Source organism: Somniosus microcephalus, chromosome 8 (genome assembly GCF_052327205.1).
Source record: "Somniosus microcephalus isolate GS21.2 chromosome 8, FLI_Smic_1.0, whole genome shotgun sequence".
NCBI classification, from domain to species: Eukaryota; Metazoa; Chordata; class Chondrichthyes; order Squaliformes; family Somniosidae; genus Somniosus; species Somniosus microcephalus.
Genome location: NC_140994.1, coordinates 14,393,419 through 14,537,597, shown reverse-complemented (window position 1 = coordinate 14,537,597; position 144,179 = coordinate 14,393,419). Strand labels below are relative to the sequence as shown.

The following is a 144,179-nucleotide window of genomic DNA, read 5'->3' as shown; positions in this document are numbered from 1 at the left end:
AATACCCTAACTCGCACCAAGTCCCATTCACCCATCACCCCTGTGCTTGCTGACCTACATCAGCTGGCAATGCCTTGATTTTAAAATTTTCGTCCTGGTTTTCAAATCCCTCCATGGCCTCTCCCCTCCCTATCTCTGTAACCTCCTCCAGCCCTACAACCCTTTGAGATCTCTGCGCGCCTCCAATCCTGGCCTCTTGTGCATCCCCTATTTTCATCGCCCCACCATTGGCAGCCGTGCCTTCAGCTGCCTGGGCCCTAAGCTCTGGAATTCCCTTTCCGCCTCTCTCTCTTTTTTTAAATTTTACTTTAAGACGCTCCTTAAAACCTACCTCTTTGACCAAGCTTTCGGTCACGTGTCCCTAATATCTCCTTATGTGACTCGGTGTCAAATTACTACAGTACATTGAAGGCGCTATATAAATGCAACTGTTGTTGTCAATAGTTAATTAGAATCTGTGCCTAGTAGCGCCTAAGGCAACCCCTTTCTTCCACTTCTGTCTATCCAGAGCGAGATATTTGACTCCGATCGTCTTGCTTCACATCCAGCAGATTGTGGTGCTCCAGTTATTAATATTTGCAAGTCTGCAACAGACGTGCCTTGCCTCTGGGTTGTTTCTGTAACAAAAGGCACTGTCCTGTAGTCTCCCTGAATGAGATTGTGAATTAGTGCCGGCCTGTGTTATTCACTGCGTCCTTGCCTGCTCGGAATTCGAGTGAGACTATTCAAGCGTAATTCGTGTAGGACCCTTACATCCAATATCCAGATGAGGGCTTTATTCCGTCAACCAAGCTCCAAGAGGAAGAAGACCCAGGGTCGAAACCCATCGCACCACCCAGTCCCCTCAAACATCAATACTCACTATCACTGCATTACAACAGCCCTGCCACTGCAGAAATCTCGGCTCATTACCAGGCGAGACACAGTTGGCTGAAAGATAAAGGTCTCCAGCACCGAAGGGGTTAACCCGGTTCAGCTGTGCCTGCCCCATCACTAGCTCCAGACGTGTGCTACGCGTTGTCCAATGCACGCAAGCTCTGTCGGTCGGCATGCTTCCCCTTGCTGGTACCTCGCGTGCTCTGTCAGCCAGTGGCTCAGTGGGTAGCACCCTCGCCTCTGAGTCAGAAGGTTGTGGGGTCGTCTAGGCTGAGACTCCAGTGGAGTACCAAGGGAGTGCTACACTGTCGGAGGTGCCGTCTATCGGATGAGATGTTAAACCGAGGCCCAGCCTGCTCTCTCAAGTGGATGTAAAAGATCCCATGGCACTATTTTGAAGAGCCGGGGAGTTCTCCCTGGTGTCCTGGGGCCAATATTTATCCCTCAATCAACATAACAAAAACAGATTATCTGGTCATTATCACATTGCTGTTTGTGGGAGCTTGCTGTGCACAAATTGACTGCTGCGTTTCCCACATTACAACAGTGACTACACTTCAAAAAGTACTTCATTGACTGTAAAGTGCTTTGGGACATTCTGAGATCGTGAAAGGCGCTGTAGAAATGCAAGTCTTTCTTTTTTTTTAATTGCATCTGTTAGCAAACAACAACAAACAGAAAGGAATTGTCCTCGTTCCCACCCCTCAAGGCACTGCGCAGCCCAGTGAGAGAGACTGGGTGGTGCCAGGGCAGAGAAAGGAAAAGGCTTCTGAGAGGAAACAGGAATCAGGTCGGGGGTCAGTGCGTCGCTGGTGGTGAGAACAGAGAAGCGACCCGTGTGCCGATGGAAGCGAACTTGCCTCTGTATCCAGTCGGGTTGTTAAATGTAAGAAGTCACACGAAACCAGGTTATAGTCCAACAGTTTTATTTGAAATCACAAGCTTTCGGAGCGCTGCTCCTTCGTCAGGTGAAGTGGAGAGATGCATAAAGACACAGCTTATATAGTCAGAGAATAATGCCAGATGATTACAGGTAATCTTTCTAACTGCCATTTATCACACCTCGGCAGAGAGATAGTCACAGCAATCAAAGGTTTGAATGGTGTCCAAACAGGATTGGCCTGGAGTCTCCAGGAATTGAAGATTAATCTCCAGGACACTGCTGGGAGAAAAACCCAGGAGCAAAATCATAGGGGCGTTAAAATAAATTGTGTTTGTATTTCATTTTCTGGTTAGTATCTCATTGCTGTTTGTGGGAGCTTGCTGTGCGCAATTTGGCTGCCGCATTTCCTACATTACAACAGTGACTACGTTTCAAAAAGTACTTCATTGGCTGTAAAGTGTTTGGGATGTCCTGAGGCTGTGAAAGGTGCTATATAAATGCAAGTTCTTTCTTTTTTAAAGCCGGACCGCTCTTAAAGCAGAACCAGCAGGCAGCAATGTGAAGACATGGCCCTGTATATTTTCCCAGCCTCCTTGGTGTAACTGGCTGGCAAAATGCACACCTCTGTCATATTAAAATATAAGCAATATTAAAACGAGCTGACCACTGATAGTCCTTGAACTTTCCAGACAGCCAAATAACTTGGAGCAACATCTGAAGTGAGACGACTACTTGAAGTCAGATAGTCATCGAGTGTCCTCACTCGTCCACACTTGTCTTCGGCCCCGGTGAAACAGAAAGACTTGCATTTTTATAGCGCCTTTCACGACCTCAGGACGTCCCGAAGTGCTTGACACCCAATGGAGCACTTTTTGGAGTGTAGTCACTGTTGTAATGTTGGAAACGCAGCAGCCAATTTGCACACAGCAAGCTCCCACAAACAGCAATGTGATAATGACCAGAAAATCTGTTTTAGTGATGTTGATTGAGGGATAAATATTGGCCAGACCTCCCCGCCTCTTCTTCAAAATAGTGCCATGGGATCTTTTACATCCACCTGAGAGGGCAGATGGGGCCTCAGTTTAACGTCTCATCTGATAGACGGCACCTCAGACCGTGCAGCACTCATAGAAACATAGAAGATAGGAGCAGGAGTAGGCCATTCGGCCCCTCTAGCCTGCTCCGCCATTCAATGCGATCATGGCTGATCATCCAAGTTCAGTACCCGGTCCCTGCTTTCTCCCCATACCCCTTGATCCCTTTAGCCTTAAGAAATATATCCAACTCCTTCTTGAATATATTTAATGAATTGGCCTCTACTGCCTTCTGTGGTAGAGAATTCCACAGGTTCACCACTCTCTGGGTGAAGAAATTCCTCCTCATTTCTGTCCTAAAAGGCCTACCCCTTATCCTTAGACTGTGACCCCTGGTTCTGGATTCCCTGACCATCGGGAACATCCTTCCTGCATCTAGTCTGTCCAGTCCTGCCAGAATTTTTTAAGTTTCAATGAGATCCCCTCTCATTCTTCTAAACTCCAGCGAGTACAAGCCCAATCGTCCCAATCTCTCCTCATACGTCATTCCTGCCAGCCCAGGTATCAGCCTGGTGAATCTTCGCTGAACTCCTTCCATGGCAAGAATATCCTTCCTCAGATAAGGCGACCAAAACTGCACGGAATACTCAAGATGTTGTCTCACCAAGGCCCTGTACAACTGCAGCAAGACATCCTTGTTCTTGTACTCAAACCCTCTCGCTATGAAGGCCAACATACCATTTGCCTTCTTAACCGCCTGCTGCACCTGCATGCTCCCTTAGTACTGCACTGGGCGTGTTAGCCTGGATCATGTGCTCAACAGAAATTCTCCCAAGAGCTCAGCCAGAGCAATACTTGTGAACATTCTCCACTTCAAAACTCAAATGGTCACAAAGGAATATTAAAAAATGTGTCTTTCACAAGTGAATACAGCTGTTACTCACAGCTGGGTTCAAAAGCGTTAGGCTGGTTTCCAGCCAGCCGCCCACCTTTCAGGATAAGGCCAAGCTGTGGGAGTCTTACTTGATCCTGATGGGATAAACAATCACATATAATTCGATGTGTCTCCTACTCACTGCCTGGTAAGGCATCTACTTAGACAGAGGTGATTCACTGTCCCTTTGACATGACATTACTGCACGTGACAAAGTCTACCCCAGGTAATCATTTGCAACCAAACACTCTCTCTGTTATACCCCTAACTTCATTGTAAGGCTTTCAGTTATAATGCTCTCTCTGTATTTCCCTAACCACGGTGTCCTGGGGCCAATATTTATCCCTCAATCAACATAACCAAAACAGATTATCCAGTCATTATCACATTGCTGTTTGTGGGAGCTTGCTGTGCGTAAACTGGCTGCCACGTTTTCTACATTACAACAGTGACTACACTTCAAAAGTATTTCATTGGGTGTAAACTAATTAAATAAATAAAATAAGGCAAGACTAAGATATGGCAGGGCAGGTTATGGGCTGGATTTTGATTGAGGAGGCGTGTAGGAGGCGGGACTCCCACTTTCGGGGTTGTAGTCCTGCCTCCATCGAGTTGTGGCCAACCCACGCGATTTTCACTTGATTAACCTTGTTGAGCCTGCTAACGGGGCGCAAAGCAACTCGCACCCGGGCGCGGTGCCGCCAACGCCTCCCGCGAAATTCAGCGGGAGGTTAGCAGCAGCGCTAACCGTTAGCGCCCTGTGGCGCAGTGCCCCGCTAGCGCCCCGGCCATGATCTTTGGTAGCGCCCCCTGACTTACCGCCAGACACTTTGTCCGACGGGGTCAGGGGGGCCTACTTGTGGCCAGGGCGGTGCTATTTCAAGGCGAGGTGCTGGGCGGCCATTTTTGTTGCTGGCGCCTGCCAGCACCTGCCTCCGCTGCTGTCCCTGGCCTCCTTACCCGCCTCCCCCCCCCCGTGCCCCCCCCCCCCCGCGGAGTGCCGGCTGCGCTCCATGAGCCCGGCACTTCTTCTGAGTGCCAGGCTCTTTTGCCGGCACTCCCGATCCCTGGGGGCCCAGCTGGGCCCCAGGTCGCGCTGCGCAAGGCCCCTCCCCTTTAAGAAGGGGAGGAAGGCCTATAATACCGCTGCGCCACGTGCCGCAGCACATGGCGCTGCAGCACGTAGCACCGCGATATTCCCTCGCAACGCCCCAAGAGGGAGGCGGGGCACTCAGTAGTGCCCCACTTCCCTCTTGGGGTGCTACCTCTCAATTTCGGTCATGGGGGCGCTAATTTTTCCGGGGCGCTAAAAGTAGCGCGCTGGTGAAGTTAGCGCCCCAAAGGGGGCGCAACTCAATTTTTCGCCACAGGAGTCTAAAAAGATGGTTAAAAATAAAGTGAGAGGAAATCCTATTAAAAATTAGTTAAACTGTCTGTACAGCAATGCACAGTGTCTGTATTAAAATAGGGGAGCTGGAGGCAATCATGCATTGCGAGGAACCAGACATATAAAGGGATTACTGAGACAAATTAGGGAAATTAGTAAAAAACATAGAATAATAATCATGGGGGATTTCAACTACCCCGATGTTAATTGGACAGAAGACGTAGGTAAACGGGACAAGGGAATGGAGTTCCCACAATGTGTACAGAACTCCTTTCTAACCCAATATGTAAAAACCCCAACAAGGGAGGATTTGCTATTGGATCTAGTAATGGGGAATGAACCAGAGCAGATAAGAGAAGTAAAAGTAGGGGAACATCTAGGCAATAATGACCATAATATAATACACTTTAAGATGATAATTGAGAAGGACATAAGTATGACGAAAACCAGGGTAATAGATTGTTTGAGGAGCTGAGAATAGAACTTGGGAAAATAAAATGGGCAATGATATTGGCAAACAACGATGTAGAACAGCAATGGGAAACATTTAAAATGGTGTTCAACAGAGTGTAGGAAAAATATATTCCGCTAAAACGAAAGAACAAACTCAACACTAATGAGACTCCATGGATGAATAAAGCCAAAAGGGAACAATTGAGGGTAAGGAAAGAGGCATATATTAAGTACATAGACATCAGGGGAGTGCATGATAAGGGAGAATACAAAGAGATTAGGAGAGAAATCAAAAAAACAATTAGGAAGGCAAAGAGGAACTATGAAATTAAATTATCAAGGAACATAAAACAAAATAGTAAAATATTTTACAGGCACATCAATAAAAAAAGGAAGGTTGGGATGGGAATAGGGCCATTAAGGGATAGTCACGATAATACCACAGGTAACGATAGGGAGATGACAGAAATATTGAATAATTATTTTGCTTCAGTATTTACCAGGGTGATAGAACAGGTGGACATGACATTGGATGATGAGATTAGTAATGAGATAAGTGCAGTTAAAATAAAAATAGGGGATATATTAAATAAACTAATAAAACTCAAAGAGGATAAAACCCCTTTCAGCCACACATTTTAATATAATCTAGGTAGGGAAGAGATAGCAGAGGCATTACTACACATATTTAATAATTTGTTAGAAAAAGGTGTAGTGCCAGAGGACTACTAAAGGAGAATCCCTACTAAAGGAGAAAATAGAATAATAATAATAATCAACTTTATTGTCATTGTTAGTGCACAAGTGCAGTACAACGAAATGTAGGCTTGCGGCTCCCGAGAGTGTACATTTAGATTAAGACATTTAAACATTCAACATTCATTTGGCTTGTAACACATTAACATAAACATAACCCTAATAAAGTGCATTGGCAGATGTGCAGGCTTTAGGGTTTATTTGTGGAGTTCAGTAGGATGACAGCCCTGGGAAAGAAGCTGTTCCTAAATCTGGTCGTATGGGTGCGAATGCATCTGTAGTGTCTCCCAGATGGCAGGAGGGCGAACAGACTGTGGCTGGGGTGGGTAGGGTCTTTGATGATGGACCGTGACCTCCGTAAACAGCGTTTCTGGTATATGTGCTCTATGGTCGGTAGAAACATCTAGAAAGCAAAAACATAGTAATGAATAGTCAGCATGGATTTCAAAAGGGAAAGTCTTGCTTGACCAACATCATTGAATTTTTTGAAGAGGTAACAGAGAGAGTAGACAAGGGTAGTGCAGTAGATGTAATTTATCTAGATTTTCAAAAGGCCTTCGATAAGGTGCCCCATAATAGACAGATGAACAGGGTCAGAGAATGTGGAATCAGGGAACAAGTAACAGAATGGATAGCTGGCTGGCTTCAGGACAGAAAGCAGAGAGTAGGGGTAAAGGGTAGCTATTCACAGTGGCAGAAGGTGGGTAGTGGTGTTCCACAAGGATCAGTGCTGGGACCACGGTTGTTCACAATTTACATTAACGATTTAGACTTTGGAATCAAAAACACAATTTCTAAATTTGCGGATGACACCAAATTGGGGGGGATAGTCAATACTGAGGAGGACTGCAACAAATTACAGGAGGACATTAATAAACTTGCAGAATGGGTATATAATTGGCAAATGAAGTTCAACACAGATAAATGTGAGGTATTACATTTTGGTAGGAAGAATAGGGAGGTCACATCCACTTGGAGGGTGCGAGTCTAGGTGGGGTAGAGGAACAAAGGGATCTCGGAGTACAAATACACAAATCACTAAAGGTTGCGACACAGGTTAGCAAGGCCATAAAAAAGGCAAACCAAGCACTAGGGTTTATTTCTAGAGGGATAGAATTGAGAAGTAGGGAAGTTATGCTAAACCTGTATCGAACCTTGGTTAGACCACACTTGGAGTACTGTGTACAGTCTGGTCGCCATATTATAAAAAGGATATAGAGGCACTGGAGAGGGTGCAGAGAAGATTTACAAGGATGATGCCAGAAATGCGAGGGTATACATATCAGGAAAGGATGAACAGGCTGGGTCTCTTTTCTTTTGAAAAAAGAAGGCTGAGGGGTGACCTAATAGAGGTCTTTAAAATTATGAAAGGTTTTGATTGAGTGGATACAGAGAGGATGTTTCCACTTGTGGGGAAGAGCATAACTAGAGGCCATCAATATAAGATAGTCAGCAAGAAATCCAATAGGGAATTCAGAAGAAACTTCTTTACCCAGAGAGTGGTGAGAATGTGGAACTCGCTACCACAGGGAGTGGTTGAAGCGAATAGTATAGAAGCATTTAAGGGGAGGCTGGACAAGCATATGAGGGAGAAGGGAATAGAGGGTTATGCTGATAGATTTAGATGAGGAAAGACTGGAGGAGGCTCGAGTGGAGCATAAACGCCGGAATGGACTGGTTGGGCCGAATGACCTGTTTCTGTGCCATATATCCTATGTAATCTTATGTAATCCTATACCCCAAACCTAATTATAAGGATCCCAGTTATAACACTCTCTGTTATACCCCTAACATAATTATAAGGGCCTAGAAACGGGGCGCCAGTCTCGCCAGGGCGCAGGAAGTACCGCCCCGGAAGGCGTCGCGAACGCCCGCCGGAAATTCAGTTTCAGTGCCCCAAACGGAAGCGCGGCGCTACTCGAGGTGACCCGCATCCCTCTTGGGGCGCTGCAACTGAAAATCGCAGCGTAACGTGCCGCAGCGCCACACTCTGCGGCACGGCGTGCTGCGGTACTGCAGGCCTTCCTCGCCTTCTTAAAGGGGAGGGGCCTGCTGCAGCGCGATCGGAGATCGTGAGTGCCGGCAAAAGAGCCCGGCACTGAGGAGAAGTGCCGGGCTCTTGGGACACAGCCGGCACAACACGGGGGGAGGGCTCAGGCGGCCGGGGACGGCGGCGCGAAGAGGTGCTGGAAGGCGGCCAGCAAAAAAAATGGCCGCCCCGCACCTCAGCGCCTCTACCGCTGCAGGTAGGCCCCCCTGAACTGGTCGCAAATTGCGACTGGCGTTACAGCAGGGGGCGCTACCAAATTTGGTGATCGGGGCGGTAGTGGGGCGCTGCGCACACCAATGACGTCATCGGTGGCGGCGCAGCGCTAACGGCTAGCGCCGCCATTAGCACCCCGCTAAATTTAGCGGGAGGCATGGCCAGTGGCGCAAAACCCACTAAGTGCCCTCTTTGGGCGCTAACGGGTGATGCAGCCCACTGAATTTCTAGGCCAAGGATCCCAGTTATAACACTCTCTCTATTATACCCCTAACCTCATTATAAGGATCCCAGTTATAACACTCTCTGTTATACCCCTAACCTCATTATAAGGATCCCAGTTATAACACTCTCTATTATACCCCTAACCTCAATATAAGGATCCCAGTTATAACACTCTCTGTTATACCCCTAACCTCCTTATAAGGATCCCAGTTATAACACTCTCTGTTATACCCCTAACCTCATTATAAGGATCCCATTTATAACAACAACAGCTTGTATTTATATAGCACCTTTAACGTAGTAAAGTGTCCCAAGGCGCTACACAGGAGTATTTTAAGACAACAAATTTGACACCGATCCACATAAGGATAAATTAGGGCAGGTGACTAAAAGCTTGGTCAAAGAGGTAGGTTTTAAGGAGCGTCTTAAAGAAGGAAAGAGAGGTAGAGAGGCGGAGAGGTTTAGGGAGGGAATTCCAGAGCTTAGGGCCTAGGCAACAGAAGGCACGACCACCAAAGGTTGAGCGAATATAATTAGGGATGCTCAAGAGGGCAGAATTAGAGGAGCGCAGATATCTCGGGGGGGTTGTGGGGCTGAAGGAGGTTACAAAGATAGGAAGGGGCGAGGTCATGGAGGGATTTGAAAACAAGGATGAGAATTTTGAAATCGAGGTGCTGCTTAACCGGGAGCCAATGTAGGTCAGCGAGCACAGGGGGTGATGGGCGAACGGGACTTGGTGCGAGTTAGGACATAGGCAGTTGAGTTTTGGATGACCTCCCAGTTATAACACTCTCTCTGTATACCTCTAACCTCATTATAAAGATCCCAGTTATAACACTCTCTATTATACCCCTAACCTCATTATAAAGATAAAATAACAACAGAAAATGCTGGAAATACTCGGCAGGCCAGGCAGCATCCGTGGAGAGAGAAACAGAGTTAACGTTTCAGGTCTGGGACCCTTCATCAGAACTGGAAAAAGCTGGAGATGTAACAGATATTAAACAGGTGCAGAGACAGGGGGGATATGGGGGGGGGGGGTGGTTAGGAGGGGAGGAAGGAATTGAAAGAACACCCCGTACTTTTGTAAGAGGCAGGAAAGATAAAATGTTGCAAATGGGAGTGGCAAAAATCGTACTGCATGAAAAATGGGGGCAGGGATAATTATCTGAAATTGATAGACTTTTGTCCGGCAGGCTGTAAAGTGCCCAATCGAAAGATGAGGTGCTGTTCCTCGAGCTTACGTTGAGCTTCATTGGAACAATGTAATAGGCCGAGGACAGAGAGATCAGAGTGGGAGTGAAGCGGTGAATTAAAGTGACAGGCGACCGGAAGCTCAGGAGATGCAACACATGCCCTTTTACCTCCTCCCTTCCCACTATCCAGGGCCCCAAACACCCCTTCCAGGTGAAACAGCGATTTACTTGTACTTCTTGCAATCTAGTATACTGTATTCGCTGCTCACGATGTGGTCTCCTCTACATTGGGGAGACCAAACGCAGATTGGGCGACCGCTTTGCGGAACACCTCCGTTCAGTCCGTAAGGGTGACCCTGAGCTTCCGGTCGCCTGTCACTTTAATTCATCAGAACTGGAAAAAGCTGGAGATGTAACAGATATTAAGCAGGTTCAGAGACAGGGGGGGGTTTAGGAGGGGAGGAAGGAATAGAAAGAACATCCTGTACTTTTGTACGCCTGTCAGTTTAATTCACCGCTTCACTCCCACTCTGATCTCTCTGTCCTCGGGCTATTGCATTGTTCCAATGAAGCTCAACGTAAGCTCGAGGAACAGCACCTCATCTTTCGATTGGGCACTTTACAGTCTGCCGGACTCAACATTGAGTTCAACAATTTCACATAATTATCCCTGTCCCCATTTTTCATGCAGTATGATTTTTGCCACTCCCATTTGCAACATTTTATCTTTCCTGCCTCTTACAAAAGTACAGGATGTTCTTTCTATTCCTTCCTCCCCTCCTAACCTCCCACCCCCCCCCCGCCCCGCTGTCTCTGCACCTGCTTAATATCTGTTACATCTCCAGCTTTTTCCAGTTCTGATGAAGCGTCCAGACCTGAAACGTTAACTCTGTTTCTCTCTCCACGGATGCTGCCTGGCCTGCTGAGTATTTCCAGCATTTTCTGTTGTTATTTCAGATTTCCAGCATCCGCAGTATTTTGCTATTATCTCATTATAAAGATCCCAGTTATAACACTCTCTGTTATACCCCTAACCTCATTATAAAGATCCCAGTTATAACACTCTCTGTTATACCCCTAACCTCATTATAAAGATCCGAGTTATATCACTCTATTATACCCCTAACCTCAGTATAAGGATCCCAGTTATAACACTCTCTGTTATACCCCTAACCTCAGTATAAGGATCCCAGTTATAACACTCTCTTTGTATACCCCTAACCTCAGTATAAAGATCCCAGTTATATCACTCTATTATACCCCTAACCTCAGTATAAGGATCCCAGTTATAACACTCTCTGCTATACCCCTAACCTCAGTATAAGGATCCCAGTTATATCACTCTATTATACCCCTAACCTCAGTATAAGGATCCCAGTTATAACACTCTCTCTGTTACACCCTACTCTTGTTACGAGATTTTCAGTTCCGAAACTATTGGGCTCCTTCTCCTGAAATGTTATATTTATTTTAAGCTGTATTATGAACCTTGCACTACACTTGCACTGTTTATACACGGAGAAATTACTGATATAATGAGGGCGGGTTGTAAAAAGTGCTTGCACCTTTACATCCATATTACGTTAAAATATAAGCATTAAACTCTTCAGCCCTATAGCCATCATAAATCTCAAGACGGAGGTGTAGGAATTGCTGGATTCTAAGATTTCAGATTGTGCTACTTCACAGGACGCAGCCTGACTATAAAACAAGCGGCCCATTCAGCTATCTGCTTCTTGGAGAGGGGTCAGTGTGCATCGAGAGGGTGGAGGGAATTCACTGATAAGCAGTACAATACCATCCTCTGGTGGCCACCAGCGGTATGAACTGTCACACACATTGAAACTGAAGGGATCGGATTGGCCGTCCCATTTTCCACCCCTGCACGATTTTAGTTAATAGAAAGTCAGATTCCCACCAGGCCGGGTTAGGTTAACATTACCCCCATCCTTTTTCACTGCCAGTCAGAGGCAGAGAGATAATATTTTTTATATCATCCAGCAGCTTTTCACCTCTTCCTAGCATTTAAAAAAAAATCTGTTTTGCAGACTATTAAGCCCATTGTGTCTCTTTGTGACTGAAGTCAGCATACACCTGTCTTTTAATTTTTACCTGTTGGCCCCCAACCCAGTTTGTTTTATTCACTCACCTCCTCCGGCCTTACAGCCCTCCGAGATCTCTGCGCTCCTCCAATTCTGACCTCCTGCGCATCCCTAATTTTAATCGCTCCACCATTGGCGGCCGTGCCTTCAGCTGCCTGGGCCCTAATCTCTGGAATTCCCTCCCTAAACCTCTCCGCCTCTCACTTTCCTCCTTTAAGATGCTCCTTAATACCTACCTCCGCCTGTCCTAACTGCTCCTTATGCGGCTCGGTGTCAAGTTTTTATCTGATGACGCTCCTGTGAAGCGCCTTGGGACATTTTACTACGTTAAAGGTGCTATATAAATTACATTTGTTGTTGATATAAAGGAGCTTGGTTATCCCCAGTTTTGACACAGGCTTTACTCCTGGAACATTAACCCTCTGTTGTCTGTTTAAAAATCCTGATTGATCTGCAGTGTATTTCCAGTATGTTCCATTTGACTTACTCATTTTGGGTGAGTTTCACCTCCAACTGCTATCCCACCCAGTGAAGAGGGCTGTGTGACTCTCAAAGCTTGCAACAGCATACAAATTGTCAATGTGCTATTATTATCATTGCCGTATCCCTACCGATCATCCTGCTGCTTCATCCTCCATTGTCCACGGTAACACCTCCTGGGAAATGAGGTCTACCTTAAAGTGGTTCTAATGGTGCTATTTTACCTTTAAGACTTGCATTTCTATAGCGCCTTTCATGACCACAGGATGTCCCAAAGTGCTTTGCGGCCAATTAAGTACTTTTGAAGTGTAGTCACCGTCGTAATGTGGGAAACGCAGCAGCCAATTTGTGCACAGCAAGCTCCCACAAACAGCAATGTGATAATGAGCAGATAATCTGTTTCAGTGATGTTGGTTGAGGGATAAATATTGGCCTCAGGACACCGGGAAGGACTCCCCCTGCTCTTCTTTGAAATAGTGTCATGGGATCTTTTACCCTTGCCTGAGAGGGCAGATGGGGCCTCGGTGCTGCACTCCGAAATGGGATCCTGATGTGTGATTCACTCTTTAAATGAGGCGCTGCTGGTGCGGTCCCCCCCCCCCCCCCCCCCGCTCTTTAAGTGGGATCCTGTTGACGGGACTCCCTCTTTAAAGTGGCTCCCGATGGTGAGACACCAAGATAGAGGCCGCCTTCTTTTTCATTACAAATCCCCTCTTTGGAGGAGTCCCAAACCTCTCAGCCCCGCACATTCCAGCTGAGTTCAGGTTTGATGGTCTGTTACAGCTGGGAGAGTCGATGAGCTGACAGATGAGGCTGTTTGGCCTACCCCGATCTCTTCCCCAACAACTGGGTGATTTGAAACAGAAACTCCTCCGATCCCCGGGGACGCTTGACATTTTCCAGACCGGTGTTTAGTCGCGTCTGTTTGCACTAAGCTATGTTGTATTTTATTGCTATCTGGCCCTGGATCTGAAGAGTAAGATGAGGTATTTCTTACTGGTACCTTGAAGAATGCAGATACCAGGCTTGCATGTGGAAATACGTGTCAAGTAACTGCTGGTTATGATCTCAAGTGTTACTTTTTATTAAATCTATTTTTGGCCTCCGAGTGACTTTGGGATTAGCTAATCCCCCCCCAAAAAATTACTAGAAGGTTTGGAGCTCATACTCCGATAAAGAGAGCAATTTATTACCTTCCCTCAAAATGGAGGAACCCCCCAAGGCTGCTTCCTGTGCAGTAATGCAGGGCTAAAAATATTTGCACAATCTGAAATGGCCTCAAACTAGGGGCATAGGAGCGGGAGGAGGCCATTCAGCCCCTCGAGCCTGTTCCACCATTCAATTAGATCATGGCTGATCTGTATCTTAACTCCGTCTCCCTGCCTTGGTTCTATAACCCTGCCTAACAAAAGTCTATCAATTTGCATTTTGACATTTTCAATTGACCCCCAGCCTCAGCAGCTTTTTGGGGGAGAGAGTTCCAGATTTCCACGATCCTTTGTGTGGAGAAGTGCTTCCTGACATCACCCCTGAACGGCCTGGCTCTAATTTTAAGGTTATGCCCCCTTGTTCTGGACTCCCCCCACCAGAGGAAATAGTTTCTCTCTATCTACCCAATCGAATCCTTTAATCATCTTAAACAACTCAATTAGATCACCCCTTAATCTTTTATACTTGAGAGAATACAAGCCTAGTCTATGCAACCTGTTCTCATAATTTAACTCTTTTAGCCCCGGTATCATTCTGGTGAATCTACGCTGCTCCCCCTTCAAGGCCAATATATCCGTCCTGAGGTGCGGGGCCCAGAACTGAACACAGTTAATCCATATAGGGTCTAACCAGAGCTTTATACAACTGTAAGATAGCTTCCATCCCTTTGTATTCAATCGGCCTCAGCCTCCCTGGGCTAGGAATGGGGGTGGGAGTGGGGGTGGGGGGAAGGCGGGGGTGGGTGCGGAAGCTGTCAGAGGTCCCATTCCTCAGCGCCATCCAGTGACTCTTGCTTGAAAGGATGCATTGGGTGAGAACAGGATATTCCTACAAGGGTTGTGGGTTCAAGTCCCACTCCAGGGACCTGAGCACTACAATTCTAGGCTGACACTCCCAGTGCAGTGCCGAGGGAGTGCTGCACTGTCGGAGGTGCCGTCTTTTGAATGAGACGTTAAACCGAGGCCCCATCTGCTCTCTCAGGTGGACGTAAAAGATCCCATCGCCTATTTTGAAGAAGAGCAGGGGGAGTTCACCCCGGTGTCCTGGCCAATATTTATCCCTCAATCAACATCACTAAAAAAACAGATTACCTGGTCATTATCGCATTGCTGTTTGTGGGAGCTTGCTGTGTGCAAGTTGGCTGCCGCGTTTCCTACATTACAACACTTCAAAAAGAACTTCATTGGCTGGAAAACGCTTTGGGACGTCCGGAGGTCGTGAAAGGCGCTATAGCAATGCAAGTTCTTTCATTTGTTTACAGTTAAATAGTCTGTCTAGGTTCAAACATGAAGAATATCCGCATGGGGTGAGGTACTGAAAGGCTGCTGGAACTGTACCCCAGTGCGAGTGTCTTCAGGAGAGATGGCAAGATAAGAGGGGTGATAACAGGCAACAGGTGAACAACGCTGCATGAATCTGCTGCCTCATGGGAATGAAACAGCAGCGAAAGAGGAGCGGATACCTGCAAGTGTCAGAAATCTGAAATCAAATCGGAAAAATGTAAGACAGGTAGGTCGGCATCTGAGAGAGGACAGATAGCTGACTGGGTTAGGGTGTGGACCCTAAATCAGGACTGTGACAGCCAGGCTAGGGAAACCCTCTTTAATAGAACTGGTCATAAGAAAGAGGGGGAGGGCGCACAGGCAGAGGCCAAAGGTGCAATGGTACCAACTATCGGGTGTGGTTTATGCAAACTAGCGCTCCCGGCACAGTTTTCCTGTCAGGATGGGCAATGAATGCCGGACTTGCCAGAGATGCCAATATCCCGAAAACGAATAACGGAAAACAAAAGGTTTGGTGCAACAAAAAAATATTCACGTCACGTCCACAAATGGCGCTCCTCAAGAATCTTACAGAGGCAGTAATAGACATGGAACAGACAGAAAATACCCAAGGAGATTTAAAGGATAATGTTGCATGCAATCTCTCTACCGGATGGAATGGCTGTGTGAAATAAGGGGGTTTAATCAAAAACAGATTAAGGCGCAAGGATAAAAAGAGATCCAAATAAAGAGCATAAGAACATCAGAAAATGTGGAATGAGTAGAGTTCGCAGAGGAGATTGACTAGAATAGTACCGGGAATGAGGGACTACAGCTATGTAGAGAGACTAGAGAAGCTGGGGTTGTTCTCCTTAGAGCAGAGAAGGTTAAGGGGAGATTTAACAGAGGTGTTCAAAATTATGAAGGGGTTTTGATAGAGTAGCTAGGGAGACATTGGTTCCACTGGCAGGAAGGTCAGTAACCGGAGGACACAGATGTAAGATAATTGGTAAAAAAGTTCAGCGGGGAAAGAAGATTTTTTTTCTACTGAGCGAGTTGTTGTGATCTGGAACGCGCTGCCTGAAAGGGCGGTGGAAGCAGATTCAATAGTAACTTTCAAAAGGGATTGGATAAATACTTGAAAAGGAGAAATTTGCAGGGCTATGGGGGAAGAGCAGGGGGAGTGGGACTAATTGGCTAGCTCTTTCAGAGAGCCAACACAGGCACGATGGGCCAAAAGGCCTCCTTCTGTGCAGTATGATTGTACAAAAATGCCCACTTCACCCATCAATTCTGCATCTTCCTTCTTTTAATATTAGGCTATATCTTTCACACCCTGTTGGTTACAAATACACATTCATTAGCTAACTATTCTATACTTCCGTGGGGTGTCTTTGAACTGCATTGGCACATGTAATTTTCCATATGTGCTTTACGATTCCTGAAAAACAGGACACATGGGGAAGGCACTCAACAAAACCTAAACTGCCATCGAGGTGCAAAAACACGATTTGGTGCCAGAAAACTTCATCTGAAGTGTTATATTTCCACTGTCAGCCGTGTTATTTATAAACATAAGTCGAATCTTGCTTCTTTTATACTTTTCTTTAGCTGTTACATGTCGAATCAGACACTCCAGCGATAAGTTAGGTCTTTGAAGTCGACAGACAGATCACGATGAAAGTTTTTTTTTTCTATTCCTGGACATCAAAAAAAAAACCCACACACAAACCAAGTTTTACACACGGAAGAAATTTGTAAAGCATTTTCAATTTAAATAAAGTAGTCTTGTCAGTAAAGGTGCTGTCCAGGGGTCATGCAGTGGGCAAAGATGCGCATCGTCCTCACAGCGCAGAGGAATGATTTGATAAGCCCGTCACTCGACGTGTTATCAAGTACCTGCATCTAGGATTTGAAGAGTGCCCCTATTAAATGTTGGAGTCTTCTCATTCACTGAAACCAGGAGCCAGATCACACACACACACACACACACACACACACATTAGGTTTTAATTTCACGGTTTAATTATTTGATGTGCTTTATTTTTCCCAGGAGGGAGGGTGGAAATTTTGAAATGAAAGTAGTAAATCTTGTAAATGCACAGCAGTCCTGCCAGAATCAAAAAAGGGAAAGGTTACGTTGTAGGAGTCTACGTACTCCTAGCAAAAAGTACTGAACTCGGAGAGGTTCAACAGAAAAGGTTTAATTGTTAAGACTGCAAGTTGAACACAAAAATGGCGTCAGAGACTACACCACGTCCGACTGCCTTTCATCAGTCCACAGCTTCGACTGCCCCTCCCCCGCTCTGGGCTTAACTATGTTGCAGATCGAGTTTCTTAAAGGTGTGATCCTTCTTAAAGGCATGACGCCTGATTTATAGTCTACGGACCGAAAAGCGGATTGTGTCCTTTCTGTGATCGGTACGCCACAACATTAACATTATCAGGCAGCCTATTCATCACCATTCAATGGGATGCACTGGAACATAGGAACAGGAGGAGGCCATTCATCCCCTCGAACCTGTTCCACCATTCAGTTAGGTCATAGCTGATCTGTATCTTAGCTCCATTTACCCGACTTGGTTCCGTAACCCTTAATACCATTGTCTAACAAAAATCTATCAGTCTCAGTTTTGAATTTTTTTAATTGACCCCTAGCTTCAGCAGCTTTTTGGGGGAAGGAGTTTCAGATTTCCACTAGCCTTTGTGTGAAGAAGTGCTTCCTGACCTCACCCCTGAACGACCTGGCTCTAATTTTAAGGTTCTGCCCCCTTGTTCTGGACTCCCCCCACCAGAGGAAATAGTTTCTCTCTATCTGCAACTCCTTTAATCATTTGCGCTTAAAACTGGTGAAGAGGATCGACCGCCCCTTATAGAAACCGCCCGTTGAAATAAATCGGTTTCTATAACGGCTGGCCGGTCCTCTTGGCCAGTTTTGCGCCAGGGCAGCAAGTTAAAAATCTACCCCATTTTGATTTTACCTTTCCAGAAATTAGAAAGAAAAGTAATTGCAGGATCTGTCTTGCCTCTGGAAGACCTCGCGTTTTTAATATTATTGGAAGTTCTGCCGTTGCTTTTACTGTAAGGCTGTGTAAAGGCCCACGTATGCCGCTATTCAGGAATCTTAAAGAGGAAGAGACAGACATGGAGCAGACAGAAAATATCCAAAGGAGGCAGAAAGGTCAGTTCCATAGGCAACCATAGGAGGGAGGGAGGGAGGGCGGGAGAGAGAAAGAGAGAGAGAGAAAGAAAAAGCAATACTTGCATTTATATAGCGCCTTTCACAACCACCAGATGTCCCAAAGCACTGTGCAGCCAATGAAGTACTTTTGAAGTCACTGTTGTAATGTAGGAAACACGGCAGCCAATTTGCGCATAGCAAGCTCCCACAAACAGCAATGTGATAATGACCAGATCATCTGTTTTAGTGATGTTGGTTGAGGGATAAATACTGGTCAGGACACTGGGGATAACTCCCCTGCTCTTCTTCAAAATAGTGCCGTGGGATCTTATGTCCACCTGAGAGAGCAGACGGGGCCTCGGTTTAATGTCTCATCCGAAAGACGGCACTTCCGACAGTGCAGCACTCCCTCAGCACTGCACTGGATTGTCAGCCTAGATTTTTGTACGCAAGTCTCTGGAGTGGGACTTGAACCCAGCAAAGGAGACGGGAAAAAATTCTGCAATTGCTTTCTCTGTTGTTGGTGCCTGATGAGGCTTTTATATTATTGGACTCCAGCCAACAGGAGCATGTCATTCTCTCTCCATCAGCCTCATCCCTGGATATGAACAGGCCAACCTATCTGGAATTGTCAGCATTGTACACCCACGAGCATTTGAGTCTACAAATCTGCCACTGGGTTGAAGCCACCTGTTGCTGTAATTGCGAGGAGTTGAGGCTCTACGTTTGCGCACTGCTTAAGCAAAGGGGTCTTTGCATCCCATCAGGGTTGGTCAGTCAGTTGGTTCTTTGACATTACATCCAGGCTGACTGTTGATGCAGTGAGACTTCGGCATCACAGTCTCCTCTCTGCTGCCTGGCTGCCTATTGTTCCCCTTCATGGCTTCCCATGCACAGTCCCACCATCCCAGCATTGGCATTCCACTTTTTCCCAGCCGGATCCCATTCTCGTAAGCTAGAGTGCTGGTGTCAGTGGAATCTTAGCCACCAAACACTCACCCACCATCCCCCAGCCCCGACACACCACAGGTACAAGCAAACAATGCCTTTCTGTTCTGTATAGGTCTGTATTGAATTGTCGGAGATGCCGTCTTTCGGATGAAACGTTAAACTGAGGCCTCATCTGCCCTCTCCGGTGGATATAAAGGGCTAGAAATTGGACTCGGGCTGTGGCGTAAAACGGGCAGTATCGGACTGGCCGCCCATTATACGCAGCACCTGATACTCAGTTGCATTTACTGCAATGGAGCTGAATATCAGGCACTGCGTAAAACTGGCAGCCAGTCCGATGCTGCCCATTTTGCATCTCCGCCTGAAACGGATTTCTAGGTCAAAAGATCCCAGGGCACTACAGTATTTTGAAGAAGAGCGGGGGAGTTCTCCCCAATGTCCTGGCTAATGTTTATCCCTCAATCAACACTGCTAAAACAGATTATCTGGTATTGCGTCCAGTTCTGGTCACCACACTTTAAGAAGGATGTGAAAGCCCTTGAGAGGGTGCAGAGGAGATTTACCAGAATGGTTCCGGGGATGGGGGAGCTTAGCTACAAGTTGGAGAAGCCGGATTTGTTTTCATTAGAGCAAAGGAAGTTGAGGGGTGATTTGATAGAGGTGTAAAAGATTATGACGGGTTTGGATAGACTAGACGGGGAAAGGTTGTTCCCACTAGTTGATGGTGCAAGGACTGGGGGACATAGATTTAAGGTTTTGGGTAAGAGATACAGGGGGGACGTGAGGAAAAACTTTTTTACGCAGCGAGTGGTGATGACCTAGAACTCGCTGCCGATGGAAGTGGTGGAAGCGGAGACACTCAGGGGGAAAAATTTAGTTGATTAGCGCTAACGGGGCGCAAAGCAACTAGCGCCCGTGCGCGGCGATGTTTGCGAAATTGACCAGACATTTTGCGGCGGCACTAAACACTACCGCCACGATCTCCTGCGCCCGCAGATCGTGACGTCAGTCGAGTGCGCGACGCCCCAGTAGCGCCCCGGACCGGATATTGAGTGGCGCCCCCTGCCTTTCCGCCTGCTGCTAGCAAAGACAGGTAGAGGGGAATGTTTTGCAGTCGGGAAGGGACTGGGGGAGCGCTATTTAAAGGCGGCCACTTCCTGCCCTTTTTTTGTCGGCGATATATTTGCACCACGCATTCTGAGAGAAAGAGAGAGAGAGAGAGACTTCTGGAGAGATTCAACGCTGTGTGAAGGAGTTTTGGGTACTGAGCAGCACTTTGCAGGTTCCTTTTGATTTGACCTTCCTTGTATCGATTTAGAACAGACTATGGGGGCTGCACTGATTCGGGGCGTCATCCTGTACCTGCATAATCGGAGGCATCAGAGACGCAGAGAGAGTGTGACAAACATGGCCAGAGGGAGGAGGGCCAACAGGGCTCTGCACAGGAGACCTCACCCTCCCTGGATATTCTGGGAGCAATTCTCCTACATTCATTTGTCTGAGGAGCAGTGTTTGCGCAGGCTGCGCTTCAACAAGGAGGTGGTCACTGAGCTCTGCCACCTCCTGCAACCAGATCTGCAGCCTCAACTGAGGACCAGGACGTCTCTGTCAGTGGCTGTGAAGGTCACAGTGGCTCTGAATTTTTATGCCAGTGGCTCCTTTCAAGCATCTACTGGGGACATCGTCAATATCTCCCAGTTCGCTGTCCATTGCTGTATCCGGGAGGTGACAAATGCCCGGTATAAAAGGAGACGCCAGTACATCTCTTTCCCCATGACCTGGGCCAAACAGCATGAACGCGCATGTAGCTTTGCTAGGATAGCGGGCTTCCCCATGGTGCAGGGCGCCATTGACTGCATGCATGTGGCATTGCGGGCACCGCATGAAAATGCAGAGGTTTTTTGAAACCGCAGGGGCTACCACTCCTTAAATGTGCAGTTGATCTGTAACCACACACAGCTCATACTCACCGTCAATGCCCGCTATCCTGGCAGCAGCCACGATGCCTTCATCCTGCGCCAGACTGGTGTGCCAGACCTTTTCCAGGCACCGCATGCCCCAAGTGGATGGCTCCTTGGGGACAAGGGTTATCACTCTGCACCTGGCTGACGACACCGCTCCGTAACCCCAACACCCCTGCCGAGCTGCGGTATAATGAGAGCCATATCGCCACCAGGAACGTAATTGAGCAGACAATCGGCGTGCTCAAGCAACGGTTCCGCTGTCTGGACCACTCAGGAGGAGCCCTGCAGTACTCTCCTGAGCGAGTCTCCCTCTTCATAGTTGTGCGCTGCATGCTGCATAACCTGGAAATCCTGAGGACCCAGCTGATGCCACCAGGGATTGGTACACCACCTGAGGAGGAGGAGGAGGAAGAGGAAGAGGAGGAGGAGGAGGATGATCAGCAGCAGCACCAACGTGGGAGGGAGGCGCACAATGTTGGCACTGCAAGGGCCGTCCGTCAACGGCTGATAAGAAGCCGCTTCTAGTCCCCTACTCAGAAGATGGCTTCTGGCACGGAGAACAACATCATGGAAAGCAACCCGCAACCCCTATAGCCGGCCAAAGCTGGAATGATTCCAAAGGCCAAAAATGTAAATTTTGAATACAACAACTTCTTTCTTTAACAAACTCGGTGTGTGTCATTTATTCAGGACAAACAATTAGAAACAAACACAACAAATCATGAATTAACAGAACTGGTTCTCACAAGCTGGAGAAAAATGCCAAAACAGTAAACAAATGTAATCATATGAACCTCGACCTTTACTACAAACATTCCCACCATTTATTTAGACCTCCTACTGTTTGCCCTTCGAGGGTGATCTCCATCTCCTGCGCACTTCCCCCCTTCCCACCCTACTGCTCCTCTGTAATGGGGCCCCAGTGGCTGCAGCAAGGCTGGTGGAAGGCTGCTGAATGTCAGCTGCAGAGACTACAGATGTCCTTGAAGGACACCCTTGGAGGCCCCGGCTGCAGACTGCACCAACTCTGCATGGGCGGCAGCAGTCTGGGCTGGCTGTGTTGCAGGCGGTGGCAAGTGCAATGGGGAAGTGCCAGTGGTGGGAACAGGAATGCTGTCAATCTGAGAGGGGACAGCACCTTCCTGCTCGACCGACACACTGGCACTCCCACGGGGCAGTACCTCAGCGTCCGGAGCAATCTGCTCGAGCACAGATTGCTGGCCTGCTGCGGCACCGTGAGAGCCCTGGGGCAATGTAGCCGACCCAGCGAGGATGGCAGCAGTCAGTACTTGCGTTACAGCAATCTGAGACTGCATGAGAGCAGTCTGAGATTGGATGGCAGCAGCCAGTGACTGAATTGCAGCACTAAGCCGCTGCGTTGTGTCGGCCTGTGCTGCAGCGGAGTGCTCCACACTCCTTGCCAGTCCATCAATGCTTTCGGACACCCTTGCCATTGCACCCATGAGCTCAGTGTGCATCCTCAAGGCCTGGCTATTCATTTCCGCGATGAAGCGCTCCTCCTCTGCATCCAGTGCAGCAGGACTCGCTTGCCTACTCGCCCTCCGGGGAGATGGCCCCCGAGCTTCCCTACCCCCATAGCGTTGCTGCAGCCCGCTGGGTCCCGGAGCTTTGTCCTTATCAGACCCTTCCCCCCTGCTCCCCTCCAGGGAAGGCGTGGTCCCAGTGTGGGCATGGGCTCCCTCGGGAGATGCAAGCGGTGAGGCTCCGGCTTCCTCTTCCTCCTCGCCTGGGACATCGCTGCCACTGGTTGGTTGAGGGACAGGCTGGTCAGCTGGTGGTTCACTATCTGAAAGCAGGGACGTACAAGAGTGGCTTTAGTGTGAGGACAGGGGGGCACTAAGGGAGCAAGGACTGGAGACATTTAGTAAGTTGGATTGAAAGTGTAAAAGGCTGGTGTTGTGAGGGGCAAGTGGAGCGAGAGAGGAGAGAAAGCTGATGAACATACCATTGCTGTCCCCAAGGGGGTCGACCTCTCCAGCGGCCACGGCACCTATCACCTGGCTGGCAACGATCCTGTGCACGCGCGCCTCCAAATCACTGAGGGTCTGCAGCTCAGCCGGCCCTCCACCCGTCCGTTGCTGCTGGCGCCTGTTGTGAGATAGCTTGGCCTGCAAGAAAAAGGACAGTGTCTGAGTGAATGTGCAGCCATGTGCTTGGCTGATGTGCCTCCCATAGTTGAATAGCCCTTAATGTAGGCAAGGTGTGGATGTTTTATGAGATGGCCATAGGTCTTGGATGAGTATTGGGCATTTGGGGTTTTTAAACCCTCTGGGCACAGTGTGAAGTTGAGATGGAGGGATGTAGAGGTATTGAAAAGCAGCCACGCATCCTGACCACCCGAGTGAGGTCGTTGAACTTCTTCCGACATTGGGTGTGGGTCCTGGGCACCAGGCTCCTGGAGGAGACGTGCTGAACCACCTCCCTCCACACTCTTCTGTATTCGCGTGGCAATGGCCTCCTGCCACTCTGTGGGTAGAGTACTAATCTTCGCCGCTCCACTGCGCCAACCAGAGCCACCAAGGCCTGGTCGCTGAAGCGCTGAGCTCTTTCCCTGGGCCTCTCCATTGTTCTTCCCAGCAGAATTGATGTACAGGCCTGTCCAGGCTGAGATTCAAGGCTGCAATGAGCAGGGTGTGGCTGGAGAGCAAGATCGACCCTCCCCTTTAAGAACTGGCTGGCGCCAGTGTGTCTGTGTTCCATTGCTGACTGACATCACATGAGCTTCACCCGCGCTCTGAGGTAGCGCCTCGCTCCTTGGCGTTAGCGCCTTAAGAGAGGTGTGTAGCGCCTGATTTAGTGCTCAAATCACCTCCAGGGGCGATAGAGGCCAAGTTTGCCGTCGGAGGCGATAATTAATGCCAGGCGCTAAACTTTGTGCCCGGCCATAATTGCACCCCAAACGGGACGATACCGAATTTCTCCCCCTCAATGTTTTCAAGGGGATAGGCACTTGAGGGAAATAAACCTGCAGGGCTACGGGGATAGAGGGGGGGAATGGGACTGACTGAATTGCTCTAGAGAGAGCCGACATGGACTCGATGGGCTGAATGGCCTCCTTCTGTGCCGTTAAGACTCTATGAGGGAAAAATTGAGTCACGCCCCCTTTGGGGCGCTAAAAATTAGCACCCTCGCGGCCGAAATTCATTGGTAGCGCCTCAAGAGGGAAGCGGGGCGCTACTGGAAGAATCATAGAATCATAGAAAGTTACAGCACGGAAGGAGGCCATTTCGGCCCATCGTGTCCACGCTGGCCAACAAAGAGCTATCCAGCCTAATCCCACTTCCCAGCTCTTGGTCCGTAGCCCTGCAGGTTAGAGCATCCCAAGTGCACATCCAAGTGCTTTTTAAATGTGGTTCGGGTTCCTGCCTCTACCACCCTTTCAGGCAGTGAGTTCCAGACCCCCACAACCCTCTGGGTGAAGAAATTTCCCCTCAAATCCCCTCTAAACCTTCCACCAATTACTTTAAATCTGTGCCCCCTGGTTTTTGACTCCTCCACTAAGGGAAATAGGTCCTTTCTATCCACCTTATCTAGGCCCCTCATAATTTTATGCACCTCAATAAGGTCTCCCCTCAGCCTCCTCTGTTCCAAGGAAAACAGACCCAGCCTATCCAGTCTTTCCTCATAGCTAAGATTCTCTACTCCCAGCAACATCCTTGTAAATCTCCTCTGTACCCTCTCTAGTGCAATCATATCTTTCCTGTAATGTGGTGACCAGAACTGCACGCAGTACTCTAGCTGAGGCATAACCCCCCTGCTCTTGTATTCTATGCCACGGCTAATAAAGGCAAGCATTCCATATGCTTTCTTAATCACCTTATCTACCTGGCCTGCTACCTTCAGGGATCTGTGGACATGCACTCCAAGGTTCCTTTGTTCCTCCACACTACTCAGTGTCCTACCATTTAATGTGTATTCCCTTTCCTTGTTAGCCCTCACCAAATGCCCAGCCCGCCTCCCTCTTGGGGCGCTGCGAGGGAATATGGCGCTGCGGCACGTCGCGCCGCGATATTGCAGGCCTTTCTCCCCTTCTTAAAGGGGAGGGGCCTTGTGCAGCGCGACCCGAGGCAAAAGCGCCGGCAAAAGAGCCCAGCACTCCAGAGAAGTACCGGGCTCATGGAGCGCAGCGGGCACTCCGCGGGGTGGGGTGCTCAGGAGGCTGGGGACGGCAATGGAGGCAGGTGCTAGCAGGCGGCCAGCAACAAAAATGGCCACCCAGCACCTCGCCTTTAATTAGCGCCGCCCCGGCCGCAGGTAGGCTCCCCTGACCCCGTCAGACATAGCGTCCGGTGTTAAGGAGACTGATGTAGGGGTTTCTTTTGTCCGCTTTGGCTTTGTCCATGAGTGTTTTTGCAAGGCCATTAGTTTGAGGGTTTGATGTGACATGTGTGAAATCCCACGACTCGAACTCTTTTGCACGGTGATGACGTCATCGCTGGTAGCGCAGCACCGCGGGGCGCTAACGGTTACTGCCGCCACTAACCCCCCTGCTGAATTTCGCGGGAGGCGTTGGCGGCGCCGCGCCCGGGCGCTCATTGCTTTGCGCCCCGTTAGCGCCCTCTTAGGTTGTTAACGGGAGGTGCAAAGCAACCGAATTTCTCCCCCATTCTATTATCACATTGCTATTTGTGCTGAAATTGGCTGCCGCGTTTCCTACATTACAACAGTGACTACACTTCAAAAGTACTTCATTGGCTGTAAAGTGCTTTGGGATGTAAAAGGCGCTGTATAAATGCAAGTTCTTTCTTTCTTTAATACATCGGATGTTACCTTTATCTTCTAAAGCATCCAGGGATTGCAGCCTCTTATTAAAAAACGACATTCAGTTATTCGCCAGATCGGATTCCACACACCCCCTCCCCACTTTTAATGCAGATGTGCACGACTTAACTCATTGCAGCGTCCAAACCCACGCAAACATAAGAAAAGCTTCATCATGTTAAAAGCAGGGATCCTGGGTGGATTCTCTGTCCCAGGCCCTAATGGACCTCTTGGCATGGGAGCTCTGTCTGCAGTATATCTGTGAAGTTGGTGCTCTGACAGTTCCTGCCAGATTAGCTGACAGTCTCATCGAGGGAAGAGCTGGAATGACCAGCCTGGTCTGACAGATTGAACCATTCATCTAAAAACGGAGGAGGCCTTTCAACATTTCCGGAATATTTATGTCAACCACGGGGAGCAGCTACTGCCTAAATATATCTGTTCATCATATTAAACTCTGCTGCCTGTGTCCTATTCTGCACCAAGTCCCACTCGCCCGTCACCCCCCATGTCCTCACTGACCTACCTTGGCTCCTGGTCCCCACCCCCACAAAGCCTGCAATTTAAAGTTCTCGTCCTCGTGCTTAAAACTCTCCATGGCCTCGCCCTTCCCTACCTCTGTAACTTCTTCCATCCCTACATCCTCTCCCCCAACTCGCTGTTCCTGTGAAACTGGCCTCATGCATCCTCTTCTGTTGGGTTCTGACGAAAGGTCATCGACCTGAAACCATGGCCTAGAAATACGTCTCGGGCGGTTACGCAAAACGGGTGTAATCGGATCGGCCGCCCGTTATACACAATGAACGGTAGGACCCGAGGAAGGACAGAGGATCAGAGGGACCTTGGTGTGCATGTACATAGATCCCTGAAGGCAGCAGGACAGGTAGATAAGGTGGTTAATGTTGGATCCGTGGTTCAGTGGATATGCTGTTATTAAATAATCACACGGATGCTGTACATTAACAATAAACAGGTCTTTACTGGAGGAGGGTAGTCTCAAGACAGGGGGTACAGAGGCATGCGCAAAGCTTATATACCGGGGTGGTCACTGCCGGTACTACAGTATACAGGAGCTGTAAAAGTAGTTCTGACTTAAAGGCACATACACTACAATTCCTCCACTTTTAGATTAGTAGTACCCCTAATATTCAAATAACAATTAACATTTCAACATGTACATTAAACAACAAAAGTCCATTTATAGATTCAGTCTTTGGGGCGGCTTCCTGACCCTTTCGGGATAGCGCCTTTCCGGAGGTTCTTGTTCTTGGTGTAGAGACGATTCTGACCCCTTTTCATCGGGTAGTTCATCGGGTTCCACTGCTACTGGGTCTGCAGTAGATGCTACCGGTATGTTGGGTTCATCCCCAGGTACTCGAGACATGGGGTTGACACGTTCCTGTGACGCTAAGATCTGATCAACGTGGTGTCTCACAATGTTCTCCCCGACATCCACTGTGTACATTAATGGCCCCTGCCTTGTACATATCGTTCCGGGTTGCCATTTCTCTGTTCGATAGTCACGGGCCAAGACGGGTTGCCCTACATTGAAGCTCCTTGTCGGCTTCTCATTGATGTGCTGGAATTGTTTGTCCTCGACATTTCTTCGCACATTTGGTCTGAGCAAGTCCAGACGAGATCTCAACCTTCGGTTAAAGAACATCATGGCCGGGGTCTGGTTGGTAACTGCATGTGTCGCGTTTCGGTAGGCTAATAAGAAATTGTCCATCTTATGCTGTAGTGGAATTTCATCGTTGCACATGGCCTTTATCACCTTCTTAAAGGTTTGTACGAACCTCTCAGCCAATCCATTTATGGCTGGATGATACGGGGCGGATATGTAATGCCTTACCCCATTCCTTCTCATAAATTTTTGGAACTCGTCGGACACAAACTGTGGTCCATTATCAGAGCAAATCTGCTCTGGCAAACCGTTTCTGGCAAATATGGTCCGTAGGACTGCAATCATTTTCTCTGTAGTGGTTGAAGACATTTTTATCACCTCAGGCCACTTTGAATGAGCATCCACTGCTATTAAGAACATTGAGTCCATGAATGGACCAGCGAAATCAATATGCACCCGTTGCCATGGAGAGGAGGGCCACTCCCATGGGTGTAGAGGGACATGTGGTGGTGCATTTTGGACCTTCTGGCATCCTAAGCAGCTCTTAGTTAGGTCTTCGATTTGTTGATCGATTCCCGGCCACCACACATAAGCCCTAGCAAGGCTTTTCATTTTCACTCCCCCCAGATGACCTTCATGTAGCTCATTTAGCACTCTCTCCCTTAACTTGGGTGGAATCACCACTCTGGATCCACACATCACTGTCCCCTGGCATACTGACAGCTGTTCTCTTCTGGATGAGAATGCTGGCAACAGTGAGTCGCCATGTGTTGGCCATCCCCTCACCGTCAATTCATATACCTGCGACAGCGTCGGATCATTGCGGGTCTCCTTCTCTATATCCGCGTTTGTTACGGGCAATCGTTCAATTATTGACAAATAAAATATCTCGATAGGGTCCACTGCTGGTGCTTCCTCCACAGTAGGCAGTGGCAGGCGCGATAGCCCATCAGCGTTCCCATGCTATTTTGTGCCTTTATATTCTATTTCATATTGATTCGCCCCTAGAAACAGGGACCATCTTTGTAACCGCTATGCAGTCATCACTGGAACGCCCTTCTTAGGATTAAAGATGGAGACAAGTGGTTGGTGGTCAGTCAGCAAGGTGAACTTCTGCCCATGCAGATATTGGTTGAATTTTTTTACTCCCCATACTAGGCTGAGGGCCTCCCTGTCAATCTGGGCGTAGTTGCGCTCGGCTGAGGTTAGTGACCGAGACGCAAAGGCTACTGGCCTCTCCAACCCGTCTGGGAATTTGTGCGACAGCACCGCTCCAATACCATAGGGTGATGCATCACATGCCAAACGAATTGGTAGTGCTGGGTTGAAATGGGCCAACACCTCTTTTGATGTGATCAATTCTTTACACTTCTGGAAAGCTCGTCTACGTTCGTCATCCCACTTCCATGGTACCCCTGTTTGCAGTAGGGTGTTCAGTGGGTGTAATACCGTAGACAAATTTGGTAAGAACTTGTGGTAGTAGTTTACCAGCCCGAGGAACGACCTCAGTTGTGACACATTTTCCGGTGCTGGAGCCTTGACTACTGCCTCAATCTTGTCAGGGGACTTATGTAACCCCTTTTCATCGATGACGTTGCCACAATACGAGATCTGTTTCTGGAAAAACTCGCACTTGTGGCGATTAGCTCGTAGCCCATACTCCTTTAATCTGGTGAGCACCTTCTCCAAGTTGGCGAGGTGATCACCGTCATTTTCGCCCGTGACCAAGATGTCGTCCAAATAACACTGGGTCCCTAGAATCCCTTGCAGGACCTGATCCATCGCCCTTTGCCAGATAGCTGGAGCCGAGGCTACTCCAAACACCAGCCGGTTGTATTGATAGAGACCTTTATGAGTGTTGATTGTAAGGTATTGTTTCGAAGCTTCTTCTACCTCCATTTGCAAGTACGTCTGGGCTAGATCAATTTTGGTGAAGCGTTTACCTCCAGACAGCGAGGCGAAAATATCCTCAATTCGTGGATGCGGATATTGTACCGTGTGAAGGACTGGGTTCACTGTCACCTTAAAATCCCCACAGATGCGGACCTTCTTTGGTTCCCCAGGCGTATTACTCAACTACCTCTTCATTACAGGAACGATGGGTGTAGCCCACTCACTCCAGTCCACTTTGGACAGTACCCTTGAACGTTCCAACCCTTCCAGCTCTGCTTCAACAGCTGGTCTGATCGCATAAGGCACTGGTCTGGCCTTCAGAAACTTTGGGCTTGCATTTTCCTCTATTTTAATCATTGTTGTTATTCCTTTTAGTGTTCCTAGTCCTTCCTGGAACACTTCTTTTGCGTCAGTTAGCATTTTTGACAGTCGTCCAGGTGTGACGTCGTCATCCTTTTTGGCCTCAACCTTCAGTGCCTGTATGGAATGCCAATCTAATTGTATCTTCCGGATCCATTCACGTCCTAGCAGTGGTGGTCCTCCATCTGGCAATACATATATATCCATTTTAGGTATTTCCTGGCCTTTATATGTCACTTTCACCCTTATTTTTCCTTTGGGGTAGACTTTTTGCCCCGTATACGTCTTCAAGACAATCTCTGTAGCTTTCAAGGGTATGTGTGAAAATAGCCGCTTGTAGTCTCTTTGATTTATGACTGTTAGAGCTGACCCTGTGTCCAATTCCATTTTCACTTGGACTCTGTCTATCTTGAGTGTAACCCAGATAGTCTGGTGATCCTCCATTTCTGTTACCTTATGTAGTTTCAGACAACCCAGCTCCTTGCTTCCGGAGTCTGTGTCACTTTTCTGTTCGTCTGAACCACTGTCCATCACCTGGTGTACCTTTTTGTACTTCTCCTGTGGAGATTTCTTACTGTTGGTTTTCTTCCCAGACCTGCAGACTCTTGCGATGTGTCCTGCTTTCCCACACTGTCTGCACACTTGGTCCTTGAACCAACAATCTTTCTGGTCATGTGTTGTTCTGCCGCAGCGATAGCACTTCCCTGTTCCATAGGACATTTCATTGGTGCCATATTCTTGCGGTCTCCATTGTATCTCTGCAGCGCCCCTTGCGGCTGCTTCGTGTGATACTGCCATACTGAAAGCTTTGTCCAGCGTAAGGTCCTTTTCTGATAGAAGCCGTTTCTGGGTTCCTTCACTTTGTAGCCCACACACAAACTTGTCCCTTAACGTATCTGCAAGTCCCGCTCCAAACTGGCAGTGTTTCGATAGCTTGCGCAGTTCCGTTAGGTACTCAGCATTGCTTTCGTCTTTGTGTTGGTTCCTTTTATGGAACTTAAATCGTTCTGCTATCAGCAGCGGTGTGGGGTTTAAGTGGTCCTGTAGGATTTCTACTATGCTTTCAAAATTCTTGTTTACCGGCTTCTCTGGGGTTATTAGATTTCGCAGTAACCCATAAGTTTTTGCATCCATGGAATTTAACAGAACCAGTGCTTTATTAGCATCTGGCACTTCATTCGCCCTGCAGTACACCTCAATACGTTCCACATATGTCACCCAATCTTCGACTTCATTGTCGAACGTAGAGGTACTGCCACTCTTCGGCATCCTTGGGTGTGAGTTAACTGTCAAAAATGGTGCCTCCCGCGCTTCCCCTTCTTCTCCGCTGGCACAAAATGGCGTCTCCCGCACTTTCCTTCCTTCCCGCGCTCGCCCTTCTTCTCCGCTGCGGCTTTTAAAAATGGTGCCTCCTGCGCTCTTCCTTCTCCGCGGCTCAATGGCGTCTCCCGCGCTCCCCTTTCTTCGCCCCGTGGACCCTGTTCAGCCCATGAGCCCTGGCTGTACTCTGCGCGTCCTTTTTATATTTTTCGACGCCGCTCAGTCTAGAACCCGGCTGTTCTTTACCCTCTCTCTCTCCGGTTTGTTTTCTTTTTCTCGACGCCGCTCGGTGTTCAACCCCCGGCTGCGCCCTGCGCTCTTCACCCTCTGTCTTACCCCGTCGACGCTGCTTGGCTTTCTCTCCACCGTCAGTCGGCTCCAGCCGCCGCTGCTCGGGAAGGGTCTGCGCTGGACCTGTCGTCGGTCTCTTGCTGCTCGTCATGGCTGGAGAACCAAGCCCGGCTCTCCACAGCCTCCCCTGCGAAGTTCAATCTCTGCCTGACTGCTGGGCGGTTGCTCGTGGTCGACGCCCGTGTTCCTGGCTTCGACTTTTTTTTAATGTTGCAGGTAGATTCGAATCGACACTCGTCGCCACTGTTGGATCCGTGTTTCAGTGGATATGCTGTTATTAAATAATCACACGGATGCTGTACATTAACAATAAACAGGTCTTTACTGGAGGAGGGTAGTCTCAAGACAGGGGGTACAGAGGCATGCGCAAAGCTTATATACCGGTATAACAACAGAAAATGCTGGAAAAACTCAGCAGGTCTGAAGAAGGGTTCGACCCGAAACGTCAACTCAAATTTCTGTCCACGGATGTTGCCTGACCTGCTGAGTTTTTCCAGCATTTTCTGTTGTTATTTCGGATTTCCAACGTCCGCAGTATTTTGCTATCGTGCTTATATACCGGTGTGGTCACTGCCGGTACTACAGTATACAGGAGCTGTAAAAGTAGTTCTGACTTAAAGGCACATACACTACAGTTAAGAAGGCATATGGGATACTTGCCTTCATTAGCCAAGGCATAGGATATAAGAGCAGGGAGGTTATGATGGAGCTGTACAAAATGCTAGTTAGGCCACAGCTGGAATACTGTGTGCAGTTCTGGTCGCCACACTATAGGAAGGATGTGATTGCATTGGAGAGGGTGCAGAGGAGATTCACCAGGATGTTACCTGGGCTGGAGTGTTTCAGCTATGAAGAGAGACTGGACAGGCTGGGGTTGTTTTCCTTAGAGCAGAGAAGGCTGAGGGGGGACCTGATTGAGGTGTACAAAATTATGAGGGGCATAGATAGGGTAGATAGAAAGGACCTTTTCCCCTTAGTAGAGGGGGCAATAACCAGGGGGCATAGTTTCAAGGTAAGGGGCAGGAGGTTGAGAGGGGATTTGAGGAAAAACCTTTTCACCCAGAGGGTGGTTGGAATCTGGAACTCACTGCCTGAAAGGGTGGTAGAGGCAGGAACCCTCACAACATTCAAGAAGCATTTAGATGAGCACTTGAAACGCCATAGCATACAAGGCTACGGACCAAGTGCTGGAAAATGGGATTAGAATAGGCAGGGCTTGGTGGCCGGTGCGGACACGATGGGCCGAAGGGCCTCTTTCTGTGCTGTATAACTCTATGGCTCTATATGCAGCACCTGATATTCAGTTACATTGCAGTCAATTTACACAGGGGCTGCTATTCTCTATCATATGCAGATGACACAAAACTTGGAAGTATAGTGAACAGTGAGGAAAGGGATAGACTTCAAGAAGACATAGACAGGCTGTGGAATGGGCGGACACGTGGCAGATGAAATTTAACGCAGAAAAGTGCGAAGTGGTACATTTTGGTAGGAAGAATGAGGAGAGGCAATATAAACTAAAGGGTACAATTCTAAAGGGGGTGCGTGAACAGAGAGACCTGGGGGTATATGTAAACAAATCATTGAAGGTGGCAGGACAGGTTGAGAAAGCAGTTAAAAAAAGCATACAGGATCCTGGGCTTCATAAATAGAGGCATACAGTAGAAAAGCAAGGAAGTTATGATGAACCTTTATTAAAAACTGGCTCGGCCACAACTGGAATGGTTCCAGGGATGAGAGACTTCAGTTACGTGGATAGACTGGAGAAGCTGGGGTTGTTCTCCTTAGAGCAGAGAAGGTTGAGAGATTTGATAGAGGTGTTCAAAATCATGAGGGGTCTGGACAGAGTAGATAGGGAGTAAGTGTTCCCATTGGCGGAAGGGTCGAGAACCAGAGGAGCTAATGTTGAGCGTGTACAAGACTTTAGGGTGCAGTTGAAATTTTGTGGGCAGGTTTGCGCTATTGGAGGAATATGAAAGCAATGGAAACTTTAAAAAAAAATGCATTCTTGAGATGTGGACGTCGCTGGCTCGACCGGCATTTATTGCCCATCCCCAGTTTGGTACAACCGAGGGGCTCACTAGGCCACTTCAGAGGGCAGTGAAGAGCCAACCAGGCTGGAGTCACGTATAGGCCAGACTGGGTAAGCACGGCAGGTTTCCTTCCCTAAAGGACATTAGAACGTTGCAGCATAGAATCATTCGGATATTGCCAGAGATGAGGGGTTACAGTGATGGAGAGAGACTTGAGAATTTAGGACCTTTTTGTTATGTCTGTGAGTTGTTCAAGTAATTAATACTCAGACTTAATCAGTAACAATAAAACAGGTCTTTACTGGTTGGAGGTAGGGACTACACTGAATACAAGATTACTGCACAGTGCTTATATACCGGTGTGTTCACCCCCGGTATTACGTCTACAGCAGCCTGAGAAAGTAGTACATCTCTTAAGGTGGAACAGGCTTAAGCTCTCTTAAGGTGGAACAGGTTACATACACAACACTCCTCCCTTCTTAGCTTTATAGTCATCCCCCCATTTAACATAACATAATAACAATATATACATATATAACTTCATGTTTAACGTAACATATCACAGATTCAGTCTCTGCGGAAAACAGTTCACAGATTCAATCTCTGTGGTGTAGTCAGTTCACGTTACTCATTCAATAGTCCTTTCATGGATTTAACAGCTTGAACTTCCGAACTGATTTGGCTCCGTTCGGAGGGACCACGTGTGTGATCTGGTAGAGGTGATAATGGTTCAGATGGGTCATCTTCTGTTTTTACTTTTCCTTTTCTGCTTCTTGGAGACTCTCTGGGCTCCATTGTCAGCTGCCACAGCTGCCAGCTGCATGCGCAGTTCCTCCTTCTCTTCCTCCTGTTTCCGTCGTAGAGCCAGCTTCTCCCGATGTTCCGTAGACTTTTGGTGCTCCTCCATGATTTCTGCACTTTGGGAGTCGAAGTTACAAGCTGGGCAGGACAGGACATCGTAATATTCGGTGTCGTCCACCAGGTCATAGTAATATTTGGTGTCGTCCTGAGCTAGACCAGTGAGAGGGTCGTCTATTTCCTCCATACCCAGCTGGACGTTAGCCAGCTCTTGTTCCAAATCCAGACATCTTTCCTGAAGAGACTTCTTCATGTGTACCTCTGCATCCAGCTTTTTCTGGGCTTTCAGCAAGTCGTTTACTAGTGACCTCATTTGTGATTTTAATACTTCAACTTCCTTTGGAGATTGATTGATCGGACTATGCAATCCCTCTACCGGAGCAGCTGTTTCAGCAGTCTGTTGTTCTACATTGACGTGAGTCAGCGTACTTTTGGCATCCAATGGCTGCTCTGTTGCAGTCGTTTCAGTCTGTGTCGTCACATCAGCCATCTCAATGACTTTTGAGAGCTCCGAACCCTTTTCCTTTGAAGATCGCAGCTCGTGTTCAAGTTTTTCCCATTTCAGAGTCTTGTCCCTCAGCATATGAAGGAGTTGGCTGACCGTTAACTCTTCTGACACCAGATTATGGCACGCACCTTCAGAACCTGAATCAGCTTTGATTCGTTCGGCCTCCTCGCGCAGATGGTTGGTGTGCTCCTGCTCCATTTTCTCCATCAGTTGCTTCTGTTGCCTTTCCAGATTCTCCCACTCTGTAACAAAGAACTTTTTTATTTCATTCATCTCTTGCTCAAAACGGCGAATCATTTGTTCTAATTGCTGTCGTTTGAAATGGAGTTGAGTTCGAGCCCAGTGTCCCTCAAAAATGTGCATATCAGTAGACTTGACAGACTCAGAATTCTCTGTTAAACTATGTTGTTGTTGCTCAGTGGAATTCTGTGCTGAAACTTTGTCTTTTGCACATGGGTTGGTCTTACCATCATCAGTTCTAGAGTCTGGGCTGATTATCTGCACCGAGTTCTCACTCTTTATGGCTTTTAGCGAATGCCAGTCCATATTTATGTTTCTAAACCACTCCCGGCCTAGTAGTGGTGGACCTCCCTCCGGTAGCACATATAAGTCCATTATTTGACTTCCTTCGCCCTTGTTGGCCACTGCAACCTTTATTGTCCCGATGGGGTACACTCTCTGCCCTGTGTAGGTTGTCAATATAATCTCCGTATCCTGTAGGGGAATATGTTGGAATAACCTTCTGTAATCTTTCTTATTCATGACCGACAATGCCGATCCAGTGTCCAATTCCATTTTTACTTGGACTCCTTCTATCTGAAGAGTAACCCAAATTGTCTGGAGGTCTGCACCCTTACCAACGTTGAGTACCCTTAAGCTAGCCAGTTCAATACTGCTTAAGCCAGCCAGTTCATTACTGCTAGCGTCTGAATCGGACTCCTGTTCGGCCACCTTGTGTACTTTTGCGTATTTTCCTTGCGGTGACTTCTTGTTGCTGGTCTTCTTCCCTGACCTGCATACTCTAGCTATATGTCCAAGCCTACCACAAGTTCTACATTCTTGGTTTTTAAACCAACACTGGTTCTGATCATGCGTTGTCTTTCCACAACGATAACATCTGCCAGAACTCACACCCAATTTGTGTGCACTGAGCTCCGGTGACCGTAGCTGCATTACTGCCGTGCCTCTCGCTGCGGCTTCGTGTGCTGCTGCCATAGTGACCGCCTTCTCAAGCGTCAGCTCATTCTCCTCGAGCAGTCGCTTTTGTGTATCCTGTTTAAATAAGCCACACACAAATTTGTCTCGTAGTGCATCTGTCAGTCCCGTTCCAAACTGGCAATATTTCGCTAATTTACGCAATTCCAGCAAATATTCAGCATTGCTTTCATGCTGTAGCTGCCTTCTGTCGTAAAATTTAAATCGTTCCGCTAGCATCAGCGGCGTGGGGTTTAGATGATCTTTCAGGACAGTAACAATCTCATCGAACGTCTTATCCGCCGGTTCATCTGGTGATAACAGGTGTTTCAATTGCCCGTATGTCTTCGCACCCATTAAATTTAATAATGTTAGTGCTTTATCAGCCTCACGAATTTTATTGGCCTTACAATAATTTTTAACTCGTTCAACATATATGGCCCAATCTTCGATGTCACTATCAAAGTTGCTAATATTCCCGTGTTTAGGCATTGTAGTACTTTATCAGATTTGCAATTTCTCAGATTTTTTTTTTTTTACTGCTATCCAAGATGGCGGCTTCCCGCTCTTGCCGTCGTCCTCCGCCCACAAAATGGCGGTTTTCCCACGCTTGGCGGTCTTCACCTGTCCCCCGACGCCGTCTCCCTTCAGCCCCGAGTGCGGCCCTTATCTTCGCCGCGATCGCCCGAGTGCGGCCCTTATCTGGAGATGCGATCGCTCTCGCGGCTCTCGGCCCTTATCAGGAGATGCGATCGCTCTGTTGAAACGCCTCCCGCTCGAAGCGGCTCTCGCGCCCTATTCTTCCGGCTCCCCCAGCCCCGTTCGTGCGGCCAACGCGGTGGACTGCCTGTCGCGTCGCTGCCCGGCTCAGACAACGGCTTACCCACCACCAAGCTGGAGAAGAAGCTGACGGTCGCCGATGGAGGCTCCGAGGTCAGGATGTCTTCCAGTGGGGTGGAGAGGGTGGAAACCTCTCTGCAACGTCCTGGCTGTGAACGAAGCTGCCGTGGAGTGACTGCCGCAGGGTAAGAACCTGACTCGTCGCCAGTGTTATGTCTGTGAGTTGTTCAAGTAATTAATACTCAGACTTAATCAGTAACAATAAAACAGGTCTTTACTGGTTGGAGGTAGGGACTACACTGAATACAAGATTACTGCACAGTGCTTATACACCGGTGTGTTCACCCCCGGTATTACGTCTACAGCAGCCTGAGAAAGTAGTACATCTCTTAAGGTGGAACAGGCTTAAGCTCTCTTAAGGTGGAACAGGTTACATACACAACACTTTTCACTAAAGCTAAGGAGATAAAGAGACAAACTGACAAGAGGTCTTCAAGATTATAATCTAGACTGACACTCCCAGTGCAGTGCCGAGAGAGTGCTGCACTGTCGGAGGTGCCGTCTTTTGGATCAGACGTTAAACCGAGGCCCCGTCTGCCCTCTCAGATGGACATAAAAGATCCCACGGCCACTATTGCGAAGAAGAGCAGGGAAGTTCTCCCCGGTGTCCTGGTAAATGTTTATCCCTCAACCATCATAACAAAAACAGGTTATTCGGTCATTATCACATTGCTGTTTGTGGGAGCTTGCTGTGTGCAAATTGGCTGCCGTTATTCCTACATTATAACAGTGACTGCACTTCAAAGGTATTTCATTGGCTGTAAAGCACTTTAGGATGTCCACAGGTCTTGAAAGGCGCTATATAAATGCAAGTCTTTCTTTTTATAAAAGGCTATAAGATAAATAGTGATAGCTTGCTTCCACTTGTTGGTGATGGCACCATTTTAAGAAAATCACAAAAAGATTTGAAGGATAGGTTAGAATGGTGGTTATAATGTGGAATCCTCTGCCACAAACTTGTTAAATCAGTGTCCATAAATTCTTTTAAAATGTATTAATAGTTGCTTGAAAAAGTGGAGCAGTCAAGTGTATGGTTGCGAGCAGGAGAATGAGATTAGACTAGGTGCAACATTTGACAAAAAACAACAGACTGGATGGGGCCAAATGGCCTACTTCTGTGCTGTAACATTCTATAATTCTTCATCCGGGGCCATTGTTTACTATTATATATGCAAGGATCTGCTTATAACTTTAATTTATACAGGGGCTGCTATTTGTAATATACTTGCTACAATTTTGCAAGGGCTGCTATTCCCTCTAATATACACAAGGGGCTGCTATTCACTATAATACATAAAGGGGGAGAAATTCAGGTCATTTGCACCTCCCATTAGCGCCCCCGGGGGGTGCTAACGACTTTGCGACCGGGCGCAGCGCCACTAACAGCTCCCAACATATTCGGCGGGAGTTTAGTGGCGGCGCTACTGCGTTGCGCCCCGATCTCCTGCGCCCGGAGATTGTGATGTCATCTCCGGGCGCATCGCCCTGTTAGCGCCCCGGACCCTAAATCGGGTATCACCCCCCTGAAGCTGCGCCGGGCGAAGACAGCGACAGCTTCAGGGGACGTGTACCGGGCAGCCAGCCGCTACCGGGGCGAAAATTAAAGGGGAGGTGGCCGGCTGCTGTGAAAAAAAAGGGCCGTTTTCGTCGTCGCTCCGGTCGCGGTTTGTTGGCAGGTCCGGTGCCGTGATCGCTCAGGCCAGTACTCTGCTGGTCCAGGTAGGTGGCTTCTTGTTTAGCAGAGTATGCAGCTTGGGCCCTTCCCTTTACTTGAGGGAAGAGCCGCTCCACTTCCTTCCGGGGGCGGTAACCCGAATTTAGCGAGTGGGGCGGAATTTCCGCGCCTGGCGCAAAATGTCTCGCCTCCCGGATGTTACCGCCCCCCCAAATGGGGCGATACGCAATTTCTCCCCCAAAAAGTTTGCTAGTCACTATAATATAGGAGAACAATCCCAGCTTTTTTAAGTCGCTCCACATAACTGAAGCCCGGTTATCATTACAGTAAATCTTCTCTCCAAGGCCTTCTCTGTTGAAATGTAAGCCCCAATTTCTCCAGCCGTGTATCATTAACTAAAGCCCTTCAACGCACCATCTCCTACTCACTGTTTCTCAGTAAACCTAAACTGTGGACTTTGGAGACACAAATGATGCTGTTGAGGACAGGTCCTCTCCACATCCCTACTGTGGTCGAAAACCCAAAATAAGTGGGTCAACACTATTCCAATGCACTCCTGGCCAGCCTCCCACTTACCACCCTCTGTAAACTTGAGCTCATCCAAAACTCTGCTGCCCATATTGTAACTCGAACCAAGTCCTGTTCCTCCATCACCCTCTGTGCTCGCTGACCTACATTAGCTCCCGGTCCGGCAGCGCCTCAATTTTAAAATTCTCATCCTTGTGTTCAAATCCCTCCATGGCCTCGCCCCTCCCTATCCCTGTAACCTCCTCCATCTCCTCCTGTTCCCTCTAATTTTTTTTCTTCCTGCGCGGGCCCTTTAAATTTGCTGTGCGGCCGCGCATGCGCGGTATCTCTTCCAGCAGCAGCGCTGGTGAGCGGCATGCGCGGGACCTTGCGATCGCGGGGCCGCGCACCTTAGGGGGAACACTACCTACAACCCTCCGAGATATCGGCGTTCCTCCAATTCTGGTCTCTTGCGCATCCCTGATTTTAATCGCTCCACCATTGGTGGCCGTGCCTTAAGCTGCCGAAGTCCGAAGCTCTGGAATTCCCTCCCTAAACCTCTCCGCCTCTCTACCTCCTTTAAGACGCTCCTTAAAACCTGCCTCTTTCCTGTCCTAATATCTCCTTACCTGGCTCGGTGTCAAATTTTCTTTGATAACGCTCCTATGAAGCTCCTTGGGACGTTTTACTACGTTAACGGAGCTATATAAATACAAGTTGTTGAAAACGAAATAAGTGGGTCAACGGTTCCAATCTGATGGGGTTTGCAATCCCCCCCAAGTGCACCAGATTGTAAATTCATCACAAACATAAACCAAATTTCAAAATCAAGATCACCAAAGATGCAATGAAAGCAGTGAGGTTAGATTTGATTGACATGGTGGCCCTCCCCCTCTTCTGAACGACAGCGGCCATAGCAACCCTGCTGCCGGAAAGCGGATTTCCAAAGTTGCGCGACGTGTTTTGCGACTGGAGGGCGAGCTGTCACCCTGGTTACGTGGCTGCCGTGTGGCGGCGGCTGGAGCGGAGAGCGGGCTGGTTACCCTGGCAACGGGTGGGGGGGCAGGCCGGGGGCTGCTGGTCATCGATGGTCGGAGCGCGGCCCTGACAGGTCAGTGGGGCGGGACGGGAGGGGAAGGGAAAGGAAGGTGGTGTGGGAGAGGGAATTGGTCGGGGAAGTAGGGGAGGGGGTGTTGATGGGGGGTGTAGGGGTGTTGTTGATGGGGGGGGTAGGGGAGGGGGTGTTGATGGGGGGGGTAGGGGAGGGGGTGTTGATGGGGGGGGTAGGGGAGGGGGTGTTGATGGGGGGGGTAGGGGAGGGGGTGTTGATGGGGGGGGTAGGGGAGGGGGTGTTGATGGGGGGGGTAGGGGAGGGGGTGTTGATGGGGGGGGTAGGGGAGGGGGTGTTGATGGGGGGGGTAGGGGAGGGGTTGTTGATGGGGGGGTAGGGGAGGGGGTGTTGATGGGGGGGGTAGGGGAGGGGGTGTTGATGGGGGGGGTAGGGGAGGGGGTGTTGATGGGGGGGGGTAGGGGAGGGGGTGTTGATGGGGGGGGGTAGGGGAGGGGGTGTTGATGGGGGGGGTAGGGGAGGGGGTGTTGATGGGGGGGGTAGGGGAGGGGGTGTTGATGGGGGGGTAGGGGAGGGGGTGTTGATGGGGGGGGGTAGGGGAGCGGGGTGTTGATGGGGGGGGTAGGGGAGCGGGTGTTGATGGGGGGGGGTAGGGGAGGGGGTGTTGATGGGGGGGGGTAGGGGAGGGGGTGTTGATGGGGGGGGTAGGGGAGGGGGTGTTGATGGGGGGGGGTAGGGGAGGGGGTGTTGATGGGGGGGTAGGGGAGGGGGTGTTGATGGGGGGGTAGGGGAGGGGGGTGTTGGGGGGTAGGGGAGGGGGTGTTGATGGGGGTAGGGGAGGGGGGTGTTGATGGGGGGGGGTAGGGGAGGGGGTGTTGATGGGGGGGGGTAGGGGAGGGGGTGTTGATGGGGGGGGGTAGGGGAGGGGGTGTTGATGGGGGGGGTAGGGGAGGGGGTGTTTGGGGGGGTAGGGGAGGGGGTGTTGATGGGGGTAGGGGAGGGGGTGTTGATGGGGGGGGGTAGGGGAGGGGGTGTTGATGGGGGGGGTAGGGGAGGGGGTGTTGATGGGGGGGGTAGGGGAGGGGGTGTTGATGGGGGGGTAGGGGAGGGGGTGTTGATGGGGGGGGTAGGGGAGGGGGTGTTGATGGGGGGGGTAGGGGAGCGGGTGTTGATGGGGGGGGTAGGGGAGGGGGTGTTGATGGGGGGGGGTAGGGGAGGGGGTGTTGATTGGGGGGGGGTAGGGGAGGGGGTGTTGATGGGGGGGGGTAGGGGAGGGGGTGTTGATGGGGGGGTAGGGGAGGGGGTGTTGGGGGGGTAGGGGAGGGGGGTGTTGATGGGGGTAGGGGAGGGGGTGTTGATGGGGGGGGGTAGGGGAGGGGGTGTTGATGGGGGGGGGTAGGGGAGGGGGTGTTGATGGGGGGGGTAGGGGAGGGGGTGTTGATGGGGGGGGTAGGGGAGGGGGGTGTTGATGGGGGGGGTAGGGGAGGGGGTGTTGATGGGGGGGTTAGTGGAGCGGGTGTTGATGGGGGGGGGTAGGGGAGGGGGTGTTGATGGGGGGGTAGGGGAGGGGGTGTTGATGGGGGGGGTAGGGGAGGGGGTGTTGATGGGGGGGTAGGGGAGGGGGTGTTGATGGGGGGGGTAGGGGAGGGGGTGTTGATGGGGGGGGGTAGGGGAGGGGGTGTTGATGGGGGGGGGGTAGGGGAGGGGGTGTTGATGGGGGGGGGTAGGGGAGGGGGTGTTGATGGGGGGGGGGTAGGGGAGGGGGTGTTGATGGGGGGGGTAGGGGAGGGGGGTGTTGATGGGGGGGGGTAGGGGAGGGGGTGTTGATGGGGGGGGTAGGGGAGGGGGTGTTGATGGGGAGAGGGGGGTAGGGGAGAGGGTTGTTGATGAGGGGAGGGGGAGTAGGGGAGGGGGTGTTGATGAGGGGAGGGGGAGTAGTGGAGGGGGAGTAGGGGAGGGGGTGTTGATGAGGGGGGTAGGGGAGGGGGGTGTTGATGAGGGGGTAGGGGAGGGGGTGTTGATGAGGAGAGGGGGGTAGGGGAGGGGTTGTTGGTGAGGGGAGGGGGAGTAGGGGAGGGGAGGGGGTGTTGATGAGGGGGGTAGGGGAGGGGGTGTTGATGGGGGTAAGGGAGGGGTTGTTGATGAGGAGAGGGGGGTAGGGGAGGGGGAGTAGGGGAGGGGGTGTTGATGAGGGGGGTAGGGGAGGGCGGTGTTGATGAGGGTGTAGGGGAGGGGGTGTTGATGAGGGATAGGGGAGGGGGTGTTGATGAGGGGAGGGAGGGGAGGGGAGGGGGTGTTGATGAGGGGGGTAGGGGAGGGGGTGTTGATGAGGGTGGGGGGGGAGGGGGTGTTGATGAGGGGAGGGTGGGTAGGGGAGGGGGTGTTGATGAGGGGAGGGGGAGTAGGGGAGGGGGGTGTTGATGAGGGGAGGGGGAGTAGGGGAGGGGGGTGTTGATGAGGGGAGGGGGAGTAGGGGAGGGGGTGTTGAGGGGAGGGGGAGTAGGGGAGGGCGGTGTTGATGAGGGGAGGGCGGGTGTTGATGAGGGGCAGGGGTGTTGAGGGGAGGGGGAGTACGGGGAGGGGGTGTAGAGGAGGGGGTGTTGATGAGGGGAGGGGGAGTAGGGGAGGGGAAGGTGGTGAGGGGAGGGGGATGTGGTGGAGGGGAGAGGTGTGGAGGTGGTCAGGGGTGGGGGGAGGAGGGGAGTGGAGGTTGTCGGGAGTGGGGAGGTGGGGAGGAGGGCGGTGAGGGGATGGGAGGAGGGGGGTGAGGGGATGGGAGGAGAGGGTCGGGGGGAGGGGAGGTGGTCAGGGGAGGGGAGATGGGGTAAGATTGGAGGGGACAGATAGAGGGAAGGAAAATCGGAGGGCGAGTATTGGAGGGTAGAATAGAGTGATGGAAGAATGGAGGGAGGTGGAAAGGAAGAAGGGAGGGAAGGGGAGAATGCAGAGATGAGGAATGAATAGTGGGGAAGGGAAGAAGCAGGCCAGGTTACAGCGGAGAGGAGATTGGGGCAGCTCAGCATCATTTTATTTCACCTCGTGTCTGAACAACACACCAATGCTTCCATGATATATTAAATGAAAATAATATTCTATTGAGTGGCTGTCAAACCTTGTTTTGCTTTGTTTGCCAAATACCCTTGAAGACTGTCCCCCTAATGTGTGTGTGTTGAGCACTGTGGTTACAGAATGATCTTGGTGCTGTGCCATTTCTGTGGAACTTTAACCCCAGTCTCCCAGTTCAGAATGTACTGTGGTCATGTTCAAATGCTGATGTGTCAAGTTGTGGTCCATGGTTGAGATTAGAAAGAGGCAGTGTAAGAGAGATTACAAATGGTCCAGTTATTATTTTCTGTTGCAGTACAGTGTATTGATTGTGTAATGTGTTGCACTGGCTCTTATTTCCTGGTTAGAATTGCTGACTGTGGTTCAATAAGCCTGCGGTGATCACGTCACAGTACTTTGCACGTCAGTTGCAAGGGGCCTGCAATGATCTTTGGCATCCACCGTTGCATCTGTTGTCCAGTGGAAGAAATCCACTGAGGACTCGAGTGGGGCAGTGGTTCCACTCACCTCAAGAGACCAGGTTTGAATCTAGCCTGGTGTACTGGGGGGAGTATATACTCAATAGCCCGGATCTTGCAGTGGGTAATGACGGCGAACTGTCAGCGTTGGCCATCATTACCCCTCTGAAACTGACCGTAACCTCAAGATTTAGCGCATGCACAGATAAACGTGGAAATCCTGAAGTTGTTGTCAGTCATTCACTGCTCCACCACAGGCTGCGCTATGGAACTCCCCATAGCCGGAAATCAGTGGAACTGATAAAAACTTGGACTTTTCTGCGCTAATATTGCTGTTAAATACCCCATTAAAAGTTAAGCCTTGTTGGAATAGGTGTAACTGGTATTGACTGCTAAACAACTGTTCTGGCCCTGAAAAACTAATTTTTTATATTAATGGAATGTCCAATTTCTCCATTATGATAAAAATTACAATTTCAATATTTTTTGAAAGTTTGTTCATGATATTTCAGCTTCTACCTTAACCCCATGTGTATGTCCCAATCTTTATTTTGCTCTCTAACATTTTTTAAAAGTGCAGATACTTGGTACTTTTCATTTCCTGGTTTGCTGGCTGTGAGAATCCTTCAACGGGATTGGCTGCTTAGAAAGCTTGGTGATGTCACTGCTGCATCGCGCTAGGAATCCCCCCTCCTATTGACAGCATTAAGAGAAAACTACAGAGGTCGCAAATTATGGGCCATAAAGTTATTCTATGTCTTTGTTTGATAAAGTGAAGAGCATCCAGCTGTTGGCATGTTTTCCTGGGGTCAGTGAGGGTCAGATTGCATCGCTGGTCAGGGCCCCACTGCCAATGATGGAACCACTCTAGAATCCTCCGCCGTCAAGTTTTGGTAATGTGAAGGGTTTAAATTTTTTTTTACAGGAATATTTTATGACTTTTTTCAATTGATATCGGCAGACTTGCAACCACTCCTTGAACTCTGATTCATCTTTACAGATCACTGATGAAATGAAGTTTAAAGGGTTCATTTAGTCCAGACCCACAATTTGTCAGAATGATTCTCAATTCCTGCAAATTGTAAGCTGTTGGCAGTAATATACTCAATTCTAAAATCAGTAATAGATTCGTGAATTGTAGTCTCATTATCATGTTTCTTGATATTTTATGTATTTGTGTGAACAGTGTCCTTTTATTAATTTAATCAGCGTATCTCGGGAGTAAGTAGAACTTGCGCTTCCGTATGCCGCCTGTGCAGGTGCACAACATTAATCTGCCTGGAACTCGGCATAAATCGGCTCTCGCCAAAAATGCCGTAAGGGTGGCTGGAGTAGGGAAGTGAAAGATGTCACACTGGTGCAGCGGGGAAGGCTCTTGTGCATTTGGGCCTGAGGTACGCTAAAGAGCCACAGCAAAGGCAATTTTACCTTGAGGCTGATGCTGAGTGTCCCAGTCCACAGCACCAACATCCTTTTATATTGAGCATAAAATTCACGCACCTCGTTTAAGAATGGGAATCAAGAACACTTTTACAAAACATCCACCCCAATCTCTCCAGTCCATTTTACTAAAAGAGTTGACTTTAGTGAGGCATCGCAATGGGGCATGAAGCAACATAGCTCAGCCATTCAAGGTCCTCTATGTTTCCTGTTGCAATGAATGGGAAGTGGAACCTTGTAAATGTCAGCAACTTAATGACGGATCACTCCACCAGCGCTGCATAGGGCTCGCAGAATTGGTGGAAGGAAAAATAAATGGAGAAACCACGTGACTGTTTTCAGTCTTTCAATCTTTATTGTCACAGATCCAGTACTGTGTGTTCTAACTCACTCTCTCTTTCTCAATGTGTTTTTCTCCCCCATTTATCAGTTAACCTTTGAGCTGTGTGTAGCAAAAGGAAGCAGGTCTGAGCCACACTGTCGGCAGTGTGTACCTATCAACTCGACGATGAGGTGACATTCAGCAGCAAGGAACTTAGAATAGAAGCCGTGTGGTCAAGGTCCTTCCCTCCTACTCGCTGTGCCTTTACCATATGGCTAGGTAAGCAGTGCAATTCCTTCAAAAGTCTTACTGCGTGTTAAATCTTTTCGTACTGCATTTTTCTCAATGATCATTTGACAAATTGAATTTGACAACTAAAAGTCGAATGGATTATTCTGCTTTTTTTTTTCCTTAGTCCAAAGTCACTTATTTTATATCTCGGCCTCGTGCGGGTCTGAGAATGATTAAACTATTTAGAGAGTTTGAAAGAGCAATGTTCTTTAATTGACAGTGCCAGCAGAGATTGGGCCTATACTCGCTGGAGTTTGGAAGCATGAGAGGTGATCTCATTGAAACATATAAGATTCTGAAGGGGATTGACAGGGTAGATGCTGAGAGGTTGTTTCCCCTGGCTGGAGTGTCTAGAACTAGGGGGCATAGTCTCAGGATAGGGGGTTGGCCATTTAAGACTGAGATGAGGAGGAATTTCTTTACTTGGAACGTCGTGAATCTTTGGAATTCTCTACCCCAAAGGGCTGTGGCTGCTGAGTTGTTGAGTACATTCAAGGCTGAGAGAGATTTTTGGACTCTAGGGGAATTGCTGGATATGGAGATTGGGCGGGAAAGTGGAATTGAGGTCAAAGATCAGCCATGATCTTATTGGATGGCGGAGCTTGTGCGAGGGGCCGTATGGCCTACTGCTGCTCCTAATTCTTATGTTTTTTTTATGTAGAATCAGTCATCTAGTGGAACCTCGATAATCTGACATAGTGAAGAGGGGGCGAGGGGGACATCTTGAAGGATAATGAAAATGGGTAGATTGTTTAGATTCCCACAAGTGCAATGGATGAAGCATGGCTACAACGGCTTACCAATACAGTGCAACCCATTCCAATGGCCAGCTGTATACGAATGTTTTCAGCCTCCAGCTACTGCACTGACAAAAGTATCTTGCTTCGATTTGAAAAAGAAATGTAAAGACTTGCATTTACATAGTGTCTCATCATGTCTCGGCAACAACTCTACAAGTGCGTCGTGTACAAGGAATTCTTTTTTGATTACAATGACGGTTATTTTTTAAATTCAGGATATGGGCGCACTGACAAAGCCGGTATTTATCGCCCATCCCAATTGATTGCCTTGAGCGGTTTCAAGGCCTCTTCAGAGGCAGTTCAGAGTCAACCACTTATATAGGCAAATGTGGTATCCATATTTTTGACGATAAGGTCCCACAGACAGTGATGAGAATTGACCTTTTCATTGGCATCGTTGTGTTTGGATGGCAATTCTGAGACAGAAGATGTCACGAAATGCCACTGGGTCATTTTGAGTAAACGGCAAAGTTTACCACTGCTCTCTTGACCTGCCCCAGTGGAAATTGGGAGCACGGGTAGCTGAGATCGTGCTCTGCTGCAACTCTACCCCAAACTGCCAATTGGAAAATACGAGTGAAAATTTAAAGCACCCAGAGTGATACTGCTGAGCTGCTCTTTTTCATGATATGGAATTTTTCTTCCTCTCACCCCCGCACCACCCCCCCCCCCCCCATCGCTTTTCCTCCTTGTTCAACCGTGGCTCAGTGGGTAGCACTCTCGTCTCCGAGTCAGAAGTTTGTGGGTTCAAATCCCACTCCAGAGACTTGAGCACAAAAATCTAGGCTGACACTCCCAGTGCAGTGCTGAGGGAGTGCTACACTGTCGGAGGTGCCGTCTTTCGGATGAGACGTTAAATTGAGGCCCCGTCTGCCCCCTCGGGTGGACGTAAAATATCCCAGGACACTATTTATTTTTGAAGAGGAGCAGGGGAGTTCTCCCCGGTGTCCTGGACAATATTTATCCCTCAATCAACATCACTAAAAACAGATTATCTGGTCATTATCACATTATTGTTTGTGGGAGCTTGCTGTGTGTAAATTGGCTGCCACGTTTCCATTAGAACAGTGACTACATTTCAAAAGTACCTCATTGGCTGAAAAGCGTTTTGGGACATCCTGACATCGTGAAAGGTGCTGTATAAATGCAAGTCTTTCTTTCTGGTCTTTCCGTGCCATGCACCCCCAGCAGCCTGGCTGAGGAAACTATCTTCTGGTCTCGGCTACTGCTTCTTGTGCACCTGTGTTTTGCAGAGATGCAACTGTGACTCGAGGATTGCATGTACAGGAAACTTTGGTTTATCCGGAGGTTAACTGTCCGGAATGCTCGATCAACCGGCAAAAATCAGGAGTCGTTTCGTTAGGTTTTTTTTCTTTTCGTTGCTTTTTTTTCACCAGTCAGGCTCTGCAAGGTCTCACTGAAGCTGTTGCTAAGCTACAGAGACGCTTGCAAGGTACGGCCGACTGTTTAGAAGCAACAGGGTTTGTTGCCAGATACGGGGCTCAAAAGCTCCGTATGTTTCAACATTAGCACTGGTTTGTCCGGCAGTTTTGATGGGACGACGACAGCTCGGTCCCGTTGGTGCCGGATATCACAAAGTTTCCTGTACCTATATAGGCACTTAAACTGTGGATCAGGGTGAAGCTATTTTGGAAGTGTAGCCTTCTGTGTGGGTTTTCCCAGTTGGAACCCATTCCTGTCCATTACCAATTATAATCTTCTCACCTTAGTGTGCTGTTTATTCAGGTCACTGCATTTTACCTCAGTTTTGGGCATTAGATCCTCCCAATATTCTTCTACAGCGAGCTCCAGGAGCATCATGTCTTTGCTTTTGTTGGGGTCCAGTTCTCAGAAGTGTTGACTGGACATGATCTCATACTTTCTCCTTTTCATGTCCTCTTGATAGGTCTCTGTTAAGGACACTTGCAGCAAGACCAATGTGTATTAGATATGAATGTAGGAGGTATGATCAGTAAGTTCGCAGATGACACGAAAATTGGTGGAGTGATAAATAGCGAGGAGGAAGCCTCAGGCTACAGGACGATATAGATGAGTTGGTCAGATGGGCAGAACAGTGGCAAATGGAATTTAACCCTGTAAAGTGTGAGGTGATGCATTTTGGGAGGACTAACAAGGCAAGGGAATACACAATGAATGGTAGGGCCCTAGGAAGGACAGAGGATCAGAGGGACCTTGGTGTGCATGTAAATAGATCCCTGAAGGCAGCAGGACAGGTAGATAAGGTGGTTAAAAAGGCATATGGGATACTTGCCTTCATTAGTCGAGGCATAGAATATAAGAGCAGGGAGGTTATGATGGAGCTGTACAAAATGTTAGTTAGGCCAGAGCTGGAATACTGTGTGCAGTTCTGGTCGCCACACTATAGGAGGAATGTGATTGCATTGGAGAGGGTGCAGAGGAGATTCACCAGGATGTTACCTGGCTGGAGCGCTTCAGCTATGAAGAGAGACTGGACAGGCTGGGGTTGTTTTCCTTAGAGCAGAGAAGGCTGAGGGGGGACCTGATTGAGGTGTACAAAATTATGAGGGGCATAGATAGGGTAGATAGAAAGGAACTTTTCCCCTTAGTAGAGGGGTCAATAACCAGGGGGCATAGTTTCAAGGTAAGGGGCAGGAGGTTTAGAGGGGATTTGAGGAAAAACTTTTTCACCCAGAGAGTGGTTGGAATCTGGAACTCACTGCCTGAAAGGGTGGTAGAGACAGGAACCCTCACAACATTCAAGAAGCATTTAGATGAGCACTTGAAATGCCATAGCATACAAGACTACGGACCAAGTGCTGGAAAATGGGATTAGAATAGACGGGGCTTGATGGCCGGCGCGGACACGATGGGCCGAAGGGCCTCTTTCTGTGCTCTATGACTCTATGTATCGTTGCCTTTCTTTCATTGCATTCCCCAATCACTGGGTATTCAACATCCCAGATATATGAACCTCTCCACCACTTCCAGCTCACCATCTATATCTGCTGTCTTTTGTCATCTTTCAGTGTTATTCGTATGAGCATAATCTTGATTTTTGGAAAGCTGATGTTGTGCCCTCATTTAATCCCTTCAGCATTTAGCTCTTCCCTTAGTTTTGTGGTATGGCGACTTGCTCCAAGAAATTATAGTGTCACATTACTTCTAGTTCAACCATGGTCAAAAGGTTAATGGGGCTAAGGGTGAGCCCCATTGGTAGAGGAATGTCACTGCCTTTGGGTATTCAGGCCTAAAGCTATGTAATCAAATCACGCGTAATTGCCCATACCACTTTTGAACATTGCCTCAGTTGCCAAGAGTTGCACAGTCCCATTAGACATTGCACTAAATCGGAAAAGAATGATAGCGGCTCTCAGCTGGGGCATGGGGCTTAGAATTGGAATGGCAGCTAAGGGTGATAGGAGTCCGAATATTGGGCAACAAGGAGCGAGTGAGTGTCGGACAAACTCCCGAGGAAGGTGACTAATCACAGGTAAACTGCAAAAAAAAGGTCAAGCACAGTGGAATTTCCAAGGTAATCTAGCAAAACGTCAGGCTATCAATCTAACAATACTGCCAACTTTATTCAACCCTGACCAGCTGGCTTCCATAGATGAATTTCACACATTCCCAACAGCACAGATGCTATAGTGTTCCACAGACTGTTGACTGTTTAAGAAGCGGAGTCTTGAAACTCTGTTGCATGCTCCAAACTGTGAGGTATGCATTGAGCTGACACGCTTTCAAACAGCCACGAGTGCCTTCAGTAAATAAAAGTTATAAAATTATGTAGGATTCGATATTAAGAATTTACCCAAGAAAAAATGGTGGCAAATCACAGCCATGGGTTCACTAGAGCTGTGGCTCAGTGGGCAGCACTCTCTCACCTCTGGGTCAGAAGGCCGTGGGTTCAAGTCCCACTCCAGAGACTTGAGCACATAATCGAGGCTGGCACTTGCAGTGCAGTACTAAGGGAACGCTGCACTGTTGGAGATGCAGTCTTTCAGATGAGACATTAAACCGAGGCCCCGTCTGCCCCCTCAGGTGGACGTTAAAGATCCCACGGCACTATTCAAAGAAGAGCAGGGGAGTTCTCCCGGTGCCCTGGCCAACATTTATCCCTCAGCCAATACCTAAAACAGATTATCTGGTCATTTATTTCATTGCTGTTTGTGGGAGCTTGCTGTGCGCAAATTGGCTGCCGCGTTTCCTACATAGAAACATAGAAGATAGGAGCAGGAGTAGGCCATTCGGCCCCTCGAGCCTGCTCCGCCATTCAATGAGATCATGGCTGATCATCCAAACTCAGTACCCTCAGTACATTACAACAGTGGCTACACTTCAAAAGTATTTCATTGGTTGCAAAGTCCTGAGGTCGTGCAAGGTGCTACACGAAGGCAAGTCTTGCTTTCCTTTTTCGCTGTGCCACACCATTTTATTTCTTGCTGTGTTTTTTTTTTAAAAGGATTTAAACATTGCCATTTAATTTTCTTTCAGAGTTTGTTTTTCCTGTTTGTTTCCTGCATCGTGGCACTTCAGTCTGTCCCCCATAAACACCACAGCCCGGCAGAAATTGGCGTTTGCAGGTGTCCTCTTCACGTTCTGTCTACTGTTCGTTCTTATTTTTATGGAATATCAGCGTTGGAGACCACAACTCCGGGACAAAGAGCTGGAAAAGTAAGTAGAACTGAAGAATAGCTCCAATGTCATGAGGTGACTCTATAAGGCTAGATATTACTGCTGACAACAGCAGGCCAATACTTAACACATTTGTTTGATGTTCCTCTGTCCATTTTTTTTTTAGTGGAGGTGGTAACCCATTTATGAATGCTTCTGTTAAAATAATAGACCACAAAATCTTGTATATGTGTGCTAAACATTTGCCCGCTGTTATCGCCAACAGTAATTGCTAGCCTATAGAATTTTCGGACTTCATTTGCCTGCCCCGGGAGTAAACATTGATAAAGGTTGGGAGAGCTGCACACGAGGCTGCACTGTCTAGGGATGGTACAAGCATCAATGGGCCTGATGGTCTTTTTCACCCTTTTTGTATGTTTGTATCTGCAAAACTTGATGGTAACAGTGCCAAAGCAGTACTGTTACTCTGTTTTTAGTAAAACAATTCGGCCTTACTGACATGGATTGTTTGTTGAGAAATTTGAGTTCTCTAATACCAGAGCGCTGTACTGATGGTTACAGATCTGTTGCAAGTAGTGGGAGCGATCTAAACTGATGAATCACACAATGATAAAATGTATTTGCTTAAACGCAGTTTTTCCCTCATGGCGTGTGTGTTTTTTATCAGTAGGTTGAGTGACGCTGGTGACAACATGGCACTGGGTGTATAGTGTACACTTTAATAAGTCACAGTCAAATCAAAAACAAATAGTGATAGAAAAGGTGTGACTGCTAAGATATGAAATAATACAAAGAATTTGCTGGAATTACACAGCCGGTCAGGCAGCCCTCGGAAGGGAAAGGTAGTTTAACGCTTCAGAAGGTATCCCTTCATCGGCACAGTCAGGTAGCAGAGTCCTTCTTATAAGACTGACCAAAGCAGAGAGGGGAGATGGTGGAGGCCAGGAGTACAGATATAGGCTAACTGCTTTCACAGAGAGGTGTAAATAATGGGTTAAATAGAATTTAAATTAATACAAATATAAAGAATACTAGTTGATATCTCGTGGTGCTGTGCACAAGGAGTCAAGACTATGTGTAGTCCCCATCAACATCCTGGGGGTCACCATTGACCAGAAACTTAACTGGACCAGCCACATAAATACTGTGGCAACAAGAGCAGGTCAGAGGCTGGGTGTTCTGCGGCGAGTGTCTCACCTTCTGACTCCCCAAAGCCTTTCCACCACCTACAAGGCACAAGTCAGGAGTGTGATGGAATACTCTCCACTTGCCTGGATGAGTGCAGCTCCAACAACACTCAAGAAGCTTGACACCATCCAGGAAAAAGCAACCCGCTTGATTGGCACCCCATCCACCACGTTAAACATTCGCTCCCTCCGCCACTGGCGCACTGTGGCTGCAGTGTGCACCATCTACAAGTTGGACTGCAGCAACTCGCCAAGGCTGCTTCGGCAGCACCTCCCAAACCCCCGACCTCTACCACCTAGAAGGACAAGGGCAGCAGGCGCATGGGAACACCACCACCTCCAAGTTCCCCTGCAAGTCACACACCATCCTGACTTGGAAATATATCGCCGTTCCTTCATCGTCGTTGAGTCAAAATCCTGGAACTCCCTCCCTAACAGCACTGTGGGAGCACCTTCACCACACAGACTGCAGCGGAACAAGAAAGCAGCTCACCACCACCTTCTCACGGGCAATTAGGGATGGGCAATAAATGCTGGCCTTGCCAGCGACGCACATATCCCGTGAATGAATAAACAAAAGTCATCAGGTGAGACTGGGTTAGAGGGCACATAGATGTAATTCAGTCATGCATTCTGTCCTTATTTTTCTATAATAAAGTGTTGTGTCCACATTTGACATGGAAACTGCCTACGTAAAGTTGTCATGCTGTAATTCCACCCTCCTGCCAGTAGTACGATAGTCTTGACAAAGGGTTTCGACCTGAAACGTTAACTCTATTTCTCTCTCCACGGATGTTGCCTGGCCTGCTGAGTTTTTCCAACATCTTCTGTTGTTACTCCTGCCAGTAGTGATGGGGCAGCACCACCACTGGTGGGAAGGTGTAATTGCAGCATAGAAACATAGAAGATAGGAGCAGGAGTAGGCCATTCGGCCCCTCGAGCCTGTTCCGCCATTCAGTGAGATCATGGCTGATCATCCAAATTCAGTACCCTGTCCCTGCTTTCTCCCCATATCCCTTGATCCCTTTAGCCTTAAGAAATATATCCAACTCTTTCTTGAATATATTTAATGAACTGGCCTCTACTGCCTTCTGTGGTAGAGAATTCCACAGGTTCACCACTCTCTGGGTGAAGAAATTCCTCCTCATTTCAGTCCTAAATGGCTTACCCCTTATCCTTAGACTGTGACCCCTGGTTCTGGACTCCCTGGCCATCAGAAACATCCTTCCTGCATCTAGTCTGTCCAGGCCTGACAGAATTTTATAGGTTTCGATGAGATCCCCTCTCAATCTTCTAAACTCCAGTGAGTATAAGCCCAATCGACACAATCTCTCCTCATACGTCATTCCTGCCATCCCAGGTATCAGCCTGGTGAATCTTCGCTGTACTCCTTCCATGGCAAGAACGTCCTTCCTCAGGTAAGGCGACCAAAACTGCACACAATACTCAAGATGTGGTCTCACCAAGGCCCTGTACAACTGTAGCAAGACATCCTTCTTCCTGTACTCAAACCCTCTTGCTACGAAGGCCAACATACCATTTGCCTTCTTAACCGTCAAGCTGATGTGGCAGTTTCCATTATAAATGTGGACATAGAAATTTATAATCGAAAAAGTAGTCCGGAAGTGTGTACAGGCATAACATTTTTAATTTCACTCGTTCTCCCGTGACATTGCATACTGTAAGTCGGAGAATATAGTCTCTCTCTTCCCAGTCTCTGCTGTCCTTGTATTACCATTTCTCTCTTTGTCCCTGGTTCTGTGTCTCTTTTTTCCCACTTAATTGTTTATTTTGCTACTCTGCCTGTCTGTTCTTTCCATTTGGTTGGGAGATGGTATGGGCATGGTGTGGTGGGAAAAGGAGCCACCAACAGCTTCCGGCTGCATTTGGGGTAGGTTTTGTGGGTGGGGGAGGGGAATGTGGCCCCCCCCCCCCCCCCAGCAGTTCCTTCCCATCTCCTCCCCCAAATCACTTGTGCTTTCTCCCATTGATCGCCACACCCTCACTCCTATCACTGTCCAATCCCTTCCCCTTTGAATTGCCCGCTAAACCCATTCACCCCCCTCGTTCTCCCCTTGCTGTCGCACACATCAGCCTTAATGCTCCATCCACTTCCTCCACTCCAACTTGTTGCCCCAAATGGCAGATGGTAAGAGACCAGAGGCCTCCTCGCCCTCGAGCTCTTTCCTTCCACCCCCTTTCCTAGCTTCTTTTTCCCTCCGACGCTTTATTTGCTTTCAGAATTCAATTAAAAAAAAATTAGAATTGGGAAAGAAACTGCCTGTTTGACTTTCTTTCTTTGTTTTTCCCTGTGTGTGTGTTTCTTCCTGTGTGTGTGAATGTGTGAGTGTCTCTCTATAACCTCTGTGTCTCAGGTTGAACCCTTTAGAGTGATCTTTTCTGTCACCTAAAAGCAGGTGAGACATTAACTGCCTTCAGAATTCAACTTTCTTTTTGAAAATTGAAGTAACATATTATATGAAGAAAGACTACCTCATGCATTTTCTCTCTAACCTGTGTGCGTGCGCACTTTAAAAAAAAAACTAAATTTTACCTCAGCTAAGCTTTTGATATTTGTCATCTAACTGCTTGAAATCATTTTGAAAAACCTTTGAACAGAAGGTGCTATAGAATCGTGCCACTAGCAAGTTGGTTGGATTCGAATCTAGGTATTGCAGTTGAATAGGGAGGAAGGTATTTTTTTTAATTGCATGGTATAGTGGGAGTTAAATATCACAGCTATAACTCAGGATCTCTGCCCATAACCTGTCACAGAAGATTTGTAACTATCCTGCTCTATCTACAGCCGAGACACAGGCTCCTGCCAAGCTGTGCAGTCATTGTTAGCCATTCTGTTCCCATCATAATCTCGCACTCTGCAGGAACTCAATCAGGCTTATTTATTATTCACCACAAGGACCAGCCATCCGATCAAAGAAGATTCAGTCAGCGATCTCTATCAAAACTCACCGGTACTATTCCTTTTTCCTGTAAGACTTTCCATAATCGGCCGAGCCAAAAGCAATATTTCAACTTTTTGTGTCGAGATTTTTCAAATGTTTTACAAACTTAATTTCCTTTTGGCTTGATTAGCAGTAATTGCGGTATGTATTACTTCTTCATTTGTGAAACAAGATTGAGTGTGATGCCACTGCTGTATAAAAGGTCCTGGTCCAGCTATGACTCCATCTCCAGACCTGTTCATAACTCGGGTCATTACACCATTTGAATATTGTGTATACCGTTCTGGTACCATGGGCAGTATGATTATCATATTTTTTTAAATGCTCGCGCTAACGAATATTTTATTTAAAGTTTCCTTCATCCCCAATCCCATATGCCTTCTTTCCCAATTTTCTCCCCAAGGTGTTGATTCTTTCTGTGGCGCAGTTCTCGGAACGCTGGGCGACTTCCATTACCTCGCCTCAAGTGGCCATAAGCATGTGTGGAGTTTGGCAGTGAGGGTTGGGAGGCCTTTCGAATGGAGGTCGCATCACAGCCAAGCCTGATTTTGTCCTCGCTTGGCATCCACACACAGGCGCGTGAACACACAAACAATCACACACACATGCATGGGTCGCTGGATGGAGATTCAAAATTCTAACCCTTTGGTATTCAGGCCAATTGTAGTCCCTCTACCTCCATCCCGATTGTGATCAGCTAACACCACAGACCTGAAATCGAACCTGTGATTCCCCCTGGTCTGTACAGTTCAGCTTACAGAGAGCTCTAAAAGTGTAAATATTTAATGTTTTTCCGTTGCCTCACTGAGATATTTGTATATCGTTCACTTCATTTTCAAAAACCTACTTTCAGGTCATTAAACCCATTAACTCTCTCCGTGTCACAGGGCTGCTATTATCCTCTCCCCTCCCTTTTATTTTGTTTAGTTCTTATAAGGGGCTTTCAGTTATGATGAAGGCTCTGTACCTTTTAAATGTGAACCTCTCTCTCCTCTCTCGAAATGCTGACTGTCCTGCTGTGTATTTGCAGCATTTTCTGTTTGTAATGTCACATTTCTTGCAGCGTGAAGCCCAAGTGACACGTTATCATCATCTGTCAGATGGTCTTGTGCCCACAATCGAAGCCAATTTGCCTGAAGTTCAGTTGCATATATTTAGTTTCAGTGCAGTCCTAAACCACTTTGGAAAATGAGCAGAAAACTAGCCCACTTAAAAAGCAGTGTGCCTTATTTTAATTTTTTAAAAATGTAATTCATTGCACACTTACGCCATTGGTTTTCCACCAGTTCAGTTGCTTCACCCCGATTGTTGAGTAGCTGACGTGAGAGACGCCTGTACCACACAGCGCCTCAAACGACCTATGCTGTGAGATTCAAAGAGTGGTAGAAACCCGCTGTTATGGGCCTCTCGATCCAGCCTCCGTTCGAAATGGTGGTCCCGACAGGGCAGTGTGTTACTCTGCATGACGTGATTTAAAGAAAAATAATTAAATATATGTGCATGATGCAGTGGAACTCGCCGGCAATGTCCCATTGTTGGGTAAATCCGTTTTGTAAAAGCACGTGACAGGACAAGGTGTTTAAAACGGGAAAGTGTGATTTGGACAATAATTGAACTTAACCTGCCCAAATCAGAAATGGTAAGCTGCCATTCGCTCATTGAACAGCTTGCTCAGGTGTGACTGAATACGTACTTTCCACAGTATTTTCAGGTGAAGGACAGGCTAAGGTACTTGGGTTAGGGGCTTGCCCTGTATGCATACCAGAGTGCTTTTTTTTATTTAGAAAGAAAAAGCTTACATATGTGTGGATCCTTTTATATCCTCAGGAAGTCCCAAATTAACTGCAGAGCCAGCCGTGCAGACGTAGCAGCATATTTGAGCACAGCAAGGCCCCACCAATGGCAATCAGATAAAAGACCAGTCGGTCTATTTTGGTGGGTGGTTGTTGAGGGTTTAATGTTGGCCAGAACTCTGGGAGCATTCTGCTGCCTTGGATTTTTTACATCCACCCAAACAGGCATATGGGGCCTCAGTTTAACAAAGGAGGGAGAGAGAAAACAGGGAACTACAGGCCAGTTAGCCTGACATCAGTCGTCGGGAAAATGCTAGAGCCCATTATCAAGGAAGTGGTAACAGGGCACTTAGAAAAGATTTTTTTCAATGAGAGATGGAGAAGTCTTTTTTTCCCCCTTTTTTCCCCACTTTTTTTATTTTAAAGTTATTCTGATAATTGCTGCAGTAACAAAGTTTGCAGCCTGATTGTAAACGCCAGTGTATACAGTCACACTACACCAGGTTATAGTCCAACAGTTCATTTGAAATCACAAGCTTTCGGAGCGCTGCTCCTTCGTCAGGTGAAGTGGAGAGATGCATAAAGACACAGCTTATATAGTCAGAGAATAATGCCAGATGATTACAGGTAATCTTTCTAACTGCCATTTGTCACACCTCGGCAGAGAGATAATCACAGCAATCAAGGTGTGAATGGTGTCCAAACAGGTTAGTCAGGAAAACATTACATCAAAGAACAATGAGGTGGGGTCACAAGGGGTCAAATGTTGCAGATGCTGGGGTCTGTATGAAAAACAAAAAACAGACAAAAACATTTTTTTTTTGCTGGAAATCACAGCAGGTCCGGCCGCATCTGTGTAGAGAGAACAAGCCAACGACGACTCGAGTCTGGGTGACCCTACGTCAGGTGGGGTTACATGCAGCATGACGTGAACCCAAGATCCCGGTTGAGGCCGTCCTCATGAGTGCGGCTTGTTCTCTCTACACAGATGCGGCCGGACCTGCTGTGATTTCCAGCAAAAAAAAATGTTTTTTTTGTCTGTTTTTTGTTTTTCATACAGACCCCAGCATCTGCAACATTTGACCCCTTGTGACCCCACCTCATTGTTCTTTGATGTAATGTTTTCCTGACTAACCTGTTTGGACACCATTCACACCTTGATTGCTGTGATTATCTCTCTGCCGAGGTGTGATAAATGGCAGTTAGAAAGATTACCTGTAATCATCTGGCATTATTCTCTGACTATATAAGCTGTGTCTTTATGTATCTCTCCACTTCACCTGACGAAGGAGCAGCGCTCCGAAAGCTTGTGATTTCAAATAAACTGTTGGACTATAACCTGGTGTTGTGTGACTTCTTACATTTGTCCACCCCAGTCCAACACCGGCATCTCCACACCGTGTATACAGTGACATAGTTGAATGATGAGACTGTCGCATCACCTTGAGCCATAAACCTGACCCCATCCAAAACTCTGATACATATAGAAGATAGGAGCAGGAGTAGGCCATTCGCCCCCTCAAGCCTGCTCCGCCATTCAATGCGATCATGGCTGATCATCCAAATTCAGTACCCGGTCCCTGCTTTCTCCCCATACCCCTTGATCCCTTTAGCCTTAAGAAATATATCCAACTCCTTCATGAATATATTTAATGAATTGGCCTCTACTGCCTTCTGTGGTAGAGAATTCCACAGGTTCACCACTCTCTGGGTGAAGAAATTCCTCCTCATCTCTGTCCTAAATGGCCTACCCCTTATCCTTAGACTGTGTCCCCTGGTTCTGGACTCCCCGGCCATCGGGAACATCCTTCCTGCATCTAGTCTGTCCAGTCCTGTCAGAATTTTATAAGTTCCAGTGAGATCCCCTCTCATTCTTCTAAACTCCAGCGAGTACAAGCCCAATCGACCCAATCTCTCCTCATACGTCATTCCTGTAATCCCAGGTATCAGCCTGGTGAATCTTCGCTGAACTCCTTCCATGGTAAGAACATCCTTCCTCAGATAAGACGACCAAAACTGCACACAATACTCCAGATGTGGTCTCACCAAGGCCCTGTACAACTGCAGCAAGACATCCTTGTTCCTGTACTCAAACCCTCTCGCTACAAAGGCCAACATACCATTTGCCTTCTTAACCGCCTGCTGCACCTGCATGCTTATTTTCAGCGACTGGTGCACAAGGACGCCCAGGTCTCGTTGCACTTCCCCTTCTCCCAATCTATTGCCATTCAGATAATAATCTGCCTTCCTGTTTTTGCCTCCAAAGTGGATAACCTCACATTTATCCACGTTATATTGCATCTGCCATGCTTCTGCCCAATCACCCAACCTGTCCAAATTATCTGATGCCCATATCCTAACTTGCACCAAGCCCATCACCCTGTGCTCGCTGACCTACATTGGCTCCCGGTTCAGCAACGCCTCAGTTTTAAAATTCTCATCCTTGTTTTCAAATCCCCCCATGGCCTTGCCCCTCCCTATCTCTGTAATCTCCTCTAGCCCTACAACCCTCCGATATCGCAACGCTCCTTTAATTCTGGCAGAGACATTCCATAATGTACAACACCCCGGGGAAGAGCTTGATACACCAACAAACACCTGCTTTCAAAGGCCCACTGACTGCACAGACAAGTGGTTCAAGAAAACGTTTTTGCTGTTCATGGCAACAGGAGTGGTAGGCCATTCAGTCCATTGCGTCTCTTCTACCATTTTGTTAGCCAACTTCAATTGTGCACTCGTTCTCCATATCCCTTAATACCCTAACTCGCACCAAGTCCCGTTCACCCATCACCCCTGTGCTCCCGGACCGGCAACGCCTCGATTTTAACATTTTCGTCCTGGTTTTCAAATCCCTCCATGGCTTCTCCCCATCCTATCTCTGTAACCTCCTCCAGCCCTACAACCCTTTGAGATCTCTGCGCTCCTCCAATTCTGGCCTCTTGCGCATCCCCAATTTCAATCGCTCCACCAATGGCGGCCGTGCCTTCAGCTGCCTAGGCCCTAACCTCTGGAATTCCCTCCCTAAGCTCTGGAATTCCCTCCCTAAGTGTCTCCACTTTTCCACCTCTCTCTCCCCCTTTTAAGACTTTCCTTAAAACCTACCTCTTTGATCAAGATTTGGGTTATCTGTCCTAATATCTCCTTATGTGGCTCGGTGTCAAATTTTGTTTGATAATCACTCCTGTGAAGCGCCTTGGGACGTTTTACCACGTTAAAGGCGCTATATAAATGCAAGTTGTTGTTGAGAGCACTACAGGTAGACTATCCTTTATCCGCACTTCCGAAAACCTCTAAAAACCGAAAGTTTTTTCATGGAGCGTAAGTTGTGCGCACGACATGACCCGAGTGGCGCCAAACATGACAGGAGTGGTCCGGGAGCTCTGCCTTTCCCTGTGAGCAGGGCAGAGGATCACAGAGTTCCCTCCTGGGTAGGAGATTGCAGGCCGAGCCGGGCAGTGTGAAGGAGGTACTGGGAGAGTGAACCCAACAATACAGCAGCCCGTCCGATAGCTGCAACGGCCCATCCGATAGTCTTCTCCCCCCCCCCCCCCCCACACCGACCTGATTTGCAGGCCAGCTTAGTGTAGGAGTCAGCCGATATCCGGCTTTCCCACAACTGGCGGCGGTAGTCGAGCCCCAGACCCTCGCTAAGTCAAGGAATTCAGATACGGAGCAGGGGGAGCCGGAAACCTCGATCTAATGGCAGAAATCAGCAGCCGTTTTGTTAGGTTTTTTTTCTTCCCCTAGCATTTTTTTAAACAGTCAGGCTGTGGAAAGAGTCTCTGTAGCTTAGCAACAGCTTCAGAGACGCTTCCAAGGCAGGGCCCAAGTGTTTACAAGCTGTTGCTAAGCAACAGTGTTTGTTGTCAAAACCTTCTGAAATCCGAAAAATTCCAAAAACCGAAACACAGCTGGTCCCAAGGTTTTCGGATAAAGGATAGTCTACCTGTATATGAATAGTAGAGACCAAAATTTAGTGGCATTTTGGGGGTACAGGAAACTGGTTTATCCGGAGGTTAACTGTCCGGAATGCTCGAGCCACCGGCAAAAATCAGGAGCCGTTTCGTTAGTTTTTTTTTCTTTTCGTTGCTTTTTTTTCACCAGTCAGGCTCTGCAAGGTCTCGCTGAAGTTGTTGCTAAGCTACAGAGACGCTTGCAAGGTACGGCCGACTGTTTAGAAGCTGTTGCTAAGCAACAGGGCTTGTTGCCAGATAGGGAGCTCAAAATCTCCATATGTTTCAACATTAGCGCTGGTTTGTCCGGCAGTTTTGATGGGACGGCAACAGCTCGGTCCCGTCGGTGCCGGATAGCACAAAGTTTCCTGTAAAACAATAATGGTGGAATTCAGTTTGAGGCGGGCAGATTTAGCGTGGGGCCATTGTGACAGCATTGCAGCATAGACTGCTCTAGTAACTGAGTGCATTCTTTCTCTTCCTTTCCCCAAAAAATCATGACACAAAATCTTTATTCTACTTGTTATCTGGTTCAAATTCTATAAAGTATAGCTGTAATGAAAATATTAGACCCAACTAGTTCTAAATGCAATCTGTTTTCATTGCATGCATTTAAGGGGAAACTAGATAAACACATGAGGGAGAAAGGAATAGAAGGATATGCTGATGAGGTTAGATGAAGAGGGGTGGGAGGAGGCTCATGTGGAGCATAAACCAGTTGGGCCGAATGGCCTGTTTCGGTGCTGTACTTTCTATGTCATTCTATTTCTCATGAAAAGCAGTAAAAGGATGGAACGGTATGCTGTATTGTGACGGCAATGCACATTTTTTGGGGGCACCAATTGTGGGGGCAGGGAGAGGAGGTTGGAGTTCGAGGCCATCACAATCGCTTCTGCAATCAACAGGTCAGCTTTGCATTGCCTGGAAAATCTGACTGAGTTTAACCTTTGGGGGTAAAAACAGAAATAAAACCTCTCTGAAGGCTAACTTTCTTTAAAAAATAGAGCACACGAGGAAGGCCAGCCAGTCCATCTGCCTAATTAATTAGGATGTTTCTCAAATGTGGTGTGTTCCCACATGCTGTACACACAAGGAAGAATTTGGGAGGCGTTCTGTGGTGACATTTTTGTTTCAAATGAATCCAGAAGAAATTTTTATTGATTAGAAATCTCACATACAAATGTTTTCCTGAGGGCGAAGACTTGTGTTGCGTAAGACTCCATAGGACCAGAAACACACTGGTATCTCGCCCAACTGTTCTTCATGTGTGAACCTAGACAGCAAGTGTTGACAGGCTTGGTGAACCACCTGAGCCTGATCTTGTTCTTATCCAGAAGTTGAACACATATCTAGGTTGACTTTCCAGTGCAGTACTGAGGAGGTGCTGTATTGTCAGAGGTGCCGTCCACGGCATCAGACATTAAACCAAAGTCCTGTCTGCTTGTTCTGGTGTTTCATTTTGGATGTTAAAGATCCCATGGCACTATTTGAAGATCATCAGGAAATCCTCCTGGTTGTCCTGGCCAACATTTATCCCTCAACCAACACCACCAAAAACACACACACTGGGCATTCATGTCGTTGCTGTTTGTGGGATCTTGATGTGTGTAAAATGGCAGCCATGCAAGCACTACCCTTCAAGCTAATGCAACAGAAGTTCCAGAATGTTTGATCACTGTTTATACTCTACCTCCCCTCTTCTTCTGAAGCCATTGACTCTGTTGCTGCAGTACAGTTTCTCAGACAGTAGTCGCCCCCTGGACCTGACTGAAGTGCACAGCTCAAGAGACAAATGCTTTACTTCTGAGCTCCCAGGGAACCCCTGGTCTCTGCTTCTGTTCTGTGAGCAGCGGGCGATGATGGATAATACAGCGAGAGGATCAGTGTTATAACTTTACAGCTTCATTCAAGAACATAGGGTAGATTGTGTATTCTTTTTTCTATTCATTCTCGTGATATGGGCGTCGCTAGCAAGGCCAGTATTTATTGCCAATCTCTAGTTGCCCTTGAGAAGGTGGTGGTGGACCTTTTTCTTGAACCGCTGCCGTCCCTGTGGCAAAGGTGCCCCCAGAGTACTGTTAGGTAGAGAGTTCCAAGATTTTGACCCAGCGACGACGATGAAGGAATCTAGAGTCAATCCTGTACCTTTTGCGTTGTCACTTACGTCATTCTGTTTTGAGAGAAGATTTAAACAGCTGGGCCTTTGTTAGCTATTTACTTGTTGGTAACATTCTCTGAAGTAGACTTTGACGTAAGAAAACTACTAGGCACTTGGTCTGAGTATTAAACAAGGCTTTAATCAACTGTTTTACAACATGGAGATCTAGTTGTGTCCTTCACTAGTTCCTGTTAAAGAATGTCCTGAGCAAGCTGGGCCCATGCCCGAGTATTTATACTCTCCCTGGACAGCGCCACCAGCAGGCCGCCCAGTATTACTTCATAAGTCATTTCCACATGAATGACAAGATTCATGTCAGACTTTAATTGATTTTAATTTTTGTGCACATTTTAGGAAAGCTTTGCACTAATCCACTTTGTGTGAGGTGAATACACAATTTGCGTGGTGCTTGTGGGATAAACCATTCCTTCACCTAATTCCCCATGGGGGGTGGGGGGGGCGGGGGGAGGGAGAAATCAGTTGTGTTAAATATCTCTCTAAACTCAATCCTGCTTCTCATTAACCCAGCAGATCAACTTGTATTCCCAGGGATTGCCGCCTTCCAAGTGAATTCCTCTGATTTACTCATATCGATGCAGTGGACACACTATTTGATGGCGTGATACCAAGTTGAAAATTATAAGTTGGCTTTACAAACATTTCTCCCCATTCCCACCCTAAAATATAAGCAGAAGCCTGAAGGAAGTCCTCTCTGACCTCTTCAGAGAATAGCATAGTGTTCTTTTCGATTTTCCTGGTGGTTGAGAGGTAAGCACAGGGCAGCTTTGCAAGATTAAGGATTAACTATTATTAGTTCCTCCGCTCTTGCAAAAACGATGGCCTATTTTTGGACCTCTTAAATTTGTGTCCCAGAAAACGTTTCCTCGCGCAATCTAGAACCATCTGCGCACATTGTGCTTTGCAGTTCATTTTCTTTCCCAGTTGTGACAGTTTATGTAAAATCTCAATTTATAGCTCCATCTGACAGTGACCTTCTCGCAGTGCCTTGATGGGAATGGCTTCCTCCTATTGAAGGCAGCTCCATGCCCAGTGTATCAGTGTAGGAAAGTACCAATTTGGTCTCGAGTGCAGGACATGCTGCTCTTTACATTTCCAGTAATGATTAATGTGTAGCTGTTTCGATAACAATCTCCTGTTCTTTCCTTTATCCTTCATTTTTCTATTTTAAGCTCTTTCACCCTCCCTCCCCCAAATGCCACACATTATTTAGCATATCCTCCCCACCCCCCAGGAGTGTATCAATCCCACTTCAAAACCATTCTCTAGGAAGCATTCCAATGTGGACTGCGATGTTTCGTCTACTCAATTATTATTTGTCCCCATTTGGTGATTTTTCACCCCGAGTCCCTGGAGTGCTGAGGAAAACTGGAGCTTCCCTATCCCCATCCTGGTTGAGATCGACTCACTCATGCATGGACTGGGGAAACAAACCTGGGACCTTCATGGCCTCCTTAGATGTTAGCTGTGGCTTAGTGGGTAGCACCCTTGCCTCTGAGTCAGAAGGTTGTGGGTCCAAGTCTCACTCCAGAAGCTTGAGCAGAAAAATCTAGGCTGACACTCCAATGCAGTACTGAGGGAGTGCTGCACTGTCGGAGGTGCCGTCTTTCGGATGAGACGTTAAACCGAGTCTCCATCTGTCCTTTCAGGTGGAAGTATCATAGACTCATAGAATAGTTACAGCACGGAAGAAGGCCCTTCGGCCCGTTCAGCTTGTCCCAATCCCCTGCCCTTTTCCCGTAGCCCTGCAATTTTTTTTCCTTCAGATACTTATCCAACTCCCTTTTGAAAGATAAGATTGAGTCTGCCTCTACCACCCTTTCAGGCAGTGCATTCCAGATCTTAACTACTCGCTGTGTAAAAAAGTTTTTCCTTACGTCGCCTTTGGTTCTTTTGCCAATCACCTTAAATCTGTGTCCTCTGGTTCTTGACCCTTCTGACCAATGGGGACAGTTTTTCTCTATCTACTCTGTCCAGATACCTCATGATTTTGAACACCTCTATCAAATCTCCTCTCAATCTTCTTTGCTCCAAGGAGAACAACCCCAGCTTCTCCAGCCTATCAACATAACTGAAGTCCCTCATTCCTGGAATCATTCTCGTAAATCTTTTCTGCACCTTCTCTAAGGCCTTCACATCCTTCCTAAAGTGTGGTGCTCAGAATTGGACACAGTACTTCAGTTGGGGTCGAACCAGTGTTTTATAAAGGTTCATTATAATTTCCACACTTTTGTACTCTATGCCTCTATTTATGAAGCCCAGGATCCCATAAGCTTTTTTAACTGTTTTCTCAATAACTGCTTTCTCAACCTGCCCTGCCACCTTCAATGATTTGTGCACACATACCCCCAGGTCTCTTTGTTCGTGCATCCCCTTTAGGATTGTACACAAACAGAGAGACCTAGGGGTATGTGTGCACAAATAAAAGACGTAAACGATCCCATGGCACTGTTTCGACGAAGAGCAGGGGAGTTATCCCCAGTGTCCTGGGGCCAATATTTATCCCTCAATCAACATCACTAAAACAGATGATCTGGTCATTATCACATTGCTGTTTGTGGGAGCTTGCTGTGCGCAAATTGGCTGCTGCGTTTCCTACATTACAACAGTGACTACTGACGTAAGAAAACTACTAGGCACTTGGTCTGAGTGTTAAACAAAGCTTTAATCAACTGTTTTACAACATGGAGTTCTAGTTGTGTCCTTCACAAGTTCCTGTTAAGAATGTCCTGCACAAGCTGGGCCCGTGCCCGAGTATTTATACTCTCCCTGGACAGTGCCACCCGCAGGCCGCTCAGTATTATTACATAAGCCTTTCTTTCATGAATGATTGATTCATGTCAACTACATTTCAAAAGTACTTCATTGGCTGTAAAGCGCTTTGGGACGTCCAGTGTTCGTGAAAGACGCTATATAAATGCAAGTCTTTTCTTTTTCCACCGTTATTCCACACTAAGCAGCAAACTTACCAACTGGGGGCCCTCCATCTTGGGAGTCCTTTAAAGGTGTCATTCACGGTTACATTTTCCAACTGAAAGTGCAACAGGTTTTTGATCAAGGTATTTCTGCCCTAATGACCAGTTCTGTGGGATTCAAAAATGATGGAAAATAGGAGCAAAATGAGTCACAAAAGTATTCCATTGTCTGTGCAAAGCATTGCTTTCTGGTGGTTTACCTCACTTTCCAAACCAGTGGAGCGGGTCACTGGCTGTTTGAAATGTGACTTGCAACACACAGCGCCTTTGTCCGCGCATGTTGGTGATGTTTTCTTTCGCTTCTGGGCCTGTGGCTAAAAGTGTCCGAGGCCTGAAATGGAAGGGGCGCCGTGGCCAAGTTGGGGGAAGGTTTCTGCTAATTTCTAGGGGCCGTCTGCTCAAGACGGTGCCAAGTTCGCTGTCGGACTGAGTTTCTAGCTCCAGCACAAGCTGCATCAGGTCTCTGGCAGTGGGAACTTCTGCTAAAATGTGTTCGTCCAATGTTTTTGAAATTGAAATTGTGACCTAAGCAAATGCTTCTACACAGGGGATGATACGGTGACTTTATTGTTTTGCGTTCAGCTCTGCGGTAGTGCAGCAATCTTAAAATCGGCCCTTACTGACTCTTCAGCTGCCTCTGTTGTACATCTCCAGTGCTGGCATGAACTATTATCATTATTGAGCCACTAGTTGCAAGCACGACAATTAACTTTCAAATCTTTTTATTTGTTTGAATTTTTTAATAAAACACCATGTCTCGCCATCATCTCGACGCTTAACATACATTTCTTGGAAGTGTGACCGGCTGAGTGTCCAATTCGTCTCCCTCCCTCACACTTGTAAATTGGTAACTGCATGCTTCTGTATGGGATCTTCCGTTAAGTGCTTTTCATTGGTGCTTGGTTGCTCATGTACACTGATGCTTCTGTGAGGTCTTGGGAGTTCTACTGGTTGCGTTGTCACTGGAAATAGAACCAGTCATGGTCAAATGTTCAAAGTATCCCATGTTAGCCAGGTTGCAATCAGGGTAAGAATTCCAACTAACCGCATTGGATAGATGTAATTACCTAACTTTTAAGACCAGCCGCTCCATGATTTTTGTTTTAAATTGACCAGCATTGGTGAAGGTTCGTAATGGAGAACAGCCACCAAGGTTGAAAAGAGTGAGAGAGAGAGAAAATGAAACGGAAGTTAGATGGCCCCAAGCTTGGGTTGAAAAAGCCTGCAGGTTTTAGGAGCAACAACAACAACTTGTATTTATATAGCACCTTTAACATAGTAAAACGTCCCAAGGTGCTGCACAGGAGTATTATAAGACAAAAAATTTGACACCGATCCACATAAGGATAAATTAAGGCAAGGACCGAAAGCTTGGTCAAAGAGGTAGGTTTTAAGGTGCGTCTTAAAGGAGGAAAGAGAGGTAGCGAGGTGGACAGGTTTAGGCAGGGAATTCCAGAGCTTAGGACCTAGGCAACAGGACGCACGGCCACCAAAGGTTGAGCGATTATAATCAGGGATCCTCGAGGGCAGAATTAGAGGAACGCAGATATCTCGGGGGGTTGTGGGGCTGGAGGAGATTACAGAGATAGGAAGGGGCGAGGCCATGGAGGGATTTGAAAACAAGGATGAGAATTTTGAAATCGAGGCGCTGCTTAATCAGGAGCTAATGTAGGTCAGCGAGCACAGGGGGTGATGGATGAACGGGACTTGGTGCGAGTTAGGACATGGGCAGCCGAGTTTTGGATGACCTCAAGTTTACGTAGGGTGGAATGTGGGAGGCCAGCCAGGAGTGCGCTGGAATAGTCAAGTCTAGAGGTAACAAAGGTATGGATGAGGGTTTCAGCAGCAGATGAGCTGAGGCAAGGGCGGGGCCCGAGTCAGGAGTTGAGGTCTTAGGGAGGTTTGACTTAAGAATAAGAGAGAACTCAAGAAGAGTCTTGATTGTAACACAGAGTAAGAGAGTGCAGTGCGGTGTATTTTGAACTTCGAGAAAGGAAAACATGTTAAAACACAATAATTGCAGTCTTGGGTGGGGGCGGGGGGGAGGTGGGGAACAAACTATATTTACAATTTAATATTTTGATGGAATTACGAACACACAAAGTGCCTTACCAGTCTCTATTTTTGAAGAGTTTTTTTTTGCTATGCTGCCAGAATTGTCTTATTTCATCCCGTCTTAGTCCGTCAACAATTTGAATCCGGAAGCCAAATGGCCAATTGAATTGATTATTGTTGGTTGGTTGCTAATGCAGACCATACTTAACAATACTTTGCTCCTTAAGTATTCTGTGATGGGCTAAGCACTTTGTACTGAAGCTGTCCTTCAGTTCTCATGTGCGATAATTTGGCCAAATTGAAGGAAAATGTGCAGATAAGGTCAATCTCCGTGCACTTAATGTGATTTACTTCAACACTGCACAACATCTCGCGACCAAGGAGTATAGAATTTCTCCTGCATCAACAGGAAAGTGAAATTTTTTTGCTTACAGAAACAAATTACATTGGGCATAAACAGTGTTACCAGCGAACACACACTCGATTTCTAATGATCTTCAGGGAGTAATCGGAAGCAATTGCCACTCATTCCGCAGTCTATCGGGCAGCAGATGCTAATTGAAGTGGCGTTGAACCAACAACTTGGAAGGGCAAGATTATCTTTGGTTGAAATTTAATACAGGTAATGCAGCAATTTAGTTCTTGGGCAGGGGGCTGGGACGACTAGTCACCTTTTGACACCACTTACTAATGTGAAAGCTGGCAATCTTTGGAGATTTAAACCTATTACGCCATAAGCAATATTCAATCTCAATTTTCTTCTAGTTAATACAAGCCCTTCAGATGCTGTTATCGTGATGGGAGCTTCAATAGGGGCTCCTATTACTTACTGCTTTATCAAAATCTATGCCAAAATGCTCCTCAGAGGAGCTGTACTTGCAATGTCCCATTTTGCAAGCGCTTCAAATCCTTAGCACAGTGTTCTCTAACCTGTCGATTTGCGATCTCTGCAGGCATCTGTTCTGCTGTAACCCCACCCCAAATGTTCCAATTTCACCTCCCCTCTCCTCAAGGTGGCACCTACAAGTGCCTGCCAGTCCTCTGGCACCTCACCCAACTGGGCACTCTTCATATGCAAGCCTATGTAGTGCATGACACTTAACTCTCACATCTCCAAATTGCTGGTCGCACATCAGTGCTGGCGGAAGCCCGAGCAGCAGCTTTTCCGGCTGCTCTATTGGCTAAAGAATGGAACGAGACCTAACGGACAAGGAGCAAGTAACCCAAAAGGGGAGGACAGAGGGAAACCTTAGAAAAGGTCCTAACAATGCAGAAAGGGGATGCAGGACTCTGAATCCAGTGTCCTAATGTAAACATCAGCAAGGAAACGCAAATTCGGGATTCTGATTTGACCATCTTCACTTGTGGAATACTGCAGTTTGGCATTAGCTGGCTGCTGGCACTGTCAGCTACCAGTCACAGCATGGCTACCAATAGCCAAGCTTTATTGAGTATAACGACAGAAAATGCTGAAAAACTCAGCAGGCCAGGCAACATCCGTGGAGAGAGAAATAGAGTCAACGTTTCGGGTCAAAATCCTTCGTCAGGACTGAAAAAGCACAGGAAATGAAACAGATTTTTCCAGTTCTGATGAAGGGTCCCAGACCTGAAACGTTAACTCTGTTTCTCTCTCCACGGATGCTGCCTGGCCTGCTGAGTATTTCCAGCATTTTCTGTTGTTATTTCAGATTAAAAGGCCAGTTTGGGGGCAGGGAGAGAACAAGAGAGAAGTGAAGAGACATTAAGAGGTATTCAAAACCAGACGAGATGGTGATCGGACTAGTGGAGACAAAAGACGGCTCTAGATTAGGTGTGAAATGCGCTGGCAGAATGAGAGACCTTTATTGAGTATGTTTGGTCAGCTTGTCGTACTGAATCATAGAGTCACGGAAGGAGGCCGTTTGGCCCATCGTGCCTGTGCCGGCTCTTTGAAAGAGCTCTCCAATTAGTCCCACTCCACCCTGCTCTTTTCCCCCATTGCCCCTGCAAATTTTTCCTTTTCAAGTATGTAATCCAATTCCCTTTTCAGAAGTGGATTTCACACCATAAATGGAGGTAATTCCAGGCCTGACAGCATTGGCAGTGTTTCCCAGCGCCACCCTTTATCTTGTGATCGCCTTCAGCATCTCTTTCATTTGTTAATTATGTTAATTCTGAAGCCTGTTAACCAGATCGTTCCCATGAACTGCCAGCCCTCACTTTCAAGGCTGCTGGAAATTGGCAGCTGATCAAGCATCCCTTTCATACTTAGTCTGATGGGGAGCATTTAGAGTCTTGATGGTTCTATTTATATCACTTTTAATCAAGTTACTAGAACGTACAGATTAAACCCATGTTGTTTTTTCCATTTTGAACTTTAGATACCAAGAAGCCGGGGGAGGGGTTGGGGTGGGGGCGATGGTGGAGTGGAAGGTGGGGGGGGGGCGCGGAGAAGGTTACCAGCCTGACTCCTACTGGTCTCTCAACCTGAAACTAAATCTCCGAGCTTCATTGGATGGCAAATCCTGACTGGGACTGTCAATCCATACAACTGACTTTGACTGTTCCAATAGGATTAGTAATCACTCAGTTGCATTTTAACCAGTTTATGCAAAAGTTAAACCCTGACACTGGTGAAACTTCTCGCAAATAGTTGCGAGTGGAGATAATCGAGGTCGCAAGGTTTCTACAATCCCTCTGTTCATAGCATCATAGAAATTTACGGCACAGGAGGAGGCCATTCAGCCCATCGTGTCTGTGCCGGCCGAAAAAGAGCTCTCCAGCCTAATCCCACTTTCCAGCTCTTGGTCCGTAGCCCTGTAGGTTACGGCAATTCAGGTGCATATCCAAGTACAGGAAACTCTCGTTTAAACGGCACCTAAATATCTGGAATTCTCTATTAACCGGCAAAATTCTCACTCCGAAAACAACGCCTCAATAACCGGCAATGTTGCCGAGTCCGAGTCTCCCGCGGTGGCCGAGTTAGTCAGTGGGGGTAGTTCTCCAAACTGCCACTACTCGGCTTCTTGGCGCTGTCGGAAGTCGGAACACCTCAATAACAGGAGTCTGACTCTCCCGTGCTCTCTACAGTCGTTTACTGTGTAAGTTTTGTTTTACTGTTAAGTAATTAAAGAGTTATGGATTACCCTCAACTGGCAGTACTGTACTTAATCAAGCATCTTCCACAATCCATTTAACACAACATTCTGTAGGTGAGTACCCAATTACTGTATACTGCACATTTCTTGATTAAAAAATTTTTTTTGTTTGTTAAAAATAGCCTCGGTAGATAACCCTCTCCGTCATCCGGAATTTTTAATCAACCGGCACCATCCCGGTCCCGTCGGTGCCGGATACCAAAGAGTTTCCTGTACTTTTTAAATGTGATGAGGGTTTCTGCCTCTACCACCCTTTCAGGCAGTGAGTTCCAGACCCCCACCACCCTCTGGGTGAAATAAGTTCTCCTCAACTCCCCTCTAATCCTTCTACTAATTACTTGAAATCTATGCCCCCTAGTTATTGACCTCTCTGCTAAGGGAAATAGTTCCTTCCTATCCATTCTATCTAGGCCCCTCATAATTTTATACACCTCAATTAAGTCTCCCCTCAGCCTCTTCTGTTCCAAAGAAAACAACCCCAGCCGATCCAATCTTTCCTCATAGCTGAGGAATTTGGGATTTGTGCTGTTGTCTTGTAGTTGTGCACTGAGATAGTCTGGTAGGAGGTGTGGAACTTTCTCCCAAGACTTGCAACATCTTCCCTCGACCTTTGAAAACCTCATGAAAACCTGCCTCTTCAGCCACCTCATCACCCTTACTTCCTTTGCACTCCTGCATGGGTCTGACTGACCGCCCCCACCTCCCTTTCCGCTCCCTTCCCCCATACTATGTTGGAGGTGCTATGTCAATACAGGAAGTTGTGTTTTTTGGAGTCACCTCTATCAGGCGAGCACAGACATTGCCCTGGAGTGCTGATTGGCAGGAGCTTGCAGGACCTGCAGGTCAGCAAGTAGTGAGAACACTACCAGCAGAATCTGTTGATGCTTTGTCCAATAAACCTCCTTTGCTGTGTGATGTTGAAACCAACTTGCAGAATTTCCTCCACAATGGGATGGTGCAGGGAAGAAACTCTGATGGCAGCATGAAACCTAGGCAAAAATAATTGTAACATTCTTTAAAAAAAATAAAGTTTGGTCAAATCATATTTGCAATGTCATAAATGAAGGTACTTGTATATCCTTCTCTTTCCCTGTTTGTATTCTTGTACAGGTCTCCTTGGGCCTTGCGTCTTCTGCCTGAGAAGAGAGGCAGACCGCCTGCTTTCAGCTCTCTCTCACTGTTGCTGTTCAGTCAGTTTGTGGGAGCCAGTTAAGAATGCTGGGTTTGTCTCTAGTTTTTTTTCCAAATGTCCACTTCTTGCCAAGGGGGATGCTGCTAACCTGTAACCTGTAACCACTGGGTAGAAATACGTCAGGCTGACTGTTTTATAAATAAAGAAAGAAAGACTAGCATTTATATAGCGCCTTTCACAACCACCGGACATCCCAAATCGCTTTCCAGCCAATGAAGTACTTTTTGAAGTGTAGTCACTGTTGTAACGTGGGAAATGCGGCAGCCAATTTGCGCACAGCAAGCTCCCACAAACAGCAATGTGATAATGACCAGGTAATCTGTTTTTAGTGATGTTGATTGAGGGATAAATATTGGCCCCAGGACATCGGGGACAACTCCCCTGCTCTTCTTCGAAATAGTGACCGTGGGATCTTTTACCTCCACCTGAGAGGGCAGACGGGGCCTCGGTTTAACGTCTCAACCGAAAGACAGTGCAGCGCTCCCTCAGCACTGCACTGGAGTGTCAGCCTAGATATTTGTGCTCAAGTCTCTGGAGTGGGACTTGAACCCACAACTGATAGCAAAATACTGCGGATGCTGGAAATCCGAAATAACAACAGAAAACGCTGGAAAAACTCAGCAGGCCAGGGCAACATGCGTGGAGAGAGAAACAGAGTCAATGTTTCGGGTCGAAACCCTTCGTCAGAACTGAGGAAAAAAAGGCAGGAAATGAAACAGATTAAAAGACAGTTTGGGGGCTGGGAAACGGGGGAGGGGATGAAAGAAGAGACATTAAGAGATATTCAAGGTGAGACGAGATAGTAATAGGACAGGTAAAGACACAGACAATGGCTCGAGATGAAGTGTGAAATGCGCTGGCAGAGTGAGAGACCGCTGCCATGTGGGAGAGAGAGGAAAGGAAAAGTCACAAACCAAAAGACCCTATTATATTTTTTATCCACACTTTTGGTTTGTGCCTTTTCCTTTCCTCTCTCTCCCACACGGCAGCTGTCTCTCACTCTGCCAGCGCATTTCACACTTCATCTAGAGCCATTGTTTGTTTCTTTACCTGTCCTATTACCATCTGGTCTCACCTTGAATATCTCTTAATGTCTCTTCTTTCATCCCCTCCCCCATTTTCCAGCCCCCAAACTGCCTTTTAATCTGTTTCATTTCCTGCCCCTTTTTTTCTCAGTTCTGTAGAAGGGTTTTGACCCGAAACGTTGACCCTGTTTCTCTCTCCACGGATGTTGCCTGGCCTGCTGCGTTATTCCAGCATTTTCTGTTGTTATTTTGAACCCACAACCTTCTGACTCAGAGGCAAGAGTGCTACCCACTGAGCAAATAACGCTGGAACCATGTGAAATCACCCAGATAACATACTGCTGTCACTGGGATATCTTGCACATTTGAGCTAATGGTTTTGCTTTTTAAAAAAAAAATCTCGCTTTCTTTTGTAGGTATATGGCCAGAATCGAAGACATGGAAGCGACGGATATCAATGATGCGGAGCTAAACTATGGAGTGGTGATAGACTGTGGAAGTAGTGGATCCAGGGTGTTTGTGTACTTTTGGCCACGGCACAATGGGAACCCTCACGATCTGCTCGACATCAGGCAGATGAAGGACAAAAACAGGAAGCCAGTGGTTAAAAAAATCAAACCAGGTAATCATAGGGCACGGGTGCTGCACAGAGCAGGAAGGGGCTGTGCAAGACTCAATGATCAAGCTTAACGTGTATGCCACGACAGTAGTTAGATATATAGACTAATGGCTTCCTGCGTTCACCTGCAGGAACGGTAGCATAGAAACATAGAAGATAGGAGCAGGAGAAGGCCATTCGGCCCCTCGAGCCTGTTCCGCCATTTAATGAGATCATGGCTGATCATCCAAATTCAGTACCCTGTCCCTGCCTTCTCCTCCTATCCCTTGATCCCTTTAGCCTTAAGAAATATATCTAACTCCTTCTTGAATATATTTAATGAATTGGCCTCAACTGCCTTCTGTGGCAGAGAATTCCACAGGTTCACCACTCTCTGGGTGAAGAAATTCCTCCTCATCTCTGTCCTAAATGGCTTACCCGTTATCCTTAGACTATGATCCCTGGTTCTGGACTCCCCGGCCATCGGGAACATCCTTCCTGCATCTAGTCTGTCTAGTCCTGTTAGAATTTTATAAGTTTCGATGAGATCCCCTCTCATTCTTCTAAACTCTAGCATAGCATAGAGGTTATGTTACTGGACTAGTAATCCAGAGGCCTGGACTAATGATCCAGAGACATGAGTTCAGATTTTAATTCAGTTAATTAATTCAAATCTGGAATAAAAAACTAGTATCAGTAATGGTGACCGTGTCATTAAAAACCCATCTAGTTCACTAATGCCCTTCAGGGAAGGAAATCTGCCGTCCTTACCCAGTCTCTATATGTGACTCCAGACCCACAGCAATGCGGTTGACTCTTAACTGCCCTCTGAAATGACCTAGCAAGACACTCCATTGTATCAAACTGCTAGGAAAAAAAGAAAATCACCTCATGGACTGCAGCGGGTTCAAGCCCCACTCCAGAGACTTCAGCACATAATCTATGTAGACACTCTGAGGGAGCACTGTATTATCGGAGATGCTGTCCTTCAGACAGGCGGTTAAGTCGAGACCCCTTTTGCTATTTCTGGTAGCTCAGGTAAAGATCCCATAGCACTAATTGAAGAAAATCAGGGAGTACTTCCCAATGTCCTGGGCAATAATCGTCCCTCAACAACAGCGCACCAGAAAACTCAAGCTACAGTATGAGCTGGACAAAATGTGTAAGTGGGCAGAGCAATAACAGATGAAATCGAACACCGACACTGACGCGATACTGCACTTAGAAGAGAAGAATAGGCCACCATGACACAGCCATGAATGGCATTCAAATAGCTAAGGATTATACTAGAAGAGTCTTCTTTGACTTGATGCTCAACGTGTCCAACCACTGCAGAGCAGCAAGTGTATAATCACAGAAATTTACGGCACAGAAGGAGGCCATTCGGCCCATTTTATCTATGCCGGCCAAAAAAAAGTTATCCAGCCTAATCCCACTTTCCAGCTCTTGGTCCGTAGCCCTGTAGGCTGCAGCACTTCAAGTGCGTATCCAAGTACTCTTTAAATGCTATGGCCTAGAAATTCACTTTGAGCCCGCCAGCTGGCGTGCGCCCAAAAGTTAGCGCTGAGCACGGAGCCAGTTGCGCCCGTCAGATATTCAGTTTTTGCGCCCCAAGTCGGAACCGGGCGCTATTCCAGGGTGTGCCCGCCCCCGCTTGGGGCGCTGAAACTGAATTTCAGCGCTCTAGGCGCCGCTGCGCCACCCGCTGCGGAGCGGCAGGCTGCGGTACTGCAGGCCTCCTCCTTCTCTTAAGGGGGAGGTGCCTGCAACGGGGAGTTCGCCGCTGGATAGTGCCGGCAAATGAGCCCGGCACCACGGAGAAGTGCCGGGTTCGCGGAAAGCAGCCGGCAATGCCGCGGGGGGGGTGGGTGGAGGAGGCCGGGGAAGGAGGTGCGGGCAGGCGGCTGCCGAAAAAGCGGCCGGCCGCACCTCCACCTTAAAGCGCCCCACTAAGGCTACAGTACGGCCCCGTTTTCTGATCGCTGTTTGCGGCCGCTGCGGAAGAGGCGGCCGCAACTAAATATGGCGGTCGGGCCGGTAGCGGGGCACTGCGCACACCGATGACGTCATCGGTGGCGGCGCAGCGCTACTGGCTAACGCCGCCATTACCGCAGCGCTGAATATCGGCGAAAGCTCAGCAAGTGGCGCAAAAGCCCTCTTTGGGCGAAAACTGGGCGCAAAGCCTACTGAATTTCTAGCCCTATGAGTTCCAGACCCTCACCACCCAACTCCCCTCTAATCTATCTGCAAAGACAGTAGAATGTTGAACTGTACAACCAACACAATAGAATACAAGTCGGAGGAAGCCACGGCCAAACTGTATCCTGCTCTGCTCAGACCACACCTTGAGTACCATGTCCAGGTCTGGTCACCGAGACACAAGGGATGCACTCAAACATTGGAGGCAGTGCAAACTGTTATTCGAGGTTTACGTCGTGAAGAAAGACCCGGGAAAGCTGGGGTTTGCACCTTTTTGAGAGTAGGCGTCTACGAGGTGATCTTGTCTAACATTGTAAGCTGCACTGAAATCTGGGAAGGTACTTTGTTAAATTGCAAGAGGTGGGACGTAAGAATATAAGAATTAGGAGCAGGAGTCGGCCATACGGCCCCTCGAGCCTGCTCCGCCATTCAATAAGATCGTGGCTGATCTTTGACCTCAACTCCACTTTCTCGCCCGATCTCCATATCCCTCGATTCCCCACATATATCTGCCTCAGCCTTGAATATACTCAACGATTCAGCATTCACAGCCCTTTGGGACAAGGGGACACATGCTCAAGCAAGTAAAAGGCATATTTAGGACTGATGTTCACAAGTTCTTTAAACAAAGAGTGATCTCATTGCTGTTTGTGGGATCTTGCTGTGTTCACAATGGCTGTCACATTGGCCTACATGAAAGTCACAGTTCTTCATCATTTCTGAAGGGCTTTGGGGTGTTTGAGCGATGCGATCAAGTGCGATATAAATGCAGGCCTTTTCACAATTTTCCCATGATCATTGCTTCTCTTGGTTTTCCAGATCCCGGATGCCCTGCCTGCATCCTCGCTCTTTTGAAACCAGCATTCATTACATTTTAACATCATTAAAAAGAGACAGATTATCTGGTCATTATCATACTGCTGTGTGTGGGAGCTTGCTGTGTGCAGATTGGCTGCCACGTTTCCTACATTACAACAGCGGCTACACTTCAAAAAGTACTTCATTGGCTGTAAAGCACTTTGGGAAGTCCTGAGGTCGTGAAAGGCGCTGTAGAAATACAAGTCTCTCTTTCTTCCTTTATTGCTTCCTACACTTAATTCTTCCATTGAATGCCAAAAGTATGGGACTACAGGAAACTCTCTGTTAACCGGCAAAATTCAGGAGTAGGTTCAGGTAAGTTTTACTTCATATTAGTGGCAGTTCCTGGCTCTGTGGCTGTGTAACTGGGGTTTGTGTACTTGTTGCTAAGCAACAGGGACGCTTGGTCTGTGGCCGGAGTTCCTGCACATGTTGCTAAGCAACAGGGAAGCCTGGATTTGTTGCTGTGTACGGAGCTCTCGTACCTTTTAAACTATACCTCTCTGTAATCCGGACTTTTTGATAAACCGGCACCACGCCGGTCCCGTTGGTGCCGGATAATAAAGAGTTTCCTGTACAACCTTCCTTACCACTCTGTCTGCCTACAATCTACAGGCTATTAAAATCGAAACTTGGCGCCATCCAATCGCTACTCATTCATTTAGTTAGTCTTCTCTCACTCTTGGTGGTGTCCTGCAGTATGGGCCTTGCCCATTCAGCTTGGCTTGTTTAAAAAAAAAACAATTCCTCCAAGGTCACTGATCAGCAGGATCTCCGAGTGACTCTAATAGCCAGCACTGAGTTTGTAAATGTTTGAGATGTTAACGCAGCATTTTATTTTTTTGACTGGCTATAAATCTCCCGGCCTGTGTCCTTGCACTGCTCGGCTCTGAACCGGCAAGGATAAAACCTTCACCTCCTGTGCTCTGCGGAGGAGGAAGAGTCTTGAATTTATCTAACTGCTTATCATTGTCAGAAATGGCGTAAAAGTGTTTCATACGCAGTGAGTTACAGGAAACTCTTTTTTATCCGGCACCAACGGGACCGGCGTGGTGCCGGTTTATCAAAAGGTCCGGATTACAGAGAGGTATAGTAAAAGGTACGCGAGCTCCGTACACAGCAACAAATCCAGGCTTCCCTGTTGCTTAGCAACAAGTGCAGGAACTCCGACCACAAGATCCAAGCGTCCCTGTTGCTTAGCAACAGGTGCAGGAACCCGACCACAGATCCAGGAACAGGCCACTAATATGAAGTAAAACTTACCTGAACCTACTCCTGAATTTTGCCGGTTAACAGAGGTTTCCGGTTATTTAGGTGCCGGATAAAAAAGAGTTTCCTGTACTTTGAAGTGCAGTGATTGTTACGTGGGTAAATGCACAGCAAGGTCACACAAGCAGCACTGAGATGGATAATCAGGTGTTTTCGGTGGTGTCGGTTAAGGAGTGATTGTTGGCTAGAACATAGGGAAGAGGAGTAGGCCATTCAGCCCCTCGACTCTGTGCCACCATTCGATTAGATCAATGCTGACCTTTACCTCGACTCTATTTACCCACCTTTGATAGATTTTCCTCGTTGTGTAAGTGTATTAATCACAGTTTTTGGAAAGCTCCCATTGTCTCAGCACCCACAGCCTTTTGGGGAGAGAATTTCAGATTTCTACCTACCCCCTTGTGTGGAAAAAGTGCTTGGGAGTGCATGTCCGATGTCTTCGAATTGTGCCATTATGTCTTAACATCCTGGAATAGGTAAGTTGGTCCTCGGTTTAACGTTTCAACCAAAGGACTTCATCTCGAACAATGCCTCTCTGCTGCAGTACCGGACCTAAATTATGAGCTCAAACTCCCCCTATCGATCCCACAATCTTCTGACTCGGAGGCAAGAGTGCTACCAACTGAGCCAAGCTGACACCTTCAACAGGTGATGCCTATAATAGGATGTGGGCGTCACTGGCAAAACCAGCATTTATTGCCCATCCCTAATTGCCCTCGAGGAGGTGGTCGTGAGCTGCCTTATATTTCTATAGGCCAGACCGAGCAAGGCTGGCAGGTTTCCATCCCTAAAGGACATTAGTGAATCAGATGGGTTTTTACAACAATCTGGTAGTGTCATGGTCATGGGATTTGAAGACGTGTCTCCGGATCATTAGTCCAGGCCTCTGGATTACTAGTCCAGTAACATAACCACTATGCTACCGTACCCCTTGAAATCACACACACACAGAATCACACAGAAACCCCACAGTGCAGATAGAGGCCATTTTGGCCCATCGAGCCTGCACCGACACATATCCCACCCGATCCCCGTAACCCCTACACCAACACATATCCCACCCTATCCCCGTAACCCCACGTATTTAATCCCCCTAACACTAAGGGTCAATTTATCATAGCCAATCAACCTAACTCGCACATCTTTGGACTGTGGGAGGAAACCGGAGCACCCGGAGGAAACCCACGCAAACACGGGGAGAATGTGCAAACTCCACACAGACAGTCGCCCGAGGCCGGATTCGAACCCGGGTCCCTGGCGCTGTGAGGCAACAGTGCTAACCACTATGCCACCGTGCTGCCTTTGTGATTTATGTGTCTCAGTTAGTAGCACTTCCGCACTGAGTCCAACGGGTTGTGGGTTCAAGTCCCACCCCGGGGACTTCAGCACAAAATCTAGGATGACGCTCCTGTGCCGTTTTTCGGATGAGACATTAAAGTTTAACACCTGCGATGGTTCAGGTGAGCTTTAACGAGCCCATGGCACGATTTGAAGTACAGGAAGTTCTCCCAGTGTCCTCATTGGCGATCCTTCCTCAAACGTCGCCACCGGGGAAAAAGAGGGAAACAAATTGGTTATTCATCTTGTAACGAATTGTTGGGACGGTGCTGATGCAGAAGGTCTGTCTACATTTCACTGACTAATTCATCACGTGAAGCGTTTGACAAGTCTCTGAGATATGTGATGAGGCATTATATAATGCAAGTTTCTTTTTCATTAGGCAGTTGATTTCAAATTACTGTAGCTGATCTACACTAAGTTTTTTCTGCAGGGTTTTGCTGCCTCCCTCTGGTTGTGAAGGCAAATTACATATCAGGATCTGTAATAATACTATGTTAATACAGCCTTGTCTGATTCTACCAGGCCCATCGGTCGCACTTATCCTTTCCTTGTGCTGGCCACTCCAAGTCTGCTGGAGCTAATAATAAGTTAACTATACAGGGTTATGCTGTGCTATATAAAGGCATTCTGATTCGCCCATGGAGGGTGTTGCGTCAAACCTGATACAGAAGCAAAATACTGCGGATGCTGGCAATCTGAAATAAAAACAGAAAATGCTGGAAATACTCAACAGGTCAGGCAGCATCTGCGGAAAGAGAAACAGAGTTAACGTTTCAGGTTCTGACAAAAGGTCATCGTCCTGAAACGTTAACTCTGTTTCTCGCTCCACAGATGCTGCCTGACCTGCTGAGTGTTTCCAGCATTCCCTGGTTTTACGTCCATCCTGATGCTGCCTTCACCCTACATCAACACACGCTCACTTTCCAGCGGGGGCAGTGGCTGCCATTCAGCAGCAGGGAGCTTGATTCACGTTTCAAAAAAGTTTCCTCTCACTGGACCAGGGACTACGCCAACGCATTTTTGCACCTCCATAGCGCTCCTCGTGTACAGGAAGACATCTCAGCTCAGAGAGGACAGAAAGAATAAGGCACCAAGCTGGAGGGTTTGGGTGGGCGGAAGGGAGCAAGGTGAGAGAAGTGTTTTGAAAGGAGTCGATGAGATTGAAGAGTTCCTGAGCACAGCCACCTCTTATATCGACCCCTCCTCCCTCAAACTGCTGCTCCAGCTTGACAGCAGCGAACTCGGCGTAGATTCGGAGAGTGTGTGGCCTCGCACTGCACCGGGTGGCACCATTCTCCATACTGCCAACATGGGGATTAGCGCCTTTCAGGATCTCGGGGACCTCATTTGGATGCGACGTTAAGCTGGGTCTGCCCCCTCAAGTGGATGTAAAAGATCCCGCAGCCACTATTCGAAGAGGAGCAGGGAGGTTATCCCCGGTGTCCTGGCCAATATTTATCCCTCAATCAACATCATTAAAACAGATTATCACATTGCTGTTTGTGGGAGCTTGCTGAGCACAAATTGGCTGCCGCGTTTCCTACATTACAACAGTGACTACATTTAAAAAAAACATATTTAATTGGCTGTAAAGAGCTTTGGGATGTCCTGAGGTCGTGAAAGGTGCTATAGAAATGTAAGTCTTTATTTCTTTCTGTACCGTTCAGCCAATTTGCGCACAGCAAGCTCCCACAAACAGCAATGTGATAATGGCCAGATAATCTGTTTTAGTGATGTTGGTTGAGGGATAAATATTGGTCAGGACACCGGGGAGAACTCCCCCGCTCCTCTTCGAAATAGTGCCATGGGATTTTTTACGTCCACCTTGAGAGAGCAGACAGGGCCTCGGTTTAACGTCTCATCCAAAGGACGGCACCTCCGACAGTGCGGCACTCCCTCAGTACTGTGTCAGCCTAGATTATGTGCTCAAGTCTCTGGACTGGGACTTGAACCCATGACCTTCGGACTCTAAGGCGAGAGTGCTACCACTGAGCCAAGGCTGGCACTTATAATCTTTTAAAAACATAATTTGGAAAAAAAATTCAGTGTACAATATTTTTTTAACTTGGAATTGAACAGCATTTAAATAAACTGAGCTATTTTATCTTTAAGGTGAAGCGGCAGTGAAGGGACATCCTGCCTATTAATATATATGTGTTGTGTACACTAGGGCATAGTGCAGCTTTACTGCCCTCATGTGGTCATATTTATTATGGACATTGGCTGTGCGATCAGTTCAAATATTCGACATTTACATATGTGTCTCGGGTTCATTGTATCAATGTAATCGAATTGAGATTGTTATAAACAGCAGCTATAGGCTAGAAAGAAAAACTTGCATTTACATAGCACCTTTCACGACCACTGGAGGTCTCAAAGCACTTCACAGCCAATGACGTATTTTTTGAAGTCATAGAGTCATAGCGGCACAGAAGGGAGGCCATTTGGCCCATCGAGTACATGCCGGCTCTCTGTAGAGCAATCCAGTCAGTCCCATTCCCCCGCTCTATCCCCGTAGCCCTGCAAGTTTATTTCCCTCAAGTGCCTATCCAGTCTCCCCTTGAAAACATTGAGTGTCTCCGCTTCCACCACTTCCGTCGGCAGTGAATTCCAGGTCAGAGTGTAGTCATTGTTGTAATGTAGGAAATGCAGCAGCCAGTTTGTGCACAGCAAGCTCCCACAAGCAACAATGTGATAATGACACCAGATAATCTGTTCTGGTAATGTTGATTTGAGGGATAAATATTGGCCAGGATACCGGGGAGAACTCCCCTGCTCTTCTTCAAAAGATAGCAGACGGGATCTCGGTTTAATGTCTCATCCGAAAGGTGGCACTTCCGACAGTGCAGCACTCCCTCAGTACTGCGCTGGACTGTCAGCCTAGATTTTTGTGCTCAAGTCTCTAGAGTGGAACTTGACCCCACGGCCTTCTGACTCAGAGGCGAGTGTGCGACCCACTGAGCCACAGCTGACACTCATGGAGCTGTGTTTTTACCAGGAGCACGATGATCCTGGTGTGAAATAAAAACAGCCGGAAATGCATGACAGACCAGTCGGGATCTGAGGGAGAAAGAGAGGCTAACACTTTCCTGGAAACCCTTCATCAGAACCCAGCAGGGCTCGCTGTATATAGATCCAGAGTGGGAGCTTCCTGGCCATTTCCTCCACACCTGGGGCACTGAGGCGAATTGTCGAACTCTTGTGCCACACTAGATGGAATCAGCCGTGGCTCAGTCGGTAACACTCTCGTCTCTGAGTCGGAAGGCTGTGGGTTTCAAGTATTGAGGGAGTGCTGCACTGTCGGAGGTGCCGTCTTTATCAATATTTATCCCTCAATCAACATCGCTTAAAACCGATTATCTGCTCATTATCACATTGCTGTTTGTGGGAGCTTGCTGTGCGCAAATTGGCTGCCGTGTTTCCAACATTACAACAGCGACTACACTTCAAAAAGTACTTCATTGGCTGTAAAAAGGCTTTGGGATGTCCTGAAGTCAGGAAAGGCGCTATATAAATACAAGTCTTTCTAATTCAGCAGAGACCATGGGGGCGAAATTCGGTTATGCCCTGTTTGGGGGCGGTAACCAAATTATCGCCGGAGAGTTAGCGCCTAGCGCAGAAGTACTGCCCCGGCCGCTAAATTTGGCTTACTGCCCCGGCGAGGAAGCAGAGCGCTATCTCGGGCGCTCTACTTCCTCTCGGGGCGGTGTCGAAAGCGCGGTAGCACCGGAGCGCTAGTGGCCGCTCCGCGTGGCACCGATGCATTTCAGTGCCCCTCCCCTTCCGTTAAAAGGGATGGACGCTGCGAGCTCTGCAGGGCCTCCGATAGCCCACACTGGCCCACCAGGGCCGTGGTGTCGTGGCTGCAGCCCGGCTCTGAGACACGGTGCCGGGCTGCATGAGGGCAGCCACAGACCAAGCCAATGGCCAACCTGGAGGTCAGCCAAAAAAAATAAAATGGCGGCGCGAGTCGCAGCCGCACCTCCCTTTAATTAGCGCCCCGTGAGCAGAGGTCGGCCCAGCTGACGACCCGCGAGGCTGGCGCTGACGCCACCTGTGGCAGCCTCACAGGGCACGGCCAAGTTTCTACCGTGGGGTGCTAAGGGGTCGCAGCTGGCGGCGCAGCGGCCTGGGCGCTACCAGCAGGGGTGCAGTGCTATCGGCTACCGCCTCTGTAGCGCCCCGCCGAATTTCGCGGGGCGCTACCTCCGCCCGGGCGATAAGCCCTTTGCGCCCCATTAGCGTCCCCAGAGGCGCTAATAGCAGGCGCAAAGGAGCAGAATTTTGCAGCCCATGAGTCGTACCTGGTCTGTATGGGTCAGTTACCCATTGTGGTGATCTTGCCCTGTTATTCCTGGATATTTCTTTTGCTGCTCATAATGCACACTGAGAATGTTATGGTTTACCACAAGAAATTTGACAGAAATGAAGGAAGCAAATCAGAAGTAACCCAAGAATATTGCTTACCTATAACCTACATTTATACAGTCTTTATCGCCGTGGAATCATGTCGAGACTCTTCACAGAGGAGAAACTGACGTTTAGCAGTAATGGCAAGAGGCAACCAAAAACGCGGTTGAAAAGATGCTTTCTCACAAGGTTTTAAAGGAAGCGGAGAGGCGCACGGTGGTTTAGGGAGGGAGTTCCAGATAGTAGGAACAAGGTGGGCTGAAGGCTGTACCAGCAATTGTGAAGTAGCAAGAGAGGGTATGAAGAGAAGCTGTATGGGGTAACACTAGCGAAGTGCGTCGCTTTGCCGGCACAGGCACGATGGGCTGAATGGCCTCCTGTGCTGTATCATTCTATGAATCTATGATACAGACATTAAACATCACGGGGAAGTGAGTGTGTGCTTGCCTTCCAAAATGTTTGATTGAGGTCTCGTGTCGTCGCATAACTTGATTAATATTTTAATAGCCTGCGTTCATTGCATTGCTTTTCCAGGCATCTCGACGCTGGCCTCCTCCCCGGATAAAGCCACGGATTATCTCCGTCCTCTCCTGAGTTTTGCCGCTGCATACATTCCTGTTGTGAAGCACAAAGAGACGCCATTGTACATCCTCTGCACTGCTGGCATGAGGCTTCTACCAAAAAGGTATTGGAATTGGATCCAGGAGCATCTCACTGCACTTCTCAGTGAACTAAATTAAATTACTGACCATGTTTAAAAATACTTCAACAATGTGCTATACCAAAAATGAGACCTTTGCTAGTCACATTTGCATTTTAAAATAATAAAATTTCCCTCTGCCCCTGGAGTTGACTTTTGATAGGATAGTGTTGGAACCAGTAGATGTGGTGTATTTGGACTTTCAGAAGGCTTTCGATAAGGTCCCGCATAAGAGATTAACATGTAAAGTTAAGGCACATGGGACTGGGGGCAAGGTATTGACTTGGATAGAGAACTGGTTGGCAAACAGGAAGCAAAGAGTTGGAATAAACGGGTCTTTTTCCAAGTGGCAGGCAGTGACTAGTGGGGTACTGCAGGGATCGGTCCTTGGACCCCCGCTGTTCACAATATATATTAATGATCTAGACGAGGGAACTCGATGTAATATCTCCAAGTTTGCAGACGACACAAAGCTGGGTGGGCGTGTGTGCTGTGAGGAGGATGCCGAGAAACTCCAGTATGATTTGGACAGGTTGGGTGATTGGGCAGATGCATGGCAGGTGCAGTATAATGTGGATAAATGCGAGGTTATCCACTTTGGTGGCAAAAACAGGAAGGCAGATTATTATCTGAACGGCAATAGATTGGGAGAAGGGGAAGTGCAACGAGACCTGGGTGTCCTTGTGCACCAGTCGCTGAAGGTAAGCATGCAGGTGCAGCAGGTGATTAAGAAGGCAAATGGTATGTTGGCCTTCGTAGCGAGAGGGTTCGAGTACAGGAACAAGGATGTCTTGCTGCAGTTGTACAGGGCCTTGGTGAGACCACATCTTGAGTATTGTGTGCAGTTTTGGTCGCCTTATCTGAGAAAGGATGTTCTTGCCATGGAGGGAGTACAGCGAAGATTCACCAGACTGATACCTAGGATGGCAGGAATGACGTATGAGGAGAGATTGGGTCGATTGGGCTTATACTCGCTGGAGTTTAGAAGAATGAGAGGGGATCTCATTGAAACTTATAAAATTCTAACAGGACTAGACAGACTAGATGCAGGAAGGATGTTCCCGATGTCCAGGGAGTCCAGAACCAGGGGTCACAGTCTAAGGATAAAGGGTAAGCCATTTAGGACAGAGATGAGGAGGAATTTCTTCACCCAGAGAGTGGTGAACCTGTGGAATTCTCTACCACAGAAGGCAGTAGAAGCCAATTCATTAAATATATTCAAGAAGGAGTTAGATATATTTCTTAAGGCTAAAGGGATCAAGGGATATGGGGAGAAGGCAGGGACAGGGTACTGAATTTGGATGATCAGCCATGATCTCATTGAATGGCGGAGCAGGCTCGAGGGGCCGAATGGCCTACTCCTGCTCCTATCTTCTATGTTCCACAGGCACAACTTTCCTCCAGTATCCTGCCAAATTACGGCTCACCGTTCAGTCACATTCCAGTGAGTGTCGGCGGGATGCTGAATATCGCGGGCAAATCCAATCTTACCTTCTTATGTGCATACACATCCACTTTTCATTAGCCTCTGTATGGCAATCAAGAGCTGGGATTTTTCCTGCTCCAACTCTGGGGGCACTGAATAATTCTGGTGTCCCACTACTGCCACCTTGGATGAGACCAGCTAACTCCCCATAATTGCTTTGCATAGACCAGGGACTGAACCAGGGAGCAAATTTTCCAACTGTGCCATTGGGGCAGCTCACAGTTCAATCTTAAAGAGGAAGAAAAGTCCAGTCGTGTCGTTTTTGTTTGAAATATTTCCCTTTACTCTAGAAGAGACTTAACGGTTTTACCAGGGATTTCTTTGTCATTTTTGTTTAAAATGTCAATTTTAATCAAGTAATTGGAAAGGCATATGGCAAGTTGGCCTTTATTGCTAGAGGGTTGGCGCACAAGAGTAAGGGAGTCTTGCTACAATTGTACAGGGCTTTGGTGAGACCACACCTGGAGTACTATGCACAGTTTTGGTCTCCCTATTTAAGCAAGGATATACTTGCCTTGGAGGCTGTGCAACGAAGGTTCACTAGATTGATTCCTGGGATGAGAGGGCTGTCCTATGATGAGAGATTGTGTAGAATGGGCCTATACTCTCTGGAGTTTAGAAGAATGAGGTGTGATCTCATTGAAACATACACGATTCTGAGGGGATTGACAGGGTAGATGCTGAGAGGTTGTTTCCCCCTGGCTGGAGAGTCTAGAACTAGGGGGCACAGTCTCAGGATAGGGGCTAGGCCATTTAGGACTGAGATGAGGAGGAATTTCTTCACTCAGAGGATTGTGAATCTTTGGAATTCTTTACCCCAGAGGGCTGTGGATTTCTCTGCCCCAGAGGGCTGTGGATGCTCAGTCATTGAGTATATTCAAGGCTGAGTTCGATAGATTTTTGGACTCTAGGGGAATCAAGGAATATGGAGATCAGGCGGGCAAGTGGAGTTGATGTTGAAGATCAGCCATGATCTTATTGAATGTTGGAGTAGGCTCGAAGGGCCATAAGGTCTACTCCTGCTCCCAATTCTTATGTACTTATGTAATCGCTGACTTCAAGATCCTTTAAGTCAGATCCCTGTTGAACTGTTTTGGTGATTTCATTTGTGGGGAGTGTCCCGGGGCGGCTCCATTACAAACACAGGGGGAGTCGATCTTCTCGCTGCGCCTGGTCGGTAAGTGCTTAGCGACCCGTTATCGTTAACCCCCCACCGGAGTCGATAACGGGAGGTGCTAAGGAGGCCAATTTCCAGCCTAGAATGTCCAGCTGAAGAGTGCCTGGTCAAGAGGGGGTGCTAGTTGCTCTTCTACCTCACCTCAACCTCCCGGCTTTTAAAATGTTTTAAAGCATTGACCCGTTAAATCTTTGGGGGGGCTGGGTCACAATCTCCGCCTGGTCGCCCAGTTGGTCGTTCGCCATTTGTCAGCGAGGTATGTCTGATCAGCCCCAGTGTACGTCCGATGATACAACAGCAAGTCCCACAGCAGGCTGGGAAAGTGGAGTCCCCCGCCATAGGGAGTCACCGCCCCCAATCGGAAACCCCGACTTAAGGCTGGGACTCGGCCTAATCAGGTGACTGCTGCTGAAGTTACAGTGGGAGTACGCCAGAAGGGCTGCGGCTGTTCGGGGCCATAAACTCTTTAAAGTAAAATAATGTAGGAGGGAAAATCTGATCTCAATTCAAATGTGTTGCATCTCTCCAGCCAACAGGGTGCCATTCTCGAGGACCTTTACACTGATGTGCCGGTCGAATATGACTTCCTGTTTTCTGAGTCCCATGCGGAGGTGATATCTGGTAAACAAGAAGGTGTGTATTATGGTGCAACCAATGAGCATTACAGCTTAAATTGGCCCCACCTTGTCAGCAATATTATATATTTTATACCCCAATTCTCCACCACCGCCAGCCAAAAAAATAAGCAGTGACTCATTGCTAGTACAGGGGAATTGAATACTTTACTGGTTCAAAGTCAACGGGAGCTGGGGGGGGTCTTCCCACTTGGCTCTAGGTAACCCTGGAAGCCAGTGACCGAGCATGTAGGGTGGTCCTCATTGGACAAGCATGTAGGGTGGTTCTCACTGGACAAGCAGAATGTTGATGGTTCTCATTGGACAAGCAGCATGTTGGGTGGTTCTCATTGGACAAGCAGAATATTGGGTGGTTCTCATTGGACAAGCAGAATGTTGGGTGACCTTCATTGGACAAGCAGCATGTTGGATGGTCCTCATTGGACAAGCAGAATGTTGATGGTTCTCATTGGACAAGCAGCATGTTGGATGGTCCTCATTGGACAAGCAGAATGTTGATGGTTCTCATTGGACAAGGGGCATGTTGGGTGGTCTTCATTGGACAAGCAGCATGTAGGGTGGTTCTCATTGGACAAGCAGCATGTTGGATGGTCCTCATTGGACAAGCAGAATGTTGGGTAGTCTTCATTGGATAAGCAGCATGTTGGGTAGTCTTCATTGGACAAGCAGAATGTTGGGTGGTCCTTATTGGACAAGCAGCAAAATATTTACCAGTGCTCTGTACAGTTTCAGCCCATTAAACTCGAGCAGTGCGGATAAGACTTGGGTCACGCTAACCTGCCCCTAATATCTTTGGTCTTAGGCAAGTGGGATATTTCTCTACAGAGAGAGAGTGTGCAATCCGCATTAGAGAAATAGAAGCTACTTCTGTAGATTTTTGTTAGGAAACTTAAACAGGGTTTCTAGGCGTGTCAGACACCAGTGCGATTAAAAACAAAAAAAATCTTTCAGCTGCCCAGTGTCAGGAATATAAATATAATGCAAAATAAAAAGCTGGAAATCTGAAACAATAAAAGTAAATGCTGGAAATACAAAGCATGCGAGTCAGCATCAGTAGAGAGAAGTTCTGAAAATATTAGCAGGTCTTTTTTTCTCTGTAGATACTGACTCACCTGTGTCTTTCCAGCATTTGATGTTTCTGATTCAGTCACACAAAGGGTTGTGGAAACCTGACATTCTCTTTCCCCCAAAAAGCTGTTGAGGCTGGGAGTCAACTGAAAATTTCAAAACTGAGACCGATTGATTTTTGTTAGGTCAAGGTATTGAGGGTTACAAAACCAAGGCAGGTAGATGGAATCAAGATACAGATCAGCCATGATCTAACTGAATGGCTGAACAGACTCGAGGGGCTGAATAGCCTCCTTCTGTTCCTAGGACATTGACTTGAATAACAGTGCCTTTTTTTATTCATTCCTGGGATGTGGGCATCGCTGGCAAGGCCAGTATTTATTGCCCATCCCTAATTGCCTTCGAGAAAGTGGTGGTGAGCTGCCGGCTTCAACCGCTGCAGTCCGTGTGGTGAAGGTACTCCCACAGTGCTGTTAGGGAGGGATTCCAAGATTTTGACCCAGCGATGATGAAGGAAGAAATAATAGGAGCTTGTAACAATGGTAATACAATAATCGTGAGGGACTTTAATTTGCATATAGATTGGGCAAATCAAATTAGCAAGGGAAGTGGAGGACGAGTTCATGGAATGTATTTGAGACAGTTTCCTAGAACAATACGTCATGGAACCAACCAGGGAACAGGCTAGTTTCGATCTTATTTTGTGTATTGAGACAGAGTTAATTAGTAAACTTGTAGTAAAGGATCCTCTAGGAAAGAGTGATCATATGATAGAATTTCACATTGAATTTGAAAGTGACATTCTTAAGTCTGACACTAGAGTCTTAAACTTAAACAAAGCCAATTACGTAGCTATGAGGGGCGCGTTGTCTAAGGTAGATTGAGAAATTAGATTAAAAGATATGACAGTAGATGAGCAGTAGCAATCATTTAAAGAAATATTCCAGAATTCCCAACAAATATACATTCCATTGAAAAATACAAACTCCGCGGGAAAAGTGATCCATTCGTGGCTAACTAAAGAAGTTAAGGATAGTATTAGTTTAAAAGAAGAGACTTCTAATGTTGCAAATAATAGTACAGGTAGACTATCCTTTATCCGAAAACCTCGGGACCAGCCGAGTTTCGGATAAAGGAGAATTTTGGATTTCGGAAGGTGGGTCGGCGGGGGTCCGCAGGGGGGGGTCGGCGGGGGGGTCGTGCGCACGACTTCAGTCGGGGTCGGCGGGGGTCGGGGTCGGCGGTTGTCGGGGCCGGCGGGGTACGGGGGGGGGGGTCGGCGGTTGTCGGGGCCGGCGGGGTCCGCGGGGGGGTCGGCGGTTGTCGGGGCCGGCGGGGTCCGCGGGGGGGTCGGCGGTTGTCGGGGCTGGCGGGGTCGGCGGTTGTCGGGGCCGGCGGGGTCCGCGGGGGGGTCGGCGGTTGTCGGGGCTGGCGGGGTCGGCGGTTGTCGGGGCCGGCGGGGTCCGCGGGGGGGTCGGCGGTTGTCGGGGTCGGCGGGGGGTCGTGCGCACGACTTACCCTTTATCCGAACTTCCAAAACTGGAACCCTCTAAAAACCGAAGGTTTTTTCGTTCGTACGCACGACTTACGCTGAACGAAAAAACCTTCGGTTTTTAGAGGGTTTCGGTTTTCGGAAGTCCGGATAAAGGGTAGTCTACCTGTAGTAAGCTTGAGGATTGGGAGAGCTTTAGAAACCAGCAAAGGATGACCAAAACATTGATGATAAGGGAGAAAATAGAATATGAGAGTAAATTAGCAAGAAATATAAAAACAGATTGTAAGACCTTCTACAAGTATGTAAAAAGGAAGAGACTAGCAAAAGTAAGCGTTGGTCCCTTAGAGGCTGAGACAGGAGAAATTATATTGGGGAACAAAGAAATGGCAGAGGCTTTAAACAAATATATTGTATCTGTCTTCACAGTAGAAGACACAAAAAGTATACCAAAAATAGTGGGAAACCAAGGGGCTAATGAGAGCGAGGATCTTAAAGTAATTAATATCAGTAGAGAAAAAGTACTTGAGAAACTAATGGGACTAAAAGCCGACAAATCCCCTGGACCTGATGGCGTACATCCTAGAGTTCTAAAAGAGGTGGTTGCAGAGATAGTGGATGTATTGGTTGTGATCTTCCAAAATTCCCGAGATTCAGGAACGGTCCCAGTGGATTGGAAGCTAGTAAATGTAACACCGCTATTCAAGAAAAGAGGAAGAGAGAAAACTGGGAACTACAGGCCAGTTAGCCTGATATCAGTCGTCGGGAAAATGCTGGAATCCATTATTAAGGAAGTGGTAACAGGGCACTTAGAAAATCATAATCTGATTAGGCAGAGTCAACATGGTTTTATGAAAGGGAAATCGCGTTTGACAAATTTATTAGAGTTTGTTGAGGATGTAACTAGCAGGGTAGATAAAGGGGAACCAGTGATTGTAGTATATTTGAATTTCCAAAAGGCATTTGATAAGGTGCCACATAACAGGTTGTTAAGCAATATAAGGGTACATGGGGTTGGGGGTAAGATATTAGCATGGATAAAGGATTGCTTAACAGAAAACAGGGAGTATGAATAACTGGGTCGTTTTCAGATTGGTGGGCTGTAACTAGTAGGATACCGCAAGGATCAGTGCTTGGGCCTCAGCTATTTACAATCTATATTAATGACCTAGATGAAGGGATCGAGTGAAATGTATCCAAGTTTGCTGATGATACAAAGCTAGGTGGGAAAGTAAGATGTGAGGAGGACGCAAAGAGGCTGCAAAGGGATATAGACAGGTTAAGTGAGTGGGCAATAAGGTGGCAGATGGAGTATAATGTGGGGAAATGTGAGGTTATTCACTTTGGTAGGAAGAATAGAAAAACAGAATATTGTTTTAAATTGTGAGAAACTATTAAATGTTGGTGTTCAGATAGATTTGAGTGTCCTTGTGCAAGAAACACAGAGAGTTAACGTGCAGGTGCAGCAAGCAATTAGGAAGTCAAATGGCATGTAGGCCTTTATTGCTAAAGGGTTGGAGTACAATAGTAAGGAAGTCTTGCTACAATTGTACAGGGCTCTGGTGAGACCACACCTGGAGTATTGTGAACAGTTTTGGTCTCCTTACCTAAGGAAGGATATACTTGCCTTAGAGACAGTGCAACGAAGGTTCACCAGACTGGTTCCTGTGATGGGAGGATTGTCCTATGAGGAGAGATTGAGTAGATTGGGCCTATACTCTCTGGAGTTTAGAAGAATGAGAGGTGATCTCATTGAAACATGTAAGATTCTGAAGGGGATTGACAGGGTAGATGCTGAGAGGTTGTTTCCCCTGGCAAGAGAGTCTAGAACTAGGGGTCACAGTCTCAGGATAAGGGGCTGGGCTTTTAAGACCGAGATGAAGAGGAATTTCTTCACTCAGAAGGTTGCGAATCTTTGGAATTCTCCACCCCAAAGTGCTGTGGATACTCAGTCGTTGAGTATATTCAAGGCTGAGATAGATAGAGTTTTGGACTCCAGAGGAATTAAGGGATATGGGGATAGGGCAGGAAAAGTGTTGAGGTCGAAGATTAGCCATGATCTTTATTGAATGGCGGAGCAGGCTCGAGGGGCCGTATGGCCTATTCCTGCTCCTAATTCTTATGTTCTTATGAAGGAACGGTAATATATTTCCAAGTCAGGATGGTGTGTGACTTGGAGGGGAACTTGGAGGTGGTGGTGTTCCCATGCATCTGCTGCTCTTGTCCTAGGTGGTAGAGGTTGCGGGTTTGGGAGGTGCTGTCGAGGAAGCCTTGGTGAGTTGCTGCAGTGCATCTTGTAGATGGTACACACTGCCTAATAACCGAGCCTAATCTGGACCTACTTGGTAAGTGTACTAAATTGCCTGTCCTTAATTTTGCCATGGCTGAATTTAATGACTCTCCCACACAGAGATGCTGTGATCTTACATTTCTTGTTGGACACACAGCTTATCAGGAAATTTGCACGGATTCTGCAGCTGGCCACGTAATCATGAAAATTAAACATGGAAATATTTCACGTGGCACAATAGCAAAGGTCAGATGTGGCTAGGCATGAAATTAAAGTCAGGCGCTTGATTAGTTTGTGACTCGTTAAATTAGTACTCGTAAATTAACCAGTTTGCAGTATTTTCTAGTTCAACTCTTGTATGTTTTGTAATTAAAAATGCAAACGTATATACTTGTTATATTTTTAGAGTACAGAAACAGACAACACTATTGTGGTGTATGTGTCTGTTCGCAGGTCTGTAGCTGAGACTACTAACACTTGAAGTGTCTGTGGAACATGGGAAAGTGTTAGACCAAGCTTTGAATTTTTACTGTGCTTTATAAAAACTACAAATGCCCACCCCCCGCCCTCTAAAGGCATAGAGGACCAGATACACCATGTAGCATAGTATCAAGTCATTGCAGATAAACAGGTCCCAGGTTCGACTCCCATTCTGTGCAGAGTTAGCTGATCGCAGTTGGGATGCTCCAGTAAGCTGTTGAGCCCTCTTGTCCTTGATCATTATTCCAGTGATTGCTCCATGCAAATGCCCACGTGGATGTCAACTGAGGATGAGATTGGGCTCAGCTACGCGCTTTGTGTCAGCGGTGGCTCAGTAGGTAGCATTCTCGCCTCTGAGTCAGAAGGTTGCGGGTTCAAGATCCACTCCAGGCTCTTGAGTGCAAAATCTGGGCTGACACACCCAGTGCAGTGCTGAAGAGCGCTGCACTGTCGGAGGTGCCGTCTTTTGGATGAGGCGTTAAAACCGAGGTCCCGTTTGTCCCCTCAGGTGGACATAAAAGATTCCATGGCACTATTTCAAAGAATAGAAGAATTCCCAGTAACCTGGCCAACAATTTATCCCTCCACCAACATCACTAAAACACAGATTATCTGGTCATAATCTCATTGCTGTTTGTGGGACCTTACAGTGCACGATTTGGCTGCCGTGTTTCCTACATTACAGGGACTACACTTCAAAAAGTGCTTCATTGGCTGTAAAGTGCATTGGGACATCCCGAGATTGTGAAAGGCGCTATAGAAATGCAAGTTTGTTCTTTTCTTTCCACAGTCACGCAGTCTTCTGACACTCGCCATACCTAGGTGCACACATGAGGAATAATCACTTGGACCAACTACTGCAGGATGGCTGGAGCTTGTGGAACTGCACCACAGTATGAGTTTAAGAGAAGGGCAGAGTGGGGGAGAGAGGAGAGAATGGGGGCCGAGAACCTGAATGCTCTGCAAAGCTTGAGCACGCAGGTTGCCGCACGCAGACGTGCACACACACGGTTGCCGTGCTCACAGTGTACAAGGCATGCGGACATCAGTGTGGTCTGGCACCGATCCAGCTTGCCTCTGTTTTCTTGCATGGTTGTAAGAGGCTTTAAACTTGCTGTGGCAAAAACATCTGCATTGCGATGCACTTTTTAAAATATTTGAATCACTGATTTTGTGGTATGATTGACACCCAGAAAGTAATTGCATATTCTTGATGAGCTGAGAATCGCAATCAGCGGCTGGATCAATCCTGTGCACCATGCTGATCCAAATAACTCGACAATTGCAAGTTCCGTTACACCCCAGCATTAATACGATTGATATCTGGGTCAGCTGCACAGAGGTAATGTAGTCTACTCCTGAGGCCCATCGATACTCGGCAAAATGTATAAAAATGCGCTTTACATGGGGGTGCGTAGGTTTCTGTTAGCTCTGTTTTTCTTTTTGATTTTTTTTTCCCCTTTGAAGATATAATCTTTTTTTTATTAAATAACCTGCACCCGTGTTCCAAGTAGGGTTCCATTTGTCAGTGAGCAATGATTGCTCATCTCAGTAATTAAACCACTCTTTAGCCAGACTTGATAGCATCTCGTCTTCAGATATAGACAGGGTTCCTGTTGAAAAGTTTTAAAAAAAGAAGTGATTTTTCTCAATACTTTAAATTCCTCCCATTATCTTTTGGATTTGTCACACAGCCGCTGGGCTCTTTGAATCATACTGAAAATATCCCTTTGTATGTTTTAAGCTCCACGAACACTAGTGTGCGATTCCTAGAAGGTGGAGATTTCATCACTGAATGGAAATTTTTGACGTGTGAGGGACTAGTGGTGGAAGCTTGCTATTTTCTTTGCAAATGGCCATGTGACCGTGCTAAAATTGTAACACGCAAGACTAATGCAAACCAGACTGAAATAGTGCACAGCTATTAAAACTGCACCATTTCCCCACACGTTTTATCTTATCTTGCCTAATTTCTTCGTTGGCCTCCTCTTACGAAGGCGCTGACTCTTTGCTGGGGGCACAGTTCCTTAGACCTCAACCAACCACTGGTAACCCACCCGGATTATTCATGTGTGGGCCTTCAACCTCGAGTGTTAGCAGGGTGTTCAAATGCTTCCCGTCAGTCGATCAGTGCCTTACATTAGTGTTCGGTTGCAGTCATAAGAACAGTAAGAAATAGGAGCAGGAGTAGGCCATTTAGCCCCTCGAGCCCGCTCCGCCATTCACTAAGATCATAGCTGATCTTCTACCTCATCTCCACTTTCCCGCCTGATCCCCATATCCCTTGATTCCCTTAATATTCAAAAAATCTATCGCTCTCTGTCTTGAATATACTCAACGACTGAGCCTCCACAGCCCTCTGGGGTCGAGAATTCCAAAGATTCACCACCCTCTGAGTGAAGAAATTTCTCCTCATCTCAGTCCTAAATGGCCGACCCTTTATTCTGAGACTGTGACCCCTGGTTCTAGACTCCCCAGCCAGGGGAAACATCCTCCCTGCATCTACCCTGTCAAGCCCTGTAAGAATTTTGTATGTTTCAGTGAGATCACCTCTCATTCTTCTAAACTCTAGAGAATATCGGCCTAGTCTACTCAATCTCGCCAAATCATCTGCCAGCCTTCTTATCAGGCTCTATGACGTGCACATTATGGGATAAATAGGATACTACAAAAGGGAAGAATTGTACTGCGATTCAGTAAGGTCCTCATTTTGCCCTCCCCCTCCCAAAACCTCTTGAGGTTTTGGATCCAGTGCGAGGTGCGTGACTAATGCTGAGGTGTGGTATTCTGAAACGCTTTCTCTAATGTATTTTATTTTCCATATTTCAATCTTGTTACTGACTTATAGAATTATTTTGACAGGCGTCTATGCTTGGATTGGAATCAACTTTGTTCTCGGACGATTTGACCATATTGAAGATGGTAGGTCCACCTGTTAATGTCGCTGTGTTTCAAATCCTTCCAAATGGGGGTGTCACCTCACCCGACCTCTGTTCTGGCCTGTGTGCCAGTATGCATACTCCACTCTTGACTCCAGTCAGCTGTCTCCCTGCCCTCCCTCCTCTTGGCTTCACTATCGATGACAGCTTTCAGCCCCCACGGCCCCTTTTTCTCTGGCGCTCTCTTCCCAAACCACTTTGCTTGGCTAGTTTTCTTCCCCATCTCCTAAAAGCCATTTTGAAACCTACTTCTTCGACTGTGCTACATGCCCAAATTTCTCTCCTACTTTCTGCTGTTTGTTCTTTGCCTCCCCTATAAAGTGATTTGGCATGTTTTGCTACCTTAGTGTTATCTAAATGTAAGTTGTTTTGCTTCCTCTTTCTGGTTCGAGCAGTTTCTGTTTGGTGTTTACTGCCTTATTTTAGTCTCTGAAAAGTTATTTTTGCAGGAAATGTTTGCACAACCACCGACATCCTTTCAGAAGCCCCTAATTTCACACGTGTCTGCTTTAAAAATTGCACAAAAACCTTCAGATATTCAAAAGACAAGTAACAGTGCTCAGCACTTTTAGATTCCCCAGCCAAAAGGGTGCGCAATAACCTGGGTCCAGGAACAGGAGGAGGCCATTCAGCCCCTCAAGCCTGTTCCACCATTCAACGGGATCATGGCTGATCTATATCCTCACTCCATTTACCCACTTGGCTCCATAGCCATTAATACCCTTGGCTAGCAAAAATCGATGGATCTCAGATTTAAAATTATTAATTGAGCTAGCGTCTACTGCTTTTGGTGGGAGAGTTTTTCACACTTCCAGCACCCTTTGTTTGAAGAAATGTTTACCAACTTCTCTCCTGAATGGCCTGGCTCTGATTTTTAAGGTTGTTGTCCCCCCTGTCCTACACGCCCCCACCAGCAGAAAAGTTTCTCTCTACCCTATCAATTCCTTTCAAAATCCTAAAAACCTCAATCAAATCAGCCCCTTTAACCTTCTATGTTCTTGGGAATACAAGCCTAGTTTATGTAATCTCTCCTCATCTGCGTTTATTTTTAAAGTTCATTTGCTAAGTGGTCAGCTATGCTGTGTAAGTTATTGTGTCTGCTCAAGCTCCAACCAAGCTCTGGGCAAAAAAAAACAGATGGCCACAAAACGTAACATTTCCCAAATCACAATCCTTTTGGGGCCGATTGCAGTAAACTTTTGAACTTTGAAAATCCCACAACGCCTTACAGCTGTGCCATGTGCTGTCCATGTTTTATCAAGCAGATGTCCCACTCCTCTCCTCACCTTTACCTTTGGAGTCCTGGTAACATTCTGATGAGAGAGAGGGTGGTTTCATTTCATTAGTCTGGGCTGAGTTGAAGTCCTGGGCCTAACCATGGTAGACATGGCCTCCGGAACATTTCAACCCCACCTGCCCAGATTGCGCACGGTCTGAATTTGAAACGAGTTTGGACAACATTAAGTTTGTTGCATTCTGGCTTTAAAAAGTAGCTGGACAAATATCTGATTAAGAAAGGAATTGAATGTTCCAAGGACAGATTTAGATGAACGCTATGGTTTCCATTATGCTGGGTCATGGGAAATTCAGTTGTACAACGCAACTGGTCGGAGCTGAATAACATAAACAAGAATGTAGATTGATATCCTGGCATTTTTATTTGATTGCCTTGGGAGTGATGGAGAAATTTATCGTGAACATTTTTCCTTGTAGTTATACACCCTACTTCTGACTTCCACCCCCCCACCACCATCAAGATGAAGTAAGAAGGGGAGAGTCTTTAATGGTATAGATTGTTCATGGGTTGTTGGAAGGAGCAACATGATGGCTCGAATGGCCTTATTTATTAATCTCTGTTCTTGTGAATAAAAGCAGCTGAAAGGTTTGTGTAGGGCTAGAGCAGGTCAGAGGCTGGATATTCTGCATATGAGTGCCTCACCTCCTCATTCCCCAAAGCCTTTCGATCACCTACAAGCCACAAGTCAGGAGTGTAATGGAATACTCTCCATTTGCCTTGGATGGGTGCAGCTGCAACAGCACTCAAAGCTCGATACCATCCAGGACAAAGCAGCCCACTTGATCACCACCCCATCCACCACCTTAAACATTCACTCCCTCCACCATTCACTCCCTCCACCACCGGCGCACCGTGGCTACAGTGTGTACCATCTACAAGATGCACTGCAGCAACTCGCCAAGGCTTCTTCGACAGCACCTCCCAAACCCGCAACCTCTACCACCTAGAAGGACAAGGGCAGCAGGCGCATGGGAACACTAACACCTCCAAGTTCCCCTCCAAGTCACACACCATCCTGACTTGGAAATATATCACCGTTCCTTCATCATCGCTGGGTCAAAATCCTGCAACTCCCTCCCTAACAGCACTGTTGGGAGCATCTTCACCACACGGACTGCAGTGGTTCAAGAAGGCCTACCACCACCTTCTCAAGGGCATTTAGAGACGGGCAATAAATGCTGGCATTGCCAGCGACGCCCGCATCCCAAGAATTTTTTTTTTTTTTAAGTTGTGTTCGTGCTGTACTGCAAAGTCTATTGGATTTGAATAGGCCACTGATCTAATCGCAGCCTCTTCCTTTTCTTCTTCTCACCTGTTGCTTTTAGATGACGATGCACGTGTTGCCGTAACTGTGTCCAGCAATCCCAACCAAGGCCCTGTGATTCGCAAGCGGACGGTCGGCATACTGGACATGGGCGGAGCTTCTGTTCAAATTGCTTATGAGGTGACAAATCCTGTAACCTTTGTCTCACCGGAGCAGGTCAGCATCTAAGTTTATTTTAATTATTATTAGATATTTACTCAGGACTGCTCCTTTTGGATTATGTCTCACTGGTTGCAAGAAATGAACTACAGTGACCTCTTGGTTCTCTTTCTTGGCCTCCTTGCTTGCTGATGCATGAACCCGCTATATCTCGCCATCCACTCCATCGAAAAGAAGCCAAAATCAACTTTTTTTTTCCACAGCCCCAGTTTAAATCCTTGTCCACAGATTTCTGATGGAAAGTGTTCATGCGGTGGGCATCAGGCGGGGGCAGAATTGAGCTTCGTCCGCTGTGATTCCCCTTGCAGTTGGATTACCGTGGGGTCACACCTGAAGAATAACCACGTTACGAGGTACCAGAAGGTGACTGGCAGGTGTTGAACCGTACTCTAGCAAGAGTTGGCGCCATCAGGAGAGGTGGGGGAAATGGTAGAAATTTACCCCTTCCTCTAATGGCCATTCTCTCCTGCTTTCCACTGTTAGCAGTTGCAGTATCGCATCCATGTTTTCAAATCCCTCCATGGCCTCGCCCCATCCTATCTCTGTAACCTCCTCCAGTCCTACAACCTGTATAAAATTATGAGGGGCCTAGATAGAGTGGATAGGAAGGACCTATCTCCCTTAGCAGAAGGGTCAGTAACCAGGGGGCGTAGATTTAAAGTCATGGGGAGAAGGATTAGAGAGGAGTTGAAGAGAACTTTTTTTGACCCAGAGGGTGGTGGAGGTCTGGAACTCGCTGCCTGAAAGGGCGGTAGAGACAGAGACCCTCATCACATTTAAAAAGTAGTTGAATATGCACTTGAAGTGCCGTAACCCACAGGGCTACGGACCAAGTGCTGGAAAGTGGGATTAGGGTGGAGAGCTCTTTGTAGGCCTGCGGACAAGATGGGCCGAATGGCCTCCTTCTGTGCTGTAAATTTCTATGATTCTAACCCTCCGAGATCTCTGCGTTCTGCCATTTTGTGCATGCCCACCATTGGCGGCCATGCCTTCAGTTGTCTAGGCCCTAAGCTCTGGAATTTGCTCCCTAAACCTCTCCGCCTCTCTACCTGACCTCCTTTAAGATGCTTCTTAAAGCCTGCCTCATTGACCAAGCTTTTGGTCACCTGTCCTGATATCTCCTTATGTATCTTAATGTCAAATTTTGTTTGATAATCGCTCCTGTGAAGTGCCTTGGGACATTTTACTATGTTAAAGGCGCTATATAAATACAAGTTGTTGTTACTGTTATGAGGTCTCTTATTGCAGTACGTACAAACTGCACTGTGGGGAATTTTAGTTTTGCAAATAACTATGGCCACATCAATAACAAACATGCAAACAGTACTTTATAGTGAATGTAACTGCTCCCTATAGTAATATTCCTCTCTGATTACAAAAGACTGTTATTAAGGGGCAACAATACTGTGACGTGCAGCTGCATTCAGTACAAAGTACTCTAGTCTAAATCGGAGGTTTTTTTTTTAACAAAGGAGGTAAATGATTTCTATCTGTTAAAGAGAACACACTGGCAACCAGTTCGATGCCCACTTATGTGACTGACGAACTGTTCTTCCTGACCTAGGACACATTAGGATCCTTCTTGGATCCCAATCCAAAGCTGTGGGTAATTCAAATGCTCAGTGCTAAAATAATACTGAATTTCCAACTGCTGCTGCTGTGAGAGACCCTCACCAACAGACATACCGCTGCCATAATCGCCAACAATGGGTACGGTAGCATAGTGGATATGTTGCTGGACTAGTGATCCAGAGGCGTGAGTTCAAATCCCACTGTGGGGAATTTAAATTCAGTTAATTAAATAAATCTAGATTAAAAAGCTAGTGTCAGTAATGGTGAGCATGAAACTACCGGATTGTCATAAAAACCCATCTGGTTCACTAACGTCCTTCAGGGAAGGAAATCCGCCATCCTCACCCGGTCTGGCCGATATGTGACCCCAGACTCACAGCAACGTGGTTGACTCTTAACTGCCCTCTGTAATGGCCTAGCAAGCCACTCGGTTGTATCAAAGGGCAATTAGGGAAGGGCAGTAAATGCTGGCATTGCCAGTGACGTCCACATCCCGTGAAAGATTTTTAAAAAAGAGTACTGACGAGGAAAACAACGGAGATTTTGCTTGATTCACAGCAGAAATATTTAGCAATCCGCCCATCCCCAGCTCCTCGACATTATTCCAACCACCAACTCACTCCATGGGGTAAGTACTTGATGTTGAAGTACAGCTCATAGCAATTCACACCAGCTTCTCTGCATTACAGAGGGGAAAACAAAGCAAGGCACCCACACATAGCCACTATCCAGTGACCCTTGCTCTATTGACGCCAGGTGAGGACAGGATCAGGTTTATCCATGTTCTCCTTTTCCTGCTCCTAACCCACCTCTCTCCTTCCTGCTCCTCACCCACCCCTCTCTCCCTCCTGCTCCTCACCCACCCCTCTCTCCCTCCTGCTCCTCACCCACCCCTCTCTCCTTCCTGCTCCTCACCCACCCCTCTCTCCTTCCTGCTCCTCACCCACCCCTCTCTCCTTCCTGCTCCTCACCCACCCCTCTCTCCTTCCTGCTCCTCACCCACCCCTCTCTCCTTCCTGCTCCTCACCCACCCCTCTCTCCTTCCTGCTCCTCACCCACCCCTCTCTCCTTCCTGCTCCTCACCCACCCCTCTCTCCTTCCTGCTCCTCACCCACCCCTCTCTCCTTCCTGCCCCTCACCCACCCCTCTCTCCTTCCTGCTCTTCACCCACCCCTCTCTCCCTCCTGCTCCTCACCCACCCCTCTCTCCTTCCTGCTCCTCACCCACCCCTCTCTCCTTCCTGCTCCTCACCCACCCCTCTCTCCTTCCTGCTCCTCACCCACCCCTCTCTCCTTCCTGCCCCTCACCCACCCCTCTCTCCTTCCTGCTCCTCACCCACCCCTCTCTCCTTCCTGCTCCTCACCCACCCCTCTCTCCTTCCTGCTCCTCACCCACCCCTCTCTCCTTCCTGCTCCTCACCCACCCCTCTCTCCCTCCTGCTCCTCACCCACCCCTCTCTCCTTCCTGCTCCTCACCCACCCCTCTCCTTCCTGCTCCTCACCCACCCCTCTCTCCTTCCTGCTCCTCACCCACCCCTCTCTCCTTCCTGCTCCTCACCCACCCCTCTCTCCTTCCTGCTCCTCACCCACCCCTCTCTCCTTCCTGCTCCTCACCCACCCCTCTCTCCCTCCTGCTCCTCACCCACCCCTCTCTCCCTCCTGCTCCTCACCCACCCCTCGCTCCTTCCTGCTCCTCACCCACCCCTCTCTCCCTCCTGCTCCTCACCCACCCCTCTCTCCCTCCTGCTCCTCACCCACCCCTCTCTCCCTCCTGCTCCTCACCCACCCCTCGCTCCTTCCTGCTCCTCACCCACCCCTCTCTCCCTCCTGCTCCTCACCCACCCCTCGCTCCTTCCTGCTCCTCACCCACCCCTCTCTCCCTCCTGCTCCTCACCCACCCCTCGCTCCTTCCTGCTCCTCACCCACCCCTCTCTCCCTCCTGCTCCTCACCCACCCCTCGCTCCTTCCTGCTCCTCACCCACCCCTCTCTCCCTCCTGCTCCTCACCCACCCCTCGCTCCTTCCTGCTCCTCACCCACCCCTCTCTCCCTCCTGCTCCTCACCCACCCCTCGCTCCTTCCTGCTCCTCACCCACCCCTCTCTCCCTCCTGCTCCTCACCCACCCCTCGCTCCTTCCTGCTCCTCACCCACCCCTCTCTCCCTCCTGCTCCTCACCCACCCCTCTCTCCTTCCTGCTCCTCACCCACCCCTCTCCCTGCTCCTCACCCACCCCTCTCCCTCCTGCTCCTCACCCACCCCTCTCCTTCCTGCTCCTCACCCACCCCTCTCTCCTTCTTGCTCAGCTGGGTGGGACTGCAGTTGCCTGGTTCCATTCTTATCTATCCAGTTGTAGCCAGAGAATCACCTGCAATGGCTTCTCTTCCCGCTTCCGCACCATTACCTCTGGAGCAATGTTTCCCGTAATTTTTTGGGGGCTGCGCAGCCCATTCAACTTTAACATTGCAAAAGCCTGTCCCGGGCTGCGCGGGACCGGCAGAGAGATATGCGGTCGCGCAGCTTATAGGGAACATTAGAGGGGTGGGTGAGGGGGCCAAGGATCTATCCTTGGCCCCCTCCTATTTCTCATCTTCATGCTGCCCCTCAGCGACATCATCCAAAAACACAATGTCAGATTACACATGTACGCTGACAACACCCAGCTCTACCTCACCACCACCTCTCTCGACCCCTCCATGGTCTCTAAATTGTCAGACTGCTTGTCCGACATCTAATACTGGATGAGCAGAAATATCCTCCACCTGAGTATTGGGAAGACCAAAGCCATTGTCTTCGGTGCCCGCCACAAACTCTCGTTCCCTAGCCACCGACTCCATCCCTCTCCCTGACAACTATCTGATGCTGAAACAGCTACTTTGGGCTAAGTTTTCCTTTACTTACAATGACTGCTGTGTACACATTTGTTCTTTGGCAACTTAAAGCAGAATAAAATTTGCAGTCTGTTGGGCTAAAAGGGATGCTGTTTATAATGGCCCTAGATTTTTGCCAGACATGATAAGAACTGCTGCCCGAGCTGTTGCAGCTAATAGTCCTTCACTGTTGTTTTGAACTGTCTGTCTGTAGATAGCAATATTCCAATTCAAGGTTCTGTCCAGGGTCAGACTTCATTGTTGGCCGACTGTATTGAACACAAAGCTCTACTGTCTAGGGAGCAACTTGGGAGGGAGGCACTGGTAATGAAGGTTATACGGTCACACAGCTGACACTTTATATAAAACTAGCCAAATTCCTGTGGCATTGCACACGAGGAGTCGAGACCAAGTGTAATCATCAGATGAAGCAGGGTTAGAGGATGACCTAGGACATGTAGACATAATTCGAGCCTTGTTTTAAAGTCATACATTCTGTCTGTATTGTTCTATAATACTTTGATTTTGTTTTAATAGCTAGATAGAACTTGCATTTATATAGTGCTTTTCACGATCTCAGGACGTCCCAAAGCGCTTCACAGCCAATGAAGTACTTTTTGAGCGTAGTCACTGTTGTAATGTAATGGCCCACGCGAGCCCACTGCACAACGGCCGGCATGCAAGGTAAGTGCAGGTCGGGGGCTTGCACCCGCGGGAAGCCCCCGACCCGAATTTCTGGGCCAATGTAATTAATATTATCATTAAATAGCAAAATGTGTGCCAATTTAGGAAGCAGAGCAGTAGAACTGGTAAGAGCATAGGAGTCCTCAGTACTGACTAAGGAGCTGGGAGATGCAAAACTGAGGTGCAACAACGCCACCGCTGGCAAGAGGGTGTAATTACAGCGTGACATGTTTACATAGGCAGTTTCAGTATAAATGTGAACATAGGAATTTATAATGGAAATGTCGACAGCATTGTGAGCAGAATTTTTAATATAGATACTAAGCATTTTCTTGAAAGAAAATCAGCTATGAGACCCTTTTAAAAAGAGTAGTGATCAGATCACAGCGTGGGGTGATCGTTCCTCGATGCTTCAGGTGGAGAGTGACTGGTGCTGATGCCGGAATCAAAGATTGGAAATTCGTTCCATTCTCGGCACTGACAGACTTCACCTCTGAGAACAAAGTTAATTCAAAACATAAAAGGGGAAAGAAATCATTTGTAGTCATTTATTTTTTATGTTTGTAGGAAGGATGGGGGATTATTTCTGTTTTTTTGGTGCGGAAGAAAGGGGAACAAATATTCAAGAGATTCTTTGTGCATCCTAAGGTTTCTGCCACAATGCATTCAATTAAGTTTTAAAATTTCATTCTGACTAAGCTGCAGGTTTGTCGTTGCAGGAAGAAGCTGCTAAAAGTCTATTGGCTGAATTCAACCTTGGCTGTGACATCCATCATACTGAGCATGTGTACAGGGTCTATGTAACTACCTTCCTGGGATTCGGTGGGAATTATGCACGGCAGCGCTATGAAGATCTAATTTTTAATAATACCACGACTACAAACAGGTGCGTTACACAACGAGGACGGTAGTTGGCTGTCGGAGGCCCTGCAATTGGACCCCAAGCTCACTGAGGAGGGCGTTCGTGCAATGGCTCAACACGGAGACCATGAAGGTCTAGGCTGGCTGACTTCAGCTGGGATCACGGCTGGCCTGTTATCATTGGTCTCAGTGCCTTATGTTAGGAAGGCATACGGGATACTTTCTTTTATTAGCCCAGGCATAGAATATAAGAGCAGGGAGGTTATGCTTGAACTGTATAAAACAGTAGTTAGGCCACAGCTAGAGTACTGCGTATAGTTTTGATCACCGCATTACAGGAAAGATGTGATTGCACTAGAGAGGGTACAGAGACGATTTATGAGGATGTTGCCAGGACTGGAGAATTTTAGCTACGAGGAAAGATTGGATAGGCTGGAGTTGTTTTCTTTGGAACAGGGGAGACTTGATTGAGGTGTATAAAATTATGAGAGGCCTAGATAGATTGGCTAGGAAGGACCTATTTCCCTTAGCAGAGAGGTCAGTAACCAGGGGGCATAGATTTAAAGTAATTGGTAGAAGGATTAGAGGGGAGTTGAGGAGAACTTTCTTCACCCAGAGGGTGGTGGGGGTCTGGAACTCACTGCCTGAAAGGGTGGTAGAGGCAGAAACCCTCATCACATTTAAAAAGTACTTGGATATGCACTTGAAGTGCCGTAACCTACAGGGCTACGGACCAAGAGCTGGAAAGTGGGATTAGGCTGGAGAGCTCTTTTTCGGCCGGCACGGACACAATGGGCCGAGTGGCTTCCTTCTGTGCCATAAATTTCAATGATTCTATTCTATAAGGGGAGAATCACACGGGATTCCTGCTCATAGTCCCTATCCAGCAATCCTTGCAATCCAGCAATTCTTGGTGAGAACGGGATCAGACTCCACTGTGATGCCGTTTGCAGTCAAAGAGTCACTGTCCATGCTCACACACGATTCAATGTCTACTTGGTTGGTGTACTAGAGGGGAAGCCAGCAAATGTGGCGATGCACCCTAGCTAAGAGAGGAAGAGCAGAAGATGGGGGGGAAAAATGGGAAGAAATATACAGGAACCGGTAAAAATCCCATTGAAAAGTGGAGTGATGTTTTTGTCACACATCGCTAAAGAGGCATCTTTCAGACACACGGGATGTCCCAAGGCGCTGTTTTTAGTTGCTAGGAGAATATACTCTGACATGCAGAAGCCTGTGATAAACCTGTACTGTGTTAAGTGAATAGTATTTCAGTTTGATTTCTGCCCCCCCCCCCCCCCCCCCCAAATAGAACATAAGAAATAGGAGCAGGAGTAGTCCATTCAGCCCCTCGAGCCTGCTCTGCCATTCAATAAGATCATGGTTGATCTGATCTTGGCCTCAACTCCACTTTCCCGCCCGCTCCCCAGAACCCTTGATTCCCCTGTTTTTCAAAATTCTGTTATCTCCACCTTGAATATATTCAATGACTCCACCTCCACAGCTCTCTGGGGTAGAGAATTCCAAAGATTCACGACCCTCTGAGAGAAGAAATTCCTCCTCGCAAGTATCCATTATTCTATACATAGAAACCCTTTGAATCCCTCGAGCAGATCCCAGCCTGTAACTCATCCCAGGTACCCATTATTATACTGATCATCAAAATTCTGTTATTTCAGTACAAGCATTTATCATAGAATTATATATTGACACCATATTGCACACTTCAGCACTGAGTTAGTGGCTCTCACTCTTCTTTGCAAATGATGCGTAGAATAACAGGAAAGAAGTTATTGGCTGGGATTTAATCGAGGGGTTCAGAGGGTTTATATACAGCATAACAATGGATACCTGGGATGAGTTACAGGCTGGGATCTGCTCGAGGGATTTAAAGGGTTTCTGTGTATAGAATAATGGATACTTGTGAGTCATTGCAAAGCGGCAGTGTCATTAGAGTTTAGGAGGCTTGCGTTTATCACCAGGACAAGCTAAGTACATATAAAACTGAGTCCAAAAAAAAGTCGAAAATAAAAATGAATTTGAAATTTAGATGGGTGCCGTTTTCTAAATGGAACAAGTGAAAGGGGGAGGAAAGACTATTTAACTCGCTGGAGCGTCTTTGGAGTATAAAGCTGTTGCCTTTTTCGCAGATTGCTTGGACAGCATATGGGTGTCCGTGCAGAGGGCCCCTACCTCGATCCCTGTTTGTCTGTTGAAACAACCGACACCATTCAGAAGGCTGAACAGACCTTGCACTTGAAAGGAGCCGGGAACTTTGACGAGTGTTGCAAGCAAATAAAACCATTCCTGAACAAAGGGAATGAGACCAACGCATCCCTCAATGGGGCTTATCAGTCGCCCATTGACTTCTATAATAGCGAATTCTACGGATTCTCAGAGTTTTATTACTGTACTGAGGACGTGTTGCGCATGGGAGGTCAATACGATGCTGTTAAGTACACAAAAGCAGCCAAGGTATGGAACCCCAATACTTCTCTCACGTGGTCATAAAAATCATTTTTTATAAAATCCAACACATAGCATTTACAGCACAGAAACAGGCCATTCGGCCCAACTGGCCCATGCCAGTGTTTATGTTCCACACGAGCCTCCTCTCACCCCTCTTCATCTCATCCCATCAGCATAACCTTCTATTCCTTTCTCCCTCATGTGTTTTATCTTGCTTCCCCATCATTGCATCTATGCTATTAACCTCAACTACTCCTTGTGGTAGCAGGTTCCACTTTCTAACCACTCTCTTGACCAGCAGTGGCTGACATTTCATAGATGGGAGAAGTTGTTTGAGACATTCATCCATCCAGAAAGACGCTACAATTTATTTTTCTTCTCCCCCTCCACCCCCTGCCCCCGACCACGCCATCATGGTATCCAGTGATTCGAGGGTTGTTGCTTCTACAGTTCTATCCAGGAGTCCATGTCCATTCCATGTGTTGATCTCTCTTTGTGTGATATCAGTCCTAAATTTGCCTTTTACTAATTTAAATCACTGTCACCTTGTGTTATTGTCACAGTTTAGTTTGATGCAATGTTCCAGATCTACCTTTTCCACACCATGTAAAGGACAAACTGATTTAAATAGTCCTCGGGATATCCCAAAGTGCTTTACAACTAATGGAGTACTTTCTGAAGAGCAGTGAGAGTTGCGTAGGTAAATGTGGGAGCCAAAAATGCACATAGTATGATCCCACAAACAGTAAATGAATGAATGATCAGTCCTTCTGTTTTGGCAGTGTTGGCCAAGGCAGGAATGTTGGCCAGGACATTGGGAGATGCCCAGTGTTCTCCCAGTATCTTGGGAGTTTACCATTTTGTATTACCACAAGCTCACCTCTCTCGCCTCTTTCCCAAGGACCATTTCCTCTTGATGCCAAAGTCCTCTGACGCTAGAGATCTTTTTTGAATCACCTCAAAGGCTTGAATATCTATCTTGCGTCTTGGTGACCAGAACTGGGCACAGTACACGAGATGTGGTCCGACTAAGGCACTATACAGTTTGAGTATAACTTTCCTTGACTGTTGCGGTTCAACGTTCTATTTGCCTCGTTGTTCGCTGCTTCAGAGTGATTGGACATGTTGCCCGTCTAGTCTACTAAAACTCATGGTCTCTTTCAACCTCCATCTTCCACGTTTACTCGTGTCAGCACAACAGATAACTGCAGCGACCCTAGTTCAAAGTTGTGGCTGCTCTTAGTTGGTCTCTGAATAGGATCTCCATGATCATGTACATATCAGCAATGACAAGGTATGAATGAAATGTTGATTTAAAAAAAATTACTTTATAAATCTGGTCAAAGATTTCCCCCCTATGTTTGCATCTGTAGTTTCTGAACTCTCTCGCACACCTGATCGAATTGTGATGGGTCTTGGGAGAGTGTACAAAGGCACTATCGGTGAGAAAGTAAGAGCCTTTGATCAAACTCACAGGATGACCGAGCTTTTCTGCCGTTGCCATCGATGTCTTTCAACACCAGCTTCAGAATAGTGTTTTTTCAAATTCTTTCCCCTCCGCCTGACCACCTTTCCACATCAACAACCTGCAGCGATGAGAGTGGGGCAGTCTGTGCATATTTGGCAGGAGGTTAGTTGATCAGAGAGACAGTGTCCGGTTCAAAGAAGAAAGCGATGAGTGAAGATCGGGGCCCGCACCCATAGGAAATGGAGAGCGAGGACGCAGCCACCTTACCAGTCTTGCTGGCAGACGTCTTGCTTTTTTTTTTCCTTTGGATGTTGTAGTGTATGTACCTTTAAGAGAGAACTACTTTTACAGCTCCTGTATACTGTAGTACCGGCAGTGACCACACCTGTATATAAGCCTTGAGCAGGCATCTGTACTGTTAGTTTTTTAGACTACCCTCATCCAGTAAACACCTGTTGATTGTTGATCTGCAGTCTCCGTCTATTTATTGAAGAACACCATACCTTAAGATTCACGGATTCAACAGTGGCGACGAGGTCGATTCAAATCTACCTGCAACTCTGCATTTCCTTCCAAGGATTCGCTCCGGGAGGACAGTGGAAGAAAGTCAAGGCCAGAAGCACGGGCGTCGACCACGAGCAACCGCCCAGTCATCCGGCAGAGAGTGAACATCGCAGGGGAGGCTGTTGAGAGCTGGGCTTGGTTCTCCAGCCACGACGATCCAGCAACAGGCTGGCAACAGGTACAGCGCAGGCCCTTCCCAGACAGCGGCGGCTGGAGCCGACCGACGGCACAGAAAAGGCCGAGCAGCGTCGACGGGGTAAGAGAGAGGGTAAAGCGCACAGGGCGCAGCCGGGGGTTGAAGACCGAGCGGCATAGACGGAAAACAAAAAGAGAGATTGGGTAGAGCACAGCCGGGGTTCAGGACCGAGCGGCGGCAACGAGAGAGGCGCACAGGAGAACACGCAGAGCGCAGCCAGGGCTCAAGGGCTGAGCAGCGTCCGCGGGGAAAGAAAGGAAGCGCGGGAGACGCCATTTGAGCTGCGGAGAAGAAGGGAGAGGGCGGGAGACGCCATTTTTGAAGCCGCAGCGGAGAAGAAGGGCAAGCGCGGGAAGAAAGGAAAGCGCGGGAGACGCCATTTTGAGCCAGCGGAGAAGAAGGGAGAGCGCGGGAGACGCCATTTTAGCCAGTCTAACCACACCCAGGGATGCCGAAGAGTGGCAGTGTCACAGCGTTCGACAATGAAGTCGAAGATTGGGCGACATGTGGAGCGCATTGAGGTGTACTGCAAGGCGAATGAAGTGCCAGATGCCAGGAAGGCACTGGTTTTGTTGAATTCCATGGGTGCAAAAACACATGGCTTACTGCGAAACCTAGTAACCTCAGAGAAGCCAGTGGATAAGGATTTCGAAAGCATAGTGGAAATCCTACAGGACCACTTAAACCCCACACCGCTGCTGATAGCAGAAAGATTTAAGTTCCACAAAAGGAACCAGCATAAAGACGAAAGTAATGCTGAGTGTTTAACGGAACTACGCAAGCTATCGAAACACTGCCAGTTTGGAATGTGACTAGCAGATACATTAAGGGACAAGTTTGTGTGTGGGCTTCAAAGTGAAGGAACCCAGAAACGGCTTCTATCAGAAAAGGATCTTACGCTGGACAAGGCTTTCAGCATGGCAGTATCACACGAAGCAGCCGCACGGGGCGCTGCAGAGATACAACGGAGACCGCAAGAATATGGCACCAATGAAATGTCATATGGAGCAGGGAAGTGTTATCGCTGCGGCAGAACAACACACGACCAGAAGAATTGTTGGTTCAAGGACCAAGTGTGCAGACAGTGTGGGAAAGCAGGACACATAGCAAGAGTCTGCAGGTCAGGGAAGAAAACCAGCAGCAAGAAATCTCCACAGGAGAAGTACAAAAAGGTACATAAGGTGACGGACAGTAGTTCAGACGAACAGAAAAGTGATACAGACTCCGGAAGCAAGGAGCTGGGTTGTCTGAAACTACATAATGTAATCAAAATGGAGGATCACCAGACTATCTGGGTCACGCTCAAGATAGACGGAGTCCAAGTGAAAATGTAATTGGACACAGGATCAGCCCTAACAGCCATAAACCGAAGGGACTACAAGCGGCTATTCTCACACATACCCTTGAAAGCTACAGAGATTGTCTTGAAGACGTACACGGGGCAAAAAGTCTACCCCAAAGGAAAAATAAGGGTGAACGTGATATACAACGGCCAGGAAATACCAAAAATGGACCTATATGTATTGACAAATCGAGGACCTGACAAAGAGCTGCTCAGGATGCCAGAAGGTCCAAAATGTACCACCACATGCCCCTCTACACCCATGGGAGTGGCCCTCCTCTCCATGGCAACGGGTGCATATTGATTTTGCTGGTCCATTCATGGACTCAACGTTCTTAATAGCCGTGGATGCGCACTCGAAATGGCCTGAGGTGATCAAAATGTCCTCCACCACTACGGAGAAAACGATTGCAGTCCTACGGACCATATTTGCCAGGAACGGCTTGCCAGAGCAGATTTGCTCTGATAACGGACCACAGTTTGTGTCCGAAGAGTTTCGGAAATTTATGAGAAGGAATGGGGTAAGGCATTACACATCCGCCCCGTATCATCCAGCCACAAATGGATTGGCTGAGAGGTTCGTACAAACCTTTAAAAAGGCAGTAAGGGCCATGTGCGATGATGACATTCCACTACAGCATAAGGTGGACAATTTCCTGTTAGCCTACAGAAATGCGACACATGCAGTTACCAACCAGACCCCGGCCATGATGTTCTTTAACCGAAGGTTGAGATCTCGTCTGGATTTGCTCAGACCAAATGTGTGAAGAAATGTTGAGAATAAGCAATTCCAGCACATCAATGAGAAGCCGACAAGGAGCTTCAATGTAGGACAACCAGTCTTGGCCCGCGACTACCGAACAGAGAAATGGCAACCCGGAACGATATGCACACGGCAGGGGCCACTAATGTACACAGTGGATGTCGGGGAGAACATTGTGAGACGCCATGTCGACCAGATCCTAGCGTCACAGGAACGAGTCAACCCCATGTCTCGCGTACCTGGGGATGAACCCGACATACCGGTAGCATCTACCCCAGAAACAGTAGCAGCGGAAACTGATGAACTAACCGACGACAGGGGGCCAGAATCGCCTCCGCACCAAGAACAAGACACTCAGGAAAGGCGCTATCCAGAAAGGATCAGGAAGCCGCCCCAAAGACTGAATCTATAAATGGACTATTTCAATTAATGTGCATGTTAAAGTGTTAACTGTTATTTGAATGTTATGGTACTGTTAATCTAAAAGGGGAGGAATTGTAGTGTATGTACCTTTAAGAGAGAACTACTTTTACAGCTCCTGTATACTGTAGTACCGGCAGTGACCACACCTGTATATAAGCCTTGAGCAGGCATCTGTACTGTTTTTTAGACTACCCTCATCCAGTAAACACCTGTTGATTGTTGATCTGCAGTCTCCGTCTATTTATTGAAGAACACCATACCTTAAGATTCACGGATTCAACAGATGTGAGTGACACTGGCAAGAATCCGAGACTTGTTTCTCTTTTAATAACAGAGTGGGAATTAACAGTCTGGAACTGGCAGGGGTGAGCCAGATGGGTTTTTAACTACAATTCAGCAGCCCAAATCACCTAAATTCAATTACACATTTGAGGAAAGGGGAATAGTAAAGCAACTTTTAGATACTGTAAATGCATCAGCTATACAGCAGATTTCAAAGTGTAGTTGTGCATTATTCTCTGTGTGTTCCAAGACATTTTTTGTGGTAACTGTATGCCTTTAAAACTGATTTCATTCTATCCCAACTTTTTTTTTTAGGATTACTGTGCTACCAAATGGACAACATTAAAAGAGCGATTTGATCATAATCTGTTTTCGTCTCATGCTGACCTTCACCGATTGAAGTAAGTGTGCCAGAGACTTATCTTAAAGTAGCAGAAGCACGAGAGTGAGCAGAGCCACATAAATCTCTGTCCAAGTAAACTGCCAAGGGCTGTGGTTAATGTGTGTGCACCAGTATATCATCAAATGAGACGCTGCATAAAGTGCAGCTCGCGTCACACAGGCAACTGTGTACAAAGAGTCCCCTTCAACCACCATCTGTCCCACCTGGCTGATCATCCAAATTCAGTACCCTGTCCCTGCCTTCTCCCCATATCCCTTGATCCCTTTAGCCTTAAGAAATATATCTAACTCCTTCTTGAATATATTTAATGAATTGGCTTCTACTGCCTTCTGTGGTAGAGAATTCCACAGGTTCACCACTCTCTGGGTGAAGAAATTCCTCCTCATCTCTGTCCTAAATGACTTACCCTTATCCTTAGACTGTGACCCCTGGTTCTGGACTCCCCGGCCATCGGGAACATCCTTCCTGCATCTAGTCTGTCTAGTCCTGTTAGAATTTTATAAGTTTCAATGAGATCCCCTCTCATTCTTCTAAACTCCAGCGAGTATAAGCCCAGTCGACCCAATCTCTCCTCATACGTCATTCCTGCCATCCCAAGTATCAGCCTGGTGAATCTTCGCTGCACTCCCTCCATGGCAAGAACATCCTTCCTCAGATAAGGCGACCAAAACTGCACACAATACTCAAGGTATGACCTCACCAAAGCCCTGTACAACTGCAGCAAGACATCCTTGTTCCTGTACTCGAACCCTCTCGCTACGAAGGCCAACATACCATTTGCCTTCTTAACCGACTCGTTAGCAGAATGCTCGGATAGGCAGCAGATGCAGGTCAATGCAGAGAAATGTGAAGTAATACATCATGGGTGGGGGAAAAAAGAACTGTGAGAAAAAGCCATGAGATTCTTAAGAGTGAAGGACCAGAGATCCAGGGGTGCAGATACATATAACTTTAAATGCACGTAGAAAAGACCATAATAAAGGTAAATAGGATTCTGGGTTTTATATTAAATATTAAAACAAGGAAGTGAGATTGAAATAAAAACAAAATGCTGGAGAAACTCAGCAGGTCAGGCAGCATCTGTGAAGGGAGAAACAGAGTTAACGTTTCAGGTCGATGGCCCTTCGTCAGAAGTGATATTGAGCTTGTGCATGACATTGGTTAGTCAATAATTGGAGTATTCAGCCGTGTAAAGGGTACCGTGAAGATTCACTAGAATTATGCCAGTAATAAGAAGATAATAGTTATGAAGGCAGGCTTAAAAGATTGGGACTTTTCTTTCTGAAACAGGATTTAATCAAGGTTTTCAAAATTATGAAAGGTTTTGAGAGAGTAAATAGTGAACGATTGTTTTCACTAGTTGGCAAATCATTAACAAGGGGTCACTGACTCGGGAGTATCACTCGGAAGTATAAAGGGGGAAGTTAGAAGAGTTTGTTTTCACACAGCGTTATTGGAACATGAAATGCTTTACCATAAGTCCCTATTGAGGCAGAGATTATAACCTTTAAAGGGAACTCGGATTAGTATTTGAAAAGGAAGAAAATAAAAAGATACGAGCAAGGTGTGAGCCCACTCCAGAAACTTGAGCACCTAGTCTAGGCTGACACTTCAGCGCTGTACCGAGGGAGCCCGCTGCACTGTTGGCTGTAAAGTACTGTGGGACATCCTGAGGTTATGAAAGGCGGTAAATAAATGCAAGTTTTTTCTTTCTAAGGGAGTGGCTCCAGTTGCGGAGCTAGTACCACCACAGGCACAGTGGGCTGACCCACTGCCTCCCGCACTGTAAATTCTGTGACCCACCTACTTTTGTGCATCTGCCTTCCCCCCCCCCCCCCCCCCCCCCAGCTGGTTTTGGACGGATAAGATGGCAGCCCCTAAAACTGCCACTGCCGGAGAATTGCACAATTCAGCGAACGGTAATGACCAGTGTCACTTCCGCCAGAGAAAAATAAAGATTCCAAAAATCCTACAGTTCGGAGCTGGTCCCATATTGAAGTGACCGTCATGAGCTGTGTAGGTGTCGGATTAATGAAATGACCTCGATTAAACCTAATGAAGAGACCTTAATATGCATTCTTTTAATTTTCAATTACAAGCCTTTTCTGAGTATCATTTATGCAGTTACAAGAGCAGGAAAATGTTGACACTGTTCTAATATATTTTTGGAGTTAAAATGTTAAAAGTTTTTAATACTATTTCAGCATTGGCTGATAACTTCCGTTGGAGCTTGGAGAGGTTCTATTTTCTGCATTTTTTGATCTGGTCAAATGCTGGCCTGGTTTTAACAAAATCCTGCATGTCACATTTTTTGCATTGCCAAAACAACCGTGTCAACATACACGTGCAAGTGATTTATAAGGGCAGATTCTCCAAGCAGGCATGCTCCTTATTACAAAGTGCGAGTCATCAAAGTGTGCTGTGAGTTTGGGTAAGTGTGAGTTAGGGTAAGTGGGGTGTTAGGTGCTCTTTTCAAACTTTAACTCTGTGGGTTGTAGTTAATAAGGCCTTTCTGGTGCAGAGTGACTGTTGGTAAACCATTTAACTGGTGTAACTAGAGGGATTGATTTAATTTAAATCCAATTAATTAAAGGGGATACTAGCATCTAAAATCGGGCAGAGGGTGTCCATAACTAACAATAAAAAATTTAATTAATTACATCGAATGGAGCAGGTGATGTGTTACTGTTGCGAGATGTGGGAGCCGGTGAACCCCATTGAGGCTCACGGTGATTACGTCTGTGACAAGTGTCTGCTGCTACAGGAACTCCAGCTCCGTGTTGATGAGCTGGAGTCTGAACTTCAGACACTGCGACACATCAGGGAGGGGGAGAAGTACCTGGACTCTGTGTATCAGGAGGTGGTCACACCTATGAAGTTAATTAATTCAGATGTAGCCCATGGTCAGGGACAGGACGGTGTGACTACGAGTGAGGCAGGTACGGGGATCCAGGAGGTAGAGCTGGAGGAGCCGCAGCCCTTGCTCTTGTCCAACAGTTTGGAGGTTCTTACTCCCTGTGGGGACAGGAGCAGGGACTGCAGGGAGGATGAGCAACCTGGCCACAGCACCGTGGAACGGGGGGCCATTCAAGAGGGGGGAGTAAATAGAAATGTTGTAGTGGTAGGGGATAGTATTATTAGGGGGATAGATAGAGTTCTCTGCAGCCGAGAGCGAGAGTCCCGAAGGCTGTGTTGCCTACCCGGTGCCAGGGTTAAGGACATCTCCTCTGGGCTGGAAAGAAACTTGCAGTGGGAGGGGGTGGATCCAGTTGTCGTGGTCCATGTTGGTACAAACGACATAGATAGGACTAGGAAGCCGGTTCTGTTAAAGGAGTATGAGCAGCTAGGGGTCAAATTAAAAAACAGAACCTCAAGGGTAATAATGAGCCACGAGCGAATTTGGCTAGGACAAATAAAATTAGAGAGTTAAATGCGTGGCTCAGAGACTGGTGTGGGAGAAATGGGTTTTGCTTCCTGGGACACTGGCACCAGTACTGGGGCAGGAGGGAGCTGTTCCATTGGGACGGGCTTCACTTGGCCAGTGCTGGGATTAGAGTCCTGGCGGATCATATAACTAGGGCTGTAGAGAGGGCTTTAAACTAACTAGTGGGGGGGGAGGTTCCTAGAGAGCAAATAATAAAAATGACAACAGAGAAGGTCATAGACTTAGGTAGCAGTGGGGAAATTAAAAACCAGAGCGTGTCAGGAAGGGGCAGAAGGTATGGAGTAAAAGGTAAAGTAATAAAAAGGGCAAAAGCAGGAACTAAGTGTCACAAAACATATTTGAAAGTTGTCTATCTGAATGCACGTAGCATTCGTAACAAAATAGACGAGTTAATGGCACAAATAACTACATATGGGTATGATCTTGTGACCATTACAGAAACATGGCTGCAGGGTGACAATGCCTGGGAATTAAACATACCAGGTTATTTAACGATCAGGAAGGACAGGCAGGAAGGAAGGGGAGGTGGGGTGGCTATGTTAATAAAGGAAGGAATCACTGTAATACAGAGAAATGATATTGGGTCAAAAGATCAGGATAATGAAACAGTTTGGGTGGAGGTAAGGAATAATAAGGGGAAAAAAACACTAGTGGGCGTAGTCTATAGGCCTCTGAACAGTTGCAACTCTGTTGGACGGAGTATCAATCAGGAAATAGTTGAGGCTTGTAATAAGGGAACATCTATAATTATGGGGGATTTTAACTATCATATTAATTGGACAAATCAAATTGGGCAGGGCTGCCTTGAGGATGAGTTCATTGAGTGTATTAGGGATGGGTTTCTTGAGCAGTATGTAACTGAACCAACCAGGGGGCAAGCAACCTTAGATCTGGTCCTGTGTAACGAGACAGGATTAATTAAAAATGTCCTAGTAAAGGATCCCCTTGGAATGAGTGACCATAACATGGTTCAATTCCATATTCAATTAGAGGGTGAGAAGGTTGGATATCAAACAAGCGTGCTAAGCTTGAATAAAGGAGACTATGAAGGTATGAGAGCGGAATTGAGTAGAGTGGATTGGGAAAATAGATTAAAGGGTAAGACGATACATGATCAGTGGTGTACATTTAAGGAGTTATTTTACAACTTCCAAAAAAAATATATTCCACTGAGAAGAAAAGGGTGTAAAAGAAAAGACAGCCATCCGTGGCTAAGTAAAGAAATTAAGGATAGTATTCGACTAAAAACAAGGGCATATAAGGTAGCCAAATCTAGTGGGAGGCTAGAGGATTGGGAAAACTTTAAAAGACAGCAAAAAATAACAAAAAGATTGATTAAGAAAGGGAAGATAGATTATGAAAGTAAATTAGCAAAAAATATAAAAACAGATAGTAAGAGTTTTTATAGTTATATAAAAAGAAAAAGGGTGGCTAAAGTAAATGTTGGTCCCTTAGAGGATGAGACCGGGAAATTAATGGTGGGAAATATGGAGATGGCAAAAACACTGAATGAATATTTTGTATCAGTCTTTACAGTAGAGGACACTAAGAATATCCCAACACTGGACAAACAGGGGGCTATAGGGGGGGAGGAGCTAAACACGATCAAAATCACTAAGGAAGTGGTACTCGGTAAAATAATGGGACTCAAGGCGGATAAATCACCTGGACCTGATGGCTTACATCCTAGGGTCTTGAGGGAAGTGGCGGTAGGGATTGTGGATGCATTGGTAATAATTTTCCAAAACTCCCTGGACTCAGCAAAGGTCCCGGCAGACTGGAAAACTGCTAATGTAACACCCTTATTTAAAAAGGGCAGTAGATAGAAGGCTGGAAACTATAGACCGGTTAGCCTAACATCTGTGGTAGGTAAAATTTTGGAGTCCATTATTAAGGACATTTGGATAATCATAATTTAATAGGACAAAGTCAGCATGGTTTTATGAAGGGGAAGTTATGTTTGACAAATTTGCTGGAGTTCTTTGAGGAAGTAACATATAGGGTGGATAAAGGGGAACCAGTGGACGTAGTGTATTTAGACTTCCAAAAGGCATTTGACAAGGTGCCACACAAAAGATTATTGCTTAAGATAAAAAATCACGGGATTGGGGGTAATATTCTGGCATGGATAGAGGATTGGCTATCTAACAGAAGGCAGAGAGTTGGGATAAATGGTTCATTCTCAGACTGGCAATCAGTAACTAGTGGTGTTCCGCAGGGGTCAGTGCTGGGTCCCCAACTCTTTACAATCTATATTAACGATTTGGAGGAGGGGACCGAGTGTAACATATCAAAGTTTGCAGATGATACTAAGATGGGAGGGAAAGTAGTGAGTGAGGAGGACATAAAAAACCTGCAAGGGGACATCGACAGGCTAAGTAAGTGGGCAGAGATTTGGCAGATGGAATACAATACTGGAAAGTGTGAGGTTATGCACTTTGGCAGGAAAAATCATAGAGCAAGTTATTATCTTAATGGCAAGAAACTGGAAAGTACTGAAGTACAAAGGGATCTGGGGGTCCTGGTGCACGAAACTCAAAAGGTTAGTATGCAGGTGCAGCAAGTGATTAAGAAGGCCAATGGAATGTTGGCTTTCATTGCTAGGGGGATAGAATATAAAAATAGGGAGGTATTGCTTCAGTTGTACAAGGTATTGGTGAGACCGCACCTGGAATACTGCATACAGTTTTGGTGTCCATACTTAAGAAAAGACATACTTGCTCGCGGGTCAGTACAAAGAAGGTTCACTCGGTTAATCCCGGGGATGAGGGTGATGTAAGCCCCCAAAGTGTGGACTAAGTGATATACAAAGTCGACTACACTGGCTTGTTGTAAGAAAGACAGACCCAATAATTGAAGTAAAAACGGTTTATTCAGGCCTGGGGAGCTATGGCTCTTGCGTCCCAACACAAGGCTCCAACTCCACCGAATCTCTTGAGGTTTACACAGTTATACACATATTCCGAGACCTCCTCCTCCAGAGGTCCAATCGATTTAAAAGTCTATACATTAATCACTAACTAGGTGTGCCTAACTTCTACAAGGTAACCAATAACATAAGTTTCACTTTTCACTATGGGCCTGTGGCCCCTCTGATTTCTTGGAAATGAGTCATCAGGTCATGTGATTTCTGAGAAGCGAGACCCTCTCTTGACCACTACTAAGTTTCGTTTTTCCAGAAAAGGGTTATGTCAGTGTCTCTTTTTGTAAGTTTCATCTCTCTAAACTGGTATGGTCATTTCTGCAATTAAACATACGAATAATTAGTACATTTCATCTTTAAACATTTTGCTGCACAATTGCGTTCTACTAAACGTGCCCTGTTACGCTCATTTTTAAATCTTACTTCAGTCCCTCCTTTTGACCTTTTGGACAATTGTTCCAAAACAGGTCAACATGTATTTCCACTGCCTGGTGTCTGCCAAAGCGTGCACTCCCTGGCCTTCTACCAGTCTAGGTTATACATGTATATGTCTTATTAATTTGGAGGCCGACTTCCCCCCCTGTGGTATGGTGATCTTTCCTTTACGGTGGTCTTTCCTTTACGGTGGTCTTTCCTTTAGGGTGGGCTTTCCTTTATGCACTCCTTCCGGTGTAACCATTCCCGGGGCCCCTTAGACCCTGCACTAATGGTTGAGGCTTTTCTGCTCAAGCCTGTCCCTCATTCCCACGTGGGGTGTGTGACGTGCCAATTCGAGACTGTCATCACACACCAATCCTCATTCACCACCCTCCTTCTGCCACCTCCATCTTACGGTTGGCCGGCCCGGTCTTTCATTACCATGCCCAATTAATCCCATATAATTTCAGGGCTTCCAATCGCGTCTTACACCATTTGCCTTGGAGAGGCGGGGGAGTTGTCCATTCTTAACATCGCTACCTGCCCCTCCTCAGGCTCTACTTCCTTCACCGCACCAATTTCGGCCTTACTCATTCTGGCACAAAGGCACTGGAGAAATAAAAATACACAATATATCAGAATAACAATCAAGAGGAATATCATTATGCCTTGTACCACCGAGGCGCCCAAAGTCCCCGACCATCCTGATCCCCAATTATCAAAATATGAGGAAGTGGGTGAGTTTCCTCTAATGTTGTACTAATGTCTTTTTGTTGTTTCTTTAAGCCTTCTTCTATTTTATGATAGTACTTTAAAATTTCCTTCGTTTCCTGCCGTAACTTCTGGCAAGCTTCCTCTAACTTAGGAATTGCCTTGGGCTCTGGTATGACATAAGTTTCAACCCTTTTTAGTAAGTCTCATATTATCAAATGACCAGGTTTTCCTATCTGTATAGGTATCTTTAGACCAATACAACGGTTTGGTTGGGGAATGGTATAAGCCATATCTTGATATTCATATTTCTGTTCAATTGTGGTGACACAACAGGTCCCATTGTTCCTTGATGCTACCCAGGTCCAGTGTATCCCCTTGGGTGAACCTCGAGGGTGCAATTGGTAATTTACGTAAATCCGTACTCGGATGTGTCTCCCTCGGTGGGGGGGTGTGTGCACACCCATGTCCTTCCCTTGTGGTGGCACCCGTCCACTACCACCCCCCTTTAGGTTTCATTCTTCTGTTTATTATCTTCATCCCTTTCCCAAAGCGCCTTGGTAGGGACATCATGATATTTAACCCACTTTCCCTTTGTACTTCTCCTATATTAATCACATCGTATCGGGGTTGTCCCCCTTCTGGGAATTGTGGGATGGCCAGTACAAAGCCAATCATCTTAGTCCATGGGGTCAGACAATCGCCTGCCCAGTGTACTTGTCCCATTTTACATTCCTTACATAGGCTTTTATTTGTGTCAATCCTAGGTTCCAGATCCTTATTAGTAATCCAATCAGGGATCTGTCCATTATTTATTTGCCTCATGTTATGCTGAGCATTCGACAATATCCATGAGCCCTACGTGGCACATATTAGTTCCTTATTGTTTTGGCGAGAAGCATTATTAAGTCTATTAATAATTGTATTGATTGTTTCTGCATGGGGGGCTACTATCTCTTCCACCCCCGACAATTGCATTATTGTTTGGTTTCCCTGCCAGTGTCAATTGCCGGCTATTTCCAGTAGCTTGTTTTAGTAACTTCTCTATTTTTGCTTGTAATTCTTCTACTCCTTCGTTTACTCCTTCTATGTCCAAGCTATTAACTGTTGCTAACCCGGCCGCATACCCTGCTCCGGTCGTTTCCAATACTCCCCGTTTCTTACATCTTTGTAAGATAGATGTTTTTCTGTGGATCCTCTAATTGTTTTACCCACAGGGAGTTCCAGGTTTGTTTTGTATCTCAAAAGTACTCATATTAATGGCAAGCTTAGTAACTCTATGTGCTACACTAAAATACACCTCATCCTGTGTTCTCCTTATTACTAATCCCCCTTGATAATGGCAATACTTATGTTCATCCCTAGAATCAAGGCGAGGACGCTCCATCTCATTCCGGACGTCCAATGTTCCTGTAATTACAAAAAGGGGCTGGTCGTCACCAGCCAGTTAGAATTATTCTGCTCTTATCCATTTTATCAGTTCAAAATGCTGTACATCTGGTTCATTTCTTGTTCTGTGGCTCTGTCCCCAGACATACCTGAAGATGCAAACTATGGCATATAATATTATCATCATACACAGCCTATTATCATCATACACAGCCCTATCATTGATATATGTAGTAACTCCCCTTCCCATTCTTTATATCTTCTAGTATACTCCTCACTCTGTCAAAAAGGGCACCATCTCTGGTTTACTCATTGTCTTTCTTATATATTTTTAACTGAGTCCAGTGTTTCCACCTTCCTTTACCCGTTCCAGACCCATCTACATGAGCACATGTGTCATTATTCATTAATACTTCATAAGGTCCTGACCATCTGGGTGCTAGCCCTGGTTTGGCTGGTATTATTTCTGCTATCACTTTGCTATCTATTGCTAAGACCTCCTTCTGGTCGTCCCGTGTATCCTGTTCTCGATCCCGTATAATCTGTTGGTCTTTGGCCTCATGTCTCTAACTATCTGTCCAGATTTATCTTTGGGTAACCGGACAGCCTCCCCAGCAGTCTCCCGGCCGTTTGAGACGGTGCTGCAATTAGTTTATAAGATAACTTCCATTTATCAAATCCTAATTTTCCTTCTATCACTGTGGGGAAATATTAACTCAACATTAAGAAATTTACATTTAATAATGTCCAATATCTTTAAATTCTGTTCAGTAATACTGAAGTTGTTACTTGGTGAACTCAAACAGCTGTCAGTGGAAAGGGTTAACTCCTTCGCAGGCTTTTGAAGGTGGAGCTAAACATTATTGCGTCACTTCACGCAACTCAAAAAACATCCCTGACTGAAAGACAGTTGTGGTTTCACACTTTGATTCAACATGAACATTTGGGCTTCATTGGTCAGATTCCCTCTCTCAATTGCTCGTTTAGCTGCCCATCCTCTTGTGTGCTTTAATTTATTATTATGCACTCTTTGGGTAGGAGAGAGAGGTTCCTACTAATTCCTTGGTTATATTCTTGTCTCTTACGGGTCTTCTCCTGGTGTCATATATCCCTGCCTACTCCCGCTATCATGTAATCAGACACCACCCCAAAGGCATTCCGACTATCTATATAGGTTTACACATTTTCCTTTGGCTACCCCCCTTTGATCAAATCCTGTATAGGCTGGGCCATTTCTACTTTGTTTCCCGGGCCTGCCTGTTTGTTTGACTTATAATCTGGGGGCCAGTACACTTCATTCGCTTTAGGGTCGACTAAAGCTCCTACTTCTCGCAGTATATCTATCCCTAGGATTGTTCTTTCGGTGTTCTCGCATACCCACAACTGTGTAGGTATTATTATACATCCAATTTCTAGTAAGACTGTTTCGCTCTTATAAGCCCTGATTCTTCGTCCACCGATTCCTGCTATACTAACTGAAAGTTTCGTTCGGGGCAAGGGTAAGTCTGTCAATGAGATTGTGGCTCCTGTGTCTATTAACATTTTGCCCTGTCGGCCCCCTACCAATGCATCAACAAACATCCTCGGATCCCCCTCCCCTCTCTGGCGCGGTCCCTTCCTGCTGCCATCCCTAGAAGCTTGCGAGCAATCAAACCACGCAGCCAGTTTTAATGCCCCTCCCATCTGTTTTTGGGCATTTGTCTCTTCCCTTGTGTCACTATGTATCCTAGGTCGACTACTTCATCCTTCCCTACCTATACCTTTCTAAGGTTTAACTCTAGTCCCGCCTTCTATAAGGCTTCCAGTACCATAGTCAATTAAATATTGTAAAGGGGCCTGCCGCTATCAGATATTCTTGCGGAGTGGAGTTATCTTATTCAATTCGGACTACACCAATTTACATCAACCAGAATTTCACTGTGGCCACAATGAAAGTCTGGTTTTAATAGGTTAATTTACCTCATAACTTCAAGGTTAGACCTTAGACTGAAACTTAATCTTTCATTAAACAAACTTTTTGTTGCTCTTCTCAGTTTTTACACTCCAGCTTAACTTAAATTGTAATAGGTTTTTTTCATTCTGAGGGCACAATCTTATTTGCACGTTCTTAAACTTCCAAAATCCCCGACAAGACAAAGGGGTTAAATGCTTTTACTTTAACACAGAGAAGTGGGTGGAGCTACAACACACAGCAGACAGTTCTTTTTCTTAACGGACAGATTTTCAGACAAAGGAATATTGAATCCTCTTAAACATTCCTAATCAGGAAAACATCCACACTCACACATTTTTATACAAACTGTAATTTCAGCATATGTCTAAGGTTCCTTTCACTCAGCAAATCTCGTGTTTTACTTGTCTTGGTACAGATGCTAATAACTTCCATGTTGGTAAAGCTTTAAGTTTATCTTTTCCTTCCTTTTTAAATCTGTGACTCAACAGCTTTCCCTAGTTTCCAAATCCCTGTTTGTTTTTTTTTCTTGCTGGGGTTTCAAATTGGTTCGCCTGCAAATTAGATCTTTTTCCTTCTTTATCTCTCCCTTCTGTTTCAATTCCTTACATTATCTGTTGCCTCTTTATCTTTAGCTCCTCCCCACCAAGCCTTTGGCTCTCTGCACTGTTTCTTTTTATTTTCCAGGAGTCGGGTTATAGAATCCAGGTCCCTTGAGGATTCTTCTTCCACCCTCTTAGTCATAACTAACTGCTACGTTTAATGCTTAATTCACGGTATTGGTGAATTAGGTTTGTACGCTACGTTGTTCGCCCCTATAGCGTCACCTTAGTTAGTTTCTTGCTTTCTGTTAGTCACTTCGTTTCGTTAGACACACACCAACCCTTTAGTTCCGAGGTTTCGGTACTGTGGGGTCTGTAGCTCCCGGCGTCCTACTTGATCCTGGCCGTCACGTGGGACTACTGTCCTCTTAATTCAGGCTCAGGCTAGGTGCTGGGGACAGACCTCACCCTTGTCCGTTCTAACCTCTTTATGACCGTAGGGTTTTATCTCATTCACTCACCACGGTGCACCCATTCATTCAATTGTTGAGATTTCGCCGTCTCACGGATTTTAGGGAACTACCTGCCCCTAACTGAGGTATCACCACCTCACGGTCCTTAGGGAACTACCTGCCCCAAAGGTTGGTAGGGAACTACCTGCCCCTACTGAGGTTTTCCCGCCTCACGGTCCTTAGGGAACTACCTGCCCCAAAGGTTGGTAGGGAACTACCTGTCCCTACCGAGGTTTTCCCGCCTCACGGTCCTTAGGGAACTACCTGCCCCAAAGGTTGGTAGGGAACTACCTGCCCCTACCCCTACTGCAGTTTACTTTTTAACCGCCTTCAATTAAAGGTGTCTTTCTTTTTTATAGTTCTTTTATACGTCGATTCTGACTCAACGTCTCGCCAGCGATTAACCCCTAATTTTACAGGTGGTAATTAAAACATACTCACCCGTCTTAGGTTAACGCTGTCCGAGAGTCTGGTTCAGAACGCATATCCCATCCTCGTCGCCAATTGATGTAAGCCCCCAAAGTGTGGACTAAGTGATATACAAAGTCGACTACACTGGCTTGTTGTAAGAAAGACAGACCCAATAATTGAAGTAAAAATGGTTTATTCAGGCCTGGGGAGCTATGGCTCTTGCGTCCCAACACAAGGCTCCAACTCCACCGAATCTCTTGAGGTTTACACAGTTATACACATATTCCGAGACCTCCTACTCCAGAGGTCCAATCGATTTAAAAGTCTATACATTAATCACTAACTAGGTGTGCCTAACTTCTACAAGGTAACCAATAACATAAGTTTCACTTTTCACTGTATGGGCCTGTGGCCCCTCTGATTTCTTGGAAATGAGTCATCAGGTCATGTGATTTCTGAGAAACGAGACCCTCTCTTGACCACTACTAAGTTTCATTTTTCCAGAAAAGGGTTATGTCAGTGTCTCTTTTTGTAAGTTTCATCTCTCTAAACTGGTATGGTCATTTCTGCAATTAAACATACGAATAATTAGTACATTTCATCTTTAAACATTTTGCTGCGCAATTGCGTTCTACTAAACGTGCCCTGTTACGCTCATTTTTAAATCTTACTTCAAGGGGATGGACATATGAGGAGAGGTTGAGTAGATTGGGACGCTACTCATTGGAGTTCAGAAGAATGAGAGGCGATCTTATTGAAACATATAAGATTGTGAAGGGGTTGGATCGGGTGGATGCGGGGAGGATGTTCCCGATGATGGGTGAAACTAGAACTAGGGGGCATAGTCTTAGAATAAGGGGCTGCTCTTTCAAAACTGAGATGAGGAGGAACTACTTCACTCAGAGGGTGGTAGGTCCATGGAATATGCTGCCCCAAAAAGCTGTAGAAGCTACATCATTACATAAATTTAAAACAGAAATAGACAGTTTCCTAGAAGTAAAGGGAATTAAGGGTTACGGGGAGCGGGCAGGAATTTGGACAAGAGTCTAGGTTCGGATCGGACATGGCCCTGTGGGTAGCGGAGCGGGCCCAGGGGCCGTGTAGCCTGATCCTGCTCCTATTTCGTGTGTCTAATTCTGTTAGATTCAGGAGATGGTTCTGTGATAGTGGATTGGCGGTTAGGATCAGATCAGCCATGATCTTATTGAATGGCGGAGCAGGCTCGAGGGGCCGATTGGCCTACTCCTGCTCCTATTTCTTATGTTCTTATGTTCTTAAAGTATTACCTAGTATTTATAGCACAGAAACAGGCCATTCGGACCAACAGGTCATACCTTCTCCCACCCCATCAACATATCCTTCGATTCCTTTCTCCCTCACGTGTTTATCTAGCTTCTCCTTAAATGTGTCTCTGCTATTCGCCTCAACACTTATCCTGTGGTAGCGAGTTCCACATTCCAACCACTCTCTGGGTAAAGAAGTTTCTCCTCAATTCCCTATTGGATTTATTAGTGACTGTCTTATATTTATGGCTGCTCGTTCTGGTCTCACCCACAAAAATCAAATCAAATCAAATCAACTTTTATTGTCATTGTTAGTGCACATGTGCAGTACAACGAAATGTAGGCTTGCGGCTCCCGAGAGTGTACATTTAGATTAAGACGTACATTTTCTCTACATCTACCCCATCAAACCCTTTCATAGTTTTAAAGACCTCTATCAGGTCACCCCTCAGTCTTCTCTTTTTTTCTAAAGAAAAGAGCCCCAGCCTGGGTATAACCTCTCAGTTCTGGTATCAATGCCATCATTAACTGGCTGATCTGCAACAGAGGCAAGTACGTTTGTGCTATCAGGGAGAGACAATTTAGAGCTGTCTCTTTTTGGGGTTTTTTCCTGGCACATTAAGCTACAGTTATTCAGATGCTTTCACATGGGCACAAAGCAGCTGCAGGTGTAGCAAAATGTAGTAGTAGAACTCGGGAACCAGGCTGGCAGTCTAACTCCCATCCGTGCTCGCTGGTAACATTAACGGTTAGTCTCCTGGGAGCAGAGCTTCTCGCCTGCTGTCCAAGAATGCGTGCACAGAGCTCCGTTGCAGCTAAACTCAAGAGTGCGACGTGCATAGAAACATAGAAGATAGGAGCAGGAGTAGGCCATTTGGCCCCTCGAGCCTGTTCCGCCATTCAGTGAGATCATGGCTGATCATCCAAATTCAGTACCCTGTCCCTGCCTTCTCCCCATATCCCTTGATCCCCTTAGCCTTAAGAAATATATCTAACTCCTCCTTGAATATACTTAATGAATTGGCCTCAACTGCCTTCTGTGGTAGAGAATTCCACAGGTTCACCACTCTCTGGGTGAAGAAATCCCTCCTCATCTCAGTCCTAAATGGCTTGCCCCTTATCCTTAGACTGTGACCCCTGGTTCTGGACTCCCCCACCATCGGGAACATCCTTCCTGCACCTAGTCTGTCCAGTCCTGTTAGAATTTTATAAGTTTCAATGAGAACCCCTCTCATTCTTCAAAACTCCAGCGAGTATAAGCCCAATCAACCCAATCTCTCCTCATACGTCATTCCTGCCATCCCAGGTATCAGCCTGGTGAATCTTCGCTGCACTCCCTCCATGGCAAGAACATCCTTCCTCAGATAAGGTGACCAAAACTGCACACAATACTCAAGGTGTGGTCTCACCAAGGCCCTGTACACCTGCAGCAAGACATCCTTGTTCCTGTACTCAAACCCTCTCACTACGAAGGCCAACATACCATTTGCCTTCTTAACCACCTGCTGCACTTGCATGCTTACCTTCAGCGACTGGTGCACAAGGACACCCAGGTCTCGTTGCACTTCCCCTTCTCCCAATCTATTGCTATTCAGATAATAATCTGCCTTCCTGTTTTTGCCACCAAAGTGGACAACCTCGCATTTATCCACATTATACTGCATCTGCCATGCATCTACCCAACCTGTCCAAATCATACTGTAGTTTCTCGGCATCCTCCTCACAGCACACACGCCCACCCAGCTTTGTGTCGTCTGCAAACTTGGAGATATTACATCTAGTTCCCTCGTCTAGATCATTAATATATATTGTGAATAGCTGGGGTCCTAGGACCGATCCCTGCGGTACCCCACTAATCACTGCCTGCCACTCGGAAAAAGACCCGTTTATTCCAACTCTTTGCTTTCTGTCTGCTAACCAGTTCTCTATCCAAGTCAGTACCTTGCCCCCAATCCCATGTGCCTTAACTTTACACGCTAATCTCTTATGCGGGACCTTATTGAAAGCCTTCTGAAAGTCTAAATACACCACATCCACTGGTTCTCCCTTATCTATTCTACCAGTTACATCCTCAAAAAATTCCAGTAGATTAGTCAAGCACGATTTACCTTTTGTAAATCCATGTTGACTTTGTACGAACCTGTCACTGTTTTCCAAGTGCTCTGCTATTACATCTTTTATAATGGACTCTAGCATTTTCCCCACTACTGATGTCAGGCTTACCAGTCTATAATTCCCCATTTTCTCTCTACCACCCTTTTTAAATAGTGGGGTAACATTAGCTACCCTCCAATCCATGGGAACTGTTCCAGAATCTATAGAATTTTGGAAGATGACCAGCAATGCATCTACTATTTCTAGGGCCACTTCCTTAAGTACCCTAGGATGTAGATTATCAGGCCCTGGGGATTTATCGGCCTTCAATCCCGTCAATTTCCCTAACACCATTTCCCTACAAATACTGATTTCATTCAGTTCCTCCCTCTCATTAGACCCTATGTTCCCCGACATCTCTGGGAGGTTATTTGTGTCCTCCTTTGTGAAGACACAACCAAAGTATGTATTTAATTGGTCTGCCATTTCTTTGTTCCCCATTATAAATTTCCCTGATTCTGACTGCAAGGGACCTTCGCTTGACTTCACCAATCTTTTTCTCTTGACCAGTGTCAATTCCGCCAAAGAAAAATAAAGATTCCAAAAATCCTACAGTTCGGAGCTGGTCCCATATTGAAGTGACCGTCATGAGCTGTGTAGGTGTCGGATTAATGAAATGACCTCGATTAAACCTAATGAAGAGACCTTAATATGCATTCTTTTAATTTTCAATTACAAGCCTTTTCTGAGTATCATTTATGCAGTTACAAGAGCAGGAAAATGTTGACGCTGTTCTAATATATTTTTGGAGTTAAAATGTTAAAAGTTTTTAATACTATTTCAGCATTGGCTGATAACTTCCGTTGGTGCTTGGAGAGGTTCTATTTTCTGCATTTTTTGATCTGGTCAAATGCTGGCCTGGTTTTAACAAAATCCTGCATGTCACATTTTTTGCAATGCCAAAACAACCGTGTCAACACACACGTGCAAGTGATTTATAAGGGCAGATTCCCCAAGCAGGCATGCTCCTTATTACAAAGTATTACCTAGTATTTATAGCACAGAAACAGGCCATTCGGACCAACAGGTCATACCTTCTCCCACCCCAACATATCCTTCGATTCCTTTCTCCCTCGTGTGTTTATCTAGCTTCCCCTTAAATGCGTCTGTGCTATTCACCTCAACCACTCCCTGTGGTAGTGAGTTCCACATTCTCACCACTCTCTGGGTAAAGAAGTTTCTCCTGAATTCCCTATTGGATTTATTCGTGACTATCTTATATTTATGGCCCCTAGTTCTGGTCTCGCCCGCAAGTGGAAACATTTTCTCTACATCTACCCCATCAAATCCTTTCATAGTTTTAAAGACCTCTATCAGGTCACCCCTCAGTCTTTTTTTTTCTAAAGAAAAGAGCCCCAGCCTGGGTATAACCTCTCAGTTCTGGTATCAATGCCATCATTAACTGGCTGATCTGGAACAGAGGCAAATACGTTTGTGCTATCAGGGAGAGACAATTTAGAGCTGTCTCTTTTTTGGGTTTTTTCCTGGAGCATTAATCTACAGTTATTCAGATGCTTTCACATGGGCACAAAGCAGCTGCAGGTGTAGCAAAATGTAGTACAGGTACACTATCCCTTATCCAAAAGCCTTGGGACTAGCTGAGTTTCGGTTTTCGGAATTTTTCGGATTGCAGAAGGTATTATTATAAGACTGGAAAATTTGTATTTAATATAAATTTTAAAAGCTCAGGCTACCTCTTGCGACTGTTCCGTGTCTCATTCCCCTTCCTGCTTCTCTGGAAAGCCGGATATCGGCTGACTCCTACTCAGCTGGCCCGCAAATCAGGTCAGGGGTCGGGTGGGGGGGGGAGAAAAGAATATTAGACGGGCCGCGGTTCAGGTCGGGGGTCGGGGGGGGTCGGTCGGGGGGAGAAAAGAATATCGGACGGGTCGGGGGTCGGGTCGGGGAGAAAAGAATATCGGACGGGTCGGGGGGAGGGGGAGAAAAGAATATCGGACGGGCCGCGGTTCGGGTCGGGTCGGGGGGGTGGGGAAGAAAAGAATATCGGACGGGCCGCTGCAGCTATCGGACGGGCCGCTGTATTGTTGGGTTCACTCTCCCGGTACCTCCTTCACACTGCCCGGCTCGGCCTGCAATCTCCTACTCAGGAGGGAACTCTGTGACCCTCTGCCCTGCTCAGCGTAAGTCGTGCGCCACTCTGGTCATGTCGTGCGCACGACTTACGCTGAACGAAAAAACCTTCGGTTTTTAGAGGTTTTCGGTTTTCGGAAGTTCGGATAAAGGATAGTCTACCTGTAGTAGAACTCGGGAATCAGGCTGGCAGTCTAACTCCCATCCGTGCTCGCTGGTAACATTAACGGTTAGTCTCCTGGGAGCAGAGCTTCTCGCCTGCTGTCCAAGAATGTGTGCACAGAGCTCCGTTGCAGCTAAACTCAAGAGTGCGACCTTCTTAGCAACAAGGTGTAGTCGTCAGTTTAACTTGGGTCTACCGTCTGAACATTGCACTCTGCACATAACGACCTGACATCAGTAACATAACGACATCCTTAGTTGCATACAGTGTAACTACACAGAGGCTTTCATAGACTCGGCACAAAGCAATCTTTCAATCGTACGCTGGTCTCCTGGGACGGGCCTGGCCCCTTCCTTTTGTTCGCAGACTGTGGTAGTGGTTGTCTGGATATTTGTACAGCTCCTGTCTTGGTTATGCTGTGCCTGTTAAGTAAGCTTGCTGTTTTTGTTGGAGTTTTAGAAGCCAGATTTTATTTATTTGCTGTTTTATTTTTTGAAAACGTACTGTATGTTTCTGCCAAATCTGTTGTTAATTGAACGTTAAAACTCAAAGCTACATGAAGGGCATCAGGTGAAGGTTTGTGTCCAGGATTCTTCACGCTGATGCCCTGATCTCCGCCTGTCTGCGTACTGAGTTACCCAGAAAAAGGTCGGGTGCCTCTTCATGGGGTGGGTAAACGGGAATCACTTTTTACACATCTTGCCTGGGCCAGAAGGTTGCGAGTCTGGTTCAGGTACCACATCACATAAACCAGGACACAGCTGTAATTCTGCACTGTCACAGTGCCGTCCTTTGGGTGAGACTATAAACTGAGGTAAAGGCCGCCTGTTTAGCTTAAAAGATCTCCAAGCACTAATGAAGAAACGCAAGGAGTTCTTCCAGTGTCCTAGCCAACGTCTTCTCTCCAGCAGTACACCACATTGATGATTCATCTAATAACAAGCGATAAGATTCTACATGGGCTGAATGGTCTGTTTGTGTGCCGTAATGTTCTATGCAGGAGCGTAAGATAAAACTTGATGACTCATGTGGAGAACAACATTGGCGCAGAAATTGTTTCTGTGCTGTAGCATTCTGTTCTGTGATTATTATATTAATGCAAGCAGTTTTCTTGTCTGATGGATGGGAGGGGGAGAAAGAACATTTAAAAATTTGAATGGAATATTTGAATTATGCAGTGAGCAAATGGGAAGGTGAATCTTGAGTACTGAAGGGTCAAGGCCTTTAGTGTGGAACTCCACCTAGGGTATAAAGGGAGGGAGAGAAGATGAGATAAATCAAATAGTAGTACAGTAGACTATCCTTTATCCGCACTTCCGAAAACCGAAAACCTCTAAAAACCGAAAGTTTTTTCGTGGAGTGTAAGTCGTGCGCACGACATGACCCGAGTGGCACCAAACATGACAGGAGTGGTCCGGGAGCTCTGCCTTTCCCTGTGAGCAGGGCAGAGGGTCACAGAGTTCCCTCCTGGGTAGGAGATTGCAGGCCGAGCCGGGCAGTGTGAAGGAGGTACCGGGAGAGTGAACCCAACAATACAGCGGCCCGTCCGATAGCTGCAGCGGCCCGTCCGATAGTCTTTTCTTCCCCCCCCCCCCCCACCTGATTTGCGGGCCAGCTTAGTGTAGGAGTCAGCCGATATCCGGCTTTCCCACAACTGGCGGCGGCAGTCGCGCACCAGACCCCCGCTAAGTCAAGGAATTCAGATACGGAGCAGGGGGAGCCGGAAACCTCGATCTAACGGCAGAAATCAGCAGCCGTTTTGTTAGTTTTTTTTTCTTCCCCTAGCATTTTTTTAAACAGTCAAGCTGTGGAAAGAGTCTCTGTAGCTTAGCAACAGCTTCAGAGACGCTTCCAAGGCAGGGCCCGAGTGTTTACAAGCTGTGTTTGTTGTCAGAAAACCTTCTGAAATCTGAAAAATTCCGAAAACCGAAACACAGCTGGTCCCAAGGTTTTCGGATAAAGGATAGTCTACCTGTAGTTGTATGACACCAAGCTTGAGTTTTAACTTGCATTTATATAGCACCTTTTACAATCTCAGGATGCCCCAAGGTGCTTCACAGTCAATGAAGTACCTTTTGAAGTGTAGCCACTGTTGTTTTATAAACAAACCTTACAATAGGTTGTAAAGTTCAAGAGAATAATTATAAGTGAGACAGAGGAGGTAGATAATTGGAGAAATAAAATCATCAGCTTGCCAAACCAAGAGTTGCGAGGATTACAGTCCTTTATTCTGTTGTTTCTGGAGGCTCTGGAATTCCCTCCCTAATCCTCTCCGCCTCCCTAACTCTCTGCTCCTTTAAGACGTCGCTTAAAACCGACCTCTTTGACCAATCTGGACCAATATCTCCTTTATGTGGCTCGGTGTCAAATTTTGTTGGATGACTCTCCTGTGAAGCGCCACGGGACGTTTTACTACGTTAAAGGCGCTATATAAATACAGGTGGTTGTTGTTTTGGGGGGGAGAGGTATACGGCTTATTTCAGCAATTCATTGTCTGTCGTTCTCTCCTAACCTTGCAGATATCAGTGTTTTAAGTCTGCGTGGATGCATGAGGTATTGCACAGCGGTTTTAACTTTCCAGCCGACTATTCCAACCTGAAGACAGCCCAGCTGGTCTACGACAAGGAAATACAGTGGACGCTGGGAGCAATTCTTTATAAAACCCGTTTTCTACCTCTTAGGTACGTTGCCTCATTACATCAACGAAAGAATGTGTGGTGAAATTCAGCAGGACTTTGAGAAGTCTGAACTTGAGAATCAAAATGCTATATCGTGTGCACGCTGTGATATAATGGGCCGGATTTTGCGGCAGAAGTAACGGTGAGGCTAATGGGGCTCACCGTTATTGACATGGAACTTCCAGCGACCGCACATGCGCAGTTAAACGCGGAATTCGGCAAGTTGCTGTCCGATATGCCCTGCTCCTCCCAAAGCAGCGCAAGAATGGTATCTCGCCAAGAGGCTCACCATTGAAATACATGGAGCGGCGTGAAGTTGCTGTATTTACCTCATAGATACACACTAAACTCGCCAGAAAAAGTTGGGGCTTGTCCATTCCAGTACCCTTTTAATGCCAAACAACCTCTCTGGCACTGAAAATGAACTTTTACAAGTGTGGAGTCTCATTCCTTCAGATTTTAATATTTTTTTAAATATCCAAAAATAAATGACTTTTTTACTTTTTTTTGGTGTCTTATCTTTCTCTCTCTTAATCCAATCTTTATTTAACTCTCATTATTTCTGCCGTCTGTACCTGATTTGACATTGAATTCAATATTCTAACAGACACTTCCTGCTTCAGACTCTGCGCTGCTCATTAACGATTCTCCAATCTGATTGGTTAAGGGGACACACGGTTGCTCGCCCTGTTCACACAGGTCCCAGATGCCCAGTAGAGGGCTCTGCGCTGTTGGATCATTGGCTGACATGAACCTCCAGTGCAAAAGCCCATAGAAAGTCGCTGGGCCAAGTGCAAGTCTAACAAACTGCGCCACTGACTGCAACATCTAGCACATTATACATCAGAGTATCCATGGGGTAATTTTCACCTTGGGTGGTAAACTGGTCCAGCCACCTGTTATAGAACCCGCCCGATTTTAATGACCAGCTCCACCAGTTAACACTTACTTGTTCTTCAAGATTACCATGACCTCCCCCCACCTCCGTGTGTCTCTATCTATATCTCTTCCAGCCCTCCACTCAACAAAATCTCTCTCTTACCCTCTGTCGCTATCTTGCTACATCTTGCACGCTGTTTGTCTCTTTCTCTCTTTTCCCCTCACCCGTCCCCTTTCGCCCTCTCTTCCGGTCTTCTTCCCTGCCCCTTCCCCCCTCTCTCTCTTCCCCCTCACTCTCTTTCTCCCTCTTCCCTTCTCTCTCGCTTGTACTGAATGTTGCTGGGCAAAGGGAAAGAAAACTTACAGGATTCTGTAGAAAATAATAATTGTGGTTTTCTTCCCCTCTCTCTCTCTTCTCACCCCCCCACCCCAAACAATGACAGGGATCTCCGGCAAGAAATCGTCAAGACGAACCATTCCAGCTGGCTGCGTGCCTCGTTCGTCTACAACCACCACCTGTTCTTTGCCTGTTTCTTTGTGGTCCTGCTGGCCATCGCCCTGTACGTCCTGCGACTGCGGCGGATTCACAGGAGGGCGCAGCGGGAGCTGCAGTGGTTGGAGGAGGGCGAGCTGTCAGCCGAGGGGCCATGACGTGCGACACAGCGAGAGGCGGCACATTGTTCGAGCCGGAGAGAGGGCGCTCCGGAATCACAGGCCGAGCTTCGGCCCATCGGGAAACACTCCCAACGTCCTCTTCAGCGAAATTCCAGGTCAAACCTCACTTGGACCACGGTTTATTTTTGTGGGAGCACAAGCCTTTTGGATACCTCAGTTATTTATGTTTAGTCTGGAGTCTGCTCCTCCCGTTGGACAGCTCACCTGTTCTTGGTCCTGCTCTGACCTGCCTTCTCCCTTTGTGAAGTCCGAGCTTGCAGCAAATGCAATAATGTATATTTATTTTTATGGTTTTGGGGTGCAAAGTTTGAGGTTCTGATGATTCGTATAAATCAATGGGGCTTTATTCATGGTCTGTCTGTGTTATCCTCCATAATGCCATGAGGCAGTGGTGCACCACCATTTGGAAAAAGCTGATCTTTTGGTGTTCTCTTCTACTGTAGCCCAAAGACCAGCGCTCCCTCAGTACTGCACTGAAGTATCAGCCGAGATTACGTGCTGGAGTCTCTGGAGTGGGGCTTGAACCCACGACCTTCTGACTCAGCAGTGAGTGCTACCGACTGAGCAAAGCTCACATGGCCAGAGTTATCTAGCATCCCATCGAAGAGTGAACATACTGCAGCTACAATGAGGAAGCCACTTAACATTGATAAAAGTGGTCACAGCTCAACGGTGGAAACCGACAGAAGTTTTCCATCATTTGGGATTGGTGCTCACGAAAGCTACTAATTTGTGGTTTTCATTGTGGGGTGGGGGAATAAACAAGAAATAGGAGCAGGAGTCGGCCATTTGGCCCCTCGAGCTTGCTCCACCATTCAATAAGATCATGGCTGAACTTCTATCTCAACTCCACCTTCCTGCACTATCCCCATATCCCTTGGTTCCCATAGTATCCAAAAATCTATTGATCTCTGTCTTGAATATACTCAACGACTGAGCATCCACAGCCCTCTGGGGTGGAGAATTCCAGAGATTCACCACCCTCTGAGTGAGGAAATTTCTCCTCATCTCAGTCCTAAATGGCCGACCCCTTATTCTGAGACTGTGACCCCTGGTTCTTGACTCCCCAGCCAGGGGAAACATCCACCCAGCATCTACCCTGTCAAGCCCCTTAAGAATTTTATAAACTCTAAGGAATATAGGCCTAGTCTACTCAATCTCTCTCCCCATAGAACAATCCCCCATCCCAGCAGTCAGTCCAGTGAACCTTCGTTGCACTACCTCTAAGGCAAGTATATCCAGTACTCCAGGTGAGGTCTCACCAAGGCCCTATATAATTGCAGTAAGATTTCTTTACTCTTATGCTCCAATCCTTTTGTAATAAAGGCTAACATACCATTTGCTTTCCTAATTGCTTGCTGTACCTGCATGTTGACTTTCAGTGATTCATGTACAAGGACACCCAGGTCCCTCTGAACACCAACATTTCCCAATCTCTCACCATTTAAAAAATACTCTGCTTTTCTATTTTTCCTACCAAAGTGGATAACTTCACATTTCTCCACATTATATTCAATCTGCCATGTTCTTGCCAACTCGTAACCTGTCTATATCCCTTTGCAGCCTCTTTGCGTCCTCCTCATATCTTACTTTTCCACCTAGCTTTGTATCGTCAGCAAACTTGGATACATTACACTCAGTCCCCTTATCTAAGTCATTGATATAGATTGTAAATAGCTGAGGCTCAAGCACTGATCCTTGCGATACCCCACTAGTTACAGCCTGCCAACCCGAAAATGACCATTTTATTCCTACTCCCTGTTTTCTGTCTGTTAACCAATCCTCAATCCATGCTAATATATTACCCCAATCCCATGAGCCCTAATTTTGTGTAATAACTTCTTGTGTGGCACCTTATCGAATCATTTTTGAAAATCCAAATATACTACATCCACTGGTTTCCCCCTTATCTACCCTGCTAGTTACATAGAAGCAGGAGTAGGCCATTCGGCCCCTCGAGCCTGTTCCGCCATTTAATGAGATCATGGCTGATCATCCAAATTCAGTACCCTGTCCCTGCTTTCTCCCCATATCCCTTGATCCCTTTAGCCTTAAGAAATATATCTAATTCCTTCTTGAATATATTTAATGAATTGGCCTCAACTGCCTTGTGTGGTAGAGAATTCCACAGGTTCACCACTCTCTGGGTGAAGAAATTCCTCCTCATCTCAGTCCTAAACGGCTTATCCTTAGACTGTGAGCCCTGGTTCTGGACTCCCCCGCCATCGGGAACAGCCTTCCTGCATCTAGTCTGTCTAGTCCTGTTAGAATTTTATACGTTTCAATGAGATCCCCTCTCATTCTTCTAAACTCTAGCAAATATAAGCCTAAACGACCCAATCTCTCTTCATACGTCATTCCTACTATCCCAGGTATCAGATCTCAAAAAACTCAACAGATTTGTCAAATACAATTTCCCTTTCATAAATCCGCGTTGACTCTGTCCAATCATATTATGATTTTCTAAATGCCCTGTTGCCATGTCACTAATAATAAATTCTAACATTTTCCCAACTAGTGATGCCAGGCTAACTGGCCTATAGTTCCCTGTTTTCTCTCTCCCTCCTATCTTGAATAGCGGGGTTGCAATTGCATCCACGAGACCGTTCTAGAATCTAGGGAATTGTGGAAGTTCAAAACCAATGCATCCACTATCTCTGTGGCCACCTCGTTTAAAACCCTATGATGTCTGCCATCAGGTCCAGGGATTTGGTGGCTTTTAGTCCCATTAATTTCTCCAGTACTATTTCTTTACCAGTACTAATTTCTTTAAGTTCCCCATTCTCACTAGACCCTTGGTTCCCCACTATTTACGGAATATTTTTTGTGCCTTCTTCCGTGAAGACAGATACAAAGTATTTGTTTAATGTCTCTGCCATTTCCTTATTCCCCATTATCATTTCTCCTGTCTCAGCCTGTACGAGACCCGTGGTTACTTTCGCTGATCTCTTCCTTTTTTGCATAGCTGTAGAAGCTTTTACAGCCTGTTTTTATGTCTCTTGCTAGCTTACTCTCATTCTATTATCTCTTTCTTTTTCAATTTCTTGGTCACCCTTTGCTGAATTCTAGAATCCTCCCAGTCCTAACACTGACTTTAACTTGTTAGCCACGGTTGGACCAATTTTTCTGTGGGGTTTTTATTCCTTAAAGGAATGTATATTCGTTGCGAATTATGAATTGTTTCTTTAAATGTTTGCCATTGCTTATGTACCATCATATCTTTTAATCTAGTTCCCAGCCTACCTTAGCCAACTAGCCCCTCATACCTACATAGTTTGCTTCATTCAGATTTAAGAGGACGGAATTGTGGAAGATGATCCCCCAAACTATTGGTGAAAATCCCTGAATCCACCAGAATCTGGCCTATTCATAAAACAGTGGCCTTGTTGACAATGATTCATTTTCATAGAAATGCTTCACATTTCAATCTGGAACCTCAGAAACCAGGGCTAATAATTAACGCTGGAACAGTGCCCGAGCTGCAACACGTTGCAGAACTAGACTGTGGTAACTTAATTGCGTCTAGGAGCATTTACATTTGCAGTTGATCCATGCTAGGTTTCCGGAATGAAGTGCAGAGCTTGGGGTCGGGAGCGGAGTGTAATTCAAGGGCCCAGGCTTCAGCTGCCAGCTCCTGTCACTGCCAAGATAACAAATGAGATGTCGAGGAGCTCACGTTGAGGAGGAGGCGCCAGAGGCGGGACAGAGTCTTGGCCTTCACAGCATGAATTATTACCAGCTGTTCATTGAAATTTGAAACATGTAGCACGGAGCGTTGTTATAAACTGTTGCCATATCATTCTTGGAAATCACTCTGACACACACAAGCACAGTCTTGCAGAGAGGTTATCACAGCCTGACAGAAAGGTTGTGCATTGTTTTTCTATAAATTACTTCCCCCTCACGTCAGGCTCGGAATGTCACATCACAGAAGCTCTTGTTACTTTGAAACTTCCTGTGATGGAATGGGAAGAGCTTCGCAGAGCCAGCACTCCATTGTTTCGATTTGAACCCTGCTGCGTGTGTGAGCTGAGATAACACTGCACACTTCATGCTATTGCTGCTAAATTGTGGGTCATTTTTCTTCAAAGAATTAGACTTTTTTAAAAGTTACTCCTAACCAAATGATGATTAAAAGTTTGTCGTTTTTTTTTAAAGATTTTTAAAAATTTGGGAGAGTGCATAATGCAGAGCATTTTGAGTCTGAATGAAAAGAAAAGACTTGCATTTCTGTAGTGCATTTCACGACCTCAGGACATCCCAAAGCGCTTTACAGCCAATGAAGTACTTTTGAAGTGTAGTCACTGTTGTAATGTAGGAAACACAGCAGCCAATTTGCACACAGCAAGCTCCCACAAATAGCAATGTGACAATCTGTTTTTCTGATGATGTTGCTTGAGGGATAAGTATTGGCCAGGACACTGGGGAGAACTCTCCTGCTCGTTTGAAAAAGTGCCACCTGAGAGAGCAGACGGGCCTTCGGTTTAACGTCTCATCTGAAAGACGGCACCTCCAACGGTGCGGCACTCCCTCAGTACTGCACTGGAGTGTCAGCCTAGATTTTGTGCTCAAGTCTCTGGAGTGGGACTCAAGTCCCTGAATGCAGCCCACGATGATCTCTGATCTGTAAAGCTCCTATGTGCAGTGAGTTTCGGGCAGTTGCAAGACAGCGGTTACTAGTTTGTGTGTCCACAGCACAAAACTAATCACAGTCCAGCAACAGGATGAGGGGTATTAAATGGAAATGATAAAGAAAGTACTTGCATTTACATAGCGTCTTTCAAGTGCTCCAAAGAAATATGAAGTACTATTGAAGTGTAGTCACTTGGAATGTAGGAAATATGTTGTACTGGTACAGTAAAGGGGTGATGTTTTAAGGTTGGGGTTGAAGCACATTCTTGCCTTTGTTCTGCATCTAACTCCTGCTACCCCTGATCTGGGAGTGCTTGATGTGCATGCTAATTGGAAAAATGGTCCCTCCCTCAGCTGGGTGAACATGAATCTTTGCCCCCTTGCTACAAGAGTAATAGTGGCCTGGAACTCACCACCACAGTCTGGTTTGCCACGTGCCGTTTTCCCCACTTCTAATTACAATCTAACATTCAATCCATCAAGCCCGCTATCACGGGCTCTTCCATCCTCACCTGTTGATTCCCCTGCTTTGGACACTATCGGGGAGATTTTCCACCTTGGCACCCCTGCTGCAGAACAACAGGCCGCGCGGAACGCACAGCAAGAATTTTTCACAACCCCAGCCTGTGAATTATCCACCCAGAAGGGTGGGTTGGCGATGTGCAATCACCCACTACGGGCTTCCAGCAGGCACAGTCGTGCGCCTGGAGCACTGAAGCAGAATATCTCCCATTATACTTCTTCCCTTACTGGGAACCATCAGGAAAAAGGGAACCAGCAGGAGGGCATTGAATTGTAAGTCAGGGCACTTTATGCTGACATTGGACATGATCACTGCTTATGTTGGCTCTTTATTGGCCAGTCTTTAAGTGCGGTTCCAAATTCTAATGTTCCTTATGTGTAGCGTAAATCACTCCACTGTCTTTAAATGTGTTGTGTAACAACCTGAATGAGCTAGCAGCACCAACCATTGAGTTTTGTTGATGGTCAAGTTTGGAGTTGAATCTCAAGACCTCAATAGGAGTCTCGTTATGTTGGTCCACGAGCTACTGAACAGCCAAGGGTGGACTATGTTGGCAAATGCTGTAGAGCTACCACTTCTTTTAGCCCAGTTCGTTGCTGGGAACTATCCTACCTCCACAAGCTAGAAGTATCTCTCCTGCTGAGGGCAAACAGCCACCCAACAGCATTTGAAAACGTGGGAGATGGATAAAATGCAAATAACTGATGTTTCTCAGTGCGTTGAGTGTGTATATTAGGGTACCGGTTAGATGCAAGTGAATGCCATCAACTGGTACGTGTATGGAGATTCTAACACGTGTCTTCTTCCATCTAATTCACTCATCTACATGTATCTCAGCAGTATTCAATGCTGCCTTCTACTAACTGAGACCCAATGTAAACAAAAACAAAGATTTGCTTTAATTGTACAAGAATAATATGTGCATACTTTTACAAATGAAAAATATTCAAAACTTGAAATGTTTTTAGAATGACATTACATGTAGGCTCATCATATAATGTATTTATTAAGCAAACAATGCATTTTCTTTAATGACTTCAGTCTGTGCTGGTATTCCTCCCCAGTCTATCGTCATTCCTCAGCGTCGGCCTGATAATTTCTGCCCTCCTAGTTGATAGGACCAAGACTTGTATCTAATGACTACCGTCCCAGTCCCCAGCAGTTAAGGCACCAAAAGCCACTGTCTTTTATAACATTTCATAACAGCCATGTAAGTGGCAAATCAATAGGGAATTAAGTTCACGGATCACCTGAAATATTTTCAACTAATTTTAAGCTCGAACAAAGTGTTACCTCATTTCATTTGTAAACAGGCTGCCGGTTAATCCATATCAGATACCGGGCCCAGTGCAAAGTATTTCCATTCCGAGCAGTGCAGTGGTTTTTATATCACTTGGCTAATCTCAATGTAAGCCATGGGGTCGATTTTCCTGGAGCCGTCAGGCGGGGTTTCAGGCGTGTGGGGGGGGGGGGGGGGGGGGGGAAATCCCGAATTCGGGGGTCCCGACACCATCCCGCCCAAAACCCGCCTCCACGTAGGTTGCAGAGGAGGCGGGTACCCGCCGCCGCCCCCCCGAGGCGGGAAGGGATTAGTGCCAATTAACTGCCTGTTAACAGGCAGTTTTTAGCCTAATTCCTATTTTGAGGGGTGTCGTATGGGATTCCCGACGGCTCCAAACCATGCCAGGTTAGAGCAGGTGGGCCGTCGGGTTGAAGGACTTGGAGGGTTGCGATGTCGGTGTTCAGGTGAGTGATGGGTGCATGAGTGCAAAGGTAAGTGTGTTTGGTGTGTCTAAAGTGTGTAAAGAAGTTTAAATTACCTGTACTTACCTTAACAGCCTTTCTTCCTCTAGGTTTCGGGAGTCCATCACTCAGCCGGCACTGAAAGCAAAATGGCTGCAAGCTGTCAAAAGTGAAAGCCTTCAGCTTCCAGTGCCGGTGAGAGTTCTAACTGAGTCTGTGTAGAAGGACTCAGGTTAGAAGTCAGATTGTCAGTGTTTGACAGCTTCAAACAGCTGTGAAACACTGATGTTTCATCTGTCAAGACCTCTTGACAGATGAAATTTCAGTCTGTGACATCTCCTATTGCCGGGTGGCCCTTAATTGGTCTGCTGAGCCCGCTGGGCGGGCTCAACAAGGTCAATCAAGGGAAAATCGCGTGGATTGGCCGGACGTCGATGTAGGCGGGACTAAAACCCGAAAGTTGTAGTCCCGCCTCCTTCCCGACAGCTTAATGAAAATCGACCCCATGTGTTTAACATTCACTGTCCAAAGTTTCCGATTGATTGTCCTACCTCTTATCGAGTCTTGAGACTGGTTGATTCCTACTTTACCTGTCAAGTCACAGCTGGTAGTGCGTTGGTGTTCAGTTCATTGATATTCAAATTATTTCCTTTTGTTTTGTATTAATTGCACCCTTGGGCCTGATTTACTACAGAGTCTATCTAATGATGTACATCTGTATAGAATTTTAAAGAACAAAATACGAAATAAAGTTCCCGATTTAGCATTTGTTGATTCCGCCACAGTGGATCTCCATTCTGATTCAGTAAATATGTTCTCCTTGACGGGGGGGGGGGGGGAGGGGGGAAGATGAAGGGCTTAACCCCACCGAAATAGGCAAGCCGAAAGATTTTCATGGCCAACACGTAGATAGAATCTTATAGCACAGTCGGAGGCCATTAAGTCCGTCGTGCTTGTGCTGGCTGTTTGAAAGAGCTCTCCAATCAGTCCCACTCCCCCTGTTCTTTCCCCATAGCCCTGCATTTTTTTCTTTATGATATATCCAATTCCCTTTTGAAAGTTATTATTGAATCTGCTTCCACCACCCTCTCAAGCATTGCATTCCAGATCATCATAACTCGCTGCGTAAAAAAATTCTCCTTATCTTCCCCGTCCCCGGCTCTTTTGCTAATTATCTTAAATCTGTGTCCTCAGTTTATCGACCCTCCGGCCAGTGGAAACAGTTTCTCCTTATTTACTCGACTAATAATATTAATTTTGAACACCACTATTAAATCTCCCCTTAATCTTCTCTGTTCTAACGAGAACAATCCCAGCTTCTCCAATCTCCCCACACAACTGAGGCATGCAACCATAGAGTTCCATTTTTAACCCAAACTAATTTCTGCAAAAAAGGAACATTGCTGCAACATATTTAGTTCATAGTCAAAGAAAACAAAAAACAGACTCGCATTTCTACAGCGCCTTTCATGACTTCAGGACGTCCCAAAGCGCTTTACAGCCTATGAAGTACTTTTGAAGTGTAGTCACTGTTGTAATGTAGGAAACGCAGCAGCCAATTTGCACACAGCAAGCTCTGACAAAAAGCAACATGTTAATGACCAGACAATATGTTTTTTAGTGATTTGAGGGATAAAAATATTGGCCAGGAGGGACACGGGGCATAACTCACCCGCTCTTCGAAATAGTGCCGTGGTATCTTTTACATCCATCTGAGAGAGCAGGTTTAACATCTCATCTGAAAGACGGCACATCCGACAGTG

At 46.9% G+C, this 144,179-nt stretch overlaps 1 protein-coding gene across 2 annotated transcripts; it reads left to right on the top strand.

Annotated features, from left to right (window-relative positions):
* The first annotated feature begins 39,989 nt into the window (after positions 1-39,989).
* On the top strand, positions 39,990-137,896 carry LOC147113329 (ectonucleoside triphosphate diphosphohydrolase 4-like). Of its 2 annotated transcripts, XM_085994262.1 has the most exons (13): positions 39,990-40,272; positions 45,625-45,795; positions 51,084-51,263; positions 74,097-74,302; positions 84,890-85,040; positions 88,248-88,351; positions 96,546-96,605; positions 99,245-99,399; positions 105,243-105,409; positions 107,535-107,859; positions 113,207-113,292; positions 133,806-133,967; positions 135,287-137,896. In XM_085994262.1, exons 2-13 carry the CDS (start codon positions 45,788-45,790, stop codon positions 135,492-135,494), a joined length of 1,812 nt encoding a protein of 603 aa, XP_085850388.1. In that variant the 5' UTR covers positions 39,990-40,272; positions 45,625-45,787; the 3' UTR covers positions 135,495-137,896. The 2 variants fall into 2 exon arrangements, with proteins under 2 accessions (XP_085850388.1, XP_085850389.1); XM_085994263.1 differs by lacking the exons at positions 39,990-40,272; positions 45,625-45,795 and adding an exon at positions 68,761-68,948 and having other exon boundaries at positions 51,174-51,263.
* Positions 137,897-144,179: the final 6,283 nt, after the last annotated feature.

What these genes read in the sequence shown, in the direction of transcription:
- LOC147113329 (XM_085994262.1), top strand. An exon ending in GGTTAAAAAAATCAAACCAG is followed by an intron (nt 74,303 to 84,889) that starts GTAATCATAGGG and finishes TTGCTTTTCCAG; the next exon opens with GCATCTCGACGCTGGCCTCC. An exon ending in ATGAGGCTTCTACCAAAAAG is followed by an intron (nt 85,041 to 88,247) that starts GTATTGGAATTG and finishes GCATCTCTCCAG; the next exon opens with CCAACAGGGTGCCATTCTCG.